At 38.6% G+C, this 124190-nt stretch overlaps 9 protein-coding genes across 11 annotated transcripts; 4 read left to right on the top strand and 5 right to left on the bottom strand.

The window, feature by feature from the left end:
• Positions 1–425: 425 nt before the first annotated feature.
• dtnbb (dystrobrevin, beta b) lies at positions 426–26711 on the bottom strand (the record flags this gene model as incomplete). The annotated part of the gene is made up of 18 exons (XM_079457908.1): positions 426–475; positions 1073–1126; positions 1201–1290; positions 3003–3162; positions 3947–3967; positions 4245–4341; positions 5466–5579; positions 5726–5811; positions 6070–6163; positions 11737–11811; positions 20993–21117; positions 22156–22322; positions 22480–22585; positions 22709–22863; positions 24072–24157; positions 24230–24443; positions 26245–26325; positions 26645–26711. The coding sequence occupies 18 exons, from the start codon at positions 26709–26711 to the stop codon at positions 426–428; spliced, it is 1842 nt and encodes a 613-aa protein (XP_079314034.1).
• Positions 26712–29518: 2807 nt separating this feature from the next.
• asxl2 (ASXL transcriptional regulator 2) lies at positions 29519–47660 on the bottom strand. The gene is made up of 12 exons (XM_079459228.1): positions 47474–47660; positions 45425–45507; positions 44095–44203; positions 43276–43414; positions 38704–38822; positions 37939–38062; positions 37588–37728; positions 37348–37508; positions 37165–37261; positions 36487–36592; positions 35759–36392; positions 29519–34344 (listed from the first exon to the last, which is right to left on the bottom strand). Exons 1-12 carry the CDS (start codon positions 47528–47530, stop codon positions 32521–32523), a joined length of 3594 nt encoding a protein of 1197 aa, XP_079315354.1. The 5' UTR covers positions 47531–47660; the 3' UTR covers positions 29519–32520.
• An 84-nt stretch (positions 47661–47744) lies between these two features.
• On the bottom strand, positions 47745–52298 carry kif3cb (kinesin family member 3Cb). The gene is made up of 8 exons (XM_079459334.1): positions 50550–52298; positions 50357–50458; positions 50099–50221; positions 49216–49334; positions 49014–49130; positions 48831–48939; positions 48577–48734; positions 47745–48474 (listed from the first exon to the last, which is right to left on the bottom strand). The coding sequence occupies exons 1-8, from the start codon at positions 51984–51986 to the stop codon at positions 48369–48371; spliced, it is 2271 nt and encodes a 756-aa protein (XP_079315460.1). The 5' UTR covers positions 51987–52298; the 3' UTR covers positions 47745–48368.
• A 767-nt stretch (positions 52299–53065) lies between these two features.
• Positions 53066–55507, top strand: slc30a1b (solute carrier family 30 member 1b). The gene is made up of 2 exons (XM_079459250.1): positions 53066–53968; positions 54188–55507. Exons 1-2 carry the CDS (start codon positions 53362–53364, stop codon positions 55057–55059), a joined length of 1479 nt encoding a protein of 492 aa, XP_079315376.1. The 5' UTR covers positions 53066–53361; the 3' UTR covers positions 55060–55507.
• Positions 55508–59124: 3617 nt separating this feature from the next.
• hadhab (hydroxyacyl-CoA dehydrogenase trifunctional multienzyme complex subunit alpha b) lies at positions 59125–65594 on the top strand. Of its 2 annotated transcripts, none has more exons than XM_079458252.1 (20): positions 59125–59293; positions 60389–60430; positions 60549–60619; positions 60703–60836; positions 60977–61115; positions 61464–61583; positions 61666–61768; positions 61852–61974; positions 62072–62190; positions 62275–62331; positions 62417–62526; positions 62892–63026; positions 63145–63316; positions 63407–63493; positions 63573–63713; positions 63791–63859; positions 63960–64155; positions 64250–64364; positions 64551–64696; positions 64819–65594. In XM_079458252.1, the coding sequence occupies exons 1-20, from the start codon at positions 59227–59229 to the stop codon at positions 64962–64964; spliced, it is 2292 nt and encodes a 763-aa protein (XP_079314378.1). In that variant the 5' UTR covers positions 59125–59226; the 3' UTR covers positions 64965–65594. The 2 variants fall into 2 exon arrangements, with proteins under 2 accessions (XP_079314378.1, XP_079314379.1); XM_079458253.1 differs by lacking the exon at positions 59125–59293 and adding an exon at positions 59329–60017 and having other exon boundaries at positions 64819–65425.
• Positions 65595–66991: 1397 nt separating this feature from the next.
• tmem62 (transmembrane protein 62) lies at positions 66992–77319 on the top strand. Its single transcript, XM_079458250.1, has 14 exons — positions 66992–67431; positions 68316–68427; positions 68545–68682; positions 70226–70271; positions 70486–70627; positions 70715–70839; positions 71014–71136; positions 71773–71928; positions 72086–72245; positions 73155–73268; positions 73385–73469; positions 73545–73640; positions 73939–74057; positions 75369–77319. Exons 1-14 carry the CDS (start codon positions 67195–67197, stop codon positions 75687–75689), a joined length of 1974 nt encoding a protein of 657 aa, XP_079314376.1. The 5' UTR covers positions 66992–67194; the 3' UTR covers positions 75690–77319.
• Positions 77122–80595, bottom strand: ptgr2 (prostaglandin reductase 2). Its single transcript, XM_079458251.1, has 9 exons — positions 80075–80595; positions 79865–79983; positions 79489–79680; positions 79243–79413; positions 78779–78988; positions 78566–78687; positions 78360–78447; positions 78230–78269; positions 77122–77870 (listed from the first exon to the last, which is right to left on the bottom strand). Exons 1-9 carry the CDS (start codon positions 80112–80114, stop codon positions 77806–77808), a joined length of 1047 nt encoding a protein of 348 aa, XP_079314377.1. The 5' UTR covers positions 80115–80595; the 3' UTR covers positions 77122–77805.
• Positions 80581–104264, top strand: mideasb (mitotic deacetylase associated SANT domain protein b). Of its 2 annotated transcripts, none has more exons than XM_079458249.1 (13): positions 80581–80703; positions 84746–86537; positions 91676–91975; positions 92259–92616; positions 93888–93954; positions 95585–95727; positions 95871–95974; positions 98312–98387; positions 98830–98918; positions 99288–99434; positions 99530–99652; positions 99963–100147; positions 101236–104264. In XM_079458249.1, the coding sequence occupies exons 2-13, from the start codon at positions 85098–85100 to the stop codon at positions 101474–101476; spliced, it is 3273 nt and encodes a 1090-aa protein (XP_079314375.1). In that variant the 5' UTR covers positions 80581–80703; positions 84746–85097; the 3' UTR covers positions 101477–104264. The 2 variants fall into 2 exon arrangements, with proteins under 2 accessions (XP_079314375.1, XP_079314374.1); XM_079458248.1 differs by lacking the exon at positions 80581–80703 and adding an exon at positions 82217–82538.
• Positions 104265–114576: 10312 nt separating this feature from the next.
• On the bottom strand, positions 114577–119931 carry crip1 (cysteine-rich protein 1). The gene is made up of 5 exons (XM_079458087.1): positions 119650–119931; positions 116576–116670; positions 116345–116402; positions 114872–114920; positions 114577–114793 (listed from the first exon to the last, which is right to left on the bottom strand). The coding sequence occupies exons 1-4, from the start codon at positions 119687–119689 to the stop codon at positions 114880–114882; spliced, it is 234 nt and encodes a 77-aa protein (XP_079314213.1). The 5' UTR covers positions 119690–119931; the 3' UTR covers positions 114577–114793; positions 114872–114879.
• Positions 119932–124190: the final 4259 nt, after the last annotated feature.

Genomic DNA, 124190 nt, shown 5'->3' with positions numbered 1-124190 from the left:
GTCGGTCGGAATAAACGCCACATGCAGAGCAAATACAAGCCCTCTCCACCGATCCATGCATTACAACTCAAACACAAAGAATCATCACTAGTCAGACGAAATAAAAAAGCTGTCCCGTGCGGGAATCGGATGGTCCCGGTGACGTCGTGAAGATGCACAATACTTGTTTCTGAGATCACTAATTCATTTTCTTTTTTTTAATAAAGCATGGATAACATGATTACAATGAGTTTATACAAAGAAACATATAGAGCTATGTATATATTTATATATATATATATTTATATAGTTTCTAATAAATACAACTTGCTCTGTGCAAGGTGTGATGAAGAGTTTCACATAGTGAAATCCAGCCGGGGAAGAGCATGCATTGGTCTGTGTGCTAATGCCGTGAACGCTGGTTTTTTCCAGTCACATCCAGGCGCTTAGAATGAAGGGGTGGAGTGCCTTTTCCCAGAATGCTTCAGTGATGACACTGGACAAAACACAGATTTGTGGTTAAGGCTTTGCTCTTTATGTGTTTAGCATGTGCATTTAGGGCTGGACTAATCAACACGTTCATACTTACATGAATTATTCTATATTCTTTTACTCTGACTCAGCTAGAAGAAAGAAAAGAGGCCTTCATCAATCCGAGCAACTACAGACAGCTAATGTCCACATGCTGTTGGCTGGAAAACGTTGCGGTTTATTCCCTTTTTAAGGGACTGGAAATTCTTTCATCGTTTACTCACCCTCATGTCAAATCTGTATGACTTTCTTTCTTCTGTAAAACACAAAAGGAGATATTTTGAAGAATGTTGGTAACCGAACAACATTGGTCCCCATTGGCTTTCATTGTATGGACACAAAACCACTGAAACATTTCTCAAAATATCTTCTTCTGTGTTCCACAGAAGAAATAGTCACGTTCAGGGTTTAAACGACATGAAGGTGAATAAATGATGACAGAATGATTTTTGGGGTGAACTATCACTTTAAATAATATCTTGCAAGCATATTAAAAGGGAAATTGACTTATTTCTGATAGAACAAGTGCATTTGTTTTTTAATAAAACTATAACAGCCTCACCTTTCTCTCTTCCATTACGCATGTTCTCCTCTTCTTCCTCCAGTCCGTCATCCACTGCGAGATATACAGATGTTACAATAACCGTAAACATCAGGAACAGAACACACAAGTTAAGCACATAAGATCACCTGAGTGAAGTTCTTTCACGAGTGACGACATGGTGTTGGTGATGGAGTCTGCGGCCACCAAAAGATCATTACGGAGATTTCTTGGTACACCTGGATGAAAACAGATAGTCTTTAGATCATAACATCGTGACCTTAAGATTTCATGTACAATTGAAAATTCTGTCAACGCTCACCCTCACGTATTCCCAAACCTGTTTGACTTTGTTTCTTCCATGAAACAGAAAGTACATATTTGAAGAACTAGTCTTTTTTTAGAGGATAATGGAGAGAGACAGGAAGTGATTGGGAGGAGAGAGTAGGGTAGGATTGGGAAAGGACGCGGAGCCTGGACTCGAACTCGGGTCTCCCACGGCGCAGTTGTCCCATATGTTAGGAGCACTGTCCTGACCAATAAAATTAATGCTCGTACGCTATTACGCTAGTATTTTCAAGTTGTCTAATAGCTTTATGTGAAAAACAGACTCTAGTTAAGGGTGTTATTCACTTACTTATTCAGCCTTCTGTAGGCTGTCAAATGCTATGAATTTGATACAATCAAAAACATCCAGATGAGATTTTTGAATTTAACCGAATGATTCAAAGATCTTGCCTGAAATTAATCTCTTGCTAAGAAAAGGAATATTGCTTTCACCACCTCTCTTGAACGTCACAAGGAGAGCCAGGGGGATGTGAAGATTTTTAATCTACATTACGGAGTCACATAGATGGTTTCCTTGGATGTTTGGTTATAATATAACAATTCATTGTACATTTAATTTATACGAATATCCATTAATATTAATAATAATATTTTATTGTATTGTATAATAATTGTATTAAATTCAACTAAAATTACTCAACAGTTACTGATTCTTAGAAGGTCTACCAGAAATTCAGTTGATTATTCTAGGTGTGAGATTCTGATTATGCTACATGTGCTTTTCTGTCATTTCAATTGTGTAATCGTTGGTCTGGATATAAAATGTATCTTTTGTGTTCCGTGTAAAACAAATTACAGGTTTTAGGTTTAAAAACAAAGTTAGAGTGAGTAAATAATGACATAATTAAAATGTATTAGTAAAGTCGTTGTTAAAACAATTCAGCAACTATCAACTTCCTAAAATAAAAATAAATAAATAAATACAATTAAAAAAACAGTTTGTAAAAGAAGTCATATTTTATAAGAAAAATATATATATATTGAAACAATATTGGAAAAATATGAGAATTATTGATAACAGAAACTGTTGCTTTATTACATTTATTTACATTTATGCAGTAGGCAGTCAAAGTTATTCACTCACATACACACATCAGACAGGCTATACTTTTTACAGTTATAAAAAATGTTTTCTCTTAACCTTACAAATCATTTGACTTGAAGGTATTGGCTTAAACGTCTGATACTAGTTTTATGGACAAAAACATAATTGTTCAAAAATATATTAGTTTCTTTTATTACAAAACTAAAATAGTAGTTCATTAAAATGATTTCAAAATGTACGACTTTGACTGAACAATGAAGAAAAATCAGTCCATATAAGATTCTGCATAGATAGAAACGTCTTGAATATTTAAAAACCATCCCAGCGGGAGACCACAAGAAGTTATGTAATAAAATGCCAAGAGAATATTTCTACACTAAAGATGGCAAACAAATGTTGATTTACTTTATAATTGTTTTGGTCGCAACATAATTCCCAAACTTACATTTGTGTTATTCCATATATCTTTGATGTCTATCAATTGATAACCGTAAACCTTTGAGTTTTTTCTATGGCAGGAGTGATAATGATGTGTATGCGCGTGTGCAGTCTCCTCACCCTGAGAGAAGGCATCCAGCACGTCATCTCCGACCCCTGCCAGGCAGTCCTGCGGTGTGTGTGTGGGGGTTGAGCCGGCCGAGGTGGAGCGGATGGGCATAGGCATGGTGCAGCTGGCACTGTGGCTGGGGGACGAGTGGGGTGAGCCCCCCGTCGGAGCCTGCAGGAGGGCGAGGGAAGCTTGTTAGTAGATATTAAACTAGCTGTGCAGCAACCTGAAGCTTCCCACAAAGGCTACAACTAGTGCAGACATTCAATGCAAATTTTTGGAGTTGTCTCTTAAGCGTATGTTTTGCATAGTATTTGGCTCACTAAAACGCCTGCGAGTGCCATTAAAAGAGCAAAATGACGTAAGATAAGAGGCGCACTGTCCTACAGACTGGTGCAGGGCACAGAGCCTGTGGACCGCTGCCAGGCAGCAGATGGCTGGCCAGACTGCAGTCACATTAGACGTGAGGTGCTTAGCCCTGATGAAAGGAGAGCAGGTTTCTGATATTTGGCAGGGAGACGTCTGGCTCGCCCCATCCGGCTGGGTCACAAGAACGAAGCAGCAGGGCTTGACTGGAAATGAGAGCTTCATGTCCGCGTTATGAGGCCGAGGCGCCTGCGATAAGCTGACCAGATATCTACACTATATTCTCATTACGTAACTTTATGGTGTTGAATGGTGTATGTTGAAGGATAAGGTCATATAACTATGCAAATGCATTTTTCAAATTCAACATTTTCATTTTCGTATGAACTAAACCTTTAAATCACTCTCTTTATATTGTATAAGCGCTATATAAGTTAGTGGAAAATGAACGTTTTTCCAAACAAAACCAATTAACCTGTCAGCTTTTCAAAACGTCTTTGTTTTACAACACACAATTCATATGTTAAACTGTTTGCAACTGTGACCAAACGTATTTACGCCGAAATGCTTGAGTTTTCAGAACACTTACCGTCTGCTTCTGCTCTTCATCCTGCTGTCGAGATGAGTGAAAGCAGACACGTGAGAAACCAGGAGAGAGAGCCAGAAAACAATAGAGAGAAAGCAGGTGTAGAATGAAAAAACAAATCATGTCTTCGTACGTTCTACAGTTCACTGTTTCACTGTAAACTTTCTCTGGTTAAAAACAAACATAAATCACACACGCCTAAAAGAGTGACCTGCAATTTTATGTTTCAAACAGAGATGGCGACAGAGAGGCAAATGTTACAGATTGCAGCTTTAAGAAACGATAACTAGGAGTTTCAAACCTTCAGGAGTCTCATGAGACCTTCAAGCTGTACCATGAGTTCTCTTCTGCTCTCCTGCAGGGCCGACATGCGCCTCTCCAGCTCGTCCTTTCTGTGCCTGCGTCAAAATACACAGATTCATAACTTAATCACCACGTGCGTCATAAAATCAATGACTGCCAAATGGGACGTATGATGGAAAACAGTATTTTCTTTGCTCATTTGAAATAAAGAGGGTTCCTTGTACTATGCAGACACAGCTCCCTTGTCAGAGCACACAAACTGAATATAAGTTATAAAATCGATTATTAAGAGTCCAAGTATTGGCACCACAACGATGTCCGTGATTATATCATTGCAGCAGGACCCGCCTAGACAATGGTCATCTATGTTAGAACCCACCAAATGACAGTATATTTTTAATGGAAATATGTGGGGAAAACACATTTGTTTTCTTTAAATAATGTTGATATCATTTCTTGGTAAACTTAAATGCCACATAGTTGCAAGACCCATTTAACAAATTGTTTATTTAATAAAATGAATACACAATCAAATTCAACAAATGTTTTATTTAATACAAATATTATGTAAAAATAATATATTAATGGTTATATTACTAACCACTAGCACGACCCGATCGACAAACAAAAAGTTTGTTCGATCGAAGTTAACTTCGAGTCATGCGTCCGATGAAACCGTCTATAAGTTGAATAGCAGCCAGTCATAGCAGTGATTATTTATCAATTTAAGAATTGAACATACTGTAAAAATAGCAAAATAAAAGTTGCGTAAAGTGTCATGTACCACCTTAAAGCATAACATTTAAATGGAAAATGTTAAAAATGATCCCTTAAAGAAAAGACTGATACAAAACACTACAGACAATAAAACTGCATCTCATTTAAATCCAATAAGGCAAAAAACTGTGTTATCGGTGCATAATGGAAAGTACTCGCTGGAGACCAACATTATATTACCAAACTCATTTGGCTCATTTATGCCTCCTGGTGCCCATAAAAGGTACTTGATATAAGTGATTTAAACAATGACCACAGGAGATAAAGTCCCAGCCAGTCAATTTAAAATGTCTTGTTGTGTTCTTTCAATAACCTCAAATGTCTTGCTTAACTGTTATTCTGAAGTCAATGGTTTTAAAGTGATATTAATGTTGGTAGATGTGGACAGATTAGGTCCATTAGGTTGGTTATTTATATCTTATATATTTAAACTGTTGCATACCGCAGCAGTCGCAGCTCTGCCAGTAGAGTGGGGTTCTGCTGGGCTTTCTCCGGGGTGGGTTGTGACGCCTGCTCATGTTCTAGACGCAAACGCTGGATTTCCTGAAGTATCTCCCTATATGCATATCATACCAAACACAGGAACATAGCACATACTGAAAGGAAGCACTCACATTTTATTATAACAGTCTTTGAAGTCACAATGGCTTCATAAAAGTTGCACATCATTATTTAATTGATGCTAATAATTTAGGAATCTACCTGTTTTTGTTCTCCAACTCAGCAATGAGCTGCCTTTGTTGCTTGTTGGCATCAAAGTTAAAACTCAGGTCTGTTGGAGGGCATTGCTGAAGAGAGAAATCATTAGAGGGCAACATTACTGATCCTGAGCAAAATCTATTAAAATGATGCTGTAAAGCCCATCACGTCAAACAATACGCCGCCTAATTATGGAAGATAAGAGCCAGATGTGCAATAGTGCATGTTCTTTAGTATTTACTTCCGTGTTATTATATTGAACAAAAATGTGTCCTCTGGCGACCTCGATGACATGACATTGTGTCTGGTAAAGTTTAGAATCGGTGTAGTTATGGACGGAGTCTCACAGTGGAGTTACTGGCCTCCGCTGCCAGGCGAGCGGCGTATCGAGCGATGAGACGGTGTTCTTCATCCAGTCTGCTGGGACTCTCCAGAGTGTTACTGTTCAGACAGAAAGAGAGAGAGAGAGAATCAGAAGAAACACAGAAGAGTAATGAAACGCTAGATGGATGAGGACAGATGTGTTTTCTCAAATAAACAGGATTAATGAAATATATGAAATGATTGATGATGGAAGAAAGAAATCAGGGAATTGGAAACTTTCTAGAGTACAAGCTACTCATAATTTAACCTGATGCTTTATTACATGTGTTATTACCAGCTTCTCGAAATGTAAACACTCGGGCAGCACATATGATTAATTCTTAAATATATTTGTTATAAACATTTTTTGAATATTTGTGTGTGTGCGTATTTATTTAGTATTTTTAAACACCTGCACATATATTTAAGGAAAACTTTGTATTAATAACGATTCATTCATTATAAAAATGAATAAACGTTTAGATTTATTATTTAAAATGTTGGTGATTATAAGTAAATACGTCAACATGTCTCCTAAATATATAAACATGTACGTGCATGTGTTTATAAATACAACATGAATCGTTTGACAGCACTTAAAATAGTAATTTAGTTTGAAGGGAATTGTGTAATAATGTTTTTATTGACAAAATTGTATTTAAATATAAAGCAGATTATCTGGGACAAAAAAGGGACACAAATCTGAACACTTATATACATTTATATACAATAAACTTATTTATTTAGTCTTAACTTATTTGGAATTTATTGAAACTTATTTTGATGAACTTATTTATTAAAGTCATATTTTGTATTTTAAATCCGTTTACTATGAAATGAATGAGACCCGACTGTGACACTGTAGTATAGGAGCCTTGCAATTCAAAGTATCTTTCAATAAAAATTGCCCCTAAAAATATCTGCGTCTTTGTAACTTTGTAGCACTTCTCATACAACTCCCTCTCCAATATGTAATATTCATAATACTGCTTCATTGTTTTCCTCACTATTGTAAGCCGTCTTGAAAAAACGCCTGTAATTCCTCAACACTTCCTCAAGATGTAGATAACCATTGTTATAATAAAAAACCTTCACAGCAGCTACACTCTGTCTCTATGGATCTAGAACACAGCCGTACAGGATCTGGAGTGTGGGTATGTGAGGGTTGTAGTGTAGCCGGGTCTTATGTTATAGGGTTTGGCATATGGCTGGAGCAGATGATGGAGCATATGTTATCCTTCTTCATTAAGCGTTCTACAATTAGGAGCGAGTCAAGTGTGTACATGTGTGAATGTCTATATTCTGGCTGCTAGACACCATGATTCAACACAAGCACACGCCACATTTACTTATCACATATACTTAACATAAAACATTCAAGGCATTTGACTGTCTATTCTGATAATACAGGATAGTGAATGACCTGCGTTACACCGCTGTGTCAATCAAAATGACCCCCGTCTGTGTGACCTGCCTCTATATCTCTGAGGAGTCATTCTTTAAAAGGGCTCTTTAGATGCCAGACGTCCCGCAGAGAGTCATGATGTTTATATAATAAGTGTCACGCAGATAATAATCCACTAGAGACTACTTTGTGCAATGGTTCCCTTACAGAAGCTGTAAGGCCATGGAGGTGACACCTATAGGTCCACGTTTTATAATTGCAATGTTTTATAAATAAAGAAATAAGAAACACTTTGGACAAAATGTATTAATAGGTGATAATAAAACTGTAATGTGTGATATTTTTTCAAAATACATAAATCAGAATAAATAAGCTTTTAATTGATGTATGGTATGCTAGGATAGGACAATATTTGTCAGAGACACAACTATTTGAACATTTGGCAACCTCAGATTTCAGATTTTAAATAAGACATTTTGAAGAATGTTGGTAACCGAACAGCTCCGGCACCCATTCACTTCCATTGTATGGACACAAAACGCTGTTCGGTAACCAACATTCTCCAATATATCTTCGTTTGTGTTCTGCAGAAGGAAAGTCATACATGTTTGAAATGACAGTAAAGGGTGAACTATCACTTTAATATACTCACATGAGGTGTGACTGAAAGGTGGAGTCTAGGATTTCATATCTAGTGGCAGGTGGTCAATACTCACTTAACTTCAAATTAAAAACTAATTTCGAGCAAATGGAAAATTATATTTCCGTTCTGGCAGACGGACTGGCCGTGATCCAGCAGACGATAAATTCTACACAAGGCCACTTGCCCTTGAAAGCTCGACCCGCTAAATGAAGGCATGCTGCAGGTGTCAGCAGACGAGCTCTCGTTTTTTTCGTCCTTGAAAACCGACATGGTCAGAGTTTGGATGAATTTCAAGGCGATAAGAATTTCACATGGAATGTTGTTGTTGTTGAGGTTTTGAGTGTTAGACCATAAGAACGGCCATGAGGTTTATACACAGGGCTGGTAGCCATTTGAGCAGCATCCAGAACTCTTGTCAGCTTTGCACTAAGTGTTACCACTGAAACGGAACAGGAGGATGATTTTATCACATTGTGGAAGTTAACATAAATCTGTCTGGTTCTTAAAACTACAAAGGAAGTCATTTAATAAGGTTAATCAAGCATAAAGCGTAATAAAAAGTGTAAGAGGACTCTGTATGGTGTATTATAAATATTTTCCATGTTGTAGTGTGCTGTTGTGTTTTGTGCATAAAAAAGGCATGTTTCAAATAAAAAATATGATTGTCTTTTCTAAATCAACAGATTTGATGTTCCATATTAAATATCAATAATATATATTATAAATAAAAACACTTATTATAATATTAAATATAATGTAATAAATATAATATAAAAATATTATAATTTTTTTGTAAAAATGTTAAATATAACAATAAATCAATTGTTACTCGCATATTAAAATAATCATAATTGATACATTACTTCTATATACATATATTTATCATTTGATTAGACTCACTGTTCATTTTCTTGATCACATTAAACATTTGCAGCAATGTGTACATCCTCTTGTTTTGTTTTTATTTGTTAATATGGATATGAATATCATCATAACATCATAAATTATATTTTTGGCTACGCATTACGTGTCCGTCTGCTACGCCACTGCCCATACAACCAAAATGGCATGATCCCCGTTGCATAACACCTCTGCGAAGATTCGACTGTGAGATTGGTAGTCGAATCAGGCTCCTCTTATTGAAGCATCGAATCTATTCGGTGTCACCCCTAGAATTGTCACAAGTAGCAGACGTAGGCCTATTTGATAGCGACCGTTCGTACCCAACATAATTACATAAGAATGCTAAAGAGCACTCCTTGTATCCCAGACATCTCCATTCTTGCCAAAACAAAGATTTTTTCCCTAGATTCCAGTAAACAACGGTGGAGATGAGAACAGGGTGTATTATAATTGTGCATACATTTTTGGCTCCCCCAACAAAAACCCCATTACCAGCACTTAACATCATTCTTTCACAAACAGCACACGATTCTAAGACCGTGATGTTGCGTCAAAGGTAAGAGTCTGTGTCTTCGATTTCATATCCAGTGGCAAGTCATTGACAGAAGCAGAGATAAAACGAACATGTGGCGCAGACATTCTCTCCCGACCACTGGCCTGATTTACATGCGTCAAATCTCGATCGCCAGAGGTTACCGAGTCGAGTCTAGTCGGGTTTCTTTAAATGACTCTGATCATTAAAGTCAGGGGCTTCGTGCAGGATGAGGTGTTACCTGTTCCACCCTCGACACTGGGCTATATTTAGAGCAGAATACACAAACTCTTCCCCTTCAAAACGTATCACATCCGGTCTATTACAGTGATTAGCTGTCACGACATGCGTTGCTCTGAGACGCAGTAAGTATTTTTTGCATTTACTCGATATTACGAGCTGTCGGGGGCATGACATAATGCCAACAAATGTTACAGCTTTATTTCCAATATGAGTTGGAATGAAGGCGGACAGCATCACAGGCTGACAGGGCGGCTTTGGCAGCTGCTGTAAATATAGCGATCTAATGAAGAATGTGATGAAATGTTTGTGCCAGAGTTAGTATTGAAATACTGAAATTTATGTGAAAGTGATAGTTCACCCCAAAATGAAATTTCTATTATCATTTACTCGCCCTCTTGTCATTTCAAACCTAGCACTAGAAATTGCTTTCTTCCACAAAAGACAAAACAATATATGTAGAGTTTGGTTCCAAAATGAGATCAATCTTCAAAAGTCACATCTTTATATTGTGCATTCCAATGAATATCAATCAAACTGCAGTTGTTTTTTATTTAAGCCCTAATAATAAAAAACTTACACAATAAAAAAACATGATTTTTGAAAAAGTTATCTTTATAGAAAAAAGAAAGTCATACAGGTTTGAAATGATAAAAAGGGAAGTAAAAATGATAGACTTTTCATTTTGGGATGAACCTGACACATGAAATTCCATAATACAATATATATCTAAGTAAATATTCATTGAGGAAATGTTTCTGTTTGAAAACATAAAAGCATGAATAGGATTGTGAAAGGTGGGCATTCAGCCCCTACTTTAAAGTACTAGTTTACCCAAATATGAAATTTCCCTCATCGTTTACCCTCACGCCATCACAGATATAAACAAAAATAAACAAACACGAATTGACATATGGTGTCATGTTGACTCTCGTTGGTTCTTGTGTGTCTTGTGATGAAATATGCATATGAAAACTAGTCATGTGACACCTGAGAACACTTGACCTTGACATATGGCGTCACTTTGACTCTCGTTGGTTCTTGTGTGTCTTGTGATGAAATATGCATATGAAAACTAGTCATGTGACATGTGAGAACTAATGAGATTCAAAGTTATTGACAATTCATTGAATTTCGGTCTGATCTGTTTGTGTACATTGACACCCAACCTACACGTCACCAAAAATGCTCTTACATACATGTTATTTCACTTAAAAAGACATTTATTGACCCACTGAAGTCATTTGGACAGTATGAAATATTTGATTTTTAAAAATCTGAAATAACAGTTTTAAACAGCAGCCTAAGGCAACAGATCCATAACTAATATCCATTGGATGATTATTATTTCTGGCCCGAATCACAACAGGCAAGAAAGCAATTTCAGAGGCGAAGCAAGTAATGAAATTTTGATTACAAAGACAAACATTTATTTGGATGATGATGAATCATGCACAACAGAATCAGGGCGGTCTATTAGAAAACAAATCAACTTTAAGTTCATGTTGAGTTTAATATTGCACTTGAAGGTCAGATGCCGACTAGAAACAAAGCCATTTGTTTTAGAACCACAGCAAAAAAAAAGCCCGCCCTACAAACTCTATTTCTATTCCCTATGAGTTTATCTTCCGGATCACCTTGGGCTGTAACCCAGCCTGACACACGTGAGGTTTTAAAGACATTAGGGCCAATTTCTCGATTCAAGTTTTTAGTCTCCTGCCTTTGAAAGGCAAACATTTTGCTCAATTTTGAAGAGATACCATAAACACGACAAACATTCAGCGCCAAGAAAGTCGCCAAGACGTTCCTCTCATCCGCACCCGGCATCCTTTCAAAACAAGCCATTTTAGATAACAGGCTTAAGTGGAGCGGCTTAAACACACACACACACACTTAGCATGCAGACAGAGCCTGTGTGAAGCTCTTACCTTTTGGAAGGCGCGGGCGCCCCAGAGGAAATGAGAATGGTATCATTCATGTTGTTGGGCACTGGTCTCAGTCGACTGCAAAATTACAGAGTTTGAGTCAAGCATATCTATAAAGCTACAAATGCCACTCACGGCTGTCCAAACAGGAGGTGTCAAACCCACAAAATGTGCTATTTTAACCTACATTAAACCCTCCCGTCATAATGGCTTTTTAGACGGCAGACTTTTAATTTAATGCTATTTGCCCAAATTTAATTAGATTAACGGGAAGACGAAGAGTTTAGAAGAATTCTAATTAAAGCTGGAGAAATGGGAAAAGGTTGAGTGGAACGGGAGCGAGTGACATTGCAGAAAGTCATTTGTGTGAGTAAACAAATCCACAGGAATTATCTGGACCTGATGCCCAACAATTCTGATGTAAATACACCGCCGATTAACAATACATCTCTGAACATGAGTACCAAACACTGTCTCCTGGAAGTTCATAAGACTTTTGTCCATATTGATTCAGAAGAATATTTATTATGATATATAAATGATAATGCTTTTAGACTACGTAGACAATTACTGAAGACAATGCTTTATCTGCCTTAACAAAATAACACGAAATAAGTATAACTTTTAAAAGTTTAAGATAAAATAATTTAAGGTTTTTAAGCATACTGATCGGTCAGATATATTTGGTGGTTTAAATACCCATGTGATGTTTCTCTTATATTTTTAAAGAATGTTTTTAATGCATAATTGTCAGGTAAGTGAACTGTCACATCCATAACGGCATAAAACGAAGCATAAAAATTAAAATATAGTAAGTGTTATGTCCTATGAAGAGCCATCCCTTCATTTGTTGGGTATTGTTGCTTCTGGTTTGAACATTTTCACCTCCTACGGAGTATGTCGTCTCTCAAAACAATGTGCATACTTTTTGTCACAACGCATATACATTTTTCTCTTTTCTGGACTCTATCATCAGGGGTTTAGTAAAATATAAATAGATGATTCAATATATTGGTGTTAATTACATTCTCTAAGAGTTTACATTCTGACTCAAAATGTCACATCCATAACGCTGGATGGCATTGCCCAAATATTAAAAGCTACTACTGTCACATAATTTTGCCTATACCTAAGTTTACTAAAGCTACAACAAAATGCCGGTAACTACGTGTGCTTAGTTTAAGGGTTAATATCTAAGTACACAGCGAGTACATAGTATGTACACATAGAGCAGAACTACAAAATTTTTACAAATATTTGCATTATTACGGGTTTCTTGCATACAGTGAAAACAGCAAAATTACACAAACTGCCCGATTTACTACAAATTTCATCATTTTTTGCAAACTGGACTCACAAAACAACTGAGCACAGCTAAAAAAGAATACATCCACTACCGACTTTTCTGATTTGTTTTCGTATTAATGCCTACAAACACTGCAAGTTCTGTAATATTTTTAAGTCTTTCCTGGTAACCTTGTTATCCGAGCCCCTGCTTACTGAAATCCAAAATTCTCAAATGTAATTTCTCAAAAGAGACATCCAAAAGCATGTTGGTTTCTAGTTCAGGAGTCTGATAAAAGCAGCGGTCGCACGCGATGGTTGAATAATTTGTCCCCGTGTAATATTCCCCGTGGCTGTTAGCGTCATGTCACACGGCTTGTGAAATGCTATCTTAACGCAATCCAGACGGGCGAGCGGCGGGCGTCTCTCCTAGACCTTAAATGAAACTGCTGACAGCTTGCACCGATCTAAACACATGGCATCTCTAAAAGCACACTAACACCCCGACACATTTACTATAATCTCACATTAAATATGACGCGTATCCATTGGTTGCTGACTGAACAATCTATTCGAACCAATAACTCGCTCACCTCCCGCAGGGTAAAGTGCACCCGTCTGTCAAAGCACGAGACGCCAAAAGTGACCGCTCCGTCCAGCTGCCAGTTCTGCTGTCAGCTCAGCTGAAGGAGCATCTCAATGCACAACACCGCTGCTGTCTCCAAGGAAACCTTACAGTCATGTGACACTGTGACGATCCAGACTCTCTCTCACTCTCTTTCTCTCTCTCTTACCTAATCCTTGCCGGCTCTCTGTAGTCGCACACAATTTCATATCCCAGAAAACTGTGTTCTTTGCTAAAAATGTCCCCATTCCTCAAACCTTTGTTTCCGAGCACCCCACATAACTCATCCATATCAAATATTCTCCTTTCCTGGAGCAGAGAGTTTGATTTACACCACAATATCCATACAGAATGTAGCCCACACAGAAACATAACTCTCATATTTTACACTGTAGAACGTGGGTATGTGTAAAACTAAAGCACTTTTTTTTTGCTGTAGAATTGGTCTACTTTTATACAGTTTTTTCTGTGGATAAAGACAGCTGTTCTTCAGCTGTCAGTCTTCAGATGATTTTATTTACGAAAGTAACATTACGGTCATTAGGCTAGTTTCGATTTTTTACGCAACTGAAGCTGTCAAATGCACATATGTATGCTTCGCCCGCCTTGTAAATACATTTGTATACCAGATATCATCAAAGATGATTCATAAAAACGCACTATATAAAGATAACCAAACAACACAACTGTAAATGCACAGTATATTGTATACAGCAGCACACTAAACCTCTCAGCATTTCTTAAAAAATCTACTCTACCTTTCCCTTTTAAGTGTTTTTAAAGTGGCCATAACTCAGACAGTTTCTGCATGTCTCACGTTAATCTTGAGTCCTTACAGAATAGTATCTCGCCCTTCAAATATCCTTTGAGTCTTTAGGTTGATCACATTTATAAAAGACAGATACAGCTGTACGATTATTTCCGACAAAATACGCCATACGCCGCATGCGGGGGGGGATGGGGTGGAACTAAAGCACTGCAAACAGACATATGACTCAGTTTACTTACCGTGTGCGGATAATGTCCGGCATCTTTTAGCACTTCGACCACGCCATCTATCAGTTTCAAATGATCTCAAAATCCAGCGTTATATCCACCGTTTATATAACACACATCACTAAAATGGCGTGAACAAACAAACACGCACCTCTCACTACTGCAAGAGTAAAGAGCAGCAGGTCTCGCTCGACGGTTTATGCGTGGACGGGCTATTTCTTTCGCCTTGCCGAGGGTGTGCTTTTCCTTGAGAATTGCCCAATAAGGGACAAGGAAACGTTGTTACGAAATGGATTTTCATGCTGGAAAAAAACTTTCCGAAACCTACATGAGCGCTGGGGGAGTGTATCGAGCACAGAAATACTACGTCATACGTCCAACTCGTTTTTGACCATGTCAAGCTGAATGCATGAAACACCGTTGCATGCCCCCGTTAAAACCTGTAGAAACCACAAACATTAGATAATAAGCTGTTGGGGTCACCTGAGAAGGTAAACACTATATTCCAGATTTACATTTCACAGAAATATTATGCTGGTGGTCACCCTGCAGTCACTGAATAATTCACACTTTGGTAGAATCGTAATGCAACCCTCCGTGCCTTATAAAGGTATTTTGGGTAAACTTAAGTGGTTCTCTCCAGTCAATGCTCACATGGAGCAACACTTTGTACAACAATAGCATTGGTCAGATCGCTTTAGAGTAAAACGGGTAACCTCACTGCTCACTTGTACCATCTCATCACTTTCAGCCACTATATCTGGATATCAATTCATCTCAGCCCAAACAATCCGATCAAACCAAGACAAAGTAGAGCGCAGTCTCGGGAGTACCTGCGAGGGGCGATGGGGGTATGTTGCGAGCAGGGCGGGATGAGAGCCGTGAAGGAAAGGCGCGAGGTCGGTAACGTGAGTGATAACAAGCGTCAGCTGTGCGTGCACCGGTCTCGCATCTCTCACGGAGGAGCCCGGAAGCGTAAGAGAGGAAGGGCGAGAGAGGACCAGGCCTGGACTTCATGTTGTGTTTTATTATGTTTGTGTGCATTTTACTTTCGTTTTATAGTTTGTTTATTATATTAAAAGCTGTTCTATGTTCTCCGGTTCCTTCTTTTATTGAACGGTGTCAGTCACATTCCTGTTGTTTCATATTGTCCCCACATTAAAAATCTCCAGCCTTATCCGATTCCATTGCACGAAAGCTTTAATCCATTGGACGAAAGCTGTTTTTACCGGCACGCACCCGACAAACATTCTGCAGATGATTTAAAAAACGATATGTTCTGCGCCGCTTAGCTACATGTATATCCACTGAATATTAGTCTGAGACATCTGTGCCTGCCTATGCTTCAGACCGCCCTGCAGAACTCAATCTGTCAGATCTGAGAACATCAGGTTTTTGTAGCCCTCATACGCAGCTGTCAGCAGAACAACATCCCAGCAGTTCATCAGAGAAATACGTCCCATTTTAAAACGCTCTCAGTGTCTGTTTGATTCATGGGGTTGAGCGGATGTGGTTTTCCTTAGCACTGACTCTGCAGCGCGTGACAGTGGAATGTGCTGGATCGCGTTGATGGATATAACCTTCAGGTCAGAGAAAACACTATGTCTATGCCGACCGAATGTGAGGTGTAGTAATAAGCAGTCGGAAATGTTTGCACCGATCCATTGGCTGCCCGAAATTCTGGAGGGGCTATAAATCTATAAATTCATTTTAATAAATAAAACAAACAGTTTAAAGGGGTATAAATACAAATAAAAACTGTGTGACATAACAAATAGCATTTAATAAAATGAAAATATAACGAATTTCAAGACAATACAATTATTAAAAAATATTAACATAAATTAATAGAATGAGTTATATTATTAGACCCTAGCCAAACACAGACCGAAATTTAACTGCAGTCCCAGTGCGCATGTCTGATGAAATTGTTTATATATATAAATTGTTTAATTTTGTTGTATGTAATTTTATAAACTAAACAATTTGTTGAATGGGTGGGTCCTGTAGGTTTGTCGCATTTAAAGAAACCGTATTGGACATTGATACTGTATCTAGCAGTTGAGCTTGGATATGCAGTTGGAGAGGCAAGTTTTGCCAAGAAGCGGTTCTTCTCAGTTTCTTTTGCTTGTTATCAGAAATAATTTACAGGCACTCCATTGTTTGGAATTAAAGCAAGCATTGGGAAAGTCTCTTTTGGTCTTTGTCTTTGTCCGTAAATAGGAAGCAAGTATGGAAAATCGAACAAGACTTCCCAGAACTAACTACAGTTTATAAAAGCCATGTGCAGGTGATGGTATTTGAGTGTGACAAACGGATATTTCAAGAGTGTTTTAGCTGCTTAGCAATCTGAATTTGCTAACTAAATATAGAACTTGATGAAAGCAGATCAAACGTGATCTTCAGTCACAGTGAGTTCCGAGAAAATGTCATATTTAAGTCACAGTCTCTTCTAGATGTTGAGGACTGTGACTCTGAAAATTAAACTCTGTTTAATAAGACTTCTTATATTATTATTGATCTACATAGAAAACTGTCTATTTAACTAATTTGGTGCACACATAAACTTATATTGATTATAAAATGAATTATTACTGATATTTACAAATATATTTACAATGGCGTACACTGAAATGAGATGAGATACACAAGGTTAGCATAGATTAAACTCAAGCTAAACCTATTAAAATGTTTTTATTCATTGAAATAAAATAAAATATTGGCCTAAAGATTATTTAAAACATTTAATTTTGCTTTACACCGTGTCTACACCGGGCGTGGTGCGATGCGACACGGCAAAAGACAATAGAATGCATTCGAATGCATCCACACTGTGCAGCGAGACCCGACAGACCCATTAGAACGGTGTTACTGTAATAAAACCTTTTTTCTAATAACTAATTTCCTTGCATTTGTTAGCAAAGATATTGATATAAACAAGATGCGTCACGGCCATTAGAATGAATGGGGAGGAACGCGACTCTCAATATGGCCGCCCTAGCGAAGCTTTACGCATGCGTAGTATCTAAAGCAACAAGTAAAGAAAGTTTCTATAAGCGCAATTTGATCATAGGAAACAAACGCTTTGGTTCCGTTTACGTCATTTTGAAATGTTTTTTTATAAATATGTCCGTTAATTGGGATTTTAGCCAGCGATTGTAGAGTATTCCCCATTCACGTCTTGTTTGTAACAACTGCCCCAACTGCCCGGAGGCACGTTGCAAACATGGCCACCAAGTTGCACAACTTCCCTAAAAGGACTTTGTCAACGTGCAATGCATTTCAAGCATGTTTTACAACTGTAATACATTTTTTCTCTATTGTTTTGGATCATGACAAGCGTGTCTCACAAACCAGTATGGGAGCATGTGGTTGGAAAAGAGGAAACGATGATGTCACACAAAACAAAAGAAGATTCAGAATACGTTTCAGTGGCTCAGCATGTTATCCATTTTGGTAATACAAGAAAAAAAGAAAAGCATGTTTTTCCTCTTTCGTGTGCATGTGAAAATCGTCTACGGTATAAACAGGAATGTAAACATGAAATACATTTTAATTGAATGTTGTCTTTAATGTTTGGATTGATTCCCTTCAGACTCCTAAAAGGATTCCGAAAAAGTCTGTGGGCTAAAAATATTTACACTTGTCTTGTTGGCAGACATCCACCATCTCTTGCTACAGACATTAAGGGTCAAAGAGAATGTCTGCGAGGGAAACATTTGATTTAAAGAGATGGTACGTCTCAACAGAGATCAGCAGAGAAGCAGTCTCAAGGGGATGTGCCTCAGGTATTATCGGCGGCTTCCATTAAATTTAGAAATCCATCAGTTTTAGTGCAGCTATTCTCTGCCAAGTCTGAAACGCCACTGGAGCATGACAGTGCACTTTGGCTATTATTTTAGTCCCTATAGGAGGCAGTCTGTCTAGGAGAGTTCTTAACACTGGAGGATCTTGTTTTTTATAGCATACGTCCATTTGGCATAAACAAAGCGGGTACACTATGACAAGATAGGTGTGATGTTGGTGACAGGGTTTTCAACAGTGTTGATCCAGACTGCCACCTCAATATTAAGAGTAATAGAGTTAGAGCAGGGATGACACCTTTTTCTAGGCAAACGTTAGCATCAATACTAAGGGGGTCGCACACCGGACACCGTACGCTGCTCAGCGTAGCGCCATTGTTTGTAAAAATGAACATTTGTTTTCTATAATTGCCAGTGTCCAACACAGATTTGTGCCCATGTTGTATTATTTGAGATATCTATGCAAGATGATGTTTAACGCCCCAATAACGTCTTGTTAGCAAATGGTGTTTTCAAGACACAGAAAAGGGTTTAAAAAATCAAAGGTGAAGTATTACTGGTGTGTTTTATGTCGTAAAAAGTTTAGAGGTTTTGTCAATCACAGACCTTATTTCACCAGAAACCCATACAAAAATACTATTGACTTCAGTACATGCAGTACATTATAGTGTCATGACATTACAATGCATTTTTCCTAGATAATAACTAGGCTAAAATATCAAAAAATGTAGTTCTGTGCAAATATTGATGGACCCAACTGTATATACGTCTATCCCTCATCCGCAGTTCAAACATTAAAGGCATAGTAATATAAATGCCTGTAGTCATTATCCGAGCTGATGATACATCACATGGTTCATAATCAAATAACGCTGGTACTTGATAAAAAAATGAATATTGTAAATCTGCTCTTCTTTTCCTCCACATATGTACTGTGACTTTATGGACTTCATCGATCATCAAGTTCATGTGTGAGTTAATGAAACTACTTAAAGACCAGGGTTTCTGTGAAGGCCTGAGATTGATTCAAGTCCCCGATATTTATAATGCACCAAACGAGAAAACTGCACCCATATATTTTTTTACACGCAGTATCTTTCTTCTTGGCATTTCCTAATTACATTTCTTTCCCATGACGGATCTGTAGATCAATATTCGCTCTCGATCTTGCTATAGTAATAAGAAACATAATGTGAACTTTTACAGACAAGAGGACGTGATTGTAATTATTATGACCTGATTGCAATCTGAATGTGAACAGTACAGTGTGTTTCTCACTATTCAAAATATGTTCCAAGATTATTGACATAATGGTCAAGATTTTTGTAATAAACTTTGTGACGACGTTTAAACTTAAAACTTCAAGTACGTAAACTTCGACATTATTACATCAGAACCCATAAATCTCCAAATGAAGTCATGATAAAAAGTTATATAAATCTTCATCTCCTGTCATGAGAATTGTCTCCTTGACAATGATGAGTAGTAATGCTTCCTGAAAACTGTGTAGACTAGACTTGAATGAACTTTGTCACTGAGCAGGTGAAGGAGAGCGTCTAAATACAATAGAATTAGATACATTAAACACTATAGGTTACATTTATTAAGATTAGTTAACTACATTGGTTAACATGAACTAACAATGAACAATTGTTCTGTAGCATTTATTATTTGTTTTCATGTTTATTTCAACATTTTCTAATAGATGGATTAATAGATTTGTTATGTCTGTTAGCTTTAGAGAACTAACATGAACAAAGATAAATAATATGGAGGACCGGGAGCAGTGTTGGGCAAGTTACTCTGTTAATGTAATAAAATTACTTATTAGTCCTTTAAAAGGACATTACTAGTTACATTACTACATCCTATCCCTCAAAAAACTAAATGACCTCTTTAGCCTTCTCAATCTATCTCGCAACAAACTAAATGAAACCTGTCTTCAATTATTTTAATAAATTAATTCTGCTCATTCCATAATAAATCCTGTCATAAATAATAATAATAATAATAATAATGAAACTCTGTGACATTTTAACTTAAAACATCAAATATATAGCTTATTGTTAGCTCATTGTTAGCTCAAGCCTATGCATGTATTTGTGATATAAGACAGCATACTTAATTCTGATTGGTCAGTCGTCACATCTGCCAAAACTAATGACACACTTTCATTTGGCTACTGCGGTTCATCTTGACCTTACAAATAACCTTACTTTTAATAAATAAAATATATAAATATGCCTTGTTAATAACATTTAGGAAAGGACATTTCTGAAAGGAAGAGGCTTTGTAAAATAGCTAATAAACTCAACATTTTGTGTCTTGCAATTTACTCAAACGACAAGTAGCCATGTAAAAAAGCATCAAGTCCTGCTCACCCTGTCAATCTAGTACGATGAAAACACTCGACTGTAAGCTAAATGTAATCACAGTCAGACAAAACTGTCCTGTCTACGCAACCACCTGGAAATCTAAGACTTGCGATGGAGAGCCACTTGTTGTCCGTGTTTCATTCACACAGTCCAGAGCTGGGAATGCAGAGACTTACGTGGTGTGCACTAGGTCCTGAGGTCTTTCAGCTGCCTCTGGGAAAACCGGGTGAGGGGGCTCTCCAATCGGCATACAGCCCAGAGATTTACTGATGGCATGACTGAGCTTCTTTGCTGGAGACTTCTGCAAAATAAGAAGCACGAGACCAAAAAGCTAAAATACTACAACTACTTCATACCCACATTCTTCACACAAACAAAATCGAAAGTACCTTCTTCTTATGTTCGACCAGAATATTTTATTATACATCATTTAATTTAGATTTAATAAAATATATTTTTGATTCAGCAAAATCCTTGCTCGGAGGTTAAAATAAAACCTTTATGGCGGTATTAAGAAAGAAAAAAAACTCTATAATTGGATTTGAGAGGGAGCGCGAATCGTTTTCCAAGATGTTATTTCCAGCGGTGTGACTGAGCTCTGGGACAATAGTTAAAAATCGTATCAATGGAGCTGTTAAAAAATGAAGCTCTTGAAATACCAAACAATATTTTTTAGTTATCTGTGCTGAAGTTTCTGTGTGAAGCCTTTGTTTCAAATGCAATACAAAGGGTGAGCTCATAGAATTGTGGGATACAGTACCCTGTTGTATACTAAACATTTCAGCAAATTTGATACAGTTAGGCCATCAGCCTGTGTTTACAGAAAATCAGCGTACTATGCACCGCGCAAACAGCAAAGAGAGAAAAACAAATGATGCAATAATATAATACTAATCTGTATTACTAACAAGAACTATTCATAAATCTTAAAGCCCCAGTGAAATAAAAAATGAACGTTTTTTTATTTTATTAAAAATAAGTTAGCCTTAAGCTCGTCTATAAATGCCCCAGATGCGCAGACAAAATTCCCATTTAGAAAATATAAGCGTTTAAAACTGACAGTCTGGCACGTGCACCTCTCACCAAAGTTCTAATGACAAATGACCCATCACTAGTAACACTGATCTTCATATTATTTTCATAAGACCACTGTAGCTATAACGCTGTTTTGCCAGGCTGACTGTGTGCCGTAAACGAATCTCTATTAGTTATTTTAAAAGGGGGCGGGGTCACGATGTCTTGCGCCCTCAGCATTTTTCCGTTGAAATTACGTCCACACATCAAATGATGCTGCGCGTTCCAATGCATTGCAATGGGGCTTTAAAGAGACAGTGCGTACCCATGAGGAGTGTTCCTTCATCTGGTGCTGGTTGCTATGGGGACCGTTGGCATGACCGCGCCAGAAGCAGCTCTGACAAAGCTGGTAGCCATGGCACTGCTGGCAGCGGTACCGGAAACCCATCATGCTCTCATTCCGGCAATACGAACATTCCACTGGATGAAAGACTGTGACAGATAAAAAAATGTTAACACATATTTGTTGTCGCCCAATATTCCACGTTCTACGTCATTCGTTTTCAAAGATGCGTCCAGACACACTGGACGATGCAAAATACATGTTAAAAAACATGCAATCTCCCACTCCTCCAAAAGTAGCTCGTACCATTCTCTACATTAGCGAGTCGGTGCATGAGAGGTAGCCAGACGAGGCACTGTGGGGGTGGATCTGCCATCAACACGTCCAAAAATTTATTCAGCAAGATCTTCTTCTGACAAAGAACAGATAAGACATTCTCAGTACATTCTCAGTACGACTCAGAGACAGGTGGAATAAGATCCCAATCGCTTTAAAGGAACTCTTGCTGTTATCTGAGGGAGATTAGTGTAGTCACCTGCTGAGGGAAGCATGTTCTCACAGAGTGCTCCGTGTAGCCGAAAGAAGGTCCCTCGAATACTGCCGTGGGGAGCTTCAGCACTTCCCTCAGGAACTGGTCGAACTTGGCAAAGACCATCACCCCATTCGAGTCTGATATCTGAGAAAATATATCTAAAGGAGAAAGAAGTCAATTTAAGTAATATCATAACGAAAGAAATTAATAAATATTAGAGCATTTACAAAATCAGCAATGCATGTTTCATTTATCATATCATATATGATGCATGAGGATCATATTAGTTATGTCAATTGAAACTGCGAGATAAAAAAGTTCATCCCATTGAAATGAGATCACAACTATATTAAAACAGCAGATAAACACATTTGGTATAACATTTACAGTATTCATTTAGCAGACGCTTTTGTCCAAGTAGGACGAGTGTTCTGAGACCGTCGCTGACCGTTCGAAGCCTCAGATGTCCAAATTCGCTGTTTTTGAGGAAATGGAAAAAACACTGTACTCTGTCACTGGATAAACACTGTGTTGTCACAGTAGACAAGCACTTTTTTTAACGCTTTTATTGCTTTGATATTTTCAAACCCCAGCCACACACATAAAGGGTGACTAATAATAATGACTTAGACCCTATGGCAAAACATTCTTTTATCACGAAATATGTTGAAACAAGGTTTCAGAAGGACAACAGCGGAGCGATGCGGCATTTAACAATCTGTCTTTACAGCAAACGATAAGCATATCTCACATTAGCAGTGGTCTTACACGCTCTGTGGCAAGACTAAATAAGAAATAAATACAAATAAATAAATAACAACACAACTGAATTAGAAAATTTCACTACTTTATACGCAGCTAAAACGTGTAAAATACACATTTAAATTTTAAATTTACTAATTATGTAATTAATTTCTATTATAATTATATTTTCAATGTAATCAAATTTAACATTTCTAATCAAATGTATAAGATGTATCAAGTTACTGGGAGGACTAATCATTTTGTTAATCATCTCTATGATCATTTTACAAGGACTTCAGAATGTAATTTTGAGTTTACCCCGAATGTACACAAGAGGGCACTAAACACTCAGTGAAAATTTGGGGATAAAAAACACATGCTGTTTATCATTTTGAGTTTAAAGCTTGTGCACGTGTCTTCAAAGAAAGGTATGTGTTATGTTACTGTGTACTTATAATTCTTAAAAAGATGCATATTAATAATTTAGCAGAGAGAAGTTACATCCCACTAGAATACACTCAATGCTTATCAATCCCACCTCCCATCATTTGATGTCTCTTAGGAATTTCTTTTTTCTTTGTAAGTCATCTCTGAATAGCTGTTTAAGTAGTATAATACTCACAACGTAATTTGTCAAGTATTTTACCCCCACTCATGGTAGCTAGCATTGCCTTCATGGCAAACACTGTAAGTTTCCCATGGCCTTCACTGAAACACAGAAAACACATTATCAGAAGATATTCTAAGCCATTTTCCTACATATAAAAACTCCATTCGCACCTGTCATAAGTAGCCACGATGAAGTTCAGCAGCAGACCAATGGACTGTTCCACGTTTATCTGGTGGGTGGTGGGCAGCCGCTTGTTGAGCTGGTAAAAGATGGAGGACAAAATGGTCTCCAGGCGTGACACATTAATCTCGGCGTTGTGGTCTAATGTGCTCAGGCCGTTATCACGGAAGGCTTCGATCATGTTCCACACGTCCACTAGGTGAACTGTGATGGGGAAGATGAAAGTATCTTAATAAAGGACTCGGGAAAAAGATTGAACTATTGATACAAGCATGTACAGATATGGAAAAATCAATACCAATCCAGTTTTGCCTTTAATCAATACATTAATCATGTATTGTGGCAATTTCAGTCCAGTGTCTGTTGAATTTCAACACAAACAAATATCAGGAATGAAAAAGTCAGCCAACGGCAATGTGAAAGACTGAGAGAATGCAAAAAATGAAAAGGCTTATCATTTATTAATTTTTAACTGATCATAAAATACACATTCAAATGAATATTGTGTTGTTTAAACATGAACAATAACTTGTTTTCTTTTGCTTTATTAAATATCTGAAAACATTGCATTGCATTTTTGCCTAAATATACAAATAATATATGATCCCAGAAGCCAAGTTTCCACTACGCAGCCAAATGAGGGCGAGCTGGTGCATGCCATGGCCAGTTGGGTTCCCGCCGGATCCTTTTTGTAACCCAAACTTTCAGTGCAGGCATCACTGAGTGGAGAAGCAAATTCAAAAAATCCTAGTCGTCCAAGTTTTAGGAAACATCTCTCTTAAATTCAGAATCTGTCTGGGTAGATGCGTTTTAAAGTTGTAGTGCTGTTATCTTGATAGAGCATCTTAAAAACTCTGAGCTTCATGTGTGAGCTACTAAAAAACAGTGAAACACAATACAACAGCCGAAGCTTCCCATATAAACATATCCGATTTTCACCAAGCGATTATTGTGGCGAAACAAATCACAATAATAATATTGACCTTTATTCACTCAAAATTATCTTAAATTTAGATTATTTTGTGTTTTCTCTTGTTCTTGGCCAGTGAATCACAATGAAAATATGAGTGCAAGGAAACTGTATTTGTAACCACCGTGAGTCTTAAATCACAGGTGGTGAATTATTTACAATATTACAAAGTGTAGTATTAACACAATCATGGTTTATAATATCTCGGTTATGGTCCATATAGGAATACAAGAATGTGTAAGACAAACTGATAAACCCATTTGCTGGGGTTTGTAGGTCACTGACAGGCTTATATTAGATGCTCTGGAAAACAGCCATGTTGACTTGTGAGGCCACATTTTTGTAATATATCCGATGCTTTACTCGTCCACAGTAGAATAATGTCTTTGAATTTTTCTCATATGAGGGAATTTCTATTGATTTGCTGTGTGCAATACATTGTGATTTAATCACATCACGTAATAATGCAATCATTTTTGTCAAACTATTGACAGCCCTGTTAAAAATAGCGTTACAAATGATTTACCCCTTAAATTAGGATAAGGTCTAATGGCATTTGAGAATGTACAAAATATGTCATGATCCTGTCCTCCTTGTCAGGTGTTTTCTAGTTTTTTGGACAGGGTTGAGACAGAACCATGTCTTTTGTGCTTGTTGTGTTTTGTGTGGAAGCACGTGGCCTTTGTGGTCACTTCGTTTCATGTGCTCTCCTGTCCTGGCCCCGCCCCCTTGTTTCCCGTATTCTGCCCAGTGTAATTATCCCTTGTTAGTTTTCCCCATTTAAGGCCCTCTTGTCTTCAGTCCCGTGCTGGTTTGTTTTGACTCTTTCCCGTATCCTACTCCGCCTTGTTCCAGCCTTGTCCCCAAAGAAGTGTTTATTTTCGGTATAGTTCTTGTTTTGCCCCCTCGCGGGAAGTGTTTTATTTTAGTGTTCATTCTACCCTTGGTTCTTGTTTATTTTCTGTCCGCCCTGTCGTGGGCTTTTTATTTAAATAAAGTATTTTCATGACACAAATCAAATAAAAAAGTACTTACGGTTGCATCTTTTCTGAACAAATCGTAGCTTGCACGCCGTCCTATACGTTGAGAGACGGATAACATCAAAGTTTTGTGCCCCTGGTGAGAATTACACGCACCAGTTTTATTGTTACTTTCAAGTTACTTTCAAACATGAACAGCTACAAAAAAAGGTTATACATATTTTACATATATTCAAGTTACAATATTGGCAGTTCTACTGGAACCATCAATTCGATCCTGCAGTTTGTTCAAATCAGTTTTTATTTAAAACTGCAGTCTCTACGCCAGTGAATTGCCTTGTGGCAGTGACAGATGAACAGGGTTCAAGGTTCTGTATGTGTTTGCTGTATATCGTGTGTATAATGCATTGTGTAGGAAATGTTCGGGGTTGTTGTCAGCTCTGAAAGCAACTTACTCATCTCCATGAAGAGCTGTCTCTTCTCCACCATGGCCTTACTGCTTTTACTTCCCTCTTCAATCATTCTACACGACACATAAGGTTCATTTAATACCACAGCTTAAGCACTGTCCTATGAAACTACAACTCGCACCAACATGACAAGAATGCCTAGAGCAAATATTAGCAATACCATCCGAAACACGGATGGATGGATAGATAGATATTAATTGTGATAACCAAACACATCTTCTGCAAACTCCTTTTAAATAACTTCAGTCCACAGAACACTCTTAAGCACTCGATTACTCACCTGTCAGGCTTGCTGGGTCTCAGATAAGGTGACGCAAGCGCCTACGAAAAGAAAAAAGTGATGTTGACGTCTGGAGAAAGACCCCCTCCCCTTTGACGCAACCCCCACACGTGCAAAAAATAAACCCAGAAGTGAATCCCTTATTCACAAAAGGCCATCCGAGTTCTCCTGCTCAACGCAAGTGCCGATTATGTGTGACAATAGTGTCTCGCAATGGCGGCATCCTGTGAATTAATGATACAAGAGCTGCTAAGGAGCCACTTAATAGTGACATGCAGAGAATACATCACAGCGGCAATGATGGTACAAACTCAGAGCAGAATGACTGTGTAAATATAGGTTAATGCTGGATATCATTTCCCGTTTATTTAAATGTCAAATGCCAGTGAGGGATTTAGCCTGAATTACTATGTTGTTATTGTGTAGTAGTTGTTACATCATCCGCATTACATCATCTGCCCACATTTATTCGAGGTATCCATCATTCGGGCATCTACTGATCACATCCAGCCAATGAATTCGCTCTGGCGTGGAGCTTCAGGGCCAGTCGAAAGCATTATGTCATTCCTGACCGCAAAGACACCCCCGTTACGAAGTCGTTCATATTACGTTACGTACAGTATATTTATGTACCCGTGGCTTGCTGGATGAACAGGCCCGCGTATGACACAAGTAACACCGCACCTTTAAATAATAATGACAGCGCGATTTGGCGTGACTCAAGGTGTGGACGGTCCACCAAGCACCAAAAAACACAGTCTTTATCATAAAAACCCACAGATACACCCTGTGTGATGTTAAAACATGTCGTCGTAGTATTTTAACGTACCCCCCATGTGCACCTCTACGTTAATAAACAGGATGATGTACGGCACGGTGCGTAAATAAGCGACACGCAGAGGGATGAAAGTGTATTCCGTGGATGCGCGTATTTGTAATGTCAGACGATCTTACCAGCGGATGGAAATCACGCAGGTCGCGCGACCATCATCAGCATCTGATGAGAGCGATCAGCGCGCTCGTGCGCGTGAGCATCACAATCTTCATCATCCCTATAGGCTTTCCGTCGATTCGTTTTCTCCGATATTGACCGCGATGGATAAATCTCTTACTCGCGGGATTCGGCAGGGCTGCGCTCCCCCATCGTCACGTCTGCGCCGTGGTTACCGTTCCGTTCGACTCGCTCTTAGGAACTGCGGTACGGGATGAAGTCGCCCACTGCGCGAGCGCTTCTCTGAGCACCAGCCAACAGCAGAGGACAGCAGAGCGCGCCTGACTTTTCCTTTACTGAGCATCTTTGCTGCACTTCTTAATGTGCACGATTATAACGTTCATTTAAAGTCATTAAGCGGCCTTGCATTTGTATGTGCATGGCCTATGCGGTGCATCACGAGCACGCATTTACATTCTAAAAGTAACATTTCCTCAATTTACAGCATTTTAGGCAAATGACAATCGCTGCCACACAAGATCAGTTTACGGGAAGTTCATCAGAGTTTTTGCCATGAAAATCCCTCAATTGGGCCACAAACTAAAAACTGACTTGAAGGACTTCTTGAAAGCCAACGATCCAGAAGGAAGAGGGTTCTAGACTTGAACTTGTGATATGTCATATTACACTGTAACACAAATTGCTCCCTTAAATATTTTGAGTCCTCGTACAACTTGGTTTTACAAGTCATTTCTGCTTTTCAACTTTAACACATGAAAAAAAGTTTCTATTAACTCAAAAATAGTGAGTTGAAATCGTTTTCGCAAAGCCCAGTTGATTGTAGGCTACTTAAAAATGCAAGGCAGTCTGGTTATGAGCAAACTTGTTAAATGAATCGTTCAATGACCGGTCTCCAACTCAATATGTAATGACGTAATATAAAAGTCAACTAACTAAATGAAAAGATTGGTGAAAAAGTCCAAATTTTATTGCAGGTGTGACTTAAAACTTGGGAGTCGGCTCTCGATTCCCGACACCTCTGAATCGTAAGTGATTCTTTTTTGGAATAGACTCCCAGGCCTACTTTTCCCACCCTAACATTTGCGAATTAGATTCAAAAGATGAGGGCTGCATTTCCCAGAAGCATCATATGGCTCCACGGTTGACTCAACTTAAGGTTAAGATGCTTTTTGGAAACATAGTGCAGGTTATTAAAGCTAAACAACAAAATCTAAATGAAGCTTTTTACACAGCTGAACTCTCAAGAATTGTCATTTTGCTCTTATTTACCTAAATAAGTATGTGTGAATATTAGCCGTCAAGGGATAGGACGTAGTTTGCCTATACAGAATCTTTTAAACACCCAGAGAAATTTTAACATTGATGACTCTTGGTCCTGCCTAACGCCTGTGTCACTTTAACAACAACAAAAGCATTTCAGTTTTAAATCTCAATTAGAAAAAAATGCACAAACATCGTGGATGACAACAGGGGTTAGTAAATTATCATGATATGCCTTTAACAGTGTTGTCTAATAAGTTACTGCAGGCTTATTGTAATGGCTATTTTAGATGGCATATAAATACATATCAGACATCAGATTCTACCCCCCAAAAAATAACCCATCATATTTTTTAGTTTTATGGAATTTTATTTTCATTGTTTCTTGATAAAATACAGTTTGTTTACAAGTGCTGATTACAATAACTATTTTACATTCACCTTTATTTTACATGAAGTATTTTACTTCTTAAAATATAAAATAACATACACAGTGGAAGCCATTCTAAATGGCCACAAAGTTGTTGTTTTTTCCCCTCAAGCATTGTTTCTGAAACATCCAAGTAACAGGAAAATATTGAATCGATTCAAAAATTCAATTGTTTTGTTAAGTTTACAGGCATAGAAAGTTGGGGTAGTAGGTCATGCATTACACATACCAATGGAAATAAAAGCAGTGAATAACCAATCGCTGTGACAAATGCAAACATTTCCAAGTATTCAGATCTAAACATAAGCTTTGGGACTAACATTCAATTCAGTTCTATAGGACCTGCTATATTGTATAACAGAAGTATCACAGTTATTTTCTAATGTGTTTCCTGTGTGTTTACAGTAAATGCTGCATATGTATATATGTAATAACATGTAAATGAAAGTGACAGTTTATAGTAACTGACTGATAAAATAAGTAAACGAAAGCCATTAAAAAATGCTCACACCCAAAACCATTCAGCACATCAAGCTAGAGTTTAAGTTTATTTTTACAACACAAACAGTGTAACCTGATGGGACCTTATTTTGCAAGAATCTAGTCAGTAATGATTTAAGTGAACCGTATTACAGACCTGTGACCAGTAATACAGACAATTTGATGGTAAAAAAACAGAATCACAGGGTCAGACTATCACAAGGGGCCTGGTACAAAACAACTGTAAAAACTCGAGACGAGACAGCCAATATAAAGATATAGTAAATACCCTGTTTCTTAAATGTTTTGTAAAATGATTTGTAAATAGACTTCTTTTAAAAAATATATTACTTAAAATATATTACTTTGTTTAACTAGACAGACACTAAAACAATATCTGATTATCTAGTCCCCAAATAATGACTTTGGTATATTACCAAGCAAATCTAAAAGTATTTTACATTTCTGGCCTTGAAGGCAAAAGAGGAAAGACTGATTCAAAGATTCGACGACAACTATTGTTATATTACCTGTATCACAACTTTAGCACAATTGTTTCAGGACAGAACATTTAACGTTGAAACATGATTCAAATGATTTGTTATGACACTTTCTAACAAATAAAAACCCCTTTGTTAGGTAGACAACTGGATAGACAGAAACGCTTTGCAAAAATGGATTTCAGTACATCTCAAAGAAATACACTATTTACAATATAAAACAAAACAAAAACATTCATATTCTTCCTTCGTGAAAGGTTTAACTTCATTGCTCATATACGTTTGCTATTGTCACTTAGCATTATTTTTCTTATTTTAACACAAAGGTCTAAATGTTACATGGAATATCTACTATTCCACTTAGAGGCAATGTCACATGTAAACAGCTTGAACTATTAGACAAAGACTATTGAAATGATTAAGACCTGGTTTTGCTCCTGAGAGGGTACAATAGACTATTTGATTAACAAGTGCTTTAACTCTTTCCATCTTTAAGAGTCATCATTTCTGAAGGTATTAGCAAAGTTTATTCAAGTCCTTTGTGGTATTCCAAACATAAATAGTGCAAGCCTAATAAATCTTATTTAAGATTGTGTTTGTAAGTAAAATCAGATAAGGGACTTTAGTGCTCTTTGATATTATAAATATTGTGAATATACAAATTATTGCCATTGTCAATTAATATAAATCTACTCTTATCTTCTTCCCCTACAAAAACCGACCAACGTAAGAGAAGTGCTAGCATGTACTTGAAAGCCCTCCCTTCTTTTCCATAAATATAATTTTTAAACAGTACCATATAAGCCTTGTAACAAGGCAGGTTAATATATTAGGTTTACGTATTCACAGTAATTCTGCAACTACTATTTCAGTTTTGTGGTTGAAATGTTTGAACTAACATGGCTTAAAGGGATAGTTCGCCCAAGTGACACACAAAGTGTTGAACACACAAAGAATTATTGTGGGAGGCCAAACTATTCTGGGTCACCATTGACTACCATTGTAGTTTTCTTTACTTTTATGGTAGTCTATGTTGTCCCAGAATTGTTTGGTTACAAACACTTTTCAAAATATTTGCTTCCGTGTTTAGCAGAACGAAGACATTGCAGATTTATCCCAGGTTTGGAACAACTAGAGGGTGAGTAAATAATAACAACATTTTTATTTTAGGTGAACTATCCCTTTAAATATTTATATGACCAGCTTCAGCATAGTGTGAATAGCGTGTAAAAGATCCAAAATCGGGGGTAATCACAATTTGTACATATACAAAAATAGTAGTATAATGACTTTCATTTTGAAAATGATATTACAAAAATATAACAGAAAAAGAAATAGCCGTAATATTGCCACTATTCAATGAGTTGAGTTCTAAACAAGGTGCTCACTGAGAGAGAATTAATCTTCATTGCACATACTAAACACCCCATGTACCATGGTAAATGTGTTCTGCGTGTGTGAAAAGAAAACAGAGTAACAGCACAACAGCCTGCCTCTCAAAACAACGGATACACAACCACATCAAGAGTCACTGCTGGCAACATGCATTTCTGTTACACTTAAAGGGACTGTTCGCCCAATGATTTACTAACCCTCTTGTTCCAAACCTGTAAACATTTCTTTGTTATATTAAACATAAAGAAAAATATTTGGAAGAATGTTAGCAACTGACATTTCTGGGGCATAGTTTTTAATTGTTCTGTTCAACACAAAAGATATTCTGAGGAAAATAAAAAGTTGGGGCACCATTCACTTTATCTACATAGATAGTCAATGATGTCCTAGAAATGTCACTTGCTCAGATTACAAATATCTTTCTTTGTATTCAACCAAAGAAATGTATACAGGTTTGGAACAACGAGAGAGTGAGTAATTCATGACAGATTTGTCTTTTTTTGTTGAACGGTCCCTATGATTGCTTTTTTCAATGCTCACTCTTGCTGGTAATCATCACGACCACTATCGTACCACCAAACACGAGACACAAAGTTTGGATGGCCCGATGCAGTCATCGTGACAAAATGCGCCACATCCCTTGCACATAATCATGGCCTTTAGCCGACAGTAGCACTTTGATTTGACGTCCTCCATCCCAGAGGTTTCTATAAAGGCTTGTTGAGGTGATGTCTCATCCTGGGTGCTCTGATCTAAGAGGTGACCCGCAGGTATGGCAGTGACAGTAACTGAAAAAGACATCATACTTCCACCTGCCGGATCCACGTCGCCGCTGCAGGACACGGTTGAAGAGGTTGGAGTGTCTGTGATGTTCAATGTGTGTGGAACAGTCATGCTAATGGTTCCGCCGTACTGCTGGCCAGTGGCGAGTTCTTGGCCGTTGTGTGTTTGGTTACTGTCCGCTAACTGATATGGCTCTGTGTTACCCTGTATACCGCTGCAGATATCAAACTGCTTTTTTGAGCAAGTTTCTTTGGTTCTAGTAGAAGAGCTGTCATCTTTGTTGGATAAACAGCTGACTGAAGATTCAGATTTCACGTTGGATTCCCTGGGTGGTGGTGCGACACCCTCATCCATGCTAAAATATCCCTGTGGTTCCACTTTGACCCTTGTGGAATTCAGTTGTTCTCCAGAGGAGCTTCCTATTGATTCGTTTTTTACTTTCACGCTCTCTTCGACTTCTTTTTTCTCTTTCTTCAAGTTGGCAAGGGTTGTGTTATTAGCTGGATGTGGCCTTTTGCTGCTCTCCGATCCTCTACCGTAAGTGGAGACGTTTAGGAGGTAATGTCCTGTCATTGCTGGCTTGGATTTCCTCTTCCGTCCAAAGATGCCCGGATGGTTACTCACCTGCTTTTGGTGGCTCTCAGGGTGTCCTAACTGAAAGGACTGAAATTGGGAAAGCTGAGAACTCGAGCTGGTGTTTTTCTGCTCGCATTTGGACCTTAGCGGATGGAGGACCTGGTCCTGAGTGACCAGTTTGTCCACACTTACTGCAGATCTGCCTTGCATCGTAGATGAACCAGACAAAACTCGGTGCCCAAATCTGCTGATATCTTCTTGGTTCTCTTTTTTCAAACCAGCTGTGATACTAATATTTCCTATATCTCTGGCAGACATGGACGCAGACTTAACCTCATTCTTGGATAGTGGCTTTGGGAGGATCTTCTCTACCTCTTTAACCTCTTTACCTTGAAGGAGCTGGGTGACCAGTGGATTATTTGCTGGGATTGTAAAACTAGACATGGTCTTTGACAACCCTGACAGAGGCGCCTGTTCTATCTGGTTCTGTGCAATTGAATTTACCGCAGTCAGGTTTTCTGGTTGACTTGTAGGTGCGACCAATCCTCCACCTTTCAGCATTGGGTTTAGTGTACCCGGAGTGGTTTGAGACCCCCTCAAAGAGCGAGTCTGGTTTGCACAGAGGCCTTGAGTAAAACCAAGATCAGTGTGTCCGTAAGAACCTGAGGTGGGAGGAGTTTGTGAAACAGCTTCGGGGACGGGAGATCCAGAGCTCTGCTTTGTGGGTGACACAGATTGACTTCTGCTGCTTGCTGGTGAAAATTCTTCAGACAGGGATCGAGCTGGGGAGGGTGTGGAAGTACCTCCGCTTGAACCTCCACTTGACCCAGTTCCTCTTGAGGAAGAAGAGCCGGCTGCTGCTGCAGCAGCGCGCTGTGCCCGCGCTAACTGGGCTTTTGCCTTGATGTCAGCTAGGGTGCGTGCTCCAGTGCGACCAGGCCGAACGCTAGGTGGTGTCAAGGGGATGGGCGTCCTTGGGGATGTCTGCTCAATAGATGCAGGAGCAGAGCGAATTCTTGACACTGGTATCTGCGAGATTTAAAGAGAGATTCAAAGTTATAGTCAAAGTTTCACTGCTGTTCTCATTAAATACATCACAGGAACTAGAATTATGCTAGAGTGCCATGAAGAATGTTCTGGGTGGTTGCTAGGTGGCTTACTGGCCCAAGTACAAAATAACCACATCTTAGTCTATATAATATTCTGAGGCCAGGTTTACGAAAATGTGGACAAAATATAAGAACAATCTGAACTTTTCGTATTTTTCTAAAGAATAAATTCACAGGGTTTGTCCATAATTACACTAATCTACGGTAACATATTAATCTATCCATTACATTTTTATGTGTAACAAACACCTCAAGTATATTAACATTTTGTTGCTGGTAATTTAATTTGGAGAAGTGTCTGTCATTATTGATTGCCTGTCTATTTCCATTTGGGACACAAACAATGCTATATAGTAAAATATTAAAAGTAACATTTTAGCTACCATTATAATATTATATAGTTAATACAAAGTATTATATATCGTCCAAATACACAAATAAGTAATATTTCGTGTCAATATTTTTGACCCAGTCCAATGTTTCATGTCGTTTTGAACCAGCATAACTGTAAAAACAACACATTTGTCTAGTAATGAGGAATACATATTTCATCATTATTATATCAGAATATGAAATGAAATTCCTCATTACTGTAAACAGTCAAACAAAATTCTAACCCGATGCGATACATGTGACATTAGAAACGGATCATTTTACAGCTCAGCTAATGCTAATGCACATCATAGTGTTATTATGATAATTAAAGCATTTTAGAGAATTTTATAAAACAAAGTTATGAAAATACCCTGAAGATGTCAACGGATTAATTGAACAGTTATTCATTTTCATCTAGGCCATGTTATACAGTATGCATGTGTTATTAAAAAACAACATGTATAATCAACACGTATGTGAAATAAAACGTAGAGTCAGAGCAAACAGCTGACAAATGGATCTCTAGAGATTAGATGATAAATGTGACAGGTGTTATGAGGTGGCAATCATGGAGTAAATCCTGTCAAAATTGCAGAAATGGTGCACGTTTGCGCGTGTATCACCTCATTTGCGCTTTGACTAAACAAAACATTACTTTCACTTTACAGCTATTTTACCAGTTTAAGTTAAGTGATACACCACAATGCGCTTTAATGTTTTACTATTCTAGACACTGGAGAGAGCATGTGCACGCTCAACTCTATGATGAATACACTTACAGTTAATCCGCCGGTCACATGCATTCTGAACCGTACAGCACGAGCCGTATGGATCCGCTTCACTACTATCCTCCAGGCAAATAATCTGCACGCCTTGATCTAAATCCCTAACCAAATACGCGCAATAAGAAAAGTGTTGTTTGCCTTAGTCATGAGCTAAGAAATAAAACTAAAACATACTTTGAGGGGAGGTACTCTCTGTTCTGCTGTTTCTTTAGCTGTCGCTGGAGGTGACATTTCTATTGGAGTGACCCGAGGCTTTTTCTCTGTTCCGAGTTCTGTATCCTGTTCACTGGAGAGTTTCCTCTTCAGATGTTCTGATGTGACAGCAGGTATTGGAGATCCAGGCTTATTCCTTTCCATTACTCTCTGTCCAACCTCAACCACAGCGATTTCTTCTTTAGTGGTCGCCGTCTCCATTTCTTTCAAACAGGTGACTGCCGCTTTTGAAGGAGATGCTGGGGTCTTACATCTGATCTCATTCTCCTGTGTCGTTTCACTGGGTGCTGTGGTCTCCTCTGCTTTCTGAACGGGAGATTTTGCAGTCAATTCTCCTGTTGTTTCTTTCTCGTCTGGGGGTGATTGTACTTGCTCTGGAGCTGAATGTTTCACTTGCTCTTCGTGGGAGGAATGTGTTACTGCTGTTTTCACATCTCTGGACCTTAACTCCATGTGGCTGACCTCCACCACTGGGCTTTGCTTTTGTGATTCTTTGACAATCTGTGGCTTTTCTGATGGGACTGTGCTTTTAGCTGGTTCAGGAACATCATCAGCCTCTATCAGCTGTGTGGATTCTTCTATGGTTAGGCCAGAACTAAAAAGACAAGCAGATTAAGATTGAATATGTGATTCTAAAACATCATCTAATGTACAATTGATAGCAATTTTTATGATTTGTGGTGACTTACTGTTCACCATAGTAGCTCTCAAAGAAATGCTCCTTCCAAGCCTCCACCTTCTTTTCTTTCTCAATTTCCTGTCGCATTCTCAGTCTCAACTCAGGGGTGAACTCACCTGAGATGACAAAGCGTTTCACATAAACCACATTGCATGTTGCAGATAAGCTTCCTTATTAAGGAATAAATACTAATTCTGTCATCGTTTCTAATCCTTTTGACATTTTAAATCTCACAAAAGAAGATATTTTGAAGAATGTTGTTAACTGGCCCCCATTCACTTCCATCGGTTTTGTTTCCATACAATGGAAGTGAATTTAATCCAGTGCTGTTCGGTTACCAACATTCTTCAAAATATCTTTTTTAGGTAAAACTATCACTTTGATGGTGCACCTTTGTAGTTACCAATGTCAAAAAATGACTTTCAGTTTACTTCTAGCAAGTGTAAAGTTGACTAAAAGTCAAACATTTATGTTTTAAATAACTGTCTAAATATTAAATCATTGCCGGAATATAATTTGAAAAACTTTAACAAATGGAAAATTTTAAATGTTGCCTGAATCATATTAAGGCACTAAAAGAAAAACAATGTTGACATAAAAGCTCATCCGAAATATTAATAAAACTAAAATAAAGCGAAGAAAAAAACTATAACAACAAATCTAGTAAGCCACAAACACATCAACTGACCCTCTGACAGCCTTTCTTTCCAAGATTGTGCTGCTGATGTAAAGAACTCATTGTTCAAAGTAGAGCTGGACACCTTCAACACTCCATCCATACTAGCCTGCAACAAAAATACCCAGAATTCCTCGGTAACAATCATCTTAACTAATTCATGACCCGCAAACAAACAGGTCTGTATTTCATTACCTGCTGGTCGACCTCTGGGAGCATCTTAAGAAGCTTCTGTTGACACTCTGTAGGCAGCAGTGAGAACGTGTGCTTATTGATTAGAGCTCGCAGGTTGGTGTTGACGAGGATGGAGTCTGGTGTTTCAACATCTATCTCACACTTCGTACGCCTCAGTTGTCCTTAAAATCAAGAATGGTGGGATCAATTACAACATCTCATGCACTGATACAAATGACATTAATCAGAGAGAAAACGTACTGGCGCTGAGCCGACTGGAACGCTGAGACACCTTCCGGGCACCGGTCGTGTGGCACACGTCTGCTTTGACAGAGGACGATGAGCTGGAGGTAGAATTTGGTGGACTGGCAGGGCAGCGCTCGGTCTGTTTGAGCTCCCAGGCTGTGGTGGACAGAGATTTGTGTCTAACTTACAAATCTCACTAAAACTGTGTATGCTGTATAACGTGCATAAGGGGTCTCTGAAACCCATATTAAAGATTGCACAAGGTGTGTCCAGACTTTTGGCATTGTGCATGCTATCATTTTTCTAACATAAATCTTTTTTCAAAATTGTTCAAATCATAAAAACAGCGTAAAATGCTGAACGTACGGGTTTTGGAGGCAGATGTGTCGTGACTCATGTCTTTGACAGTCTTGAGTAGCAGCCGTGAACTTGAGGTGGTGGGAATTACACACTGCCTCCGTTGATTCCTCTGTTGCTGCTGTTTTAGTGCCTTCGGAAAAAAGTTCCCATTAATCTACACGTTACATGACACACGTTACTATGACAACAACAGATGGCCTCGCTGGCATTAAACAGTGGCTAATATGACAGAAAGATCGGGTCTTGGTATAGTATGCTGCTAAACTGTAAATGCCATAGTCAATATAGGTCATTTAAGAAAACAGGACTGCTTTTATAGTGTACTTACATATGACACCTATAAAGAAATATAAAAATGTGCTAAAGATTGTTTTCCACACAAGTTGAGGCATAGATGACACGGAGAGACAAATGGAGAGACACGAGAGGTGGAGCTTACATTGTTTAACGGTTGCCAACAATGTCACAACTTGCTGCAATAAAACAGAATTTAACTGATGTAGAGTAACTAGTGTTTTTAAGAACTGAAATGATCCATTTTAAAGTGTGAATCTTTTTATGAAGATGTTCTTTAATATGAGGCTTGTCCCCTGTTCATTTGTTGTAACCGAATGGATGTTATGTAGGTGGTACGTTATGTCAATCAAATGAAATAAAGTACATTTTTTCAATAAAGTGTCTATTTAAAAATGACTTGACATAAAATGACTTATAACATGATACTAATTCATTATTTCAATGAAACGTAATTGCAGTTGTGAATGGCAGTACCTGTTTGAGGGCCTTTTTGCTGTGTTTCTGTGATGGGGACATGAGTTTGCTGTTGGAGACTGATGGAGATGCGCAGCGCGACTGTGGAGATGACGGCTGAGACTGCAGTTTCGTTGGCACTGAGAATCGAGAAAAACAATACAGTCGATGCTTGCTTATGTGTTCATCTGTACACATACATTCCCAACATTCAAACAAACTTCATTTCTATGATGAGAAATCAAAGTCATCAGTATTGCAGTATTGGGCAATCCCAATAACAACACAATGTATTTTAATGTATTAAGAATAGCACTCGTAGTATAAAGTAGTATTTCCGAAAAGTGGGAGGAATACCAGCTACCAGGCTCATCAGGTCAGCTCAGGTCAGCTTTATTTGTACCCGTAAATAGACTTGATTTGCAGTGTTGTGAGTTCACATATATATATGTGAACTCACACGTCACAAACATTAAACATTGCATCATATAATAGCTATAATAAAAAGATCTTTAAAGTTCCCAGCATCACTAAAAACCTGCTTGGAAGTTGGACTAAAAACAATCAAATAAACAGCATACAAAAATGTGAAATACATAAATAAGTGAATGAATGAAGAACAATATGCTGCTGCTTCGGCTACCATTTCCTGGTTTTTGCAGAGTTTGTTCTTCCCCTTTAACATCACGATCCTTTTGTTTTCAAGAGAATTAAAATAAACTAAAATATGAAACTGAAAGCCTTACTTACAGTACTTGGTTTTGCATGAATTCGCGTTGTTTACGTGCATTTTTATAAAATATTTTAGTGAACGTTTCTGCAAGATGGCTGGAGGTAAAGCGAGTGTTAGGCTAGATAGCGTTGTACTTCTCTTAAATATATGAGGAAGTAGTATCAATGGTGCAATGAAAAAAATACCAACCATAATTTCCTGTGTTTTGCATTCTGATGATAATTTGACTTAAAAGGAGCAGAGCTAACCTTAGATCTGAGGTCATTGACACACACTGTAACATATAACAGTTCACACATAATGATACAGAATTAAACAGTAATCATTTATAATATGATGTGATTTATATTTTCATGACTTACATTAATTTTTATCTTTAAAATTGTATTATTGTATTAGTATTAGTGACAAAACAAATATATAGGACAAAACTATTAGTCAGCAGACGTTTGCTCAACTTTAAATTATCATCTTATCCGATCGGAAGATTAACAGTGCAACACAAAATAATATTACTTTTATAAAAATCTCCTTATGAAAGTACTCATGTCTCCGGTACCCAAATATGCACATCTCACTTCCCTCTGTACAAGTGTACACATCTATATAACACTGCAGGATATCATTTTATAAAAATAAGAATTGTCAGTTTCGATTTTATGGTGAATTTAAAGATTCAGGGTTCCCACACTTTCACCAACACCAAAATGGAAAAGGGATTTTCAAGCACATTTTGGTCAAATTCATAATTGTGTTTTTGTGCCCTCGACGGGTACTTTGGGAAAAGGATGAAACATTGAAGGACGTCACAAACCAGTAAACATCTGTTTCTCTTTACAAAGGGCCATTTCAGAAGTTACTTAGCAAAGGGTACATGCAGTCAAAGACAAACACAGACAGGGGTTTGTACTGTTGCTGTATTGGGTCAACAATGCTGCCATATTGGGGAGAACAAGACTGTCCATAACAAAAAGAGAATAAAAAGAACAATAACGTTTACATTTCACATCAGGTTTTCAATGATTTACAGTCTACTTGGCAGTATAAAAATGTCTCGTATCGTTACAATGAACAAGTCTGACTATCAATAGAGTAATTTAGAATTTTGGCTTATTTTTCATAGTAAATGTGGAAACTGTCATGATCCTGCCTCTCCTTGTCTTGGTTTTCGAGTCTTGTGGCAGGATCATGTCAGTCCCATGTGTTTTGTGTGGAGAAAGAGCATTGTTTTGGTTTAAGAAGCCATGCTCTCTCTCCAGTGTCGCGTCCTTTAGTCCCGCCCCCTTGTTTCCCCGGTTAGCGGTCCATTAGTGTTAGTCTTGTCTCCAGCCCTGATCCATCTTTCCCTTAGTGTTTCAGTCCCCTCACCTGCCTCGTGCAATCCTCCTGTTAGCTTTCCCTTAGTGTTTCATCCATGTCACCTGCCGCCACTCTCCCTGTGTCATCAGTCCTTGTTAGTGTTTCCCCTTATCAAGCCCCAGTTTCCCTCTGTCTCTTGTCGGTTCATTTTGCACACTTTGCACATTTACCCTTCGTCTGTCTGGATTACCCGTGTTCCTGTTCCCTGGACTCAAGTTTGTGGACTTAGTTTGTTTTGTTCCCCTTGTGGGAAGTCTTCAGTCTTGTTTGTGTTCATGTTTTCCCCATCGAGGGTCTTTTGTTTTAATAAAGTTTTGTGATTTATATCAAGTCTGCCTGCGCTTGGGTTCTGTCCACACACCCTGACAGAAACATTCCAATGTACTGTAAGTATGGGATAGTGTACAGTACAGACAGCCAGTTATCATGATTTATCTATCAGGATTGAATAAAGACAGAATAATTTGTAAATATAATCTCATATATGTTATTAAAAGGGCTTCAGCCTTTTCAAAGGATTTTCAGCAGGATGATTGTGCATTATTCGTTTTGAACAGATGACAATGTCAGAGGTCTCCAACCCAGTACCGTGCCATGAAAGAGCCGTTGCCGGGTCACAAGAATGTGCTGAAAATCCCTGTTACTTCACTGTATATTTTTATTATGCCTTGGCCGTTTAAGAGCGACCGTTCAAATTTACACATAGGGTGCGTTTTTTTAAGCAATGATGAGACTTTCTATGTTCAACCAAACAAGTTCAAGAGTGCCAAACAAACATCGCTCGATGGATTCTTAAGTGGAGGAGGTAAGAAAAGAAAAAAATACCTTCGACATCTTGAAACAAAGCATCCAGCACTAAAAAACAGTGACTGCAACCAAATCAAAGTAACAAAGAGGGCTGGAAATTTGCAACACACTTCGCGTTTCACTGTTATAATACTGTTCCTCCTCGTTTGGACAGTATTATTGCGGGGAAACAAGCCCAAGGCTCCCATTAATTGAGTTATGGTGAGTTTGTAAATGGCTTTGTTTGTAAAGTTATATTTAGAAGTTCGAACAATTAATGTAAAAAAAATGGTCTTCGTTTAATAAGTTGTATGAAGTTGGAAAGACGGCGAAGTTTGACGAATGTAACACAGTTCAATAAAAGGAAGGAAGGAAGGAAGCGGCTTAATAAAAACTTAAATAGACAGCCGTCAGCCCCCTCACGGGCGACTGGCGGCGACACACACATAACTAAACTAAACTCACACAAACAGTCTGGTCGCTCATCCGCTTATGCTCCCGATCTCCTCAAATGATAAAAGCCAGGAGAAGTTTTACAATTTCAACTAAATTTAATGGACTTTGTGAGGTTTTATTTTTATGCAGTTGGCATGAATGCGAAGTAAATTAATAATAAATACGTACGTAATAAGTAGTTATTTATTCACAGTAATGGATAATTATTTTCATTGTTCTTACCTCCATCCCCACCAGCCGGTCCGTGTGAATATTTCACAATTAAGGTACAGAGAGGTTTCTAACAGATGCAGATCCCTGATGCGTGCAGCAATACACCAGCATTTAAACATTTCGTTCTGTCCCTGCTGATATAGTGAACTTGACTGAGCGGCTTCAAACATAGCAAGCTCAAATAGCCAAACCTCCGCTCAAACACACAGCAAAAGTTCATTCCTGCAACAGATAACACTTCTGGGAGCATGTTTTACGTTTTCGCTAAACCAATGCTATCAAGCTAGAATTTCACTGTTTCCCGACATCCTAAAAAAACTATTAAAACTCTTTTTTATATACTAATGAAATTATTCTTGAAATGAACGTAGATGAAAAGAAACTTATTTAGCAGGGGTTTAATACAACATCAAAAAATATATTTTATTATAGCGCAAGCATCATTGAATTTGCACTTCTCTGGCATTAAGAGAGTTAAACAACTCCACGCCTCTGTCTGGATTGTGCAGGACTGCACATGATCATGATCCATCCGCTCACAGCCTCTTTTTTTTAAGTTCTTCCCGGTTTCCCCCAGACCAGCAGCGTTGTTTTGTTCTGGCTTCGGAGACACTAATCAATATTTATAACAGCATGATGCAACTCTTACAAAATGTTGTTTGTTTAATTTGAGCACTTTCAAGTACCTATGTCTGTATTCAAATATTTTCCAGCACTTTCAAGGAGGAGTAGATAACGTGTGTCCTTTTCCAAAGCTCAAACACTGTCTTCTATTCCATCTTAATATGGAGACACCACCATAAGCCAACTATTTACATTCTGATTTTGAAAAATATTCGCAACCCTTTGTGGCACTATAAAAACATAGCTCAGTTAGTTTGAGCAGACAGAAATTAGCTTAGCCAGTGACGTACATTATGTTTTTGTCAAAGCTGTTTGTAAAGTCATGATTTTTGCAAACCCTGTTTGTGTTAGAGGTGCAGAAATAACACACTTCACCTTAAAGTTTGATTTTTCAGATTTGCCAGTAATAAAAAGCATGTTACCTCTCCTCTTCCACCTTCCTCTGCGTCCATCTTTGCTGTTGCTGGTGGTGTTTTCTGTGCATCTGGTATCAGACATGTTATCGCTACTGTCCTCTGAGCCCTCTTCTGACAGTTCCTTTACCCCGTCTGCAGTGTCCTTCTGCTCGTACGCAAAAATAAACCCTTCACATCAGCAGCCAGACACAATAAACTGACACAATTAACAGGTTATGTGAATCGGATTAAAGCATGTTATGTTGATAATAATAAACACATGAAAACACATTGAGGTCAAATACTGGAGTAAGTATGAAACCATGTACCATTGGTTGGTAAAGATCCTAAAGTCAGTAAACATATTATGAACTTTGCATCTTAAAAACATTAGAAAACACACACAAACACTTTTATCCAATTCAACTTGTAAATCCAAAAAGATATGTTATACAGTATTATCACAATCCTTATTCTAGCATCATGGCTAGAGCTACAGTAAGCTTCAAACCTGTGTTTTCGGTTTGCATGTTTCACACATCCTGTCATCAATCTATCAAAAAGTGGCTATAGCATTTACAGTTCGGTTACTCGATTGTTGCCATGAAGGAAATGTTTACATTCAATATACATTTTCATGATAATTTACTCAGCCCTTGTTGTCAACCAAGATTTATATGTATTTCTTCGTTAGTTGAAAATTCTGGATAGGTTTGATCAAAAACCTTAATTTCATTTCGTCTAAAGAAAAAAATACATATACATCTTGGATGACAACAGGGGTCAGTAAATTATCATGAAAATGTATGTTGAAAGTGAACAAATCCTTTAAGAATGTTCACTAACCTTCAGTGTATAGACTCCCATTCGACCTGGAACTTTGTAGAAGATTCCTTCCTCTCCACGTGAGTTTGTATGAAGCATGGCATTGAGACAGGCAAGAGGGGAAGTCCCACTAAAAAAATGTAATCAGCAAGTTAAAACCATCACACACCACCTCAACTTATTTGTTCCTCTACGTGAAAACATTAAAATAATGTTCATGTTAAATGTCTGATTGAATATTAAACAACATTTCAACAACATGTTGGCTTGTAATCTGGCAAGAACAATGTAAGATCAGTGTTTCTAATATTGAACCTATCAAAAACTATTAAAGAATGCAGAATATAAGAATATAGCCAAAACAGCGATATGTAAGAGAAATCTCTGTCTTTTGTGTTAAAGTTTGCTGCACTCGGATTAATTGGATAAGATTTTGAAGAGAGGGATGTGAGCAATTCATGTCAGCGAAAACAAAATACAGCTAAAATCACTACTTTATCACAATGTTTGCCATTCGAGTCCCTTTATGTATTATTTGTTGCCATATGGGGGCATTTTGTTTGGATTTCAAACTATACATGTCGTGACACTATTCACATTCTTTTAAAACACTTTAGTATAAGATTTTGCATTAATAAAAGTTATAATGTAAATAGAAATGCCCAATACAAATACAAGGAAAAAAATATCCTATAAAACATTTTCGTCATACTATAGTATGCAATGGACTCTCAAATGTGCCTAAGCGTAGTGACGAACTTCCGATGTTGTCAGGATATCAGTTTCCTAAAACAAGGAACAAACCTAAACGATGATCAGGGAAAACCACATTTCTGTCAAAATGTGCTTTTAATAAACACTAGTCGCTTTCAAAAAACTAGGTCTTATTCCACGGATAAAGTGAATAATCTCACGTCAAGCATTTTCTCCTGCACAAGTCCAGGATTACACACATTCAGTAAATAAAATATGACAGAAAATCTTCAAATATAAAAGCAAAAGCACAACCAGCCACTAACTAGTTTAGACTAGAGGACAAGCACTATGGTAAAAGCCACAGCCACTAGGCCCTCACTTTTGGGGTTTACAGAGTCCCTTGCATGCCGTGTTAACCAGTAAAAGGTTAATAACATGCACAGGGATTGGCTTGTGTCTTTTAGTCAGTTGGAGAGGAGGGTATGCTTCTGTACAATCTTACCTTCTGGATGACAACAGAGACAAGAAACAAAAAAGAAATTTGATTATTAGATATGCTGATGGTATAATTGGTATAGCTGTAACCTGAACTGAAGATAAAAAAAGCAAAGAACCGAGATGTACACAGACATGTATGCATGTGGAAAAACCTCACCTTATTTCCTTAAGCCTTTCTCTTTGAATCACTTGTAGGATCTCTTTATGACTCATCGGCGTGTTGGGGTACTTCTCGAGAACCTGGGAACAGTGTTACGAAAACAAGTAAACCATGCAGCAATGACTCACGGCTCACGCTATAGTAGAGACCACAAAGAAGCCAGCAGGGGAGTGGATGGTCTTTTTATAAGGGGGTTCGATTAGACAGCAGTGGCATTGGTTGGTCGCAGTGGAAATTCCATCTGTGTTTATGAAATGCATCGGGCTAGGAAACAGATTGAAATGGGGTTGGGTTTGGTTAGTGAATAATGTAAGAATAATGTCCTGAAAGATGCAATGATAATTGCATTATCCGCAGTTGTTGCATAGGTGAGCAACATGCAGTGAGACATTTCATTTCCACTGTTGTGTCTGAAAAATGGAGACAAAATCTAGACATTCGTGAAGATCTGCATCTTTCAGCCACATATGAATCAGCAGCTGGATCAAAGCCCAAGAGCTGCTCCATCCCTGCTGCGTTAGAGTTCTGACATGAGCTTATTGCATTGCAACTATCCTGAATTACTACTTATCCATCTTTTGCTTTTTAACTATTACAGAAGCCTTCAACAGTACTGTATTTAAACACTTAGAGCCATAAATACGAATGTAAGGATTTCTGTAAATAAACGTCTATTACTCTCAAATGAATACAGGTGTCGAGAGAACATTTGTCACATGAACATGTTACGTTAATGCATAGAAATACTTTCCACTGTAATTTCAGCAGAATTCTTTTACATACAGTTATGGGATTATACGTTTTGTAACAGTTAAAATAGTGCATGAGTCCCTCAATTCTCCCGGCTGTGAAAGTCACAGTTGGAAAAGGGTCAAATATTCAGAAGATGCTGCTTAAGCAAACAATGTCAAGCAAACAGAGGATATTTCTGCGGACAGGACGAATAATGAGCCTTCCAGGTAACATTGCAGGCCTAGTATTAAGACTCGAGGGTAAACTTTTAGTCACTCAGGTCATTTTTATCCCTTGTTTACTTTACATTATTAAGATTCTACAAATGTAAACGTATATGTATATGTAACCTAAACTGTCAATCTTCACATAGACGAGCAGCCTTTATTTTAATGCTAGTTTGTTTGCTTTTGTGATCAAATATAATACTTTTTACTTTAGGTTGTAAGTGTCCATACATTCAGGAGGACACTATGTTATAAAACAAACTTCTGATGATGGTCAGTCAATGCTTTGTGAACCACATTCGGCCCTTAAAAGAACCAAACTGGACAGCTGTGGCTGTAAACTAAGCCACTTTTGCGTTTACACTGGTTTGAATGCGATATAAGTCTTTGCTGACACATAGCAGGTGCATCACATAAAACGGAATAATGCAAGTCTTTACTTAGAAGACCCTCGTTGTCTTTATCTGAATAAATATACTGTTCCAATGTCAGCCTGTATTGTTGAACGACACGAAATGTCGGTTTTAGATACTTGAACTGATTATGTCAAGCGCAACCACAGACATGACAAATAGTAAACACACCGTTTGACAAGCGCCCAAAACATCGCTATATATCTTTTTAACCGGCCTGTTTTTGCTATAAGGAACAATTCGAGTTAAACAACCGAGTCATATATTACTGTCTTCGGAAGGTGAAAGAAAATAACTAAATGTTTCAAATGTTCCGGTGAGCTAAGCTAACAGGCTAAACAGCCAAGTGTCACTAGTGTACTCGCGCTTAGCTGCCTCGCGCAAGCTAGCAGCCGAGGACGCAAACGTCAGTTTACGCACGCTCTTTCAAAGCACTACCCGGACGTAAAAGTTGTAAAATAATAGGTAATTATCGATGAAACCGTTTATTTGTTGTTATGTCACGCTTTCAAAGCGCACGGGTCCAAATGCACTCTCGCGTCAAACCGAAACCAGGCCCCGAAATGCATACGCGACACTTAGCTTACAACAGCGGGTCGTGAACTCACAAACACAGTCGTACAAGTGGGAGCACAAGGTGAAAACAAGCCAAACAATCGCGCAAGCAGTTTTACCGTTTTGGCGGCCTCGGCCCACGTCCTGCCCTTTTTCTTCTTCTGTCTTTCCCTCATGCCTGCGGTCGCTTGCGAAAAATCGACCAGTTTTGAAAGGGCGCTGTAGAAACTGCTGATGTTGCTTTAGTTACCGTGCGAGAGCTACCATCTCTGCCATATTGTGCTTTTACTGTAAGAGACATCATGTGACCCTCCGGGAAACGTCATCTACTGTACTGTGACAGTATAGGGGAAAGCACCTACCTCGGGCTCTCGCGATTGTTTTTTATTTGTATAAACATTCACACAAGCAATTACACAATACACACGATGCCATATCTATATGCTTATCGGATTTAACTTTACCATTTGAGACGTGTAACAGTGGCTAAATAACAACAAGGTCACGTCGTTATGCGAGTCATGGGTTAATAGGTGGAAGAATATACATACGGTATGAATACACGTAAGCACGAAGTTGCTTATTATTACATATATGGAAAATAACGAGGAATTGTCTAAAGCTGCCTATAGATGCTATGGCATTTTTCCAATGCTCTGCAATGTAGTGTTACATATTGTATCTCATGCTTTAGAGCGCTGGAAATGAAGCATGCGGCTTATAATACACCCACATAATGTAAGCTTACATGATGTACACAGAGAGAGTTAATTTCTTAACATACATTTATTGTTTGCATTTCCGTTCAAGATTGACATCACAAACTATATCAGCATACACTAGCTTTTCAAGTATACAGGACACAATTGTGCTTAAAATAGCAAATCCAAAGCTTTGATGCTAAAAAATCAACATGATTAGAAAAGACAAATGGCCTTGCTTAAAGCTCTTGATGTGGCAAAAGATGAAGAATGGTTCTTTCTATTTATCGGCTTATTACTAAACTGTACAGTTTCAATGTTCGTGGGTTGCCGCGCAAGCTCCCATTGCAGATGCTGGGCATTGAGTACCAGTGGTCAAAGAGCTGGTTGATGAAGCAGATTGACTTGGCCCTTGGTACCTTGGGAAGGAAAGAGCAAGGTTTAAATGTGGACGCTTAATTTGGCTTTCTGGGTAGTGTGAAGAGGGCCAGTGGTGTATGAGAAACATGCAGGACGCTCACCATGACCTAGCTTTCATGACACGTGATGCAGTAGTCCTCTTTCTGTAATGTCCAAAGTCACGTATCAAGTCTTGTGTCCTTATCTCTGACCTCTGAAGGTCCAACGGAACCATGGTGGGTGGTGAAATGTCCAGTTCCAGAAGCATAACGTTCTCAGCCTGTGTCGACATAAGTTGGTTTTTGTTAATCATATAAAAAGTAATCTGCACTATGTTATAATAGCACCATATTTTTTTTTCAAGTACAATACCAACCCTGTATCTAGCAGGAGACCCAGATGCCACAGCAACTTGTGCATGCTGACTAATTGGTCTCTTGTATCCTACAACTGAAGTTGGTCTTCGTCTGATAAGAGGCGAGTTACTGAAAAATGACAGAATCAAATGAAGTAAAAGAAGAACATAAGGTAAATGTTTGAAACACGATTGGCCGCTCACTTTTCAGAGGGGAGAAGCGGTAAGATTTTCCACTGGTCTTCCTCGCTGTCAAAGTGTAGACGATTCATGGTCTTATTCTTTTCCTCAGGAGGAATGAAGTTCTCAATTATCAGATTTCTGGTGAAGATATAAAGATGAGATCGTGTGTTTTTGATGCATGTTTTAAAGTTGAATTAATTAACGTGGGAGTATTAGGACATACTTGAACTTCATCTCTCTTGTCAACTCATTCACGGTCTGCTCTAGTTCTTGCCTCATTGTTACATGTTCATTGATGATATCCCCAATCTCAGACCTCACCAACTGCAGTTTACTGTAAAGCTGTGAGATGACAAACCAATGCAACGTTGAAAGAGAAATAATTAGTTCAACCATTACTTATCTATTATGTGACACTAACATTTTGAAAGCAAACACAAAACCATTAATAAAATAAAGTTAAAAAGCTAAGGGAAATACACTTCAAAGTTATTTTGCATCTAAATTCAAAGTAAGTTAGTAAATACATAACAGCCTAACTCCTGTAATGAAGTAAACAAGTCTTATAAAAAAAGTATTTTTCCAGCGGAAGGAAGCCTTTAAGTGATTTTACTTCATGACAGCTGCTGAAAAAATTAAGAGACCATTTCAAAATATTAAAGACCAAAGTTTTTCTGAATTTACTTATTATAGGTATGTACCTGTATGTGTTTAGGTAAATTATCGTTTTTGTTTCATTCTGAACTACTAAAAATATTTCCCAAATTTAAAAATAAACATATTGTTTCTGCTTGCATTTATTTGCAGAAAATTAAAACTGATAAACGGGTCTAAATTACAAAAAAATATGCTCTGTATTTTTTCAGATCTCAAATACTACAAAGAAAACAACTTCGTATTCACTTCTAAACGATACAACAGAAATATTTGTACAATTATATAGGAAGTAAAAAAATTTGATAACGTTTCCTCATGTCTTTCACATTGCATGACTTTATGTCACTCCTGAGGATTTAGTTGAAAATGGAATACATTAGACTGAAATGCTTATGTTTTTTTGTGTTATTAATACATATATTTATAACCTGGGGTGTGTTACTACACACCTTTCTAAGTTTCTTGGTCTTTAATTCCACCTCTTGCTGTAGACTGGAGAACGTCTCTTTTAGTTCGATTGTCTCTTCATCTTGTTCAAACATCAGCTGCTGCATATCTCGTTCCATTCTCTCCTTGTGGGGTTTATTACACATAAACACACACACATATCAGATTCTGATGTTTGAAATGTATTTAAATGATTATTACAGCTATTCTGTGGTTTGTGCATTACAGTTATTCTGTGGTTAGTCCATTACTGCTTTTACCTGCTCAGCAATCTCCTGCCTCTTCAATTCCAGCATTCTCTGCTGTTCGTTGGTGTGATCAATGATGGTTTTCCCTCCAACCAGAAGCTTACTTTCCATAGCCTACACACAATAGAGACATGGAATATTTATTGAATGTGTGTTATTGTTAGTAGTTTGCGGGTAGACGAAAGATGAATGGGCAAAAACTAACCTTGTACTTTTCAATCATGGTTTCCATAGCTTGTTGCTCTTTCATCAGCTCTTCCACAGTTTTCGTTTTCTCATCTAATGTGCCAAGTTTCCTGCTGAAATCTGGCGTGTAATTGGCTGAGCCCATCTGCTGCTTCCACCAGTATTCCTCCACACTTTCCTCTCGTACCTTCTCCACAATCCCCACATTTCCATCCATCTGAGTTTCCACCTCCCCAGTACTCAAACTTCTCTTCATCTGCATACTATTTCTCCTCCGTCTTCTCCGTTCTTTGGCCAGCATCCCTCGTTCCTCAAGCTGCACCTTCAGGCGAGCTATTTCATCCTGGAACTCGCGCAGCAGTGCATCTTTGGGGTCCTCGTTGATCTTTGGCTTGTTCTTAATGTTCTTCGCTCTGTTGGCGTACCTCAGCGTGGTAAGAGTTTCATCATAGTGGCATGAAGATGGTCCTATTGTGGCTACCATGACAGTTTTGGAGTTTCCTCCAAGGGAGTCCTGCAACAGGCGAGTGAGTTTGGAGTCCCGGTAAGGAACATGAGTACTCTTCCCATCCACCAAGGCCGAGATAACGTTTCCGAGGGCCGAAAGAGACAAGTTTATTTTTGTAGCTTCTTTAAACCTCTGTCCCTGCACTCCCGTCTTGCTTTGGCGCTCGCTGCCTGCCAGGTCCACCATGTTTAACTTTCCAACACGAATGTGATCCTCACCATCGATGCCCATCTCACTGCATTCGATAGTGATGATGAAAATCGCATGCGATCTTGAACTACGATCGTTCATTTTGGTGTATCCAACAGACCTCGACTGGTTTCCCAAGTTCATGACATGTTCAATTTCCTTTATGTTTTTAGTCACCACGGATGAGAGATCTTTGACGTACACACCCAACTCTGGATTCTCCTTCAGCTCCAGTTTTTTACTGTTATCCTTGTACAGGAGATCTCGTATCTCTTCTTGATATATCTCAATATAAGAGACTCTCACAAGGTACTGTTGATTCCGAGATCTGGATATATGATTGAAAATCTGCTGGAACGAATTTGGGATGACTCCCCGTTTCTCCGGGTCTGTGGGCACACCTTCCATTGTATATGTTTTGCCAGTGCCAGTTTGCCCGTAAGCAAATATAGTTCCGTTAAACCCAAGCAAAACAGAGTCAATAAGTGGTTTACACGCATAATTAAACAGCTCGTTTTGGTTGGAGCTCGCGTCATATACAGCATCAAACGTGAACGATTTCGTGAGGGTTGCAGATGTTTTGGGATTACGGACGCTCACCTGTCCCCGTTGGACGTCTACTTCAACAATTCCTCCGTGATTCATCGCTTCTTCTTTCTTGTTTAATGGGCGGCACCGCACCACCACCCTCACCGCCTCTGTTTTTTTCCCCATCGACATGGACCGTGGCCGTGGTCGTAACGGGCTGTTTCTCCTCATCCTCCTCCTGATGATAATTTGCTTTTACGCCTTAAACCTTCTGCTGTGTTTTACATAAACGTGAGGACAATTTTCAAAAAGCGCAACGATCGATCATAAAATACGCACTTTGCTTTGAAACTACTAAAGCAGGCGAATGCGTGTCCATCATATGAATATTGTCCTAGCGCAGTACATCTTGGTCCCACGCCCAATGTGATGATCCATCGTAACATTCCACTCCATGCGTTGAGCCCCACAGACAGCGAGCATCGCACATCTCCGGCTCTGTCGGTACACACCCTGCTCCACAGCAGACAATAGACAGAGTGCGCTCACGGGCGCGCAGAGCCACTGATAGGTAGATTATCAATTTTTTCTCCCTGCGTGAGATGCTGACGCATCCTGGATCGGTTATAATGTTGCCATGATACATGCTAATTAGGGTATTAAAAGTTTGAATAAACGCGTCTTAGATTTGCCAGATATGCAATAGTTCAGAATTAACATTAATTACGTGTATGAGTGATTATAATTCTTTATTGACCTCCTTCATTTGGTTTCCATGTTTTACAAATTGTAAAAATCTGTTTTGTGCTGGAAATATCACAAGAAATGTTCACAATAAAATTGTTACAACATTATTCCCATATTTACATTTGTGAGATTCCATATCTTGGGTGATTTATTATTATTTGCATGTATCATGGTACAGTGACTAGAATATTTATATGTTATATAAAAGCGTGACAGAATGATTAAAACAATATTATTGTGTTATCCATTTAATTTCGAGACAAATAAATAAAACATTCTTTCTTTTTTAATTGCACCTAATCTATAAATATCGATACAATGACGATGGCCGATTAGATGATGTGTATTTAAAAAGGCTAGACATCATCTAATCTCTGTCCATTTAAAACACATTTCGCTTCTCTTACATTCTTTTCATGCTCTGCTCACCGCAGAGTCACAATCCTACTTTTGTCATTTAATTGCAATTGCACATTAGAGATTTCGTTTTTTATTTGACCATGTGACTCCAGCATACAGTGATAATCCGCCAATGGGACGCACAGGAGTGCAGTTCCCCTCTCAGACCGTGTGGAGAAGTTGACCGGTTCGGGTGCAAAGTCTCACATGTCGTGTAACTTTTCGTGGGTTGTCTCGAGCGTCTTTTATTTCTTCACCACTTGACAGCCGATGACACGCGATGGTTTGTCTCATTGGGGATGAAAGAAGATTTCGCTGAAGTTTCAATAGCGCGTTTGTTTCTTATAATTTGGATCGTTCTCTTTTATATATGGGTGGCTTTTAAACGGTTGCCTACAAGAAATGTAAATTGTTAAAAAAAAAAGCTAATTTATTATCTTGCGTTGAGGAGGACACAAATATGGGTTTGAGACAGAATCGGGCACGGTTACTGTGCATGCTCTCTTTAACTCTTGGATATTTTATAGTTGAGGTTGTGGTTAGTAGAATAACTGCATCTCTCGCAATGCTGTCGGACTCTTTTCATATGCTGTCGGATGTAATAGCTTTGGGGGTTGCTCTGATCGCTGTGAGCTTTGCAGAGACGGCTCGAGCCACAGAGAAAAACACTTACGGATGGATCCGCGCAGAAGTCATGGGAGCTTTAGTCAATGCTGTGTTTTTGACGGCCCTTTGCTTCACAATTTTATTAGAATCCGTCGAGCGCTTCACGGAGCCTCACGAGATTGAGAATCCACGCATTGTCATTTGGGTCGGCGTTGCTGGTCTCCTGGTAAATGTGTTGGGTCTTTTTCTGTTCCACGGACACGCGGGGATCGGTGGGCACGGACACTCTCACGGTGGGCACTCTCATGCTGGACATTCTCATGGTGGGCACTCTCACAAGGGACACTCTCATGTGCACAAGACAAATGGAAGGGATTATGAAAAACCCAAGGCCCGTGAAGAGGGTCAAAATCTTATGATAAGCATGTTACAAGGAGATCAAGCTGCCGAGCTGAAGTCAGGTAGGTATCATGCTGCAATTTTAAGAATAAATTCAGGGTTTTTATGTTATGAAAACCTGGAAATATTCGGGAATTTTTATATTTTATGTCTTGGACATTTCTCAGGATTTAATAAAAAAACGTATCATTCAAATAATAAGACTGTATTTGTTGTCCCAATATGTTTCTTTTTGAATTTTTCTCTGTATTTTGGTGACTGGGTTTTTCCTTCTTTTACAGACAGTTTAAACGTCAGAATATCTGCCACCGGCTCATTTGAGGATTTGGATCAAGGTTCTGAGTCAGCGTCCCAGTTGAACATGCGTGGTGTGTTCTTGCACGTGCTGGGAGATGCATTAGGTTCTGTCATTGTTGTGGTCAACGCCCTCATTTTTACTTTTGTGTGGACGCCTTGCCATAGCGAAGATATCTGTTACAATCCCTGCAGCAGTGGGCACTTCGGTGAACACCAGTGCTCTAATGCCACCGCGTTGAGCATATCGAAATCATCCAACAGAGACCACAGAAATGTTTCTGTGGCAGGGCCGTGTTGGGTGCTCTACCTAGACCCAACCCTTTGTGTTATTATGGTGTGCATTTTGCTCTACACAACTTTTCCTCTATTGAAAGAGTCGGCTCTCATCCTCTTGCAAACAGTACCCAAACAGATTGATATGCTCAAGCTGAATGGTAAACTGAGGAACCTGGATGGTGTCCTGGCCCTTCATGAACTGCATATCTGGCAGCTGGCTGGGAATCGCATCATTGCCACTGCACACGTCAAATGCGCAGATCCGGCCTCTTACATGGACATAGCCAAACGCATTAAAGCAGTTTTTCATGATGAAGGTATCCACGCCACCACTGTTCAGCCAGAGTTTCCATCCATTTCCGAAGAAAATGGTGACTCCCGGTGTGAGCTTTCCTGTCAAAGTCAATGTGGCTCCAAGTTTTGTTGTAATCCATCCAAAAGAGCTAAGCCAGAGTCTGATTTGGTCACGAGTAAAGAAAAGTCCTGCAGGCATACAGAAAGTCACAGGCACAATGTAGCATGGGGTGATCAGAAGGAACTGGATGATGCTATACACACTGAGATCGAGTCAACTGTTTAGGTTAAAAACTGTATATCAGTAGCTGTAATAGTGAGTAAATTGTTAAAGTTATGCTTAATGCTGATTATAAGAATTGTCAAATTAGGACATTTATATCAAATCTGCTTATTGCAGAATTAAGAAAGTGGGTTTTGAAAGGGGTTTGTTTCAGAAACATTATTTTCATTATCATGTATTTTAACCTGTAAAATCCAAAAAACTTTTTTGTTGAGAATTTTTACATATGCAGTAGGTATGGGGATTAAAGGTCACAAAATATATTTGCAAATGAAGAGATTTGTCGATGCAGATATTTATTTTTTTATAAATTTTAATGAATAAATGTGAGAATACAAAATTATTTTAGTGTGTTTTACTTTTAAAAGCACTTCTGCTATCAGGCACCGAAAATACATTGTGAGAGAAATAATGACATGCCAATAAAAAAAACAATCTTTTTTGTGCATTTATTTCTGTCTTAATTGTATTCTTTTGATTGTCCACCACACTGTTAAAAAGGTCCTGTAAAAAAACAGCGGGCATAATATTCAGACAAATTTCATAGCTGTGGGTGGTTTTACGTTTATCCTAAGTATGTATTAAAAGATATGTGGTCCTCTTGTAGCAGATGGAACCAAATAATCCGTTGCTTGGTTGATGAGTCATGCATATGGTACCATGCATTGAGTTTAATGTAAAATGTAGCGCTCCGCTGTGTTTGCTCATGCAAGATGACAGCATGCTCCTTGCACAGCTGTATAAACACACCATGTCTTGAATGGACCTTGGAACCGACTGCACTCATGTATAAGCTTACAAACACTGTGATAAGTATTTAATGACTAATTTGAATACTTTTAATAGATTTTCACTCTTGCACAGCCATGTGGAGGTTCAGGGGACGGTTGTTGTGAAACAACAGTATTTGGATAAGGGGAGAAACACAGCGTGGTTTAACTTAATGAGAGCTGTGTGATGCAATCAGTAAAGCAGTGTATGGGGCCCTGTTTCAAAACAATGGAGAATGGTGCTTATTCACTCATGGCTCAGTCCTCAAATCAATTCTCCAGGATAAGAGACCTTAAGTGATGTCCAGAAGATCTCTGTTTAATACAGTAAATAAAATATTGCGGTTTCCTGATACCCTTCATTCACATTTATATTCTAGTGATTTATGCAGCAAATGTATGACCTTTTTTAATACAAAAATGTAAAATATTCGTCAACTGTTCATTCCTCAAAATAATCCAGCATGTGATTTGCTGCACTCACCTTGCCACGATTCTTTGCTGTCATTATTTTATAGTTTTGTACTTCCAACTGTTGGTGAAATATTGAATCTTCTTCGGCAAGCAAAGTCTTCCACCCATCAGTTAGATCATCTTCCCATTCACTTGGTCGACACTTGCGTATCTTCTCTATCTGGTACAGTCATTCCTCTCTCACGTCTGGTGTGGTTCCTTCTCTTAAGGTTGCTGTAATAACTCCAAGACCCAAGAAACCGGGAACCGATCCTTATAATCCAGTCAATGTTCACCCAATTTACCATTTATAATTTTTTTGGAAAAGGTCGTAGCCTTAAAAGGGTTCACTCTCACCTTTTAAAGAACAAATGTTTGAACATTTTCAAACCAGTTTTCGCTCATTACATAGTTCAGAAACTGCCAAGGTAATAGTTGTTAATGAAGGGCAGCTGATTCCGGACGTGTTTTATTCTTATTTTACTCGATTTAAGCGCAGATTCCTATACAATTTCTCACCATGTTAGACAGATTATCATGTGTAGGTATCACTGGTGTCCCTCTTAACTGGTTCAGATCTTATTTCTCCCAATTTGTCCAACTTAAAAACTTCAGATCATCTGTTACCACAGGTGGTCCTTAAGGCTCTGTATTTAACATCTCCTGGTTACATTTTTGGGAAATATGGTATTAGCGAAGTTAGTTAAGTTAAATACAGACAAAACAGAGATCCTAAATACAGACAAAACCTCTTCCGTGAAGCTTTTCCTGATCATTCTTAACAGTCAATAATTGTTGTTTGTTGTAATGCTTCTCTTCGGTTTATAATTACAACTCAATTGTACGGTGTCCTTGAGTGTTTTGAAAGGCTCCTTCAAAGAAAATGTATGATTATTATTATTATTATTATTATTACTGTAAGTGGCTGTGGATCTGCCGTGTTTCATCTGTGGTCCTGGTGTGTTTATCATGTGAGAATGATCCCGAGTTGTATAAGGATGACTAGATGAACTATTTGTGAAAGTACAAGCTTTACAATGAGACCACTGTAACCCACAAGTACAAACAAATTCAAAGCTCTGCTTTTGGCTTACAAGACTACCACTGGTTCTGCACCCCATACCTTCACTACTAATAGACGTGTGTACCCTCCTTTTGCGCTCCGCGAGCGAACACCGTGTTTACATTTACATTTAGCAGACACTTTTATCCAAAGCGACTGACAAAGAGTTCAGGGAGCAATAAGTGATATGTCATAAAAGAGCAATAGTACGATAGCTGCTAATACAAAGTTGTGGTTCCATTCCAAAAAGGCTCAAATTCACTTTCACACACCTTTTGTGGAACTGATCCACAATGGAGAAATGATCTGTCTGTTTCTATGAGAACAGCAGAATCTTTAGCCATCTATAAGAATCGGCTATAGACACATATCTTCTATCAATACCTGACGCAATACATTCTGCCTCTTTCTATCTAAGTATTGTCTGTATGTTTTTATTTACATACAGTAGCTTCTGTTCTATGGCACTTACCCATTTGTGCTCTTTTGTTGCATCCATTGTTTTGTCTCAAGTGGCTTTGTATAAAATGACTAATTGCTGTAAATGTTAAAAAAGTCAAACTGTCATTTGCAGATACAAAATGCTAAACATTATCTTGCTTTTAGATGTCTTACACATTACCTTCTTGAGTATTTTTTAAGTGGTATAATATCCATCCATACCATTTTCTTCCGCTTATCCGGGGACGGGTCGCGGGGGCAGCAGTCTAAGCTGAGATGCCCAGACATCCCTCACCCTAGACACTTCCTCTAGCTCTTCCGGGGGGACACCGAGGCGTTCCCAGGCCAGCCGGGAGACATAGTCCCACCAGCGTGTCCTAGGTCTTCCCCGGGGTCTCCTCCTGGTCGGACGAGCCTGGAATACCTTCCGGGGAAGGCGTGCGGTAGGCATCTGGAACAGATGCCCAAGCCACCTCAACTGACCCCTCTCGATGTGGAGGAGCAGCGGCTCTACCCGAGCTTCTCACCCTATTTCTAAGGGATCGCCCAGCCACCCTGCGGAGGAAGCTCATTTCGGCCGCCTGTATCCGGGATCTTGTCCTTTCGGTCATGACCCAAAGCTCATGGCCATAGGTGAGAGTAGGAACGTAGATTGACCGGTAAATTGAGAGCTTCGCCTTGCGGCTCAGCTCTTTCTTCACCACGACAGACCGGTACATCGACCGGATATTTTTTAAGTGGTATAATAATTGCTTGAATAATTGAATACAGTATAAATGCAGTTTGACCGAATATGTATTTGTTCCTTCTTGGCCATCTTGTGGATACACATCACATTGCAGGCTGTCCAACCGATTTGTTTGCAGAATTACAACTGATTGCACTTATTCAATAAATCTATTGGTAACAATTTGCAGGCAGGTATTTAAATAGATCTACAATCAACCTTTGCACAGTTTTTAACGTTTACATATCAATAAAACATCATTTGTTTTCATGCAATGTCAGTAAATTGAAAAGTTGAACAAATACATTTATATAATAAATACAATTGTGTCAATTGAAAAACACTTGATTTTAGTAGAATGTTATAAACATGGTGGCATCATGAGATTTGATCAGACCTTTAATGCTGTCATTCAATTTAGACAAACCAAATACTAACATGTTCTTTAACTACCACAGTTTAACCAAAGTATTTGCAGTAAACTTACAATCATACAAATGAAAATGTATCCGAAAGCATGTTTCATTTTTTAAGGGGTGCCAGACTTCGAATGATATAACGACTCATGCAAATGTTGAACGTTTATTTTCACACGATTCATTCGCTTTCAAAGTGGAACGACGCGACCGATCTCCAGTTACAACGTGTAGTGAAATAATGGTCTCGTCCTACTCCAGTCTTCCGCCTGCTGTCATTACACACATTGACCTCCAAACATGGCCGGTGTACGAGCCTTGGGTTCTCTCTCCAGACTCTCAAGCAGGAGATATGACCTGTTTACAGGTACTTTACACCTCCACATCATTCCTTAAATCACTCCGCATTATTATTTTAATCGTGTTTCACACTAACGTAAATGACCTGTGTTGAAGTGTAAATCTCAGAGGTGTAGCTTAGCTCGATTGCTAAGAAACTCAAGGGCTAGTCTCGAGTAGTTTGTGACTTATTGTGAAGCCACATGCTCGCGCAGGTTAGATTCGAGTCAGTTGTAAGCAGGTTGCGCGAAACGCGCTTGTTTGTAAACGTTAGATTTGTTTTAAAGCTCGTTTATTAGCAGGAGAGCTAATTAGCCTGCTTTGAAATTCTGTTCTCATTCAATTGCTTTTTTAAACGTATTACGTAAGAAACAAATATATTGATTAGGAAGCGTTTGACATTCTCCTTCTACGTTGCATTGTTGTTGCATTTCCGGTTGTTAGCTAGTTTTTCAGGGATTGTCGCAACTCAATTAACTTACTTATGCAGATACATTTTATCGTTTAATTGTACTTCACATTCATAGTTGCGTTTACATAAATGTTTTCAATTGACCTTATTGTGTCGGAGATGTTTGACATTACGTTGCACTTGTAGTGTAGGGTAAAGGGAATCTAGGTTAAAGGTCACGTATGTGACTGAACTGGAATCATGACCTCTACCGGCCTGTCTACACTCCTCCGTCTTTTCCCTCACTTATCCCGGCCTGACCCTCACTTCATATACTAGATAAGGGGTCTCCAACCTTTTTGTAAGCGAGGGCTACCAAAATATCTAAAATCCTCTAGAGGGCTGACATACTTTCAAACTTTAAACATGTGATGCCTTATTTTTACGCTCACATATCCAAATTCAGTTTTCTTATTTAAATAATATATTAAAGCTTATGACACTTGCTTATTATAAACTTTCATGACGATATAGCACTTGGCTGATCGGTGTAGTCACAGATTTATTATTGGTGAGCCCTGTGTTTAGCGGGCACCTTACAGAGTTCACGCGGGCTACCAGGTGCCCACGGGCACCACGTTGGAGACCACTGCACTAGATGTTATGACTTATTATCCCTGTTCCCGACTTTCCTACAAACTTTATAATAAAAAAATGATCTTTCCGTTAAAGGTGCCACCAGGAGAACGTTCAGAGTTGCTTCCTCCATGATGGGTAATATAAATATTTTAATATTGTTTTGAACTGTTACTTAATGTCGCTAAGTCTTGACTTGATTTTGCATGTTCAATTTCCTTAAATGTCATTTTTTTAATGTTTAATATCTGTTTAGCTCGTACACATGTAAATTGTGAGATCAAGGGGGATGTCGCTGTGGTTCGCATCAATGACCCAAATTCAAAGGTAATAGTCTCTGTGTGACACATTTGCTTTTAATTTAAAGATTGCGGTGTAACTGTATAACGTTTATTTTCTGCAATGTCTAGGTCAATACTCTGTCCGTTCAAATGCAAAGTGAGCTGACAGAAGTTATGAATGAGATTTGGGGAAACAATGCTGTCCAGAGCGCTGTGCTCATCTCATCCAAACCTGGCTGCTTCATTGCAGGCGCAGATATCAAGTGAGTACATTCAATGGGCATTAACATCATAAGGTTAAATAAGCCTAAAATAGCCATTTAACTTCTGACTGTCTTACAAATGGCTTAATTGCATTTGGTTGTCAAACCTGTTAATGTATTCGCCATGACTTTGTATTTAGCATGATTCAGGCCTGTAAGACTTCAGAAGAGGTCACCAGACTCTCTCAGGAGGGACAGAAGATGTTTGAGAAGATTGAGAAGTCTCCCAAGCCAATTGTTGCTGCCATTAATGGATCGTGCCTTGGTGGAGGCTTGGAGGTACTTTGTTTTCCTTTTATGTTTTGTTTTGGTTGTAATGTTTTGCACTTTCTTTGGTGTGCAGCAAAATATTTTTGATAGGTTATCAAAACGTTTATGCACAGACATGATGTTTATTCTCAGATTATCAAAAGAATACACAAACAAATGCACACCATCGAAAACACGTGAGAGTTTGTGATAGTACACAATAAACCATAGGACTGAGAATTAGGAAATGTAACATTTTCAAGACTTGAGACTACCAACCAATTACATAAAACAAAACAATTTATGCTTGACCCATTTCTCTTTACTCTATGTACAGACATATTAAAGCATATTGATAACGTCTTTCTCCTTTTGTAGGTTGCTATCGCTTGTCAGTACAGAGTTGCTACCAAGAATAAGAAGACCGTTCTTGGCACTCCTGAGGTCATGCTCGGCCTTCTGCCTGGAGCTGGAGGAACACAGAGACTGCCCAAAATGGTCTGTTATGTACTGTAGACACTGGCTTTGCTACGATTCTCTTGATTTATCCTCATCGTGTCACACATTTCCCGTTATGTAGGTTGGTATTCCCAGTGCCTTTGATATGATGCTAACAGGAAGGAACATCCGTGCGGATAAAGCCAAGAAAATGGGACTGGTCCACCAGCTGGTGGATACTCTCGGTACAGCACCTTCTGTATTTGGCAATTGTTTATTTATATTTTAGGTAAGGCAAAGACATTGATATGATATAAATAAATCCCAGGGCCTGGAATAAAGAGTCCTGAGGAGAGAACTATGGACTACTTGGAGGACGTAGCTGTGGACATTGCTAGGGGAATTGCTAACAAGAAAATCAAGCTTACCAAAGAAAAAGGCACGATGGAGAGTAAGTATTTTTTGAGATCATATTGAAAATTATTTATTGTAATTTTTATGTTATAATTGCAATATTTGCCAATCATCGCCTTTTATTTTTCCGATAGAGGTCCAGGACTATGTCATGAGCTTTCCGTTTGTCAGAAACCAGATCTACAATACAGTTGAGAAGAAAGTCATGAAACAGACTAAAGGACTGTATCCTGCACCATTGAAAATAATAGAGGTATAAAACATTTCACTGTGTGATTGGTTTGTAGTTAATCTTTCTTTCATGACATCATTAATAATAGCCTGTTGTGTGTCTCAGTGTGTGAAGGCTGGTTTGGAACAGGGTCCAAATGCAGGTTACCTGGCAGAGTCACAGGTAAAAATAAAATAATTATTATTTCCTCATTTTAAATTAAAGTAGGCACTATTTACTCATACCCTACTTTTCTCTCACATTACAGAATTTTGGCAAGTTAGCCATGACCTCTGAATCCAAAGCTCTTATTGGCCTATATCACGGTCAGGTCATATGCAAGAAGAATCGATTCGGAACACCTGAAAAGGATGTGAAGTACGTCTAGTATTTTCACACATTAATAAGGGTGTATGATGGTTGATGGACATCTCCATTAATTTAAAGCTATTGTATTATAATACCACAATACGCTAGTTAAGCTTTTGAGGATTTTTGGCCTGCAAATATGGGTGGTTTTCATATAAAATAAGTAGAAAGTAATATATAAACGATATGACAGATCCTCTTTACATTGCTGAGCACTTTGTTTAGCCAAAACAACTTGATAGTGTTATACAACTGCAAAATTAGTCTGTGGACTATGGTGTCGCAAAAGCTCACCAGCGCCATCTTGTGCAACCAGCCCATTTGGTTGTACTACTTACAACATGGTGATTCCTTCCATTATTTTCGTTTTGCAGAACACTTGCTATTTTAGGAGCTGGGCTTATGGGAGCAGGTATCGGCCAGGTGACTGTAGATAAAGGAATTCACACCATTCTTAAAGATACCACATTGGAGGGTCTTAACCGTGGACAGCAGCAGGTCTATAAAGGGTGAGTCTGAAACATACCGGAATTAAAATGCAACGTTAAATTCATTTACAATTAAGTACATTTTCTAAAATCAGTTGGTGGGGTATTTTAAGTGTTAATTCCAAGTGTTCATTTTCAGACTAAATGACAAAACTAAGAAGAAGAGCTTAACAACATTTCAACGGGACAGCATTCTATCCCACCTCACTGGGCAGCTGGACTACAGCGGCTTTGCGAAAGCAGACATGATCATAGAAGCTGTTTTTGAGGACCTCAGCATCAAACACAAAGTCATAAAAGAAGTCGAAGCAGTACGTCGAGATCAAGCTAAATCAAGAAATAACCTTTTTTGGAAGTACAGCAGATCTCTTTAAAAGTGTCATAACATTTTGTAATTACAGGTCATTCCTCCCCACTGTATATTTGCAACAAACACATCTGCTTTACCTATCAAAGACATTGCTGCTGCAAGCAAGCGACCTGAAAAGGTATGAGACTTCAATACGCTATTGAGAGTAAGTGGGGCGATATGGTACAACCTTTTAACTCTGCCGTGTTGTTTGTAAGGTTATTGGAATGCACTACTTCTCTCCAGTGGATAAGATGCAGCTGCTGGAGATCATCACAACGGATAAAACATCTAAAGACACCACAGCTTCAGCGGTGGCCGTCGGACTGAAACAAGGCAAAGTCATTATCGTTGTTGGGGTAAGCATCACACATGCTTAATAAATAGATCTATATAAAATCTGTAATACATTTTTAATTGTAACGTTTATTTGCAGGATGGACCAGGATTCTACACAACCAGATGTTTAGCGCCCATGTTGGCAGAGGCAGTGCGTGTACTGCAGGTTTGTGTATTTTATTTATTCTCATCTCTTAAAATGGCTATAAACATAAATCAGGTCATGAGTTCTTGGATAGTAATTCTTTTGAACTGTCTACATACAGGAAGGTGCAGACCCCAAAAAGCTGGACGCACTGACCACAGGCTTTGGCTTCCCTGTGGGGGCTGCTACTCTGGCTGATGAAGTTGGCATCGACGTGGCAGCTCATGTGGCTGAAGATCTCGGCAAAGCCTTTGGCTCCAGATTTGGTGGTGGAAATGTTGATGTTTTAAAGACCATGGTGGAGAAAGGCTTCAAGGGTAAATATTATGTACAGTAATCACTGTTTTTACTTATTCTTATTTATATAGCACATAATGAATAATGTGTTGATTTTTTATGAAACACTGTTAGGTCGTAAGTCAGGCAAGGGCTGCTACATCTACCAGCCCGGTCTTAAAAGGAGAGATGTAAACCCAGAAATTCTGGACATTTTGGAGACTTACAAGCTTACGCCAAACGCTGCCGTGTAAGTTGCCGCATTTGATCTTCTGATCGTATGGGTTACATAGGTAGTGGCACTTTTGAAGCATTCTGATTTCCATAAAGCTTATTGCTGAATAATCCAGTTGATGTGAATACGAAGATGAATTAATGTAAGATGTGTTTTTATGGATTGAAAACATTTCTAAAACTTGTTGTTTTTTGCAACCAGATCTTCAGATTCAGATGTACAGTACAGGTTGGTGTCTCGTTTTGTGAACGAGGCCGTTCTGTGTCTACAAGAGGGAATCCTTGCCAATCCAGTTGAAGGTGACATTGGAGCTGTGTTTGGCCTTGGGTTTCCACCCTGTCTTGGAGGTGAGAACAAAATCTACAATGGATGGATTACCTCTCCTTGTATTTAAAGATGATTTCTACATTTAAGAGTAATGGGTCACCCACTTCATTGGTAATTCTCACATTGTTTGTTGTAAACGCAGGCCCCTTCAGGTTCGTGGACAGCTTCGGCGCAGACAAATTCGTAGAAAAGATGAGAAGGTTTGAAGAGGTTTATGGGAACCAGTTCACTCCTTGCCAGCTGCTGCTCGATCATGCTAAGGATCCAAGCAAGAAATTTCACAAGTGACTTCAGCCCTTATGTGCCAGCACTACTTCACAAAATGTGTGAAGAACAAACAATCGAGTATGTGCACTTAGAGTACTGAATGTGGAATAAAGATTGTTCCTTAAAAAGGACGTTTTTACATTGCAAGTGAAAATAATATCATTTATGTTCCCCATAACTGCCCATGTGCATGGTTAATATTCAACTAGGCTTATGTAGTAGGTTGGTTTTGTACATTAATGAATTATATGGGTTTTTTTCTTTTTTTTTCTAGTGACAGCATACAAATAAAACAAACAGTCAGAGACACCTTGTGCATTCCAGTACAGCTCAGGTGTCAATTTAGTCCAAAAGCACTTGTCTGTAAAATAACCATTTTAATTTTAATAAGCTGTTCCTTGTGCTAAATCTCTGTTTAAAAATCGAAAGTGGCCTCTAAAAAAGAATTCATGTGAATAAATTAAATGAAATTTAACAGAAGGCTTCAGTGGTTGTGTTTTGATGTGGAAGATGTGACTGAATCTTTTTTTTTGTTGTGACTGCAATGTCCGGAAAAATCTACAATTCTATGTTTAGTCTTAGTGCTTCATACCTGTTTACTTCTGGTATTTAGAAATGTCTCAGGTTATCTCTGATATCATTAGTACATTCAAAGGATAATATGATACAAACACATTTCAAAAAGTGTTGCAATCGGTTAACCAGTACAAAGTGTGAAACGCGAGCATTTTCGATGATCGTTTCTGTTCAGTTTTATTGTGTTTAACTACAGCTGTCGTCAGTGTTTTTGTTTGGCAATGGCAGCAGGTAGCCTGTGTGTTAAAATATCAAATTTGAGACTGTATTCTGTCGATTGTGGCACAACATCACAAGATTATAATTTAAATTGATGAATCCAAATCTGTGCTGGTTTGCATCGACAGCCTCCAGTTTCCATTTGATTTGACTCCAGCTAATGCTGTGAGCTAAGCTTGACGTCGGCCCTAAAGGGGTCTATATAGAGCTCCGGACAATGACGTCACACAACCTGAACTCGGCCATTTTGGCAGGCATTCAGGAGAGCGCTAGAGCGGCTGTAGCGTTGGTATTGACAGTGGTCAAACAATAATTTAAAACCAGGCTGCATAGACTTGACAATTTTAACATGGTGGACAGCTGCTGTGTGCCAGGATGCCAGAATAGGTGGGGGAAAGGCAAGGGGAAAATCATTTGATCACATTCCTTAATGCTGATAGACGATTAAATGGTTAACTGCAATAAAACGTGCCAACCAACACGTTACGCTATCGCTTTCTCTCTGTCCTTTATAAACCAGACAAAGGAAAGAAGCAGTCGCCTAGTCCAGCTGTATGGAAGCATATTGGTTGCAATTTGAAATGCAATACGCAAAATGGCAATGCAATTCTGTATTTAAATATACATAACCCAAGGTCAGCGGCCCAGTGGCGGACCACCAGTGCAGCACGTCTTGGCTGATGTGTGAACCCCGATGGAAAGCAATTAACTACACTCAAGTCTCAACTACTCAATTCAGCACGTTTATTTTAAATAATTGAACATTATTTTCCAGTAACACAATTTTCAATTGTTAAATGGATGCCATTCCAAAAGGTGCAGTATGCTTTTAAGGGAGACTACTAAATCACCTGGCACATTATCAATCCCCTCAGATCCATTTGGAACCCAAACTGTGTTTCCAAAACCAACCCTATAATTTTCCTAATGTTATGAACTACTTTTACTTTTTACTTTTATGAAAAAAAATTTTATGGCGCTAAGACAGTGGACAGTGGGTTTGTGGTGGGAAATATCCCAAATCCGATTTGTTTGAACGCATTATTTTCTATATAAAAATAGTTATCTGAACTCAAAATGTACGGTAAAAGGCAAAAACACTATTCTGGTTGTGTTTTGCATATTATAATAAATACATGTTTAATGTATATTTAATATAATTAACATCATGTTTGTGCTTTTCCTAGCGGGCACAAAATCACTTCCGGACCGTGAAGCTCAATTTAGCCCCGCCCCTTTGGTCCCTCCGTTTTGATTCTTACCATCGTCATTTCCGCCAGGAACTTTTGAGTATTCCGCCACCCGGAAGTTACCAATGGATGATGTCGATTTTTGCGTCCATTTCTGCACTGTTTAGCTTTTACTGAGCCGGGAGAATGAGGATGTAAACATCTCATCGGTTACCCCCCTTCAGCATGAGAGGGAGGTGTGCGTGACCAGGAGCCTTATAAATGTGATGCGTCCAGGATCTCGGCGAGGGCAGAGACATTTCGGCAGGATGCTCAGGGTGTTTGCGGCATTGGTGATTGTTGGGCTACTGCTCTCGTTCTTCACTTCTTTGGTCTTTGACATGTATGACACCGCTTGGCACCCTAAACGCAGTTTACACCAATCCGGGGATGGAAGCACGGAGAAGATAAGCGGCCCGCCGTATCCCAGCGGGCAGCTGGAGAATATATTTTGGTTTGTGCAGGTAAGAGGACAGTTTGTGCTGTCAATCACATTACCGGTGGCGAGAGGTCACAATAACATTTGTACTGTCAACAGCTGATCACGTGGTTGATTGTCAAATGGCTTTTATTTTGTGTTGTGTCATTATAAATGATTACTTGCATAATAAATATGTCGGCCGAATAAATAAAGTAGGAAAAATCGTCATATGATTATTATAAAATATATTTATTAGTGATATGTTTAATGAATAAAGCATTCAACAAAAACGAAAGAAAATCTGACCTTTGGCTTGACTAATGGCTTTTATTTTGTGTTCTGTCATAATAAATGATTATTTACATAATAAATATGTAGGCCGAATAAATAAAGTTGGAAAATCGTCATATGATTATTATAAAATATATTTATTAGTGATATGTTTAATGAATAAAGCATTCAACAAAGACGACACAAAATCTGACCCTGCCGAAAAAAAGACCAAGGCAAGCAAACCAGTTTTGAGATTAAATTAACGTAATGAAATATGAATAATACAAAAACTAATTTTACTTTTTATTAAGGTCAACTGCAATACATTAAAGACTTTCATTAATAGCTTAATCATTTCTTAATAAATTATCAATAATTATTTTACGACGTCATAAATGGACGGACACTGCATAGGAATGTTACTTTTAATACAGGCTACAATAATTGCAATACATAACATTATTAATATGCACTACTGTATTAGCATGTAAACACATTAGGACCATTGGTTCTATAAGGTCCTGGAAACACAAAAAATCATGTCACACCACATCAATCCTCCAAGTATGTTAACGCAAAATGCCACTAACACTTGTTCTATAAAAACTGCACATAAGCCTGTGTCAGACTTAACCATGATGTTTATTTGCACAGGTATCTGACATCCACATCAGTCGTTTTCATGATCCGGGGAGGATTTCTGACTTTGAACGGTTCTGTAGTGACACTATTGATGTGATTAAACCTGATCTTGTGCTGGCCACAGGTAAATTGGTGGTTGATACTTCAAGCTTAGAAAACTGACTACAAAATTGGCCAATATAAATTCTACTTATAATTTTAAATGGAGTTACAAGTATGTTGCCTTTGGACTATTTAACAGGGGACTTGACAGACGCAAAGACGCAAAGTAAAATGGGCTCTCTTCAGCATGAAGTGGAGTGGCAGGCCTACCACAACGTCCTGAAAAGATCACGAGTGTTGGAACGCACTAAATGGATTGACATTCGAGGGAACCATGGTGATTATTTATTTCCCTTCATTTTTAGTGTCAATTGCGTGTAGACATCTGCATGGAGTTGTCTGAAAAAAACGAGTTAGGATCTAAATAAAGATCAATATTAAGTTTCCTCTTTGTACATCACTTATTGTCTAGAAGAATAATAGACAATCTTGGCCCCACAGTCTCTTAACAATAAAACAATTACAGGACATTGAGTCCAGAAAGCTGGATAATACTATGCAGGTCTAAGGACTTGAAATGAAGCCCAGTTCTCTATCAAACAGGATATTGCCTGCTTGTTTTGATAAGAAAATCAACTTCAGTAGATTAATATTAACTTTACTCATTAACTTATCTTGGTGCCACATAGCGTTACTTCTCGTTCACTCCAAAACAAAAATTCTCATCATTTAATTATCCTCAGGATAACCCATATAATGGTTGGGGATTCAGATCGAAGATAATCACAAAATGAATCTCTCGTATCGAATGAATGACTCGTATGATACACACAAAAGTCGTATAATAGCTTTATGTTATGAAATAGACTAAACCTGTCATAGCTGTCCTAATGCATGCACACACAGGCGACATTCACATGCCGGTCTCTCTGCAATCTTTATCAACTGAAACCTTTCCTATTAAAGGTAGGGTTGGTGATTTCTGAGAGGTTAAAAATATAGCAAGCTAGCATCAAGCATAAGATCCCACCTTTCCTTCAGAGCGCTCTCCAAAGCCACGCCTTCTCCAAACAAGACAAGCGGGACATCCTATCATTACATATGGACTGAATGCAATGATTGCACAAAACATGTAAAAGCATTTATATGTTCAAGTATTTAGACCACTTTTCTTAGTGATTGGTATCAGAAGAGAGAGACTTGGGTAGTTGACAAATAAACGTTTAAATGTGTCCTATGGTGTGACAGCAAATATTCAGAAAATAAAAACTATGCTATTTTAGGTTAGAAATATAATTCACATATTATTAACAGTTTGCTTTCTTAGTTTTTACTGCCACACCATAGGACACGCGTAAGGTAGGCCTGCGTCAAATGGTTTCTGAAAAGAATCGTCTGCCCTGTCTTAAACTTCGACTTGAATATTAAAATAATTGATTCATTACTTTCAAACCACTGCAATATGCACATTGTGATATGCTCATTTGCAATAATTCTGAATTTAATATGTAGCATTGTTTAATATACAGTTATATGTAGTAGGATTTTGGATCAATGAGATGTCACTTTGGTTGATAAAATGTACCTTGACAGTGGGCTCATGTTGTTTAATTTACATATATTAAGCTTAAGTGCAAGCTTTAGATGGGTGTAGTTGCTGGATAAAACCTATGAAATATCTCTCATGAGCTCGCATAACTCGTTTCGTCTATCATTTTTCTTCTTTTGCCATTATCCCGTTTGCCCACAGGAACTGTAACTGGTGTTACATTACGGACGCTGCCAGACTTGTAATAAGAGCTCCATTATCAGTTATTTTGTCGCTGGTTGTCTTCCATTTCCAGGAAATCTTGACGGATATTCTCTTTTTGTTTCCTTAGATGCCTTTAATATTATATCACTGGAGAGTGTGAACAATTATTACAGGTCTGTACAAATATGCACCTGTGAATAGCTGAATGTTGTTAAGCTTTAAAAAAGTTTCACTTTGACTGCATCATAGTTATTGACGTCAGTCTAAATTCCTTTTTTTTAACACAGGTCTCGGCGTATATTATATATAGTTGAAACCGTCTGTATAATGTTTTATTAAACTGCTAAAATATCAGAATTACTTTTGTTTTCTCTTCTGAATATCTAGAAAATACTCGGCCAATCAAAATGTGGGATCTTTCCACTACATACACAGAACACCCTTTGGAAACTACTCATTCATTTGTGCCGACGCCACTTTGACACCGGGACCCAAACGGCCCTATAACTTCTTTGGTTTCCTAAGTAAGGTAGGACCAATATTTTAACTTGACCTTTTTAATCGTGAATATGACAGCAGACTTTTCTTTGGACTAAAATTTGAGTTTTCCCTATAGACTGATATGGATTTATTGGCGACCTTTAGAGAGGAGAGCCTGAGCAGTAACAAATCTATCTGGTTTGGACATTACACTACATCTACTGTCATCTCCCCCTTCCCAGGAGTCAGAGCGCTCATGAGGTTTGGACACATCTCCTTTATGGTGCAACCACTTTTTCAATCACTATATTCACTCAAATATGGTTATTAATCTGATACATGTCTAGCTTTCATTGCTTAAAGTGTGAACATTTGACCACATATGAGTCTAAACACAATGAACTGATAAAGAATCTCATCCATTGGGTTTTACAGTACAGCTGTAGCGTATCTGTGTGGGCACCTACATACACTAGGAGGCTTCATGCCCCTACTGCATAGTCGACATAGAGGAGGCACACTGGAGTTAGAGCTGGGAGACTGGATGGATAACCGCAGGTGAGAACAAGGCTCTTGCTCAAGGGAATGCGAACAGATGTTCATATAGCTTCTTCATATAGTCTTAGCAAGACAGCTCAAATAACAGCTGACATATAATAATAACTGTTTGGCATTGTAATGTACTGACAAAATAGTTTTGCATGTAGTCACACACAATTCTTCTTCCTTGGTTCAGAAACAAAACATTGTTTTTTGACCATGATCCTCTTAGTTTGACATGACGTTTTAGGACTGGTCAGCTTGGGGTTTGAGTAAACCTCTTAGCCATTTAAAACCACAACCATATGAAAATTAGCCATGTACTACATTTCTACATAGGTGAGACATTTTCATAGACACACATTAAAGCTACAATTTGTCATTTTTAAGGTTAAAAATAAACAAAAACAAAAAGTTCATAAACAAACTATGTTCAAACCTTGCTCATTACCTCATCCCGAGGGGTGGTTAAATTATTTTTCATTTCATTTTTGGGTGAAATTTACCTTTAAAGAATGGCTGTACTGTATGGATAGAATTTTAGACGGGCTCATGAGGGCCCTGAGGTGATAAGAACAGTTCATAGAAGCCTATTATCGTGGTGGATAGTTGAATATACTTTTACCAAAGTAACAATCGTTCTTTTTGATACAGGTACAGGATATTGGCTTTTGATCATGACCTTCTTAGTTTTTCCGACTTGAAGTTCGAGGACTGGCCAGCTGTGCTCATCACTAATCCCAAAGACGCGCAGTACCTGGATCCAGGGGTGGAATCTCTTGATCGTATCCGCAGTTCCACACACATCAGGTGTCTCTTTGTGTTTCCTCTTCGACCTAATAAAACAATGCTGTATTCCATCCAAGTTTATTCCCCCCATGCGTGTCTTGTTAGGTCACATTTTGAAGTTCTGCTGGGCACACAAAACTCACTGTTGCTATTTGTGCTGTGCGTTGGGTTGTTTTAGGGTTCTGGCCTTTTCAGAATCTCAGATCACAGCCGTGTATGTGAGTGTGGATGGAGGTATGCTGGAAAAAGCTGTCAGGGCAGAGGGACCTCTGTATGTGCTGCCATGGGACCCATCAATCTACTCTACGGGCCTGCACACCATCAGTGTTAAAGTTGAGGTAACTAAAAACCAATGCATGCTTAAAGGGATAGTTCACCCAAAAATACCCCTCCGGTCGTTGCTAATCTTTATACATTTTTTTCTGCTAAACACAAGGGAATATATTTTTTGAAGAATGTCGGTAACCAAACATATCTCATCCATCATTGACACCCATAGTATTTATTTTCCCTACTATAGCAAGTAAATGGGGGATGAGATCTGTTTGGTTACTGACTTTCTTCCAAATATCTTCCTTTGTGTTCAGCAGAACAAAGAAATCAATACAGGCTAGGAACAACCTTAGGGGTAAGTAAATAATGACAGAAGACCAGCTCCCTTTAACTGCCAACATTTTAATTTCATTTTAAACCATTAGTTCTCCTTCCATTTTATCATTCTCAGTTTCAGTAAGTGGGGCTTTCTTTTTGCTGTGACACACAAAACGTGATATTATGAAGAATGTTGGTAACCAAACAACATTGGACCCTATTGACTTCCATTGTATGGAGACATTTCTCAAAATATCTTCTTTTGTGTTCTACAGAAGAAAGAAAGGCATACATGATTGGAATGACAGCAGGAACCTAGCTATGTTCAGAGTCCAGGAAATGATATAGGGATCATAAATACCCACCTAGCAACACCATGGCAACCTATAGCCATGCTTGAAACATAATGGCAATGCTCTGGCAACTACCCAGAACTGCAGCAGCTCTGCACCATAAAAGCGTTGTGGTGTTATTTTTGCATGTGCATTTTGCAAGCATGACCCACATTTCTTTCAGATATTAAGTGGTGTTTTTCCGTAACATTTTTTTCCGTAACACTTATTTAAATGCAATACTGATTGTATTTATGGACAACATTTTTTCTAATGGTTTAATATAGTGAAATGGTTGTACTACGTTTGCTATTCTTATGCCAGGATATAGCAGGTCGCTCAAAAGTACGTGAGCAACAGTTCACCCTGGAAGAAAATCTCACCCCCAGCTTCGGATTCGCACAGTCCTTCATTCTCCTTACAGACCACTACATACTGGTAAGATAATGACACAAAAAATACATAACGTGTCTTTGTAAAACTCACATGCATTCGTGATTTATCTAGGCATTTCTTTGGTATTTATGCATCTACCCTTGTGTGTTTTTGCACAGGCACGGATTGCATTTGTGGCAATAGTGTTACTTAACCTAGGTGGGCTAGTAGTCTTCAGGTTTATGCATATGTCTTCTACAAGAGGTAAGTCGATTGACTAAAATTCTCCATGTAAAAAAAACATAATGTACTTTTTGTAATATAACATAATTTTTCCAGGGTTGTTTTCTCAAGCATTGACATCCTTACATCTTCTCAGTAAAATCAACATATTCTACTATTCCCTACTGCTGTTCAATCTTTGCACAGCGTTGGGTAAGTTACAGTCACCTACTTAACTTTTTGCAAATTGTCGGGTCATAATCACTTATAACATTGTAATCCCTTTTCAGACCAAAAGAGTGGAGTGTTTTTTAGTCGTTGCAAAAGTGAATAAATGGTAGATAATGAGATTATAGTGAGACGTAATGTAACTGTAATTGCCTCTCAGTCTTATAAATGTTTATAATCAACCCCTGACCCCATTAGTTTGATCGGGAGCACAATAAAACTGTCCACTGTCCATTTTTTCGCAATTTCTGCTGATAAAGACTGTTTTGTCTGGTGTTTTTAGGCCCATGGTTCATTGGGGAAGTCATTGAAGGACACTACGGGGCCTGCTTTGTTTTTGGTGTGTTTGTGGATGGACATTTTCTTGAAGGCAGTCTGACTTATGTCGTAGGAGTTATTCAGGTAATACGGTATTCAAGATGCAGAGCATTATGAAACGGGTTTTTGACTCCTTTTCAATTTGAGTTGAATTTTAATTGAAAGGGTCAGACCCCACAGGAGGTTGAACTGGAATGGCAGGAATGAGAATTTATTAAATTACAATTCAAAGTTATTAGATACAGTCAGAAGAGAGACGTTTCAGAATAAACAAAAATAATTACGGCATTAAATATTAATTCCTTTTTTGTTCTCTAACATGTAGAATATTGTTTATTTAACTAAGTAGAGACAGTATCTTTAAACTTAGTTGAGTACTATCAAAAGCCCAATAAAAATATTACAATTTTACCATACAGCACAACAAAATGAGCACCACATATATTGATTTTAGTTTTTTAATGTATTGGCTACAATTTTATTATAATTCTTTTGAATATGAGCATAATTTGAGGAAACTAAGTGTTGTTCCATTATGAATGAAATATATAAATATAACACAAAAGGTAAACACTGATTATTCATTCATTCATTCATTCTTAGGGCCCGTTTATACCAAAAACAATTGTTGGGAAAGTGTTTTCTATTAAATAGTACTTTTCACAATTTTTATTGTTGAAAAGCAGCTTTACGTAATGCAGCGTTTACATAATGAAATAATGATTATAAACTGACCAATAAAAGAAAGACATTATGTATAAATTAAATACATTGAGATAGATGGTATTATTGCAAGTTATTTTCTATGAAATGTACATTAATGAAACTAAACTGAAAGTACTACAGTGCATTATAAGAAATTATTATTGAAGCATATTCTTCATAATATTATAATATGCGTAATATGAACGTGACTTTCATTTATATTTAGTACTCACTGTTAGTGCTTATGGGTAGATTATATTATTACAACGTGTGAAGAAGTGATGAATCATTCACAGCCAGTCAAAATCCATTCAAACTTAAAGGGCTTGGACATGTAAAGTGTGAAACTCGAGCGCACAAGCTAAGAATAAAGATATCATTAGGGGCCATTGTGGATGGTAATTATAGACCATTTTGCAAGCCATAAACAACACTGGCCCAGAGTCACTTCTTGTTTCAGTATTTTATCACTAAACAAATGTAGGAACAAAGTACAACAAACAGGACATTCGTACCGAATTGAAATGTTAAACTAACCTCTAGAGACTTAATTATTAATGTGACATTTCTTTTTAAATCTGAAAGATGGAAACAGGAAGTGCTTTAGGCACTTTATTCAAGGCACTTTAGGCCAAATTATTCAATAGATACCTTGGAGCACAACCTTAAAATATTGTCTTTGCACCACAGGTCCTCTTCTTCAACATGCCTCTCACATATTACCTCTGTTGGAGTCTTCATCACAGGTGTCGAGGCGCCAACTTCCGCTCGCACTTCTGCCGACCAGGTAACCGCTGGCGGACTCTGGCGGTGCACCTGGGCATGCTGGTGCTCTTGATCTGGCAGGCGTATTCTTGCTTTTTTCTGTTGGCGACCTACGGGCCCCTGGCATTTTTCCTGTCTCCAGTCCGTACCTGGGCCCTACTCATGGCCCTGCTGTTGGTGTACAGGGTCTGGTGGGGACCACAGCCTCATTTCTCTGATGTTAGCAGAACCAACAGACCATTGTGACAGTGATGTTCTCACTTGTCGTTCTCAGTCTGTATGTTTTTATTTGACAGACTTGATTTAGTGCCAATTTCTTCCCTCCTCTTTCCTTTTCTTATCAGTAACTGATTTGCCAATCATTTCCATTAGATTACCCTAGTTAGTATTCAACTCCTTCACACGAAGCTATTATTACATTTGGCTGATGGGGCCCTATTTGACCCGGTTCTCATCCTTTATGCACACAAAGATTAAAAGTGATGGTTCGCCCAAAAATAAAAGTTCTGTCATTATTTAATTACCCTGTTGTCATTTTAGACCTGTATGACTTTCTTTTGAAGAACACAAAAGAAGATGTATTAGAGAATGTTGTTAACTTGCCCCTATTCACTTGCATTGGTTTTTTGTCCAGACAATAGAAGTGAATGGGTGTCGGTGCTGTTCGGTTACCAACTTTCTTCAAATATCTGAAAGAAAGCGATATGGGTTTGAAACGCGAGGTTGAGTAAATGATGACAGAAACTATCACTTTAAAATCAGTGTAAAATGAACCTCATTGGACCTAGTTTCTGTTCGGGCGTCTCTGTTGTCATTTACATAAAAAACATCTAAATTAAGATAAAAAATTACAGCCAAAATACCACAACTTGATGTAGAAAATACAATAGAACAACACATGGACACGCTTTTTTTTTACGGAGGTAAACATTGTTCGATAGCTCTTTCTGTGCAGAATTGCAAACCACACAAACAGCCTAAGGACAATGGCCATTTCAGGGAGAAAAATCAGCTATTTTGAAAAGAAACTGTATTGTCATTGAAGTCTTTCATTGCGCCCATAATCGACTTGACAGGTAACAGAAAGAGTTTCTGGTGCATTCCATGATGTTTATTGATGTTTTGTCAGGTCGCTCTGTGTCTCTGTTGTCTCTCAGGAAAGTAAAGACTTGAACAATAGGCTGCTTTTGTTTGACTTGAATGTTGTTTTAGAAGTTTCGCAGTTTTAAGGCTCATGATTGTGACAGTAAACTTGTAAGGATTCCACATTTACTTAATTCATGTTAATCTAGATTTGTGGTGATACAATAGGACTTTTTGAATGTTTGAGACCTGATTTGATGTTATTTTGATTTTATTATTTGGTTTTGAAATTTTATTTTTTAATGTACTCAATTATATTTATATTGTAGTGTTCATCGCTTCCAGTTGCTCTGCATTGTTTAACGGGCATTCCCTGTGATCATGTGGCTTTATGTTTTTCAGTGAAACACTGTTTTTTTCCCAGATTTTACTGTAAAAACAGTTTTACAGCTAAATAGGGGTAAGAAATTCCGTCTTGAAAATTTTATGTTTTCCCTCAGAAGAAAAATGACCTAATTTTATAAAAAATGTTATCTGTATTTAAGTGTAAGAGAGTAAAGGGGTTTCATATTGTGATTTGGTTTGTTTCTTTCTCAAGTAAGGCCTTCCAACCATCATAAAGCCTGACAAATGTATAAACATGAATTAAATTTATTTTATCATGACAATGGGTTATTATCAAGAGCATACTATTTCAAGACAATTCAAGTCCGTTTTTAAGATAGACACTTAAGAGATATATGCAGTAAATATACAGTGACTCTACAATAAAGATGTATTTATTAATGCATTGAACAACATGAGTTTACAAGTGAGCAATACTTCTACACGCGTATAGCATTTATTAATCTCAGTTCATTAAATTCAACACCGACTCTTACTTTTTAAAATCAAATGTAACTGTTAATATTAGTTAATGCACAATGAACTAACATGAACAATTTTATTACCATGAACTCAAGTGAACAAACATTAATAATTGCTAAATTTATATTGCTCACTGTTAGTTCATGATAGCTAATGTGTTTAATAATGTAACGCGTTAACAAAAACAACCTCAATGTAGTGATACCAAATAATGCTTATTTAATGACTTATTGAACTTGTGTTTTTACCCTAGTCAACGTACAGAACACACTGCAAAAACAATGTTTTAGGCACAATGATTATTCAATCATGGAATCGGCACAACCTTTCAGTTCGTTCTTTGACCCATAGGTTACACAACCCCAACAAGGTCTCGTGTGAAAGCAGCACCTTCTGATGGAGACGTCTAAACTCAGTCTGAAATTTTGACTATTTGTTTCCCTACGTTGCCTCCGGTCATCATGGAGCAAAAGGCATCTGAAATATGCACATGAGAGGGGGGTAAGATGTGTCATCTTCTTAATCTAACACCGCACATTTACCGTATATGTAGAAAGGGCCCATATTGTAAGTTGCTTATGATACATATGAGGAAAAAGTAGAAGCTTTGTATGCTAAATTACTACATGTTATGAACATGTGTATAGCTAATGACTAATCATATGCTTGTTTCTCTTAATAGTAAGTAACTATGGAGTCCAGTGTACTGATAGAAAGTATCCATTTCATTTACACGGCCTTAAATAATTCTTTCCTGTATCTATTTACAGTGTAACAAAACAATCCTTTCGATTTGTACGTAAAGTGATATAACCACTGACAGTTTAAGCTCTCACCTCCCATGTTTTCTATACCATTTACAACAGTTTCCAACACCTGTAAAATAAAAGAGAAACAACTCATCCACGTGACCATGCAATCCTCCTCACAGCCACGTTACATGGTTACTCACTGTTTTCCTCATACCTTTATCTGTCCCGTCTTTACCATGTGACTGAGCTGAAGAAGACTTTCTTCGTGTTTCTCCATGTAGTTCAAGACAACAAATCTCTCCCTGTGAACATACTTATTGTAACTAAAGTTACCATGTGCATTCATGTAAAGAAAAAATAATATTCACACCACAAACAAACACGTGGCACCCCACAAGCTAGGTAATGGTCATTTAGTACCTTGTAATGTTCTTTAAACGCAAAGAGTCTTGGGTATCTTCACTAAGAGGTGGAGGGTAAGGCACATCCTTATTGTACTGTGAGATCTGGCCACACAGGATCACATGACCACCGGTATTCATCTGCACACAGCGAGGGCCGCACTTAAACAAACGACCTACAAAGAGTAACCCAACCATTCTAAGAGAAAAGCACAGAGTATGAATACTGAACCTGTGATATAACAACGTCGCTGATGGGACCCCCTACATTGTCAAAGTAAATATCAATCCCTTTGGGGCAATGTTCCCTCAGAGATGAGCTGATATCTCCCTTCTTGTAGTTAACAGCTGAAGTAAAACCCAGCTCGGTCACCAAGGCCTGGCATTTCTGGTCGGATCCGCAAATTCCCACCACCCTCTCACAACCATCCAATCTGCCAATCTTAAAAAACAAGAGGGTCAATTGGAATAACATGATGCACATCACAAAAGTTGCTTCATGGTGTCTAACGTGTTCTGGGTGGTTGCTAAGAGGATGCTTACTAGGTCACGATAACCCATTCCCAAATCCTTATAATGCAAGTCTATGGGACGTTTGGACTGTTTTGCGTTAGCAATAAAAAGTTTCTAATGCAACTAAAATACAACCCTCCGGAGATGACTGACACATTTCATTTGTCAACGCATGCAAATTACCTGTCCAGCAATTGACCCACAAGCACCGGCGGCTCCACTGACAACCATTGTTTGATTGGTCCCAGGAGTCACATGACCCTTCTCTCTCACCCCTAATAAAGCAGTAAGGCCAGTTATGCCTACTGCTCCCAGAAAATATGACAGGTGACCATTCACCATCACTGGATTAACCTGCAGGCGCAAATACCCCACACTTACATCCTGAGGAACAAACAGGCTTGTATACGTGCAGAATTAACATTATACCTTCTGTAAAAGGCTTCCATTCTTCACGTCATACGTCTGCCAGCGCCAGTTGAAGGAGGTGACAATACTGCCCACAGACAATGCTTTATTTTTGCTTGCCTCCACTATTCCAACTCCCCCTCCATCCACGGGCTCCTCTAATCTCCATGGCAACAGGTAGTCGGCGCCAGTATCATCGTTCATGCGACAACGCTACAATACGTGTGGCGTAACAAATGCTTGGTGAATAAAGAGGGTTTCGTTCTGTGATCAGATTATTCATGATAAAACGGAAAACGCATCACGGTGAATAACAATCCTTCGCAAAAAATCACTTTCACAATAGTTTTTTTAATAATCATATGTTTTGCAGTAAATAGAAACAAGGTCATATCACCATGTACGGGTCAACTGACAGATACAGTGTCCGAACTAGCACCTCCTCTTCTTCCAGCTCACTGGGTTTAACGATTTCTTCAACTCGGAAATTTTCGGGAACCGGATGACCATTTTTGCCTATTAAGGCGCACAAGTACCGAAGTAAGAGAGAGACGTGCAGTAAAGTCAACATTGGTACATTTGAACGTGCAAGATCTGCATGGTTTACCTGGACGAGAGTGCAAAACAACACCTTTCGCCTTTAACATTTTATCGTTGTGTCATTATATCGCTTAACGAATTAAATCGGAGAAAATCTGCTGAAGATAGATTTAGCAACATTCAAAATCACGAAACAACCACTTCCTGAACAATCACGTGACGCTCAGCCGGTCTCCCGATTGGCCACGGCGCCGGCATTAAAGGGCTGGTCGCATTTTCCATGTGTTTACTTTGGACATGATTAGTGAATGTTTTTGTCTTCCTCTTTCCTGTTAACGGCGGGTCGCAATAAAGTTTTAGGGAATGTTTTACCGTAACACGACAATATATTATGTCAGCGTGTTTTCGTTTGTACTCCGAAAGCAGACATTTGCACACTATTACAATGACATCGACAATGCGCGTATTTATGTGTTATTTTACATTGTAAAAATGCCACGATCGACGCACAAAATGTGTTTATAGCTGCATGCAAGTGAACATGACATCACTGTGCGATTTGCAGCGGGTGGCGCTCTTGTTACCAACGAGGAAGTGACGCTGCATCCAAAGGCTTTAAGTTTTTTTTCCTCTTTTTTTCTTAAAAGCAACACGAAAGCGATCAGGATTGCTGGAGCTACGTCGCATGTTTTAACGGTAATGTAATACGCGAGAAGGCATTTCTAATCCGATCGACTTTTAATGCACGTCCGCTTGTAAAATGCATACATTTCTATAGTTTTATGCAGGACGTCGAATAGTGCCTTATCCACAACAATGAGTTCGATCGGGTGGTTACGTACTTTTGAAATAAACAATCAGATGTGCTTTTACAGGCGTGGTGAACTGTTGCTGTTTGTTTTAACAAATCATTTTTGCACGTACGGAGCCATGCAGCCCTGCACACGCGAGAGGCAACCGAGAGTGCTTATCATGTAGGAAGACAGCAGTGTTGCAACAAATGCACCCATTTACTTATTGTCAAGTTAATGCTTTCCCTTTAAATCAGTGGCGGTCTCAGCAGTGTGCGTGTGTTGGTTGTGTACCTGCATTATAAACGATCGCGTTACTGTTGTGCAACATTTGGCGGTGTTGCAACAACTGTGTCTTATAAACTTGTGCTCGCCTCCCCCAAAGCTATCGCAGCGCTTATTGCAATCCTGCCTAAGTGCATGCATCGCTTTCTCAATTATCCACTTACATCAAAGACTAAATTAAAAATAACGATGTGCTTTGAGTATTGATTGGCCGTCACGCATCATTGCGTTTACATTTTATTACGATTGTTAACGTGTTTATGACGTATGTGATTTACCCGAATACGTGCACCTCTGGAAGAATATGCATTATTTTTGCGATTATTACAGAACGCCACCACCCTTTAAATCATCCGATTGTTTATGGATAGGCAGAAACTGGTACCCCAGCACATGCCATACCCAGAGATCGGCTGGCCGCATGTCTGTTGGCTTTGCACTTTATTTTAAGGAGTCCACAAACACTGACATGATGAGGCCTATGGGTGTCTCCTTACTAACGGCACATGCTCAGTCATGTCCTGGGCTCCTGAACCTTTGCACGCATGCAGAAATTGTCCTATGGGCAAGATGGGTGAAAGACGTGCGTAGTCCAAAACATGTTATAAAGTAATCTCTGAATTGGTTTGTGTGTTACAGTTAAGAGCTGGTACTCTCTGCTTCTCCGTCTTAGACTGTTTACGGTGTATGCCTTTTTCTAAAGGTTTTCTTTTTGATGAAAGTTGATTGGTTTCTATTTCTGACGTACTGCGTCCAGGAAGTCTAAGTGTTCCACTTCAAAACGTAGAGGATTTTCATCTTTTATGCAAAATCGTTACAACACATTTACACAATCAATGCAATAATATATCAGAACAAAACGTAACGTTTGCGATGCACCCTGTGTCTATTTTTCACGTTTTAGATGCTTCTGCGTGACTTTGTAGTTTTTTTCCTGTGCTTCTTGGCCGCAAATATCAGGATTTTGTCATTGGTTTACTTAATGCAGGTGTGAGGGGTAATGTTTTGTGCACGCTTACAGGACGTTCCCAGTGACGGAATTTCCCGCATGACCCGTGCATTTGCTGTAATTTACATCGCCTGCATGGAAGGGGAAAGGCCTTACATGGTCGCGGAAGTGGGCGTGGCCATTCCAGGACAGTAGGGGATCACAAGACTGAAAGAGAATGTTGTGCCATAACGTTGCTCTCCACGCGCGAGTGAACTTGCTTGCTTTCTAATCGTTTTGATTCGCATGTGTCTGCAATGCTAGCAATTTAAAAATAGCCGTCCCGCCATTTCCTCAAAGAAGCCCTCCATTTCTCCGTGGTTTGTGCGCGGATCTACCTCTTGCCTTGAATGTTACTCGAGTGAGGTCAGCAATGCATGACTCAATCGTGGATAAGCATGCAGTCATTTTTGGACCGTCCGGCTCACGGACCGTGCAGTTGTTCTTAGGGCGAACTCACGAGCACGGTAAGGATCCTTGTTTTCAGCGTCTTGGAAAAATAGGTCAAGACTATTTTTCCAGAAGTGAAAGACTAGCCTTAACATGCAATACAGACCATCGTTAGCGAGACGTTGCAGAATAACAGTCGTGATGTGAGCATCGTGAAAGTAAGAACTAACGCACGCTGTTCATCGCAGTTGACAGGCAGCCGGACATGTAACTTGCTACTTTCATTTCTATTTTCCCACGCGAGCGTGCTTCATAGGGCGCCTTGTTGTCTCACCGTGCCGTGGAATTAGTGACTGGATAAGCCATTTTCTGCAACAAAGGACTTCTGGTAAATAGCGCTGAGCTGGCTGCTCTAGGAAAGGGGTCCAGGAAGGGAGTATTTGCAAACAGCGTGGATGTGTGTCAAAACGTAACGTTAGTGAGATGTCCGCGTGGACGACATTTAAAGAGACGCGTTTTTGCTTTCCATGTGCCCTGTTTTGGCAGTTGTAGACGATCTATTTGCACACACGCCTGTTGACGTTTTTGCAGTCGGCGTGAGCTTTGTGCCTTTAAACATCGCATGAAGTCACTCGTTAGCGGTTTAACTTTTAAAAGCGACCCTCGCTTGCGCAACGCAATACGTGTCCTGGGCGAACGCGCCCTAAAAAGCTGTGCATGTAGACAGCGCACCAAGTTTTGGGACGCAGACACTTTTTCTCTAAAGGGGATATTTGCTCGTGCATGCACGTTCGTCCGTAGTTCAAATCTAGAACCAGGTACGATTAGGTAACTGGGCTTGACGCTACAAGCCTATTAAACGGGTTACCTTGTGTACTGCTTAAACTGGATCGTGTAAACATGCACCGTCGTTGTTTCTTTTTTGGGGCGTCGTTTGTGCAACAAAATAACACAACGTGCTAGGTTAGTGTAAAATACTCATATTGTACTGCATGTTGTTTTCGTCAGGTTTAAAACGCGTCGGCTGAACTTGACCTAAATCATGTTTTTTTTTTCGACGGCGATTTGGTTGATGCAACTGTTGTTTACATCCTCGTACTAGGATGGGTTTCTCATTATTGTATTGCGCCACCTCTGACAAGACTGCAGCCTTTACGTGACTGCTCTAAGTACTGCGTGTTGTCTTTGATATAGATTCTTACTTAAGCCGATCTCTACATGAATGAGCCTTTTGTAACATACTGCGACTCTGCAGAATACTCAGTGCTTTGCTGCTTCCTCACGGTGACTGTGTGTTTAGATGGATTGTTGTGCCAGTGATGTATACAGTGATGTTAGGAGACCACTTCCCTTTTCATCGAAAGGAAATCAGTCAAAGAAACACGTTCTTGTAAACACATTGGACACATTTTTTTTTAATTAAACAACGTTTAATAATAAACGAAATTTGTAAATATGTTTAATCGGTAGCAGGAGGTATCAGTAATGCGATTGTATTTTTCCTATTGCAGCAAATACACGGTACAAGAAGAATAAGAGTATGAAGAACATTTGGGTTGATCAATAAAATAATGCACAACCTATTGCATCTTATTTCTTTATAGCTATATGAGCGCAGGTCTTTCTGACATGAATCCCATTTAACAAATGTTCACTAGTGGATGTTTACTTTTGAAATATGCATACGTCTTAAGTGGCAAATTATTTATAACGTTTTTCAATGGTAGCCTTATTTGCTATGCATGCACATTCCCTTTTAATGGTTTATTGAAAAGCAAAGTGCTTTTTATGATTTTAAAGACTTTATTTTTTAAACATTTGGGTGCTGTTTCTAATGTGATTTATGGGGAATCACCTTAAAACCCCTCTGTCATTGTGAAACTAATGTTGGTATATTGTAACGCATCAGAGGGATGTGTGCAACTGTACATCTCTCCTGGTCTTACACACTTTTACTCTATTTGTCTACAAACACACTGAAACCCCAAAGTCCCACTTTCCCCTGACGGGTAGTTAGCAGTCACGCATGTGTGTCAGTTATTGAATTAGTTGCCCAGATTAGTCATTAGCTTCTTTCTGTGCAAGACTGCGGAAACTACCATAATTGTTTGTCATAAATGTTTTTTTGATCATAGACAGTGTGCGGGTCCACCTTTTTTTAAATCCTTTTTGAGAGCCTCATTCATGAAATCGCTGAGACGGACAATTGAATTGAACCTCCAACTGAGCCCAAAAGACTGACTCTGAAGGCTAACCATAATATTTTTCACCACTTTCTTCTCAGGTTGCCTGCCATGAATGAGGAGCAAGCTAACCTAAAGACCTTTCAACCCGGTTTGATATCCCAGGAGCTGAAGAACAGGCAGTGTAGATAAAACAAATAGACATGTTAGAGCCACACTGTACTGAAACTGTTATTGCTGCGCAACGGATGCTGCAGTTTGATATCTTAAAGCTTACTCGTATTCCTACCATGTTGAGTAGATTTGGATGACCATTAACCTGCATAAAACGTAACAGCAAAGTCAGAGCGGTACTCTTAAGACTTCTTGTTATTTTGGAAAGAACTTTGTGTGGTTTGGGGGTTTGAACTTTTGTCTCCTGAATCACTCACTCCAACCATCATCGGTACCTTTATGAAAGTCATGAGCCTGCAACCTCAACCGAAGCTAAACGCAAAGAGAACAGGAAAACGTATTTCTTTCTTTAACGACCAGGGTGTGGCAATGAAAGAGGCATCTCAGCACACACAGGCCTCGACATACTATGGGATCGGGGTCCCTCCCTCAGGGCCTGGTCACAATGACCGAGTGGGTGTGGAAAGCTCCAGTGCAGAAGCGCCGCATATGTACCTAAATTCGGTCATTTTTAGCCCAGAGAAAGGCGATCAAAGCCGTGGGCACTACCAACAGACAATGCCCATGAAGTGGTCACACCAAGACCCATCCTTGCAACCTCAACAGAGACCAAACACTTGGTCACAAGGTATGACCGCGTGGCCCCAGAACTTTGCGCCGTACTTGGGGGTTCAGACCGCTTTTGCAAAACAAATTCATGAGGGCATGCCTGTACAACAACAACAACAACAACAATCTGAACCCTCGGCTATTAGAGCCACCGATAAACTAGGGGCTGGTGCAGAGAGCTTCAAAACTGGACGGAGCATGGACTGGGAGCAACAGCAAACCTTTCAACAGACTCAAAAGCCTGGAGTGTTAAATTCACAACAGCACAACCAATCTGCCGCTGGGAATTCTGTGTTGCAACCTTTTCAGTTAGCTTTCGGACAGCCCAAGCAGAACTTGGTAACCAATTGCTATAAGGTAGTTCAGGGCAATCGGACCTTGCCGAATCTGAATTACAGTACGCAGGCAAATTCTCAACCGCAGGAGCAACAGCAGCTGATGCAGAGGCAGATGATGCTCCCGCCGCAGCGGCAACAATTGCATCCGCTGCTGGAGGAACAGATACGGCAACAGTCGCAGCAACAGGCTTTTCAGCATCAGAAAGCATCACAGCATATACCACAAATGCAACATCGAGCACAACCACCAAACCAGACACAACAGCAACAACAACGCATGATTCAACTGGACTTGGTACAACAGCTACAAAAATCGGAACACGCTCATCAAAACCAGCACGTAGTGGAAAATTACTGTAATAGCCAGCAAGCACCCTCAGTCGATCAGAATCACCCTTTACTAACAGGACAGTCCCAGGAGATGCCTGATCCTCCGACGACCCAGGCCTCTGAGCCGATCCCCCAGCCTCCTTCAGCCGTTCTCCAGCAGTCCATTGAGAGTCATCAGCCTGGGCCCCGAAGATCACGCCGGCTTTCTAAAGAAGGTGGAGGCCCGGTCTCGGATAACCCATTCGTCATGCCAACTGATCATCAAACCCAAGGCTCACAAAACGGGGCTTCTGAGACCAGTACAGTGCAAGACATCAGGTCTGCTCCGACAGGCGTAATTCAGAGCACACGGCGTAAGAGGAGGGTCTCTCAAGAGGCTAATCTGGAAACCTTGGCTCTGAAGGCTTCGGAAAGGGAATCTCTTCCCGATCGTAACGTCAAGGTGAGTTAGCCGACTGTTCACTTGTTAATGTATTTTTAGTCAAGTATGTAAGAGAAAGGAAATGTGTGCCAAGTGTCTATTGATTCATTGATGTTTTGAGAATTAGGGGAAATACTATGACGGGAAGTTTATCTACATCTTGACTTAAATTCCATCTTTAGTTGAACATTTTAACCCTTTAAACTCCTCTTTAATGAAGATATTATCTTCCTGTGGTGAAAATATTTTAATGCTTTAAAGTGATGCGTCATGCTCGAATGTTATTCTACACCCTTGGCTTATTTAGAGTATGTGTACATGACAAAGATGGAGTAGAAAACTAAAAATTGTCATTTTTAATCAGTTTAACGTACACACAACAACGTTGTCAAAATCAGCGTTTAAAAAAGTCTGCATTTTCAACTCTGTTGTTGATGACAGTGGCTACTAGTCACAGTCTGACCAGTACAAAATGAACATGATGGCGAGGAAAAGCAAGGACGTCTTCATGTGGATAACGTTAGAAGAGGTAATCCATGTTATTAGGGTTGTTTGATTTCATCTGGCAAAGCGTAGACCGATCAACGGATGACATCGCAGTACTGAGTGAGCTATTTAAAAGCATACGGCTCTCGATTCTCTCTCGCGTTGCTGTAATGTCACCATGTCGATCCATGTACGAAGCTTGAAGTTATACCTGTTGTTTACACGGTCCTTGTCTAATGGCACATATGACAAGGTCTTAACAAATCAGGGAAGCGTTTTTGTCCGTTTACACCAGGGGTGTGACGAGACACTTATCCCATGAGATGAGACGAGACGAGATTTTTCAAATTTTAAAAGAAATCCTTAATAGCCCTATTCGGACGGGACTAGATATTACAGAGGTAGGAGTGTCTGTTTCGTAAGCTTGGGTGCTGCAGTAGAGCACGTGCATTGCATATAGTCATATGACCCAACAACAGCAGCCTGCTTATCATAAACCCACAGAAATGAAGTATACAAGATTATTTATTATAATAATTTCTCATTTTCATTACTTTACATCACCATTATCAGTAAACTGATATTACAGTTGCCAGTCCTAACAGTTTATGAGATTTGGCTCGTCACAATTTTATTTTAATATTTCGCAGAATTGCAAAAGTGTCCATATCTATTCAAGAGGAATATTGAGTTAAAGGGATGCACGAAGTATATAAGCGCATTAGTAAGAGCTTACGGCAGATCACTTAGTTGGGCGAAAAACAGTTGGTAAATTGCTCTGGAATTTTTACAGAATTCGTGTGAGAATTTCGTGTGATTTTAATTCCCGTCCGAATCCGCCAAGTACATCTGAGAAACACAAATTTCTCTAACAACCCCCGGAAAACTAGTCCCATCCGAAATAGTGCTTATGATGAATTATGTGTCTCTTATTCACCTTTGCACAAATTGCTAAAAAATGTAGGCATTATAAAATCAGCTTGTATTTTAAATGAATTATATTATGCAGTAAAAATATGTAAACAATGCTAAATGTTTTGTCACAAACTCAACTGACAGGCAGTAACTGCACAAAAATGAACAGGTGCATCTTTTAGTAAAGAGCTCTGGGTGTATTGTCTATAAGCTTTTGCATAGTGCTCGTGTTAGCATAGGTGGTGATCATATCACACGGTCAATCCTCCTTGTATGTGTACATTGCACACATGTAAGAGACAAATGATTTGTTTTTGAAGAGGTTTGCCTGTGAATGTATTTCAAATAACACAATGTGAACTTGCAATTGCTATACTCTACTTGTGGCACATTCCGCTTCTCAAAGCGCTGCTAGCAGCAAACCGCGGTAAACACTAGTGCTTAAAGCACGATGTTGAAACCGTCCGTCTAGCGCATGTTTACATAGAGGAACAGTGGGAAAGTAGCGGGATGGAAAATCAAGTTGTTTTTATGAATGGCTGGGCCGGTCACTGGAAGGTATTAGCTTGTTCTGTACAGTAATGAAAACAGGTCACACAAATGGTTGCACAGGTTAAATTTAGAGAGCATATGCGACTAAAATGGTCGCAATTTCGAGTTCAGCACTCAATCATGCCATTTTCGTGAGGATATTGTGTTCTCGCGAGACACATGGTCACACCCCTAGTTTACAAAGAAACGCAACCCCTGAGTTTTCTAAATAAAACGAGCTCTGCAGCGTTTCCAAATGTCTCCGTTTTCAGGGTTTGAAATCTTAAGTTATGCTTTCATTAAGGAAAATGTAGAACTAGTATAAACGCCGCCTAACACAGTCTAAATAACTACTCTCATTGATAAGCAATTAGTTTGGTCTAATTAAAATCTCAAAAGAAAAATTTGACCAATCTTCCTTAGTACGTGACTGACTTAAAGAAGTTATGACCAGTTTTGAAGAAAAGAATTGGATGACTAACTTGTAAGACTAGTCTAAGCAGTTTAAGCAACCGGACCCAGCTCAACTACCTGAACCACTCGGCCACTGATGAATTTGCTCATGGCTTGATGTTTATTAAAAATGATTAAACAAATTGAGATTTAAGCACAATAAACTACCTCACCAGAAGTTGAAGTCTGTTTTACGCTTTTCTTTGTTTCTTTTAGTTCACGGGGACATTGTGCATTAATAGACATGACTGTAAATGTACCAGAATAAGCAGAAGCTAACTGAGAGTATACTGTACTTGTTTCAAATGCTTACAGGTTCTGCAGGTTTCTCAGTTGTTAAAGGAGTGTAAGGTTAGTAAGAAACACTCACCGACTGTCACCATTAAGTCACATAATCTGTAGATCCAAAACAAAAGCTTTTCCGCACAAGTGCAACTAATGTCTCATGGGTGACACTTCATACTAATACCGGCAAGTGCACTCCACCCTCAGCCCACTGGCCCAGAAGCCGAAATATTAAGGCCAAAGCCCAAAAGCACTTTTCTGATCATTTCGGATAATTGTCAGCTCATTGGAATACTTCATAGAGAATTTGTCCCATTGTCCCAGAGCCGGTACTTCATCTTCCATCTTTGGACTGTGCGGTAATAACTTTGCTTATACTCTTATTGTACACAAAGAATTAGCGCAATTAGCAGTCATGTGTTACTTTAGGAGTGGACTGAAATTTCTGGGGCATGCTATTTAGTTCATTCTTCTTTTCCTTGATACGTAAACTTCCTTAGAAAAAGACAAAAGCACTCCCTCAAGACACCCAACCGATGATAACAAAGAAAGGGTGTGCAAGTATGTATACGCTTGATCTGTGGGCCAGATTACAACACTGTAACACAGTCTGCATGGGACGGTAAAGAAAGTATCTTTCGTCAACTTGATTCTAGCTGTTTTAAAAGGAGCAAGAACATAAATCAGTGAAGTTTATTGTGTCCAAGTACTGATGGGAGTCATTTAATGCTTTTCCATCTGCTTTTTTCTAGAAGTAGGCTGAAATGCATTTCCTTCAAGGGTGAAAGAGTTAGGGCTAATCTTAAAACCTCAGCGGTGCCAGCAAGGTCACACTTTAGATAAGACAGGCCACATCATCAGGGATTCGTCATTTTTACACAACTTCCAGCTAGATGCATGGTAGAAGTGACGCATGTTGCAGTTGTTGTGTTTTTCAGTAACGGGTCAGTGACGTTTGAGTGGTTTTATTTTCTTTGCTGGATTACTTCCACTTAGAGTTTGTAATAAAGAGAAACAGGAATTGTTCTCACAATAAGGGACACTTCGATTTGTGGCTCCTCCCAGAAGGGGTGGTTCTACTCGAATAACATAGTGTTTGAGGTTTTTACATTTTTGGACATTGTGAAATTGCATAAGGATCCACTTGATTCTTTTTGAGTTCCTGTTTTAGGTCAAATTCAATGCAGCTGTTCAGTTATCCTGACATGGAAGGAAGGTTTTTTCCAATCATTTACATCACAGGAGAGTAACACAGTGTCTACACTAGATGCGGCACGATGCGACGTGACAATAGCACGCATTAGAGCCCATTATAATTGAACATTTTGTCTACACTGGATGCGGCAGGCGCGTCCGGTGTAGACACGGTGTTTAACTGAACCTGAGATCTCCGCCTGTTTGGTGGCCCTTATTATTTGCTGGTTACACAATACACATGTATAAGTAATTGAGGTGAATCTGAATCCTTAGGTTGTTTTGAGAAATGGTCTGGACTTTGCCTCTTTTCCTGTGATATCTTATCAGCTTTATTTTCCTTAATGTATAGCAAATACAGAAGGAAGGAAGGATTCACACTGCTCAGATAAAAGGTTAACGCGTTACAATAGGGTTGTAATTGTTAACATTTGTTGATAACATGTATTAACAGTGAACAGCATTTATTAATCTTAGTTCATGTTCATTTTTAATTGTACTTTATATATATATATATATATATATATATATATATATATATCAGACATTAACTGATGTTAATTGGTTGAACTAACATGAACAGTTGTATTGCCATTAACTGGACAATTCAATGCAAACGTTAACCGTGAGCTTTTACGAAAGGTTTTTACTATAGTGATAGTTCAGATGACAATATTTGGTGGTTTAATACCAGTGTGAAGTTTGCAAAGCATTTTTTTAAGCATAGTTTTTTATAGTTAAGTGTCACAACAAATTTGTCACATCCATAACCGTACATATGTTTCATAAATTGGCGCATGAAAATGAATGTATAGAAACAATTTTATGTTCTCCATATGTTGGGTGTATTTGTTTCTGTTGGGTTTTGTTTTTATTTCTGGTTTTGTACATTTTTTATTCATGGAAATCATACAAAATATGTTGTCTCTCTAAAACGTGTGTCCTTTTTTGTCACAACCATAACCCATGTCTATTTTAGTCTTTTAAAATAGAAAACTTGTAAATAAACAGATTTTTCTTATGTCTGGACGTTGTCATCAGGGGGTAATATGTAAAATGGTTCGGTTTACTGGAGATAAATACGCTTTCCGAGAATTTATATTTCAAGTTTCTCATGGAAATGCCGCATCTATATCGCAGAAATTGCCCAACTTAAATTTTAACAAAGATTATTAAATAGTAATCAGGCATTTACTTTACATCCGCTAATGCTTTTGCTAATGTTGAAAAATACAACCTTATTGTGAAGTGTTTGCACTCAATAATTTCAGTGTGTTAATCATCTATGTTGTCAGCTGGAGCCCCACAGACCCTGGAGTCCCCCGGTGGCCCCGTCTGGTCCAGGTCAAGGGGCAACTGAGATGGATCAAGGCAGTGCCAAGAGGCCCAAAGATGACAGCCTCATGCCATTGGTCATTCCCGTCTCTGTACCAGTGAGGCAGACCTCATCTCCGGACTACGAGCCGGCCTCTCTCTCAGCCAGCTGGCCACTGCGGCATTTGGGCTCTCACGACATGATCTCCGATTACAAGACGTCTGTGATTGTTACACGACGGCGCTCACTACGTAACTCCTTGTCTGAAAGCTCTGGCCAGGTTAGTACATGACTGATCTAATATCAGATTAACATTTTGTTGCATTCTGCCTTCTGATCTGACCCCTTTCCCTCTCTTTAATCCCTGTATTAAAATCCCCCAATAATCCTGATATTTCTGAACCAGTCCATTTTCTGCACCCCAATCCATCCAAGCGCCCTATTTTCCCATTTGATTTATGAGAAATGATTAGACACTCATCAGGATCCTCCAGACTGCATATGGTTTGTTTTAGAGGGGTTTGTCTAGTAACCAGCCTGCCAATGTCTAATCTCTTCAACAGAATGGTGGAACTGAGAGTGGAAATGATGCCGATGGCAAATCCGCCAAAGCCAAGCGACGACCTCGTCCAGAACCGCTCTTCATTCCTCCACCTAAACTCGGCACTTTCATCGCCCCACCGTTTTATTCCAGCATCACGCCATACCAGAGCCATCTACGTTCACCTGTCCGCATGGTCGACAACCCTCTCAACATGCCTCCTTATACTCCACCGCCCATCCTCAGCCCCGTTCGAGAGGGCTCGGGTCTTTACTTCTCCACCTTCCTGTCAGCCGCGGCCGCCTCCGCAGCAGCAAATAGTCAGGGGCTGCCTCCACCTGCCACGCCTAAATCTGCCACCCGCAGCCTCCTGCGCTCCAGTGAGTTTCTTTCCCTGTTTGTACAGTAGGACAGAAAAATAAAAGCAACAATTTACAGTTCGTGTGCTCAATGTTTAGAACTTAAAAATTGTCATCATTTATTTACCCTGATGTCTTTCAAAACCTGACTTTCTTCAGTGGAACACACGAGAAGAAAAATGTTGCAATGGAAGTCAATGGTGGTCAATGCAATATATTTTGTGTTCCACAGAAGAAAGTCATACAGTTTTGGAATGACACGAGGGGCAAATTTATTGGGTGAACTGTTCCTTCAATGATTTACTTGATGGCTATTATTAAAACCCAGTGAGATGTTTACACAGGCAGCTGGCTTCGTAGGGAGCGTCCTTACTGTCATAGTAGTGATTTATTTGGAATGCTCTATATAGGCAGCAGCTCTTTTGAAGTATTATGTCAGTCTGTCGTTAGCATACATTGCTATGCTAATGCTTTTATACACTTATGACAACTTATCATTTGACGCAAGTCAAAACAAACATTCTTACTATAGTTAAACGATGGTAAGCATACATTATCAATGGTTTTACTACAGTAAAGAGTTTAATTATTGTTTTAATTTCAAAACATTTTGGATGGCAATACACCAAACAAAGGTTATACTTTTATTGTAATACAACCATTGTTAATATTTGTACGGTAATTGCCCCTAAAACATATAGCGCAGATATATTGAATAAAAAAAGCAATTTTATTTCTATAAATTTTTAATTTTTAGTTTTTAATTTAGATTTAGGTATAGTTAGTCAAAATTTCTCTTTACTCTGTCTGATAAATTATTAGTTTTTCTTTAGTTTTGCATTATTTATTTGTGTTTTGTCTTTTCTGCAAATTGTTGCTGTCCTTCCAAAACCTTAGATCTCTAAATTCATTGTTTTTCAGAATTTGGAAAAAACTGACAACACAATATTTAATCCTTTAAGAAGTACAAAGTTGATTTTCTCAACTTTGTATTGCTTAGATATTTGCAGGGGTGACTAATGGTAATGGCGGCAACAATATGAAGATATGGAGAAACAAGGTCTCAAAAGGAAAGCAGCATAATTATACTTATGCCTTTTGGATTAATAAAAAAATGAGGTATCTCAGAAGTTCTTTACGGAACAGATTTTTTTCCACAACTACTGAATGAAAATGCTTCGTTCACTAGGTTTTAGAATGAAGCTTTAGTATATACAGACAAAGCAAGATGGTATTTAATGAGACAAACTGGTTATGCCTATGTCTAATGTCTTTTGTTTGTAAATGTGCAGATAGCAGTGATATAACACCTCCTGTGCTCTCTTCTATGACTGAAGCTACACCTGTCAGCATTGAGCCGTAAGTACTCACGTTATTATTAAAAGAAAATTCTGTCATCATTTACACAAAGGTTTGCTCCAAATCTGTATGACGGTCTTGTATTTTCAGAACACAGAATAAGATCATTTCATGAATATCCAGTTGGGTGAATGCAACACAAAAGCAGTAAATTATGACTCATTTTAACACTTAATAAAGCACTCAAGAGTGTCATCAAGAAAGTATGCACGGTTCGTTGTTCATGTAACACAGATCAGTTTAGGGGAAAACAACTCGATATTTCAGCAATTTCACATTATAAATGTTCTGACCGCCACTATGGCACCTCATGATGTCACTTGGGCTGTCATGGTGGCCAGAACAATTTTACAATGACAAGACTGTAAATGGGGAGAGAATTTCTATTGTTCGGATGAACCATGCAATGAAAAACTACAAACTATAGTTTACAACAGCACAATGTATGTTTATAGCTCAATGCATTTAGTGCATTTAAAGGGATAGTTTACTCAGGCTCTTGTTGTTTCAAACCTGTATGCATTTCTTTGTTCTGTTGAACACAAAATATATTTCGAATAATGAAACCAAACCGTTCTGGCGCACAATTGACAACCATAGTAGTTTATAATCCTAATATGGAAGGAAATGGTGCCCCAGAACTGTTTGATTTACAAAATATTATTTTAAATATCTTTTGTGTTCAGTGGATTATTAAAGAGTGTAAAGAGTAAAAGACAGAAGTTTTATTTTTTAAGGTGAACTATCCCTTTAAATGAAGCATTAGTGTGATATGTTATTGTTAGTGTATTAATGGGGGAACAATGTCTGAAATGGTTTCTTAAATCTTACATGAGAGTGGGTGGGGGATAGTGGCTGAGCAGAGAGAATTATGGGATATCGTCTCTGACTGGCACCAGCCGGTTTATGTAATGCTCAGTGTTCAGTTAAGATTCTTTCTCTTCTACATACAAAGACTCTCGCTCTCAATGAATGGCAACAGGTCCCTTCGTTTTTGGATTTGGCCGGTGCAAGACGAAAGCACATTCTGGAACAAAATAGTGAAGCAAAATCTGTCTTGTCTTATCCCCAGATCTTGGCAGTCAGATATTGGAACATTTGGCTTTGGAAAAACACAGGGTGTTAATTTTATGCACAATACCCTCGGTCAAGCAATTTCTTTTTATTTTTCAGAAACAAACTGACGCTAGAGATCAGTCTGAAACGACTTTGGTTTTCCTTCAGTCTTAAGTGACTGATTGTAATTGTCTTCTACATCTTTAAACTAGCCTTTGGTTAAGATTATATACAGTAGTGTGCAAAGGTTTAAACTGGACAACTGAATTTTCAAGTGTAAATTTCACAAATGTTGTAAATAAGACATTATTTATAAGACATACATTTGTGATATTGAGCATTAACTACTCTGTACAGAAGATCACATTTCATCACTTCCACTGAAGTGCACAAGATGTTCTTTGGAACATTGTTACTTGGGTTCATGCCATCTAGTGTGCATACTGTAACTAAAGCAAAAGGGGGACATCCCAGCTACTAAAAATAGTTCATCCGAACCTTTTTTCACGGATATTGATGGATATATTTGGAATGAATGAAAACCTTAATATTTTCTCTCTCTCTCTCTCTCCAGCCGTATAAACATTGGATCGCGGTACCAGGCGGAGGTTCCAGACCTCAGGGACTATTCAGCAGTGCAGCACGACCTAGACAAAGCTGAACTGTTGTGGGCTCCACTGCCTGACCTGGAGTCCAGCACTCAGCAACAGCAGAGAGGTTTACACCTTATACAGTCCTACAACAACACTTCTGCTGTTAAATTGAACAAACGCAAAATGTTTAGTGGTTTGAATAGGAAGTGGAGAGTCTGCATGACCGTGTCTTTAGGAATCCTTAACACTCCTCCTTTGTTTCTGCAGTGGACGAGCTCATGCACCTGGCATGCTCAAGTGCGTTGTGTGGAGGTGGGACAAATCAGGAACTGGCCATGCATTGCCTGTATGAATGCAAAGGTGACATCATGGTGAGTGTGCTGCTGCATTGTGTACTTCTCGACCCAGTTTACACCTTGCTTAAAGCACTCTTTGGAAAACATTTGAATAACAATTTGTGTTTAAACAGGGAAATATCTGTTAGGAAGTGCATTGGCTAAGGTGAAGAGAAGAGAAGTGAATGCGTTGCCATGTACTTTTTGAAATTAAAAGTGCATACATGTATACATTAAGCAGGTGCTTTTATCTTAATAGATATTAATGTGCATTCCCGGAAATTCAAACCCATGAGCTGAGCTACAGGATGTATTCTAGGTGGAATGTGGAATTGCACATTGCAAAGCCTGACAAGGTGCAGCATGTACGAGAGCAGCGCATGCAAACGCACTTGCGTCATTTCGGAAAAATGCACATGTAAATGACGCGCATTGTTTCCTTCGACAGCATCGAGTCCTTTCACACGCAAACATGCATCTTTATGAGGACGCAACCGGTGCATATGTTTTGATCTGATCCACTTCAATGTTCGCTCAGCTGCGCCATACGCTGCAACAACACAACAGCCAGTCACTTACTGCTGAGCTGTCACACTGCTGCCATGGCAAAGGCCTGTCAATCACAGGCTTGGTCCACAATGACACGCTAAAAATGACTGGATCGAGTGCCTTGTGTTTCTGAGAGGAACTGTTTATTACATTTGATGTGCTGCTTGTGTTTGCTGTATCTGAACAATAGCTACTGCTGAAATTGAAACTGCGAGTTGTGTGCGAGCTTCTTTTGAGGTTACTGCCGTTGACTGCAGATACAAAACTGCAACAGGTTGGACTGCATTGCTGTTAATAGTTTATCTTGTTGTAGATCGTTTTTGCATCTTGAGTAATGTTGCTAGACTGCTGGTACTTGTGGTTTTGTGCTTTATCTCTTTATAATCATCTGGCTAATATGAAGTTGGCATTATTTGTAAATCTGTGTCTAGAGTTTGTCATTTATACTGGGCCCAAAAAGTATTTGTGAAAGTCTTTATAAGTCACTTGTCACGAATGGCATTAGATGGCATAGATATTAAAGCAATTGGTATTAGCAAGCACGTTGTTCTAGACTTAAAATTCAAGTTTCTGAGCCACAAAGGTCTTAGGCCAAAGATTCTCTCAATTTTAACAAATGTTTTTCTTGTTGTAAAGCCCCTAACTCACTGAAGAACTGCTTGTGGATATACGTTTATTTGACTTTTTTTCATTATCACAGTGTTTTTCTATTATTTCTATAATATATTTCTAAAATGTCTAGATATTTTATCTGATACATCTCTGGTACATTATTTGTGGCTTAATAGGCTAAATACACTACAGTGAGTGTATAAAAACACATTTGAGCATTAGTGTTCATTCAGGCGATGCAGGTTCTTACTTGCACCTTCTCTGCATCCTTTTCTGTCCACAGTCACTAAAAATGAAGTGGCAGAGAAGTTGAAGTTCATTGACCCAGAAAGGTGTCCTGGATTTCTGTAGCCTGAGAAACTGTACCACAGAGAGCGAGAGAGAGAAAGATAGAGAGAAAACGATGGATTTTTATCTCCTGACTTACACAGCAGGCTTTAAACGCGTTGAGCAGACTATTACAAATGTTGTCAAGGAGATGGAGACAGTCTTGCAGAATTGTATTTCTCCTTTTCTCATTTTTCTCTCACTTCATCTGGCTTATGTTACGGTGCCATGAATCCCTCTATCTTTGTCAGGTTAAATTTTTTTGTATAAACTGGTGGGATAACATGCCCTGACTCGTTTCTTACCCTTGTTCCCTTTCCAGCCAAATCACAACAAGGATTATTGTCGTAAACTAAGAATACATCCACTGATTTTAAAACGTGTCATAAAATGGAAAGCTAAATATACAGTGCTTAACAATTTTGAAGGACACCTACCTGTAATATTAAGAGCAACGCAGTATTTTCGGAAATCGTCAAAAACGTAACATTTTAAAGTAATTTTTTAGGCAAACTAAAACAACTTGTTTCTTTTTAATCACATGTTTATACACAAATTCCCTTTTTTCTGTAGATCAACAGGTCAAGCGTGATGTTAGCTATACCAAGGACAAGGCTGCGTTTCTCAGGAAACCAATGCACGGCTCTCTCTAGAAAAAAAGTCTAAATGCATAAAAGTTTACGTGGTGGAATATATAGTATATAGTGTTTCGATGCTTTCTTGCTTTGTAGGGTGTCAGAATCAATGAAAACTCATACTTAACTTATTTGTCTTGTTTTAATACATACGTTATGGGTAGTCAGTTTTAAATAAAAAAAAAACACAAAACTGTTTTGTTTTCTCTTCTTTCAAACCAAAGCTAAATTCACTTTATTTTCTTTTTAGGGGGCTCTCACCTGTCTGTTGTTAAAAAACCCCATCTTTCCCAAATCGCACCTTCTAGTCGACTACCACTACTCTGGTAAGTCCCCATCTGCTGCCAACCACAATTTCTTTCGCTTTTACTGGGGTGACATGAAATAATCCCAACGGTATGTCGGCCTGTGCTCTCGGTACGCTGCACCCCCCCTACGGTGGCATTCCAAAGCTGCTCTTGCCCTCTCGGTTGTAAACAAAAGCAGCTGGAGTACAGCAGAGGGGAGGGGTCGGATGCAGAGAGTGCTGGCTGATGGGTAGAGTCTGGGAGTGTGTGAGGGGGTGGGGCTGTCTGTGGCATGTTGTTAATTCCTGGTTGAAAACAGGGGCATTATTGTTCGTCTGGAAGCGTGTGCCGACTGTCTGCTGTTTCTGTGATATTTGTGCATGTATGCGTTTGTGAAGGGGGGTGGGGGTGGTCTGTGAGCGCATAGGATGCATGTACTGTCCCTTTCTGATTTCTAGAACGGATTGTGTGTCCCACACAGGCTCCGACAGCTGGACGGCCGAAGAAAGACGATTATTCAACAGAGGCATTGCTGCCTATAAAAAGGACTTCTTTATGGTCCAGAAAGTGGTAGGACGTGATTTTGTTACAGTACTACTCATTAAGGGATAGTTTACACAAAAATAATGTCAATATTTACTCGCCCTTATGTTTTCCATACCTGTATACATTGTGTTGTTTCTGCTGAACACCAAGAAGGATATCCGGACGAATGTTTGTTACCAAATTGTTCTGGGGCACAATTGACTTCCATAGTAGGATAAAAACAGAACGGTTTAGTCTATATACGGGAATACGTTTTAGAAGCACAGTTATGTATTACAGGGCTCATGTTTTGTTCAACGTTAAAACCCAAACTGTAGTGTGCAAATGGAAAACTGCTGAAAACTGAAGGTTTGTTTGTGTGAGTTGTGAGCAATATTTGTGTTTCATTCAAAGGTGAGCTCCAAGACAGTGGCTCAGTGTGTGGAGTTTTACTACACGTACAAGAAGCAGGTGAAGATCGGCAGGAACGGAACGCTCTTATATGGAGAGGCGGAGCAACCGGAGACTAAACCTACAGCAGAGGAGGAAGTGGACAATAAAGTTAGTTCCTGTGGCTTCTGTTCTGTGTGTGTGTGTGTGCACCTGTTTGCTTGAATTTGTTTAGACCAACACGTCTTTTTTCCATCAATCTGCAGAGTTCACAGAAATTTGAATCACGGAAAGAAGAGGACGACAGCAGGAAGTGGGAAGGGTCATGTGACGGAAGACAAGAAAACAGCCCGGGCAGGGTGACACAATCTTTACAGGCCTCTGAAAATGTGAGAACAAGTGCATAAAGCACTTCAAGACAGCTATATGCTCGTGTTGTTTGTCATTTTAAAACTTACAACAACCCATATAGTGATTTGAAAAGCAGTTCTTCTGACTTTCTAACAACTGTAAGGTATTTGAAGCGCCCTCTGGTGGTGTTCGTCATTTGGTGTGTGAATTGCACTGTTGCAGTATCTGTTCATAGTACATTTAACGTTGGTTAAATATAGAGCGGTGCTGTGCGAAGTTTGAGTCCATTTTAAAGGAGTTGCTCCATTATTAGTTTGTAGTGCTTACTGACCATGTTTTTCCTGAAAGGCTGCTGCCGTTCTGGTCTTGAGAAATCAGGCGGACAGCACGAGTGATCCATCCACGATGGTCAGGCACGGGCCAGCACCACAACCTAAACCTCGTCCAGACACCACCGCCCGGAAGAGTGGGTCCGGCAACACAGGAAAGGGAACTAACCCGGAGGGGGAATTTCCCTGCAAGAAGTGCGGCAGGTCAGTTAACAACAACAGCATCATTTAAATAACCAAGTAAAAAAATACTTTAAACATGTGAACACGCTTATTATTGATAAACAAAATATAATTTTAAATAATATCATTATTACATATTTAACATATCTTGTTCATGTTTATTATATTATAAATATGAACAATAATAACAAAAGTACTTAAACAATAACATGAATAATAATAATAATGGATACATGTTACAGAATTATGTAACTGCTGTGACACTGGTGTGCATTTACAGTGCACGTGTACTGACATCGATTTTTATGCGGCAGACGTGCAGCTGCTCTTAAGACTAGCAAAGGGGTCTTAAAGAATCAATGAAGCCTAATGGCTCTTGCATAACATCCATCAGAGATCAGTCTAGTAGCAAAGCAACATCTGACTTTGATGGGAGATTTTATCCATGGCAACAGTTGCCGTGTTAAAATCCAAATGTTCTTGGCAACCATGTGCACAGAGATGTTAAAAAACTGTTCTCTGATCATCACCATGCGTGTCACTGTGACATGTAGTGTATATATATATATATATATTGGAACATGTTCAGATGGTAACCTTGGATGTTTTTATATATGATTACCATATTTGAATGCAATGGAATTAACATGTTCAAAAACACTCATATTAGCACTGTAGTACTATGTCTAAACAGCATGGAACGAGTGATCACAGGATAAAGCTCAATGCAGTTTCTGCCTCAAAATGAAAAAGTTGCAGTGCATTTAGCCTAAACTATGTTAAGCCAAAAACAAAACATGTAAACGCTTAAAAATTCACCCCATGAAATTGCTTAATAAACACAGTTTGAGCTGGAGCTGGAAATTACGGGTTTTTCACCCTATAAATGATATCAAAGCTGTATAGTCATGAATATTTTATGGGCATTTTTCTTGAAAACTCTACGTTTTGTCAGCAAATGCGAATTTGATCATCTTTTAAGAGTAAACTAGCATATACGTGCCGCAACGCTAGTAGGCATGTATTAAAATCTGTGAATGTTGGTGTCACATGAATTGATACCCCGCTGCACATGTTTTGTGCTAATCTGACCTCCGTGCTCTCTTCAGGATCTTCTTCAAAGTGAAGAGCCGCAGCGCTCACATGAAGAGTCACGCTGAAGCCGAAAAGAAGCAGGCTGCACTCCTGCAGCGGGAGGCTGAACAGCGGGAGGCTCAACAGCAGGCGGCAGTCGCGTTACTGGCCGCCCAACAGAAAAGAGCGATGGGGAATCAGGACAGAACGAGAAGAGCAAGCAGCGATGATTCCTCAGAGGAAGAGGAGGATGCAGATGACGAAGACTGGCACTAGCTAATGCTCTTTCTTATACAGACTGACTTTTATTTATTTTTATTTTACCAGCCAACAAGACCCATCCCAAAACCGTTTCAGGGACTGGCTCACTCCCTTTGCGTGCGTGCGTGCGTTACATGAGTGTATGAGAGATTTCAAAAGAGAAAAGATGCTTCAGCAGCATTCAGGGGTTCAGAAATAGGGCTATTGGGAGTGTAAGCCATGCCATTTCAGTGTGACTGTGTGAGCGTGAATGTGTGCGTGTGTCTTTATAAATGCACTTTTGGACTCATCCAACAACACACACTGACTGGACACAGCACATGTCTCCGGTGTCTGTGCATAGAATTCATTTATTGTTCTCCGGCGAAAAGACCCTGTATGGATTCAGTGCTGTGGATGTGAAAGGACACAAAACAGAAGCGAGTGGATGACGCTGTGTCTGTGTGGAATTACTTTTGGGCGAGTTTAGGCTTTTCTTTGTTTCGAAATGAAAATGATGGTATATTTCTCTCCCACGTGACTGCCAAATGCTTGCACAACTGTGTACGCCTGGTCTCTCTGATCTCTAGTGCTGTAATGTGGGGCTTTCTGTTCCCAATATTTTAAAGGAATAGTTTACCTAAAAAAAAGTTCTATTTAATCTCCCTCATGATATTATTGCAGTCTTTTCTTTTGTGGCATATAAAATGAGATTAAGCTAAATTTCCTAGCGGCTCTTTCTTTATACAGTGAAAATGGTAACACTTTATAAAAAGGTTGTGTTTTATTAACAAGTAGTTGATGCATTAGCTAACATGACCTAACGATGAAGAATACTTCAACAGCATTTATTCATATCAATTCATGTTCATTTCAGCATGTACTAATACATTAACTAATGTTAAGAGTTACCTTTGATTTTAATAATGCACAATGAACTAACACGAACAACTGTACTGACACTAAAGGGATAGATCACCCAAACATGATAATTCTGTTATCATTTAATCACCCTCAAGTTGTCACACCTGTATATCTTTCTTCAGCAAAACCTGACCCCATTTACTTCTATTGTATGTACACAAAACCAAGTTAATGGGTAGCGTCGGTTTTCTGTTAGCAACATTCTTTAAAACATCTTTTGTATTGAGCAAAAGAAAGACAGACCGGTTAAAAATGACAAAAGTAAATAAAATCTGAATATTCACTTTTCACTTTGATTAATATGCTGAACGACTACATTGCGTATCGTTTGTTCATATTCGCTAATGCATTTACTAATGTTAACAAATAACAACCTTATTGTAAAGCGTTACCATAAAGGATTTTGGTGCTGTACATAAGCCATGAAAATGCAAATGTTTGAAAACAAGTTTTAATCCGTGCATTTACATATTGAACGTTGGCCAGTGTTTTCATCGGTTCTTTAAACCCAGCTATCATATGGCTTCAAAATTGTATGTCAACTGCAAGTCGTATGAACTACTATTGAAGCGTATCGTTGTCCTCTCTTGAGCATTGTGCTCATTGAACATTTCTTTGTGGAAAAGGGAAGTTCTGACACTTGGCTGTTAAACAAAATTCTCGTACATGTGACACAACATGAGGGTTAGTCTTTATTCCGGGCTGAGCTATTCCTTTAATTTGAAACGGTCACCTCGCTGATGCCTTCAATGTTTTCGACAGTTTCTATCTTTGACAATCACTTTTACAATTGTTATATTTTCCTTGTTATACTCCTCAGACTATAGTGACTGTCCCTGATAAAAATCATTTATTGTTATTATAATTGTTACTATTAGCTGTGTACTGTTTTATTGTGTTTATTTGGAGGGGGTGGTGATTCTTTTCTCATTTGACTTGAAGTTTTGGACATTTGCTACCCGTGATAGCTGAGAGCATGTTTATATGAACCTGACTGATGCAAGTGCAATAGCAATAGAGGGGCTTCGAGTTCCTCAGCCACTCCACTTCTTTATTTTACCCTCAGCATCTTTGAACAAAAGTATTATGAAATAATCAACTTTTTAGAACAAATCCTTCCGTATGTATTTATTGGCACAGAGATCTGTCGGCTACTGAGTTGATCTTGGATTTCGGTCTCCGCTGGCCAAACACTTCTTGGCTTTGTCTCCATGGCAACAAAGAGACTTCTCTTAAAGGATAGACACTCAGGGGAGTTCACGGCTAAGAGTAACGGCTCCAATTATTCCCCATCACACTGAAGTGTTCTATGCAGTGTGCGTTTGTTTGCAAGTATGTCTGTTTATTTGCACGGGTGTGCATGCGTGGTTGTGTGTAGGTAATGCAACGATATTCAAAACTGTTTCAAACTTGAAGCCAAGTGAGAAAAAGAAGCTTCCTGGACTATTTAATGTCTTTTTGTTATGCTGAAAAATCTATATATTATTATATATACTTGTTCATATGTGTGTAAAAACCGATCTGCTCTAATATGAAGATGGGGCAATTGTCAAAACGATTTAGCCAAGCTTTGTATTATCGATGTTGTTCGGATATGAATAGGCCTATTCAAATATTTCAATGAGTTTAGGGTATGTTGGGAGCGTTGCAACGTTTCTCTCTTTCATTCAGCCAAGGGAAATTCTTATGTAGACTGTAAAGTACGCAAAAGACTTAACTGTATGCACACTTTCTATGCTATTTTTCATAGGGGCTTGTACACTAATGATGGCTGTGGAAAGAAATCTGAAGTGCTTTTTACTACAGTCTAACTTATTGTGTTTCAATTGTGTTTTTCTCACGTGCTTTAGAATAATAAATATGACAAAACACAATAAAACATGGCAATGTTTGTAACCGTATTTGTGGACTAAATGCGTCTGTTGATCACATGGTTTTGGGGAAGGAAAGAAACCCAAAACTACATTTATGGAGAATATTTATGTGCTGTACTATCTTTATTTAATGTAACTTGATTCATTTGTATTGCACCTGTACAGCAAACATCACACAAAGACAGTACGGGGCAGGTGGTAAAAAATGTGCACGGTTTAAAGTTGCATCTTTCTTTTAAGAGGTGTATAACGTAATGAAGTGTGTCTCTTTGATGTCTACATTTACATCTACAAGACACTGTTTTCTCGTCTGCAATACGTCTCTTGAGACGTCTATACTATCAGTTGTCATATAGACATTTAGAAGATGAATGAAACGGAAAGACATCCTCTGTTTGTTTAATTTTTCTTTCTTTATTTTTACATTATTTGTGAGCCTTGCATACATCTGGCACACAACTGCATTTACATCCGCAAGATTAATTTTTTTATTGCATGCTCATCGATTTATATTATTTTATTGTATAATAATTGTATTGAATAAACGATTTGTAGATTTGTAGGCTACTGAAGAGAATGGACGATCTGGGCAAGGATGAAGATCAAACCTGCCAATTCCCAAAGCCTCTCTCTCAGAAAGGAAGTTAGACGTGACTGCACCATCTTTACCGTGGGCGATGACAAGATCCCCCATTCTTGCCGAAGAGTGTTCAGGGTACCTGGCTGATGACCCTGCAGCCTGCCAAGTCGTAGGCACCGGAGGAGGTGCGTCAGGTAGCACAATGGCTTAGCAGGTGAAGATCTACCTGTGATTAATTCTATTAATATTAGTAAATTATTAACAGTTATATTAATTATAATATAAACAGTTTTGCTTGACTATCTTAAACAAAAATAATCGGTCCAGGGATTGCGTTTTCAGTTTAATCTTGCAACTTAAAATGCAAATTATATTATTTAATTTTCTTTATCAGTTTGCACACAATCTATTTCAAATGTATTTCCAAAAACATAATGCATTGCCATATTGCATATAGCATTGTAAATTGAATATTGAGACCAAAGTTCTTCCAAGGTTTTAGGCCGAAGAGCTGCTTGCCTTCTTCACCACCATCCATGTAGTACTTCAGTGATGTGAGTTCAGTAATGAAACTATAATAATGTGAAAACGTTCAAATAGTTGCAAAATAGCCATTTATATTTAAACAAACGTGGGTTTTGGTTTTGTCATGTGCCCGTGCACCTGTATACCTGTCCACACGGTGGCAGAATAGAACATGATACTTTGTGAAGCAGCAAAATAAACCTAATTTTGAATATTAAACTGCTGTTTTATCAATAACCACTTGGTGGCGCAAGACAAATGCTTAATAATCCACACCATGTAGTTATATTTTGAGATGCGCATGCTCCACCTTACCTTTTCAAATATAAAAAGAAAGTTGCTGTGTTTAACAGATGTTTGGTCTGCATACGAACAAATGTTTAAAGGGAAACCTTCACTGCACCACATATATGTGCTTTACCTCTGTGGTTCAGCCTATATGGCAAATACATCCCATAGCAATGTGTTAATCATGAAACAGTAGCAATATATACCATAAGTCAATGCATAGTATTAAACCTATACAAGCGCAATAAACAGGTTGTTAACACATTTAAATAAATGCTCTGCTAAAATAAAATTCAAATGGTTTCCCATCCCATTATGAACCATCAGCTGTTCATTATTAAAATCATAACACATTCGCTTAATGTGGTGTGTTTTGTGCTTTATTCCAGTATGATTTAATGGCATCTTTTGGCTTCCAACCACATTTCATCCAGAGAGCCAACAGTAGAGACCCACAAAGAACATTATAGTTCAATTTACACCAATACAATTACCATAATAATCTTTACATTTATTAGAATTTCTATTATATTTTTCAGCAGGGTAAAATCGTATTATTATAAAGTGAACTTTATTAGAAAAATTACTTGTGCATACTGCACGGATGCATCAAGTCTATTAACTCTTGTTGTACAGTATCGCTATAACTATTGCTGTAACTATAACCATTCATTCTACCAATCAGCATTAATAACTATTAGAGCATAATTTAGTTTATAATCAGAAGTTACCTTTTAGGGATTTTTAGGGGTCTATATTTTTGAAGTCTTTAACAACACATGGAGTCTATCAAAGATCAGAGGAGATCAGTGTTATCTTATTAAAAACACAGAAAAAGAGTTATTCTGCACAATCGCTAAGTGTGCGGGGGAAGAAATTCCACAAGGCCATTCATAACAGATGTGATGGTTTTGTTCTTACATCAATGCAAAGCACACAATCGTAAGCACTGTCAGTTGACCCTGATGTCCCAGGGTGATGGGGAGCATGTTTAAGTCGACAGCAACGTATCTACAGATATGGGATTTACTGTAGTGTAGCATGTTCTCTGTGTAAAGTTGTCGAATCATGTTTGCAATGTTTATGGAGAAAAAGCTGTGTTTAGAAAAAATGGTGTATGGATACACTGAACAGACATTTGCAATCTCACATTTGTGAATCTCCTAAAATCACAGTGGCAAAAGGATTCCTTTGCGAAAAGTCAAACCTATTTTCTTGCATTGTTTTCAATTATTTTAAGCAAATGAAGTAATGCATAGAGATTCTTAATCTAGAAAGCCTTTGATTGTAAAACCCTCTGTAGACCGTTTTCATTCTGGACTTTAGTTTGTTCTGGTCTGTGTTTGCTAATCGGTCTGGCTACTGTCTAATAATATAACAATTTATAAAAAACATTTTTCCCTATTCATTTATATTCTATTGTATAATAATTGTATTAAATAAACAGAATTTGTTGAATTTTGTTGTATGGTCATTTTATTAAAGCAACACTATGTTACCTTCAAATAATCTCTTTAAAATATTTCCATATTTGAACAACTGTTAACCGGACAAATTCTACTGACGCTGCTGCCCGAGAAGCCTCCTGGTGGTTTAAAACCACACTCTGTTTCGGGTTGATACACACAGCCCTGCCCCTCTCCTGCCTGTGGAAGACTGCAAAATGGTGTCGAAACTACGTTTCTGCCTTCGTTGGTTCCATCAGCTTACTAAACAAATTCACGTGTATTGCTCTGCCCACATGGAAGCAACATTATATACGACACAAGTTATTTAAATTTGTCTGTCAAGTATTCGCCGAAGAGGTGTGTTTTAAGTAGTTTTTTGAAGGTTGTGAGAGATGTGGTTGACCGGACCGCATTGGGAAGAATGTTCCACCAGGAAGGAGTAGTGAAGGAGAATAAGCGGGAAAGGGATTTAGTGCCCTTATGAGAAGGCATTACAAGGCGCCGCTCGTTTGCTGAATGCAGGGTTCTTGATGGGGTGTAGGAGTGTAGTAGGGTGTGAAAGTATGCCGGTGCAGATCCAGTGATAGTCCTGTAGGCAAACATCAGTGACTTGAATCTGATCCGGGCTTCAACCGGTAGCCAGTGGAGAGAGATGAAAAGGGGTGTCACATGTGCGCTTTGGGCTGTTGGAAGATGAGCCGTGCTGCTGAGTTTTGAACCAGCTGAAGTGGTTTGATAGCCTTTGCAGGAAGACCAGCAAGGAGAGCATTGCAGTAGTCCAACCTTGAGATGACCAGAGCCTGGACAAGGAGTTGTGCCGCATGCTCAGTGAGGTATTGCGAATGTTAAATAAGGCATATCGGCATGATCGCGTTGTCTTTGCAATGTACAATGTTTTTGAGAAGCTAGAGTGCAGAATGATGTCACAAATGCTGTCGATCCATTTTAATAGAATTGGTGAATTAGAAAAAAACATGTAACCGCAGTCATGAATAAAGCATCGACTGGACAATAATCAGTTCTTCGTGTGAATGTCTGCTTAGCATCCTCTCTTAGTTATTAAGTTTATATACACAATGCATCCTGGGAGGTTTGGGACACCCAGTTGAATTCCCATATATATATTCACAGCTAGACCATTATAATAATTACATTGTAATTTGCATAGGACGTCGTCTTGTTTTATCACTTTCTTAATAGAAACCATGTACTGTAACGACATCATGGGGTTGCCTTCGGGGACAGAGCTCTGACCTGCTTTGTTGTGCCACCAATGAAGTGGAGTCTATCACTGCGGATATCATCACCTCCATCTTCAGGGAATTCTGCAGGAAGTTCAGGCATGTTCACTAATCAGCAGCATACCAGAGACAGATGTTCATCCCTCACACCTCACAGGTGCTCGCAGCTCACATCAACCCCCTTCCTGTCTCACTGAATTCTTATTAGCACACGCTGACTTCCTCAGCATCTACAGAAATGTGCCGCCAATCAGAGTAGATTACTTCCAGCACCCCATGACTGTTTGTGAGGAGAGAGAGAGAGAGCATGGTAGATGGAGAAAGTGAAGGAAAGGGACAGAGTATTTCGTTCGAGTGTTATGTATTGCCAATTACAGAGATGAGGATCAGTCCAAACATCAAGCCTTTGCTTTTCTCTCATGTCACATTCTGGCGGGCCGATTTGATTAGAAGTCTGTTGTACTTTCTCTGATTCGTTTATGCAAGTGAAAGGTTTATTTGGAAAAAAGTTCATTGTAGTTTTATGGACGTCGCTTCCCTGTTTGGGGCCTCTCGGAGCTCAGCACAATTATCCAAACACACAGAATATATTTTTATACTGTTTTAACCTATGAATGATCTGTTTAAAGTTATTATAAAGTGTTACCCAATAAAAAAATTATATATAACCCTTTTATATGGTTTGGATGAGAGTCAGGTTGGCGGGCTTCTGTGATTGAAAACCCCTGATGTTGATAATTAAGATTTGGCCACATAAGAAAGAACGCATCATTCTTGTGATCCTCAAATAAGAATGAATGTTTGTTCTGAAAACGTTTTCTTTAATCATTTAAGACAAACATCCGTATTAATAATGCTTTGATCAAATCCTTAATGCTAAATATTATATTCCAGCACATAAACTCAATCTAGACCGTTTTGCTATTTGTACGCAATTGAATTTACGGTTTCTGCCTTGTGGACAATTAAACAGGCCAAACAATACCATTGAATTACATTGAACGATTGACCCAAGACAAAATATCATGGAGAGTTTGGGGTGGGCTTTTTGACTTATTCTACAAAGCAAACTACCAAAGCAAGTCGCTGTGGTAGTTAAAACAGTATGCAACACTACCAACCACTAAGAACTCCGTAGTGGCCACTTACTTTCTTTAGATAATGATAATAATCTAGATCCAAAGTTGCCACACAGTGATTATCTGTGATGTTAATAAAAACAAAACAACGCCAATACCCATTCACTTCTATTGTATAGACACCAAACCAATGTAAGTCAATGGGTTTCCTATGTTCGGTTACCAGCATTCTTTCAAATATCATATTTTGTGTTCTGCAGACAAAAGAAAGCCATACATGTTTAAAATGACGTAAAGGATGACCTAAGATTTATCTTTCTGAAAGCTTTGTTTCAACCACACACCTGCCTGTAATTTTTAGGCTTTTATTAGGTATTCAGGTGTTCCTCCTGAGACAAAAAAAAAATTCTTTCATGTTTGTCTCCACTAAGATATCTCCATAACATCTCACACTGTGCTCAGATTATTTCCCTTAGCTAGAGACTCTAACATTCTCGAATGTATCTCCTCCAAAGTTTCATAAGAGGTCTCCTTAACATCTCACACTGTGCTCAGATTATTTCCCTTAGCTAGAGACTCTAACATTCTCGAATGTATCTCCTATATAGTTTCATAAGAGGTCTCCTTAACATCTCACACTGTGCTCAGATTATTTCCCTTCGCTAGAGACTCTAACATTCTCGAATGTATCTCCTATATAGTTTCATAAGAGGTCTCCTTAACATCTCACACTGTGCTCAGATTATTTCCCTTAGCTAGAGACTCTAACATTCTCGAATGTATCTCCTATATAGTTTCATAAGAGGTCTCCTTAACATCTCACACTGTGCTCAGATTATTTCCCTTAGCTAGAGACTCTAACATTCTCGAATGTATCTCCTCTAAAGTTTCATAAGAGGTCTCCTTAACATTTTACACTGTGCTTTGATTATTTCCCTTAGCTAGAGACTCTAACATTCTCGAATGTATCTCCTCTAAAGTTTCATAAGAGGTCTCCTTAACATTTTACACTGTGCTTTGATTATTTCCCTTAGCTAGAGACTCTAACATTCTCGAATGTATCTCCTCCAAAGTTTCATAAGAGGTCTCCTTAACATCTCACACTGTGCTCAGATTATTTCCTTTCGCTAGAGACTCTAACATTCTCGAATGTATCTCCTATATAGTTTCATAAGAGGTCTCCTTAACATCTCACACTGTGCTCAGATTATTTCCCTTAGCTAGAGACTCTAACATTCTCGAATGTATCTCCTATATAGTTTCATAAGAGGTCTCCTTAACATCTCACACTGTGCTCAGATTATTTCCCTTAGCTAGAGACTCTAACATTCTCGAATGTATCTCCTATATAGTTTCATAAGAGGTCTCCTTAACATCTCACACTGTGCTCAGATTATTGCCCTTCGCTAGAGACTCTAACATTCTCGAATGTATCTCCTATATAGTTTCATAAGAGGTCTCCATAACATCTCACACTGTGCTCAGATTATTTCCCTTCGCTAGAGACTCGAACATTCTCGAATGTATCTCCTATATAGTTTCATAAGAGGTCTCCTTAACATTTTACACTGTGCTCAGATTATTTCCCTTAGATAGAGACTCTAACATTCTCGAATGTATCTCCTCTAAAGTTTCATAAGAGGTCTCCTTAACATCTCACACTGTGCTCAGATTATTTCCCTTCGCTAGAGACTCTAACATTCTCGAATGTATCTCCTATATAGTTTCATAAGAGGTCTCCTTAACATTTTACACTGTGCTCAGATTATTGCCTTTAGCTAGAAACTGTAACATTCTCAGATTTCTCACCTCTAACAGAGTTTGTATTCAAAATCTTATAAATTGAGGATTGAGTCATAAAACATTTAATGTGCCATTCCAACAATACCGGGTTGGCCAATCAGCAAAGAAAGCTCTATGGTTACTTATCCTGTTTTTCCTCCTGATTACAGCATATGGTACAGTACATTACTATTTCTAACAATAAATAATGTGCCATTTGCACTTAAATTGTATATCTTTCATTTTATCAGCAAATAAAGAGTAACATTAACCTTATTTCTACGTATTTTCACCATTAATATAGTCTTATTTAATGGTGTACACTTTGTAAAGCTATTGAACTCTCATAAACTTTAAGAGGATACAGATGTAATCCTGTTAGTTTCTAGCTAAGGGGAGAAGTCTGAGCACAGTGTGAGATGAAATCCTAAAATGAAAACCTATGAGGAGATACATGTGAGAGTGTTTGAATCAGGAGACAATTGTGAGAAGCATGAGACTCAAGCAAGTCTCATTTATGTCTTACAAAAACCATTGAGATGTTGAAGAATGACGCAATTCTGACTGGGAGTACAGACATTTGTTTTGTATTTAATTTTTAATTCATTTTCCTTATTAATCTTATTTGTATTATTCTTTACTATTTTCATATATTTAGTTCATTAGCAATACATTATGTCATCATTTTTTTACATTACTTTTAATGAATGTTTGTCGCGTTATCCTGGAATTTCACGCTTTGTATTTGGTCATTCTTGCAACTTGGACCGTTTGATTCAATCAGATTGAATTCCTTGTTTGGAATATGCATTGCATATACAATGCTGGGCTTTGAAAATACATTTAAATGAGTCTTGATATTCAGAAATGTATAATGCTATTTCAATTATAATTTCTGTCATGATTCTGCCGCATCATGTCTTGTTTCTCTTGGTTTAGTGGCAGGATCATGACAGAACCTCATGTTAAATGTGGAGAGAGAGAATTATTGTTCTTATGGCCTTCCATACTCTCTCCGGTCTCGTCATTGTTCCCATCCTCTCGTTACCCTCGTTATTGCTTCATGTCCTTCACCTGTTTCCCTCTTTATTTGCTCCCTTATTTAATGCCCTTGTGTCTTCTGTCTTGTGCTGGTTCATTGTGGTTTGTGTGGTGAGTTCCTGTGTTGGTTAGTTTAGTTATTTGCAGTTTTTGTCAAGAGTTTATTCAAGTCTTGTTTATGTATAGTCAGTTTTAGTCCTGTTCTGTGTTGTCATAATATTCCCATGTTTTGTTATGTTACCCCCACGTGGGTCTTTGTTTTATTATTTATTAAATATATGTTAACCCCTTACCCGCTGTCTGCACCTGGGTCCTCTCTCTGTGTCTCACCACGAGAATCATGACAATTTCTATATTTACAACATTATAATTTTTTTTAAAGTAACACCTTTCACCTTAAATTCAATTCAAGATATCTGGGGCTGGTTGCAAACATTTCTCAGACTAGTCTTAAAAGTCATCATTAGTCATCATTTTTTAAAGCCTGGTGTAGACTCATTGCCCTTTGGTTACCCTAGTGACAAATATACTAAAATGTTTTTGAAATACATTTAGTTCATGCTAAATATACTGCAAATCCATTAACATCTTATGAAAATACACCGCGATTGTATTTTTAGTACACTTAAATTGGTTTACTTAAATTCTGCTAAATTGATCCTAAGGAGTTTTAGGAGAAACATCTGAGACACTGTTGATACTACAATGAGAGATCAATCTCATCTAAGTCTAAGATATTTCTCATGTCTCAGTTGCGTCTACTCTTATTTCTCCCAATGGAATTTAAGAGAAACATGGGAAGTCAAAGCTGATACCCAAATTAGACAATAAAGAGATTTCCCAAGCTTCTCTCACCACTGTCTCAGTTTTGACTCTCTTAGACATCTCTCATTTATGTCTATTTTAGTTTCTCCTAAGGAATTTTTGGAGGAATATCGTATGAACTGCTGACACTAAATCAAGAAACATAGAAGAATGTTTCTCGAGCTTAGAAAACCAATGAACAAAACACGTTTCCTCTGGGGCAGCTACTTACATTTGTATTGTGCTTTTCTAAAATGTCCACAAATGTCTATTTAAGAAGCTTAAATGGAAATAAGTGGCACAGTGGTAAATAAATGCCATTTTTAAAACAACAGAGTAAGATGAAATGTGCTGCTGGCAGAGGTTTGCATCATTTCTTGCACCATGTAGTCGGTGAAAGGTTTATATGCATTCCATGACTGACTGTGAACATCTTAAAAACATATAAAACCCATGCGGTGATTTTGTGGAAAAATAACAAATCTCTAAATTGGTGCAGCTTGCCCATTAAATGTCACTTTCACAGAGAGGGGAGATTAACAAATATCCTGTCATGAGAAGAAAAGTGAAAAAAAACTTTTTTAGGTAACAACATGTACAGTATGTGATGCATGGATTTCTACATTACAGTATGACAGAATGTGTAAAGTTGTTGGCAGAAGCTACTCGTGAGTTTTATTTTGTTTTATGACACCAAATCGTATTCGTTCCCTGCTTTAGGTAACAATGAAGATGCACACGAGTTCCAGTTCTGTTGTTTAGTCTAAACGACAGAGACCGTTGATTCGGTCAAAGGAATATTCTTCCCGTGAGGTAATGCCTAACAGAGGGACGGGGTGGGGGCTTGAACCTGCACAGCTGCATGATCTCAATTAAACTGCTATAAAAATAGACCCATATGAAATATTTTTAATGGCTAAATGGACTTTTGGAAAATAACACCGCCTCTCTCGCCGCTTTTTCAAGTAAGATAAAGGATCTTTGTTCTGGGATAAATGCTTGACACAGAAGGCCAAGTTACTGTTGGGCCTTGTTTGGGTCTGTTACCATAGTGTCTGCTCGCCTCTGACCGCCGCCTGTTGTTCTGGGTGTTGGGAAGGAATTAAAGAGGTGCGAGTGTAGGCATCAAACAGCCATGGGGTGATCACTGTGATATACAGTATGTGAACACTCCCTTTCTGAGTCATGTGGGTTTAGTCTGAGTACAGCACGTGCTTATTCTGGTATGTAGCCATGTAGGGATTTTGTAAATACACTTTGTTTGCTCAACGTGACACTTTGAATCAAAGGTTATCAATAAATCCCGTTGGCATGTTGTTTTTCCGAATATCCGCTGTGATGTGGAGATGGCCTGACATGAATGAATCCAACTGAAGCTGAGACTCTCTGCTGAGCTTTCTGAACTCCCTGCATCTGTTCTACAGCTCTATACCTGTTATTATAGTCATTAGCTGATACAACGCTTAACATCTGTTAACTTTGGCTTCTCAAAGTGGAAATGGTTTGATCCGTGAGTGATGTGTTTACACGTGGGAGAGAACAAAAAGAGCGGTAGTTTAAAGCAGACGTTTAATGTATACAATGTTCATTTCAATTACAAAAAGAAGAAACGTGAAACATCATTCCGTGCTGCTATGGCAGACAATGTTTTATACAAATTAGTAGCTTCTAAGTTGTTTGGTCATGTTTTTCTTTGGTTTAGCTATAGGTGGATAAAAAAGTAGTGGCATCCGTGCCTCTATAATCACCCTATCGGAGAGAGTAAACCTGTAAATGGAAAAAGATAGAGTTATCGATAAGCGTTACAGTAAAACAATTCATCTGTTTATAGTATGGTTAGCTCACCTAACAGTCTATTTAAATGTGTGGCTCTCACTACCACCGCGTCCAAACCCTAAAAGACAAAGAAAAAGACATTTAAGGTTATTATTTGACCATATTGTGGTTATAGTTATCAACGCATAATGGTGCCTGCTTGATTTCGTGATGTAATAATGCTAGCTTAGCAGGCTAATCTATTAGAAAGAAACAGCAGGAAGGAAAGAGTGTCAGCCGTGTTGACTCAAAATGGAAAATAAGGAAAATTAGAATAATGACGTATAAAATGTAAGACATTAATAAACTCAATTTCATGGTTAATACAACATCTATGTAATTAAGTGAGTGATAAAATCAAGTTAAAGTTGTTAAAGTTCAACCTTATGGTTACTCTCTGACTAATGTTAAGCATACGATAGCTATATTTGATGGAATTATTGCTAAATTTGATATTTACATGATAAAAATGTGTTAATTTACTGTAAGGTTATGTTTGTTAACATTAGCTTTTATTACTGTTTATTTTTAGGGTTAATGTTAATTTAATTAAACATTAATGCACCACAAATGAACACGAACGATTTTAATGGTATTAACTAAGATTAAGGGATGCTGAAAACCATATTGCTTATTGTTAATTCATGTTAGGTAATGCATTCACTGATGTTAACAAATACAAGCTCATTGAAGTGATTTTCTGAACAGCACTGTATTTTCCAGTGTTCAAATGATTTATTTTGAACTTTCTGTTTACAATCTTGCAGGCAACTTTCGGTAATTGATGCATAGGCATGTTTATTAGTATTATGAACACAACAGTCCGATTGTTGTTGCGCTTGGAACACCTAGTGTGCTTGTATTTTGCAATAACACTACAGTATATATCATGTATGCTTGCTTCCCATACCTGCATCTACCGATTCAATTCAATATTGTGAAATGCTTTATAGAAATACGTACTAATTGAATTGCATTTATAACTTATTGGCCTAAAACAAAGTAAACTAAAATTATTAGAGTGTACTAGAGTACCAGGAACACATTTGCATTGACTGCCACCGCATAATGCAAGAGTTGATTGCATCTTAAAGACATTTGAATAATTTCTATTATATAATAGTATATGACTGACTGTCTCACAACAGTCCCCTAGAACTGTGGTCAACAGGGGGCCCCAGCTGACTTTCAAGGGGACCTCAAGATGATTCATATTTTATAATTAACCATTGAAAAAGCTATTTCTTATTTATCTATTTTTATAATAAATAAATGTCTTTCCAGTTCATGTCAAGCTCGGAAATATTTTAGTTTTTGCGAGTGGAGGGGACCCTTTGAACATTGTTGAATACAATTGGGGTTGAGAACCCCTGACCTAGAAGTTTATGAAGTAATTGTAGTATTTAAGTAGTATTCATCATATGATGATTTAGTAAAAGGATAACCATACAGCACAGTAAAACTGAGCAGTCATCAATGACACATTGCCGATTGGTGACTCACCTTTGGGTCCAAAGAGCGCAGAGTAGCATGGGTTGTTACAATAGGGCTTCCCTTCATGCTATGAGGTAAAACACATTAGTCAGTTCAGGGAACATTAATGGAATTGAATGGGGTCCATAATACTCTGACAGCGTAACCCCTTGATGTGTTTATGTCATGTGATCGTGTGCCAAAAGTTAACATCTAGGCTTTGTTGGGGAATGGGACGGCAGCGTATTTTCTAAAGCTTACCTCTGCATGTGAGCCAGGCGAGAGCGTCTTATTGCATTTCTCGCACTTCAGGCAGGGTCTGTGCCAGTCTTTGCCAAGTGACGTGACTCTCTCCGCTGAAACACACCGATACACATCATTAATTCGGATGAATGTGGAAAACACTATAACCAGGCAGAAATTGAACCGTCGCTTGCAGAAGGCAGCAGTTTTTTTCCATATCAGAACATTGCAAACATACACATAATTTTAAATGATGAATTCTGCAGTTTTCTACTAAATAAGGGCAGAAAATGCCAAATCTCAGATAGAACTGTGAAGAGTCTCTAGTGAATGAAATGCCTTGTTACCCCCCCAAAGTCATCCAGACATGGGCCTATGTGAGCCTATTATGTTGTTCAACTGAAGTCAGGACAACTTGTAATGTCAACAAAGCTCAAACCCAAATCTGGACTGATTTCAGATCAGGCAAACTGCCTCTGTATACAGTCTTGCGAGCTGGAACGGAGAAGACAAGTCTTGTCACATCAGTATGTTCTGTGCTCAAAATCATAACAGCGAGAATACGGGTGGGTGTGGACCCCTCTCACGGGACACTCCCGAAAGAATGTATTCCTCCCTTCCCTTACAAAAGATTACGATAAAGAAGTCTTTATCTACGGCAGAAAGAAACAGCCCTCATGGCAACCATCGTAAAAGAAGTGGGAAGATGGAGACAGTTTTGCATGTTTGGGCGACTCCGGCAGAGATGCTCTATTTGTTCCTTTTACAAGGGAGGTTTTGGACAAGCATTTGGGTATCATGGACGCCAAAGCTTGTCTGAAAGCATGACCATGTTACAAAGATTTATGGCTCCCAGAGAAGAAAAGCGATTAGTTTAATGCTGCTTCCTACGTTTTGGCATTAAGATGTAATGGATGCACAAAGGTCGTCTTTGACCTGCATGTTAGAAATGAGATGAGGTGTTAGAACAGGCTCCAGACATGGGAGACGCAACGTTGAGTGCTGTAGTAAAGTACACGCAGTACATCATGACCGTTGTTATTGAGTGCTATGCTACTCGTCTGAACTGAGACAGTTAGTCATGTCACACACAGGAAGCTCTATTGTTCGGTGCTGGATTCTGAACACATGATTCAGACAAGCTGGGGAAGTTGGATGGAGATCAATGGTCCATGTGAGAAATAACATTTGGAGAGGACAAACAAGGCAGAAAGGAATTCATAAAAGACCGGGGTTGCAGCAGCAGTCTGTTGCAATACTGCTAAGATTGCGTCTGGTCCTCTGAACCACACCTAAGGCTTTAATTACTTTACTTCCTTCAGCAGGCCAATAAGCACTAATCTCTTGCCTTTGGTACATTGGACTATATGAAAACAAAGTGTTCTGGACAGAGAGTAAAATCTACAACTCATCGATTTTAATCTAGTCTTTCTGTGAGCCATCTATTTTTAAGAAATAAAATATGGCATTTGAAAAAATTATGAGTTGCTTTTTAGAGTTTTTTGCAGGTTTTTATGAAGTGACATTAAATTTACTTAATGTTGTGCTGGTTTGTTTTCTTGTTGGTTTGTTGCATCCGGCACACGCCAAAATAGCAACATTAGCTCAATAAAAGTGTTTGCATGAAAAAAAACTGTTTAGAAGTGATCATTTCTACCATGCTATCCGCTTTTGCATTTACTATTCCATCAACTTCACAGCTGACACGGGTTTAATAAATCACGCAAAAGGAATACCTGCGGGTTTAGGCTGTATGAGTTGCGTTTAATAAATTGTTTGTACCTTCGAATAGACTTTGCATAAACGTGTGTGTGTTTTTTTAAGTAACCACACATACCAATACCGTTCTATTACTGATTATTTCATAGGCTGGAAACTGAATTATTTTGATAACCATGTTTTATCTTCGTTATTTGTTTTTACTCCATCCCTAAGAGGCAGATTTTCCATCAGAGCGCAGTTTTGTAAGGCTTCAGAATAGCATTTGAGTACAACAGTAAATGTAAATTATTAAACATGGACAGAATTTGGTATAAGATTAGCAACGTGGGATGGGTGATGCTCACATCTTTACTGTTATCTCAGAGGAAATAACTAGTATAAATAACAAGTAACTCAATGAAACGGTGAACTTTAAAGTACGCATGGACTGGAATATATTACATTCAGAGCTGGACATAAATAGAGACTGTGCCAAACCGACATTTGTCGACTGGATGACAAAAGCGTGAAAAATCCCTGACATCTTTATTTTGGCTAAAATATAATGTGTATTGAGATAGGATGTAACACAGGAGATGGATGGTCGATATAAAAGAAAGAAAAAACCCGAGCCCAGACCTGCAGAAGAAGCTGCAAGTGAGTTTAATTCGAGTGCATGCACAAAACTCTGCTTGCATAAGAGAACTGTACGTTTTCTATTATAAATCATTGCAACTGAAAATAACAATAAACATTTTAGTAATTCCACAAGGACTCCCTCAAGGAAAGCAAGTATCTCATTTCCATACATGTAAAATAATCTAATTATGTCATTTCTGATGTATGTTAGCATAAGGGGTGAGGTTTTTGAAATAGCTCCTGTCCGGTTGTGGTGTACTGGTGCATGAAAAATTCAAATGGGCTGACTGAAGCAACCATGCAAACATGTTACTTTACAATGTAAAACAGTACATTTGTTCACATGTTTTGCATTTTAGCCAAGGGAGTATTGACCAACCCATTCATATATGTTGTTACTTATGTCTTGTTTGACTTTTAACCATAAATAATAAAGAGTAAACCTCTTTTACACGTTTTAATAATATGTTTACTAATACTGTAGACGTGTCCAATTTGAGGCTCTTCTGAAATCTCTTTCAACAAACATGTGCAACTTTTCAAATAGTTTCAAACAGGAAGCATGTTCATCATGTTTCAGTTGACAGCGAGCTTCCTTGTAAATCCCCTGAGCTCTTGTTAAACCGTGTATTAGTTACACGGTGTTTAGAAATATAAACAACATAGTAGCGTGTGATAAATATCAATTTCGTTTATATCTTAACGTAATACACACGAATACGAATAGGTTATATTTATGCAAGTTTCCTTACCAAAGTATACTTCCTTTTCGCACTTGGGGCATTTAGGCATGTTTGCTGTATTTTAGTTCCCTGAAGGAGAAAGTCCCGATGTTAGAGAGATGAGATGGAGATCAGCAACGTCCACCTGCAAGCAGCCACGCCTTTGGTTTGAGCACATCTCATCTACAGTCTTTATATATAGCGCCGTGAAGAGAGAGAGAGAGAGAGAGAGAGAGAGAGAGAGAGAGAGAGAGAGAGAGAGAGAGAGAGAGAGAGAGAGAGAGAGAGACCGAGAGCGCGCGTAGTGTGCGCGCCTGCATATGCGCGTCATGCGTTATCATCATAAGACCCGGTTAACAATTGTCATGTACACTGCACAACTTGTTTACGTTTTTAGCAGATGTTGTTTCCCAGCTGCAAATGATCCTCAGTTGTGTGTCCTTTTCAAAGCAAAAATTGCAATGATTTGACTATATGCAGAAAGTTGTGCAAATATAGAGCTTCATTATTGTTGATGAAATGGACAGAAAATGATATGGTCTATACCAGGCACAACCTCTGTTCCATTTCTGTGGGATCGTCATTTACGTATGACCATGCATGCGATAAATACACAGAACATAAACACAACTAACATTCCTGGAATAGGTTGTGCCACCATCTAATGTCACTAGACACCCCAAAGCATCAAACTCTCTTTTTCATCTCGGTCTTCGTGACTGCGCTTAAATATATAACACGTATGACTATATTTATTGGTTGAATGTTTGGAAATATCTCAAAGTTGCTTTCAGCTAGCTATGTGGTAAGAGAGCCGCTGTGTACTGGGATCAAGTGGCCATTGACTGTAATGAATATGACAATAAAGCATTGTTTATATAGAATTCTGTGCGTTTACGTCTGTGCGTGTGAGCATTCATGTGCATGTGTAAGTTAGGTGCAGTCGTGTGTGTGTGTTTGGTAAACAGCATCAGTTTGTGATAGATCAGATGTTTTCAGAAAGGATTCTGGAGTCTCGGCCCAACCCCTGGACTGATCATGCTCACCATGGTAACTGGCCAACATAATGACAAAACATATAGCAAAAAGAATCATTGACGTATGCAGAACCCTTCTCCACACACCCACACACAGGCAAAAAATGATGTCGTTTTCACCAGATTACAGCTAATTCCATCATTTGATTTTCCAAAATTAAACTTACAGTATGATATATTGCACGATAACATATACTTATCATGCAACTACTGTCATTTAATATAATACAATACTCATTCAATACAATACAATTTATATTGACTGTATAGTCAAAGTTAAAGTGAAGAACTTAAGAACTGTAAAAACGTCAGACTTTTGGACTCCACTGTTATAATATACATGTATATATTTACCAAACATAAACGTTTCCCCGAATGTAAATAACGTGCCGCGGTCCCTGCCGCTCTGACCTTCTCCTGTCTTGTGTTTTTGTGTTTGATTTATCACGACAGCTCTGATCCATCAGCAAATTACTAGCCGGTTAATACCACCCATGTTTACTCAGTCGCGCACGGCCTCACAAACACCACACCTACTGTTTCATCTCTAGCAGATCAGAGTTCAGGATCCCTAGATCGGTATTTGCAGGAGTTTACACAGGGCTCATCCCCATGTTGTACACTGTGAAGTTCACCATCTAGGATTTTCTACTGATCCCAACTTCCTCCCTTGTTGACTGTAGATCCAGCAAACCATGCTTGAGACCATTTTTCCCGACGGTCCCTTCCAGACCTGTTATCATTGTCAGCAGTGATGTTATCTGATCTTAGCACCTGCAGAACTTGTGATACCCAACATGATGTGTGGGCACCTGAACTGTTCATATTTAATAATACTAAAGGATAAAAGTTTAAGGTTTGTAAAAAAAGCAGATCTTTGTATTATGGAAAAAGCATTCTGTTGCCAAGTACACATGTTTGGCTTAATAGTATATGGTCCAAGAGCGGGAAAGGCTATACAACTTTTTAAATGTGTGATAGTTATAAAAAACACACACTAAACTTATGTGATCAAGTGTGTGAAATCCAAGCTTTAGTCTAAAAAATCGATTATGAGAGGAGCATCAAAGTTTGATTTCAACCCTTCATTTAACCATGATTTTATTCTTTAACGTGGCATTACTCAGTCATTATTTAAGATATCAGGGTTATATTGGCACAGAATGTTCTTTACTGTCACAACCCCTGTCGGTCACACCATCAGGACTACATTTCCCATCACCCTCCACAGCTCATCACCAGCGTCAGCAATCTCCCTCCCTCACCCCATCACTATTTAAGTTCTGTCATGATTGGTGTTTTTTGTTCAGTGTTGTCGTAAATGCTTGCATTGGACGGTCTCGCACTGGTTCAGGCTTTCTTTGAGAGTGCCCCTGTACTTTCATCGGTGTCTTCGTGTGTTAAACAACACTATCGATATCACGTGACATTTACATTGTGTTGAATGATTCTGTGCAGGGAACATTAAATCACATTAAAGACTTTAGGTTTTTTGGAGGTCAGGGTTAAAGGCAGGGTTTTTTGGAGTCAGTCGTTTAATACAATAAAAGCCATGTCTAGCGTAAAAAGAAGAAAATCAGCGTCTCGGTCATAAGCCTTAAACAATATGTGGCATTTTTCAATTTACTTTAACCAAAACACTTTTTCAACATAATTGAAAATAAATAAAGCACTTTAATTTGAGTAAACAGCAAAATCCACGGGAACTTCCCTGCAGGAAACCAATTTTTGAACAGATTCATTTACATGAAATGTCCGAACTAAAAAATAGTAAAATGTGCCAGCACTGCTTGAGACGGAGAGAGCTTCTCAAAAAGAGAGGTTTTTATTCTTGGTCCGCTTAACAAAGTCTAGAAATATAGTGAAAACATTTTCTTTAAAAGGTTTGTTTTTGAAAAGATCGGAGCTACTTAAGTAAGTTATACTGCACGTCACTAGACTGGTTTATTTAACTACTAAACTATTCAACTCCTTAACACCAAGTAAATCATCTGGCAGTGGTTATTTAGAAAGCAGCATGGATCATAGATCACTTTTCTATTATGGCGTGTTATAGATTACTGTTGATTTTTCTGTCACTATTCTACAAAAGTTCAGCATATCTTCAGCTATTTCAGTAAGCTGCGCTGTATATGAATAATTGTGAGAGTTCATTGTCAGTAGATGATGGATCGGGCGTGTAAGACGGGTGAGCAAACACAGACGTCTCTGATTAGGTAACCAGGGCTTGGGGAATAACAGTTAGCCGAACTTAAGTCATCACCACCAATTTAAGGGAGGGATGAGAACAGAAGCTGCCGTTGTAGCGATCTTGCCTCTTTGTGGGCTGAAACAGACAAAATGTTAAAGCGTGTCATTGAGTAAAGGATCTCACACACGCACAGTCCTTAGTCCATTCACGCTGTTGGCGAGATCATTTTTTGCCCTTGTTACATCATGTCGACATAACAATGTGATGATGTCAAGAGGACATTAGGTGGGACACAGTGTTGCCACAGTAACTCTGTTATGGGTTGAGTTTGACTTCTGACAGGCGACTGAAAGAACGCTTGGCTGTCATTCAACATGTCTGTCAGATCTTGACACCACCGACAACTTTCTGCACGAAACGTAATGCATGCCACATACTGTACATGTTCTCAAGAACTTTTCCCAGATAGCACAGGTACGTTTGTAACATGCCGGCTTAAGATCTGGATGTGTAAAAACATCCGATGAACGTCTTGGAAAAGACAGATTCACATACATTCTAAACGATGAACGGATATCTTCTAAACATATGACATCTGCCAGGAAGCCTCTCAGAGACGTTTTGCAGATTAGTAAACAAACAGAAAAGAATGTCTTGCAGATGAAAATGCAGACATCATCTACCATGTATAAGTGTCCTACCGGGGTTACCGTTGGACTACACATAGGGACTCATAAATGTTAAAGGAAGAGATTCTAGCTTTTTCAGAGTCTACACAATAACAAGCAAGGAAATGCAAGAGCTACGAAGTAAGTGAAACGTTCACATGCAAATCCACAATGCAAGAGATTTAGGTGGTTGATAGCCAAATTGAAACACCATTGGCATGTGGTTCCTCGGCTCTTTTGAGATGTTTTTATCATGTTGCTACAGGTTGATCGGGCGCTGCTAGATGGTTTCTGGTTGGTTGCCTGCTGTCTTAAGATTGTACATTTGGTCGCTTATTAAAGTTAAACGGTGCAGTTTAAAGTATCAGTCTTGTCTGTAGTACAAGCGGTGAAAGATTGCACAGACGTTTTGTACTTAGCGTTAGCAGTGGCTGTGGTTGGAGTTGTAGCAAGCACCACTCATTAGAAAAGTCATCAGTTCATTCAACTTGATGTGTTGGGTTAAACACATTGTCATGTGATACTCTTTCAACACTTACATGCTAATACAGTTAAAACTTTGGAGAAGTATCAAAAGTTGAAAGGAGGTTTACACAAATGTAGGATTGTTGAACTTATGCTGGCAGGATCATGTCAGCTGATGTGTAATTAAAGAGACAGGTCTCTTTGCATAGC

Source organism: Barbatula barbatula (assembly GCF_947034865.1).
Source record: "Barbatula barbatula genome assembly, chromosome: 6".
Taxonomy (NCBI): domain Eukaryota; kingdom Metazoa; phylum Chordata; class Actinopteri; order Cypriniformes; family Nemacheilidae; genus Barbatula; species Barbatula barbatula.
Note: the sequence above shows the minus strand (reverse complement) of the source record. Positions and strands in the feature narration are given on the sequence as shown.

Coding starts and splice junctions, on each gene's coding strand:
- asxl2 (XM_079459228.1), bottom strand. CDS start 47,530: ATGAGGGAAAGACAGAAGAAGAAAAAGGGCAGGACGTGGGCCGAGGCC. Junction 45,508..47,473: donor GGGCCGAGGCCGCCAAAACG/GTAAAACTGCTT, acceptor CACTGTTCCCAG/GTTCTCGAGAAGTACCCCAA. Junction 38,063..38,703: donor GCAAAAAGGCCCTCAAACAG/GTACTGCCATTC, acceptor TTTTTTCCGAAG/GCACTAAAACAGCAGCAACA.
- kif3cb (XM_079459334.1), bottom strand. CDS start 51,986: ATGAGGAGAAACAGCCCGTTACGACCACGGCCACGGTCCATGTCGATG. Junction 49,335..50,098: donor AGACCAAGAAACTTAGAAAG/GTGTGTAGTAAC, acceptor GTCATCTCACAG/CTTTACAGTAAACTGCAGTT. Junction 48,940..49,013: donor CCGCTTCTCCCCTCTGAAAA/GTGAGCGGCCAA, acceptor GTCATTTTTCAG/TAACTCGCCTCTTATCAGAC.
- slc30a1b (XM_079459250.1), top strand. CDS start 53,362: ATGGGTTTGAGACAGAATCGGGCACGGTTACTGTGCATGCTCTCTTTA. Junction 53,969..54,187: donor AGCTGCCGAGCTGAAGTCAG/GTAGGTATCATG, acceptor CTTCTTTTACAG/ACAGTTTAAACGTCAGAATA.
- hadhab (XM_079458252.1), top strand. CDS start 59,227: ATGGCCGGTGTACGAGCCTTGGGTTCTCTCTCCAGACTCTCAAGCAGG. Junction 61,584..61,665: donor CACAGAGACTGCCCAAAATG/GTCTGTTATGTA, acceptor CCCGTTATGTAG/GTTGGTATTCCCAGTGCCTT. Junction 64,365..64,550: donor CTTACGCCAAACGCTGCCGT/GTAAGTTGCCGC, acceptor TTTTGCAACCAG/ATCTTCAGATTCAGATGTAC.
- tmem62 (XM_079458250.1), top strand. CDS start 67,195: ATGCGTCCAGGATCTCGGCGAGGGCAGAGACATTTCGGCAGGATGCTC. Junction 70,628..70,714: donor TCTTTGGTTTCCTAAGTAAG/GTAGGACCAATA, acceptor TTTTCCCTATAG/ACTGATATGGATTTATTGGC. Junction 70,840..71,013: donor GGAGTCAGAGCGCTCATGAG/GTTTGGACACAT, acceptor TGGGTTTTACAG/TACAGCTGTAGCGTATCTGT.
- ptgr2 (XM_079458251.1), bottom strand. CDS start 80,114: ATGTTAAAGGCGAAAGGTGTTGTTTTGCACTCTCGTCCAG. Junction 78,448..78,565: donor CGTTTAAAGAACATTACAAG/GTACTAAATGAC, acceptor GTATGTTCACAG/GGAGAGATTTGTTGTCTTGA. Junction 78,270..78,359: donor TAAAGACGGGACAGATAAAG/GTATGAGGAAAA, acceptor TTTATTTTACAG/GTGTTGGAAACTGTTGTAAA.
- mideasb (XM_079458249.1), top strand. CDS start 85,098: ATGAAAGTCATGAGCCTGCAACCTCAACCGAAGCTAAACGCAAAGAGA. Junction 95,728..95,870: donor CACTCAGCAACAGCAGAGAG/GTTTACACCTTA, acceptor TTGTTTCTGCAG/TGGACGAGCTCATGCACCTG. Junction 98,388..98,829: donor AGTCGACTACCACTACTCTG/GTAAGTCCCCAT, acceptor TGTCCCACACAG/GCTCCGACAGCTGGACGGCC.
- crip1 (XM_079458087.1), bottom strand. CDS start 119,689: ATGCCTAAATGCCCCAAGTGCGAAAAGGAAGTATACTTTG. Junction 116,671..119,649: donor CGAAAAGGAAGTATACTTTG/GTAAGGAAACTT, acceptor GGTGTGTTTCAG/CGGAGAGAGTCACGTCACTT. Junction 116,403..116,575: donor CGCCTGGCTCACATGCAGAG/GTAAGCTTTAGA, acceptor TTTACCTCATAG/CATGAAGGGAAGCCCTATTG.